The sequence below is a fragment of the Melanostigma gelatinosum genome (genome assembly GCF_949748355.1).
Source record: "Melanostigma gelatinosum genome assembly, chromosome: 8".
Taxonomy (NCBI): domain Eukaryota; kingdom Metazoa; phylum Chordata; class Actinopteri; order Perciformes; family Zoarcidae; genus Melanostigma; species Melanostigma gelatinosum.
Window position 1 is genome coordinate 18,146,548 of NC_136641.1, and position 138,748 is coordinate 18,285,295.

The following is a 138,748-nucleotide window of genomic DNA, read 5'->3' on the forward strand; positions in this document are numbered from 1 at the left end:
CTGACGTCTTTGAATAAATCGCACATCCGACGATGAGACTTTTGCACATGCGCACATCACAATCTCAATGCTTAAATGACACATGGTGCAGACCTAATTTATTAGTACAGTAGCACAATCACAAGTGTCTGTAAACAGTTGCAAGACCTTGAAACTTACAACAAAGTTTAAAAAGGAAAACTACGTTTTTTCTTTTCCGTCAATAATATTGAGACAATTTAACTACAATATCTTGATGCAAAGGTCAGCAGGCCAACAATCAACACCTTAACCTTTGGATGAATATGCAGCCAAGAAGTCACTCGAATCAGAATGTTTTATTTTTTGTTCAATACATTTTTAAAGCAAGAACCTGCATTACTGTTTTCAAAGGAGAGTCTGATTCATCACCCTGGAATCCTGGATGTTTCAAAGTGGGATTATAAAGAAATGCTGCAGAGCAAATCCAGTCTGTCCTGCTTCAGCAATCTCTGTCAACCGAAGACAAAAACTAGATCAAGCAGAGAAGTGAAGGTGAACGTTTGTCCTTGCCTTCCCCTTCAGTGGGGGAGGATGCCTTAGATAATGGAAGAGGATAAATGGCTTAGTGGAGCCAAAACTCCACAAATGATGATTCCGTTTGTTTCAGAGTTGTTGTTTTTACACAATAAAAGCACAAGAGAGGAGATGTGTGCTCCATTTGGGGACTGGATCGTGTCTGAATTATAAAACTCTTCCTGTCATATATTTTTGAAAATACCCCAAACCTTTGTTGCATATAATATATTGCACGTTCTCATCCTAACTGGTCACAAACTAAAGCACTGGGAAGCCCAGCGCGTTATATGCTGACGCTCTACGACGGCCGTAGTAAACACGTGGCAAATGTGGTGAGTTCAAACAAAAACCCTTCCTTAAGTTCAGGCAACAAAACCATTTAGTTAGGAAAAATATCACATCAACGAAGTAAAACGTAAACAACGTAACATAAGTATGGAAAATACCGGTATCCTGGTTTAAAGCCCTGCGTTTGTTTGAACTATCCATCACACATCCATAGCTCCTTGTGTGTTTTACACTACGTCATCATACTTTCACCGCATTTTCTCTCAGTTTCTAATAATGTTTCACAGGAAAACTCCTCAATTAGGTTGAGGACAATATCGTAAAATACTTAGTTAGGTTTAGGTTTAAATCATGAAGCACTCATTTAGGTTTAGGCAACAGAAATACTTCGTTTTTACACTCACATAAGGTGTTTTTTTTTCTACCTCTGTTGAAGAAGGTTGGATGCGCTTAATGGATTTTGGAAACGCCTTTTCCGGATAAAGTAATTAACATTTAACTCGCATGATTGATCAGCTGTTTCCGCTGTTGGCATACTCTCTGATAATTACATTTTCCAACAACATGAAACAAAACCTTTTTGATTACGTATGTCAAAAATGCAACATGTCAATCTCAAAACAAGACTGTTTGAAATTTGGGAGATTTAAGATTCAATGTTTACAACAACAAAAGCAATATGTATATCAATCCAATATTCAGAATCTCCATCCACTCTAAGACATTGCAGCGTTAGTGTGGCATTTCTGGGTTTGATGAGTGCCTTGTTTTCCATCTATTCAGATTTCCAACCCACACTCAATCAATCACTTTCATGGATCTCTACAGTCATTGCCAAGAGGAAGGAAAAATGTTTAGGGCACAGAAAAAAAATATGCAGCAGTCAGCAGTACCCATAAAATCCCATAACATATTATGTTAAAATACACAATAAAGCAGAAGAAAACTATAGATTACAGTTCGCCAACGCAGTTTTCATTTTTCACACAGCTGTTTGTCAAAGGCACTGCGAAGCCACAAACTGATGCCGGGCTCTCATGCATCAGAACCTGGGCATGTCGATACATTATCTGGAGGTGCTCCAGGCTTTCGCTTTCTATAATTAACCAATTTTGCCCACACCTTTCCATGAGGTAGACAAACTGAGATGTAAGCAATGATGTGAGTGAGGGCTACAGTGTTATGGAGGCCTGCAATAGATCTCAGACAGACACAGCTACCATCAGAGAGTGACAACATAACTGATGAGCAGCAAGCTTGTGCACACAGACTAGTTTGTCATGAGTGACATCTTCATTTTGCCATCAACTCCTTAAAGAATAACGGTGATTTCCTAAACTAAGACATTTGAGACGCTGCTCAAGCATGCCAGCTCATAGCAGACTCCACTGTGCACTCTATCCTGTAAGCTTCAGGCCTGAATTCCAAAACGACTCCACATGGGCCTCTCAGGGGAGGGGGCAGATACACAGGTCTCTTTGTTTAGAGACTTCCCATGCACGTAATGACTTTATATTATTATTTTCATCTTTTCATCAGCCAGGGAAGGGACTGTGATTGAATCCAAATCAATCTGTCCGATGGCTACAGTAGAGAAGCCAATTGCATCTTAGCAACACACAGAAGAGCGCTGCATTCACTCAGCAGGCAAATCAGAGCCTTGAGGAGATTATAAATGGGAGAGAGCAATTGAGTTTGAAGCAAGATTTCTATTCAATTCCACTTTAATTAGATCTCTAGCCTCTAATTGACTTTCTAATTTTTTCAATTAGCAATCAACTTTTTTTTTTGTGAGACCACATCACATTCAGATTTGCTCATCTGCTTGAATGAGAGAGGAGACAGCAGTAACTGTGATGAGAGGAAGAGGAAAACGTTGGTGAATCCTTTAGAAATGTTTCAGTGTCTGATCTTTTGGATAATTATCAGTCACTCTGACGGCACGACATGATTTATTAAATGTACGTCTTAGAGAGTGATGGGCCTTGCAGCACTAGCCAGCCAGACATCCGTCATAAACTCTCCTCTGCTGCTTGAATGCGTTGCTTATTGTGGTGTAAACACTGGCTCTCAATTAGCATCTTAGAAGTCATTAACACATGTTAATTAACTCATGATTATGGAACATAAAGATTTCAATCAACAGCAGCTTTACGAGTTGGCCTTAAGACTATAAATTCCGGCAATTCTACAGCATCTGTTGGAAATCCTTTTGAATTTACAATGCGGTGAATATAATGATCCTATGAGGAGCCTCTTGTACTTTCCAACATCTAGATAAATGGGACCGATACGAAGTTCGAGTTAGATCTCAGCTGTGTTAAGGCCCCCATCTGGGCCAGATAAGCCTCCTCCAGTTAGACCAGATGGAGCAGGGCACCTCCTATGGGACTGGAGGGCCAATTACACCACATAATAATTCATAGCAAGCCGGTAATGAAGTCCCCATACTCATCAACTGCAATTAGAAAGAATGGATCTCTGAAAAGAGAAAGATTAAGAGGGAGGGAAAGAGAAACAGATGACATTGAAGTGGATAAAGCGTACAAAGATATTTAGGATGATTGTGGAGAGAATTCTCTTTCCCCTCTCAGGATGGTCATATAGGTTTCCCATTATAAATTGTACTTGATGTTTTCTTGAAAGATTAACTTGAACTGCAGTTGTGACGGCACTATTGGCTCATTTTTTTTCGGTAATGGAGATAAAAAGGAATCATGTTTAGTACAGGAAGAGCATGTCACCACCAGTAATTGTGTGTCTAGGTCCCAGCAAAAACATTATTTGTGTCAAACTAAAATAATTTCTCTCATTAGCTGTGGGAAGTGTTACTGGTCCAGAGGGTAATGAAGCCACAGTATAATATGTCATCTGATGGGGTCTCGCTGTCTCTTTGTGGCAAACCACCCACAGCGAGTAACAAATGCTTCACAACCCCCCACATCGTTTATCTGGTGGTAGTGCTGAGGGAAGGACCCTCATAAATCGGGCTGAATAATCATTTTAATTGGATTACCGAACAGTGGGATGATTTCCGTGATGTTGACAAGAAATTTACAGACTTTGCGTTTCCTTGTGCTACTTTCAAGGACACGCAAAAAAAGATTATGATCTCACAGTGGACAAAAACTATGCTCATACAGGGCAGAAGTGGAGCTGGGACGTATGAGTCAAAAGGAGAGAGGAAGATAAATCCCTCATTCGTCGGTTTGCATTACACCCGGGCTGTGTTTGGAGAAGGCTTCAGCCCACAGGGGATTGAGGCGTGTGGAGCAGACACAGGTGGTGTGATCTCCTCAGGGAGTAGCAAGTTCTAAAATAACACTATTTAAATATTTTTGGCTGGAATAGCAATGCCAGTAATTATCCCCAAATCACCATTAGGCCAGTTTCGCAAATCCTTGGGGACATTGCGCCTCTGCTCACAATAGATAAAGGCACTCTCTCTAAGTGGCTACATTTTCAAAGATAATACTGAGACTCTCACGACACATTGTGATGATAATATGAGTTACCTTCATATGCTAATAACCAGGAGAAACGGGACAAGGCCACGTGTCAACTTTTGCTAACTCTTGGATTTCTTTCAGCTTTAGTTTCTCTTACTTCAGTTCTCGGTCCTGATCTTGACTGGGAAATGGATCTGGTCCTCCATCATTACGGGCATTGCAATTCTCTTAATGCTGTTCAGAGGAACAAGTAAGAGATGCAAGCAAGGTAAGAAATAAGAGAAATGAAAAAAGATGCGCAAGATGCACATGTTCCCTCGACAAAAAGCTATTTGGCAATAAATTACCAACACCACGGCAGCATGACTATCCGTCACCACCACTCGGCTCAAAGGAGTCGAGTGTTTGGCGTGATGACATCGTCTCATTTATAGATACATGGTAGGAAACACCTTTTTTAAGACACTTACTTTAAAAGCTTTAAAATGAATGAGAGGGGTATTTACTGACGTATTTTATGTCATATAACATAAACTTAAAATCTTTTGATCTCTTGTTAACTGCAAACAATACACGAAAGTGCAAAAATGCTCACTCATTTCCGGCTTTTAGGACTCATTACTGCAGTACTCTATTTACTTTTGTCAGATTTTTGTTGCTCATATTTTTTCATATTCAACAACATATACAATACTGTTGTTGTCAAATAGCACAAAGAAACTGAATTTCAAAGTAGATATAATATAAAAAACTTAGAGCAGTTCATCAAATACTTTCTCAATTTGAACAACTTCGATTTCCTTCTGGGGCCAATTTAGGGCCTGCTTCGTTCAGAGAAAGATATTGTATAGCATTATTCATATGCAGTAATTATATTGGAGCGCCATAACATGACAGTAATATGGGGAGGAGTGATGGTGATGTGTCCCAGTCATATCATTCTCAACAAACATATTCCCAGTTGGTCTAGTTAGATGCAGGGAAATTGCCTTGAAATTGTTACCTCATTCCAAATAACAGTAATACGATGGTGGAGATGGATAACTGTAGTGGCACCAAGGGTTCTAACTGTAAACAAAGCCATATATTACAGTAATGTTACAATGTGGGATCGCAACACAAGCACTGAGAATGCCCAAACGGAGGTTATTAAGGGGTGAATGCTTTGTCTCTGTCTCTGCAGCGCGGTCATTAGTGGGGAAACAATTATTTGCAGCATGTGGTCTACATGTGGTATATTACATTTAATGGTTTGTTTGTCATTGGTGATGTCGCCGTTTAAGTTGATAAATGCAGTTTAACCATTAGGTTATTGTGCTGGGAGAAGACATAAGACTCTAATGATCACCTGACTGAGTAAAACTAATTGAGAATCCTCAATTAATTGAATTTACTTTATTTCTAAACATTTGTTTTTAAAATGCACTGTAAAGACAGACTGTAATATTAAAGTAATTACAGTATGCAGCCGTTCTCTTCATTCCTGTGCTATCAAGGAGGCTATAATCTTGACATAAAGAGCTGCATGGTCAAGTTACTGAATTCAGCCTTTCCCTGACTTTTACAGTCACTTTTACTTCAACCGCCACATACGTCTCAAGTGCCAGCGAGAGCTCAGGAGGTGCAATGAACATAACGACCTCCACAGCGTCAGACTGCAGGTCCTTCAACATGCTGCGTAACTCCTTTGTTGCCTATAGGGACTGCTGATGCAGTGCACCCTGCATAAAACGACCAAGCAGCTCTATTAAACATTAGCTGTATTGAACATACTCTCCTCCATGTCAATGACAACATCAAGTATAATGTTAGGCTACAACAATAGAAATCTTTGTCCTTCAACAAAACTTTACAGAATAGAAAAATATGCATTCATGGGTGAGATTTGCATAATATTTTAAGGACATTTACTGGTATGTTTCCTTGGGTAAATATTGGAGAATCATAGAGAAATCATGGAATCAAAGATTGCAGGAATCTAGAACTCAAGTTTAATACGTACATGTTTTAGGCTGAAAAGAGAAAATTGGGAGGGAGAGGGAGTGCTGTAGAGGATGCTCAAGGAAACTAAAGTGTGGGTTTAACACGTTAGTTTCAAAGCCAGGGTGGGGAGTACAATAAGTGCTTTCTTTGTTCACACAAAATGATGTTGTGACGTTTGAATCAGCACTAGAATGGAGAACATTTGAAATTCCTTGTGTAGAACTGCATGAAAATGTTCACATATGAACCTAGTTAATATGAAAAGATAATTTCTTGTGTGACGTGTGTTGGGAGCAGATAAGCTCTAGCTTGTTTGGTGACCAAATCATAAGTAAAACCTAATTCGCTGTGCTCGAAATTCAGGTGGGAGGTGAAAAATCGGTTCTCCCCTCAGCAGGAGTATCATCTGGGCATCCCTTTAATTATCAATTAATTAAATTATTCATGGTGATGTATCTCGTAGGTGGTTGGCTTAGTTCCAAACGTAAAACTCTTTATATAACAATTGTCTGTAACGCCAATGAAGTGAATGGATATTTTCACTTCCTGAACCAGAGCCCTTGAAAAGTGGACGGTCACTATTGCCAAGTACAAATGTCCAGTTGTTACTCAGCTGGTGAAATGATAGTGTTTACCACTCCAACACGTCAGGTCTAGAATGTTTCCCCAGACTGTGACAACCGCAGGCCACAACAAACCCAACGAGGGCCTGAGCAGCAAAAGGTTACAGCGGGATGCTGCACTTCCTGCCCACATCTTCAAATAGAGCACAACTTGCTCTCAGCCATCTGACCTTTAAATACTCAAGAAACTTTCAGGCATGCAACAGAGGTGCCTAAATCTACTTGACGATCTTCAGAAATGTTTCACTTGTTCCAGTGGGCGTGCTGTTGAGCCTCTTGTGTCTCTTATTTCAATGCTGAACAAGAAAGGAAGATTCATCTCTCTGTCATTTTCTATCCTGCACAACATCCAGTCCAGCCCTCCTCCTTACTAAATGGGAGGGAGGCGGTGAACAAAATAAAAAAAAAATTTAAAACAACAAATATTAATGAGGTGTTACACTGTGAAATAACGATGTGTGCACTCCCTGATAGCATCTGTACTTCCTTAATGGCATGCGCAATTATGTGGGCTACCATTAATATCAAGGCTGGAACTGCCAGCGCTAAGGGCTTCACTTCAATCACTGCTGTGCCTCCACTGCATGCCTCTGTAAGCGCACAGAAAAGAAATATATGGTAGATATTGCTGCAGTGCCTGGCTGTTAAGCCACAATAATAGCTGCTGGGGGGGGGGGGGGGGGGGGCATAGCCAACAGTGGCCCCAACACAGATTTATAATGGAAAAAAATGGAAAAAAATTTAACTATTTGAATATACTGTAATGTTATGAAACATCCTGGGGCACATCTATTGGGCCTGGTAATTTCTGCAAAGCCATAAACAAGACTTCTACAAAATTCCAACAATAATGAGGACCTACGGGATCATTAGGTTTGAGCTATTGAATATAATTTACAACTTGAATCTTTTATGCGAATACAAAAAGAAAAGGGGGGAAAAATACAGATGCAGCACTCTTTTACTCATATCACTACAGTATGTGGTATCAAATGAAACGTATGGAGTTAAAGAAAAGTGACAGTAATCACACATATAATATGAATATATAAACATTGTTTTTTGAAAGATGTTGATTCAAACAATCTATTCACATACATTTGAACTCATTGGAAAGTGTTGTACATGCTTAAGGAATAAAGGCAGCTTACATATAATCGAGCTAATGATATGCATTTTCCTGAGCAGATACTGGTGTCGCATTGGATATATTTCAAGGCAGCATTATCACACCTGTCCACGGTGTTGAGTGTGTTATTTATGTGGTACACTTGGTCATAAAGCAGCATTTCCAAATGTTTAAAGGGAAAAAAATATGTACCCTTATTGCTGAGTTACAGTATTTGCTGTGGGTTTGGGATAATGGACAGAAGCTAACAAAAATTAAAAAAAATTTGAATGAAGAACTAAATAAATTAATATCCCAAAAATTATATAAAAAAGTAATTTTGCCATTACTTTGATAAAATGTGACTTTAATTGATATTTCTGTTTCAATTAGCTTTTCTATTTGCTTTCCTTTGAAACAATTGCGCTATTTATGTCCTTTCTTATTTAATTGTTCCTATAATTGATACATTTGTTTCCTTTTGGCAGCTTCTGCCGGGATAAGCTGAGTGAATGTGCTGCAGGGTGTGAAAATGCAGGTGACATATTCAGGTGTCAGCTCCCTGGAGTAACTGTTTTACTGTTCAGCACGTCTGAGTCTTTTATATTCAATTACTGACTGCCACAGAGAGGGACAGATTGGGTCCAAAGTCAGGAGGTAATTCAGAGGACCATACTGACGGTGTACTGATGGTTTGCATGTCAAGTCCATTTACAACAAATCACATCTACATTACTGCCTAATATCAAAGCAGTGTGCGCTTTTAAAATGGCAAATATATTTTCCTTGTTGCAAACTTAGACTAAGACAAACAATCTCAAAACATGAATGATGTATAAATGTAAAGTGTTGTAAAGTGTTCTAATATGTAGCAAATCGGCAAAATCATGTAAAACAGGTTGAATGGATCAATGTTCATTTTTACAGTCAATATGAATCTCATGATTTAACTCCACAAGTCCTCGCATCTGTACCTACGATAAAGCATTTTCTGTTCCATGCTAATTTAAATGCACAGTATTAGAGCAATAGAAAGTTAATCATGAAATAACATTTGAAATATTTAGCTGTCTCAAACAGTGGAAGTCGTCTTATAAAGAAGAACAAATATTAACACACATAGATGAATATGACTATTAGCTTCCAATCCTAGGAGGTATTTTTTCTTCAATTATCTCCAACGTTATTTTTTTAATTATCATTCAAAACCTCCATCTACCAAAGGCTTTGGCATTAAGTTTGAACAGTAATCAGAACACATTTCCAAGAGCTTATTTTACAGTAAAAACTCAACTGATTGATAATATAAAAAGTGTTTGTCCACCGAAACATCATACCTGAGCAATCGTATTAACTGTAAATACCGTATATCTTCAAAAAGGAATAAAATCTTTTGATGAAAAGTATATTGTGTACACTGCAGTCAGCCCAAGGACTGCTACTACACAAGCACAATATCTTCATGAGTAGCTTGACAGAACCACGTCCCTCACGATGATCTTAATTAACTTCTACTCTCCTGTGAGGACACCAGCTGAACTCCCAAGGACAATAGATGGGATTAATTCATCTATTTACCAGTCGGATACGGGCACGTCTCCTCCAAGCAAACCTCACTTCACCGCGTGATACCATGATCCCTCTTTGGCCCTATGTTTATTCAAAAGAACTAATCAACTTGGATGAGTATGGAAGGGATTTGCCTTTGTTTCAAGCCTGACAGCCATGAAACTACATTAGCAGAGCAGGAAAGTAAACTTTGTTTATTGTACGTTTTTGCAAATGAATGTCAAAAAAGTGAGAGAACATATATGTTTAAATATATACATCTATAAAAGCATGATTTAAGAGGCGTACCATTATTTACACAATATCATATATGTGTTATTGATACGATAAATATTTCATTTTTAAATAGCACGGTAATCTTATACCATTTGATTGCGACATAACTAGTTTAAACAACACACACATACAAAATGTGTCTCAATATGTAAGCATCATCTGTAATGTGTGGGTTGCATTTCATTTATGAACATCCTTTTTTTCATTGGTCCTGCCTGCATCATTAAAAAAAACTGCCGTCACTTCTATTACTTCAGTGTTGCCTTTGCTCTCTATACAGCATATATTACTGTTTTGCAAACAAACAACCAGTTTAAAATGCTTATCAAGGACAACCACAAAGTTTTATGTGAACAAATAACTCAGGATGTATGAATATGCTAATAAGCCAATCCAAGGATTTGCTGTGGCTATGATTACATACCCCAGGGGTGTATACTAAATAAAGAGTTTAAAAAAAAAGTCAGCCTCCTCAGTAATTTAATACTCCCCCAATCTGTTCTACCCGCTCTGTAAGCTTCAGCAGAAGTAGAGTCACTGCTGCTCCATGTGGAGGAACATCAGAGAAATGTGTTATTTTCCTCTACATAGGAAATAGACATGGGCATGATAGAAATTGCCTCCTTCACAGACCCCTGTGAAGAGCATTTTCATATTTTCATGCCTTCATCATTTCTTTTTGAAAACCGTGAAGGGGGGGGGGGGTTATATGGATCCTGCATGGCACGTAGCGTTTGATGTGTTCACCACTGTGTGTTAAAATGGATCAATGGAAAGAGACAAGAAAGATGCTGGCTTAGCTGTGCTGTACCCCAGAGTGAGATGCCAGTTGGGTAGGCCAATGGGACAGGAGGTGGGTGGGGGTTAACAGCAAGAAAGAATCTGTGGTGGTCCCCCTTTATCTCCTCCCTCTCTTCTTCTTCTTCTCCCGCTTTGATTACCGTTGACCAAAATCGACATGGGGACATTTGCTCATTGATGGATCTTTTTATTTCCACTTAGCTCTAAAGTGAGATATGAGAAGTTGCCTCACAGCTATGGATTAGCTTTGATTATGTGACAGAAGTTATCACAGCACACAGTTGTCTTTGGGCCAACAGGGGGAACTGGAGATGTATGGCATGGAATACTAATGTTATCAATAGTCACTGTTTGTACAAAAGAATACAAATCAAACATTTTTTTTTAAATCGACCAGATGGAGTGATTCCAAAGTTTTGTGAAATTGTGACATTTTTCCGATCATTTTTTTTAAAGATTAAGGTGTTTACTCACCTGCGGCGTCTTTTTTTTTGTGCATGAGACTAATTTGAATGTCAATATATTTTTTTTTTTGGGTAACGAGGTTGATGTTTCTGAGCTTTCGCACCACAAATAAAGACATCGACCAATCACATTGGGCCGAAAGAAATGTATACTATAGCGTGCAACAACCTGGAGGCTCCGGGTCCGAAACCAAGATGGACGACTTTATACTTTTAAACTTGACAAAGGCAGTGCATACCAGAATAAACTGTCAACCAGATGGAACTAAAATTCACTCAGAGCATTTAAATAAAATGAAACCCAATAATATACAGTATCTTACAGTAGTTTAGGCTATGTAAAAAGTACCTTAGACAGACTGCCAGAGGCCTCTTTGGGCCAATAGGATCCTGGTAGTTGGTCCTCTGCCTGCCCTAATCTATTCAAACTTTTTATTGAAAAAGTAAATCAAATGTATTATTTTATTTTGTACGCCCCCAGGGTGTAAAGGCCTTTAACGCAAATAAGTGAAAACACACAACTAGTTTCAAACAGCACTGAGTGGCAAAATATAAAAATGAATAAAATGAATGAACAAAGTAGGTGTCAAAATCATCAAGTGAAGGAAATAGCGGTCCAACTGACCACGCTGTCTCAGTCCTCAGACAGAGGGAGAGAAGGAGGTATGGAGAGGGACAGAGAGCCGAGGAAGTCTCCAAAAGTGTGAATGTGATTTAGAGATGGTGTGCACTGTTTACATGGCCTGCCTGGAGGGATGCGCTTCTGTTGGCAGGAGAACATTGTTAGCATGGGAGGCACGTCGCTTCGACCCCACTTCCCTCTCTGTGTCTCACTCTACCTCTTTCTCCAGCTGCTCAGGGCCATGCGATGGTCTGGGAAAGATTAATGCATCTTCAACGGCATGCCGTGAAATCAAATTAGTGTACTCTGATCCAGAGACGTGGAGGGCTTAGGCCAAGGCATCAGCGGCAAGGCATCAGCGGGGACAATTCCTCAATAACCTCCAGCTTTTCACCGCCCCATGAAAGCTACGGTCTTTTGATTATTCAAATAGGTGACATGCATTTCTTTTGACTTTGTGTTTTTAAGCTCAGAACAGTTTGTTATTGATTTACAGATTAATCCGCATAATTACCACAACCTGTTAGACTGTGTTTTTTTTCTGAATCACATTGATTTATGAACTCCGCAATGGCTCATTAAATTACATCAGGGGAGAAATGTGGAAAACAAAGCGGAAATGTCACTTTGCATTATCTCAGGCATGCCCACATGTTACTGCCGGTTTCCATCAAATTCAGTCAAGGATGAACACCTATCCAGACACAATATGCTGTTCAAATTGGATTTGCTGGGGGAAGTAAGGGGATTTTTACTACTTCAGTGTTTCTGCACCCTGCGTTTTGTCACTCTTGTATTTGATCATGTAATCAGGCAAGGGAAGATGGAGTCATTCACAGAGCTTACAGAGTAATATGCTCCATGTGTGTGGACCATTGGGGAAGTCTGTCATTGGGTATGGAAATTCCCAAATATCCCACGTGAGCTGCTAAATCAAGCTAGGTCATGGTATCCACCTCTAACCTGCGCGCTCTGCACTGAATATTTTGTATTTCTCTGCTCACACCGTCTATTCTTTATTGATCATTGCCATTCTGTGTAGCGCCTGCTTACAACTGTATCCAACGTCATTAGCCTTGATTTGTGATTAGTACTGCGCGACCTGCACGCTCCCACCGAGAAACAGATGAAGGGGTGCCATTATTTAGTGAATTAGATATATTCTTGACGTGCTCAGAAAACTTAACACCAGCTGCTCTCGGGCAGAAATGTATGAAAGAAATGCATTTATAAGAGGGTGGACATTGTACAGTGAATCATGCAGTATGAACGTTTGACCTGCAGAATGGAATAGGATTATGCCTCATTGAATTTACAGCCCAGAGGATAATCAAGACAAGATAAGCAATCAGGACTATTGACATCCTGATAAAGTTAACAACCAGTCAATAAAGAGGCGCTTTATGTTAAAACAATGAGGGTCAGCTGGTGTATGATAATTGTTTAATTCAATGCTCGTCCTTTTAGAATGCTAAATAGCAGAGTCTAAGACATACGACTGATTTTATGTGAAAATGTGGGAACTCCAGTTTTGGTATTGTTGAATTTAAAGTTTATTCAATATTTTTAGCTTAACAGAAACATGTTATTAATGCCTTGTATGAGCTGAACGTTACAATGCTTTTGCTCAAAGTTGTTGTTTTCAGTTGACAGTGGAACAGCAGGGATTACATACAGAGAATGGGATTTTTAGATTTTTAGATGAGTAAATACTCGAGTCATGTTTCTGTCCAAAAACCCTTTTTAGGTCTGTTTTTGGTCTCCACCAACTCCTGAGAAATATCTTGCTCTTCAACTGCTAAATGCTTCACAATGCTCTGCAGATAGTTGATAACTTTGTCCGTCTGCCATTTGTTGTTGGCAAGTTGGCATACAATGGGGTTTTAGATACCTGTTGCTGAAACAGAGGACTGCAAACAGCTGGAATTCAAAACCAATCATCTAAAACAAATGCTATGAAGCCTCGCAGAACAAAAAGACACTGCCGAGTCAGTTGGTAATTCTCTGTGAGACCCCTGTTGCATGCAAGTAATCATTAGCGCTAATGTAAATATAAAAAATATTTATCATAGATATCTACAGGTAATTTCATTCTATTTTAACGAATCTAACTTGTTTACGTAAGTGAACAGGTCTTTTACGATTGACTGTACATAAGAAGTGTACTTACAGTCACCGTGGCGTCAGCCACCGTGTGAACTACGCTTTTTTTACAAGTTCAGCATTTAGTGCTGAATATTTTCAGTAATAAAAAAGTCACAGAAGATATTTTTTTCGGAAAAGCACAGTAAATAATAAAGTGAATGATGAATGAATTTCACTTAGCTGCTTCAGAGTCCTGCATTATGTACATGCAGTTCTTGAGTAAATGCACTTGTTACTCAACTGCATGTCCATTTAACACAGCTTCTATGCAAGCATCTAAAAACCTGCCTTATTATTTCAATGCAGCATGTTTTGTGAAGGTAGGGTTGTCACACAAGGGACAGAGTTAAAGTGCCACTTGTGACAATTACAAAGTGGATGCGAATTGTTATATTAGCTGCAGCTGCACAGGCTGGTGGAGATGGTGGTGATCAGTCTTACCCACGGCAGGTGCGATAGGCTGCGCAGCAGGCCTAACAAAGACAGATTGGGACCTGCAGGGCACATAGCAATAACCAGCAGATCCTCTCACACACACTCAAGCTTAAAGCTCTGAAATGTGACTGTGCATGGATCACTGCTGACAGGACAGAGATACCACACACATATACACAGGGGACATACGCGAGGAAATATATATCTCTAAAAAGGTCAGAAGGATTACAGAGCAAGGTGGAAGGTTGAAGACAGCAAATTAATCAAATCCAGATTGTCATTATTAATTAAAATCTTAGCAGACACTTATTTTAAACAGTTTTAGTGAATGGAAAAAGTATAATTTTGAATTGAAAATAAAATTCTGAGCTGGGCCTTATTTACAAAACATTATGTCAATCCCTCCTTCAATACCCTTCATCTAAGGTGAGCTCCAGTTTAACATTCGGAGCATGTGCGTTTGAACCAGCCTTTGGACAAGTGCACACAACCCTCGCATGAACTTCCCTTTACCCTATTGAGTGAGGATGAGCCTGTCACTGGATCCAGATTAAAGTCTTAAGACTATCTGTAAAAGGGGGTTGGGCAATGAGGGGGGACTTGTCAAAGATTTGTTTGCTGTCAGGAGCTTGTTAGTGCCAGGAGAAGGTATATGGCTGCAGAATAGCAAAAACCTTGATTTCTCTTCCTGCTCCAAAGTCACTTCAAGATCAAACCTCTCTCTTGACACAGTAATAATGAAAAGCAGGCTCTTAATTAATCATTAGCATCCTGTCATTAAATTAGCAAGTCAGGAACCTGGTGCCACCAGAGACTCTATGACATCTATAAAACCCATGAGTTCTAATTCCGTTGCCCCTTGGATGTTCGCCAGCCTGCTCCATGGGCTCAATAAAAGAGCTCAGTAGCTTCGGCTATGCAACAATTTTCCACTGCCAAACGCTGCTCTTGATCCCGGTAGCTGTAGCTCTGCCAGCGTAAATATTCTCCCACCTTTTATTGAAAAAGTGTTGTAACTGTTGCAAATTTGCCACATGCAGATTACCTGCCCGTCGACCCGTTCCTAATTATTATTCATGTTTACAAACTTTCATCTCTTGGGACGGGCCACAGAACCAGCTGCATACGAGATGAGCAAACAGAGCAGCACACGGGAGTGGACATGAATTTATTCATGGTGAAAAGAGCTCATCCGCGCAAAGGGCCCCGCGTCTCCCCTTTGCCTCCCCAGGGAGCAGACATTTATGAAGACATTCCCTCAAAATCATTATAATAGCATTACCATTCCAAGCAGCCACTACCTGCGTCATGATTGCATTTGTTGCTCTGCCAACCCTCCACCCAACCAACAATCCCACCCACCCACGCACCACCACACCACCGCTACCCCCATTTCCTATATCCTACGGATGTAACCAAGCAAGGTGAGGGAGAATGCACACACACAGACACACACACACACACGGGGGTGCAAAGACAAATAATGCATGAACCTGAGCTGTGGGAGGCTTTTTTAAACTATACCTATCCAGGACTGCATATGCATTTCTGCCGCTCTATGCGAAAAACAATTACACAGCCCCTCTATTTGCAAGGTGCCGTTGCAAACGCCAAAATTCCATGCAATGCCAGTGTGTTCCCGGTGTCAACAATATTAAAGAATGAGGCCATTTGGCTGATCCATAACGCACCAGGTCTGCATAATAACTCCAAGAACCTAATATTATCCAATATCCAGTAACATTTGGCATACTGGGTGTCAGGATCCCCCATTCTTCCTGCTGTTGCCTTGTGTTTTATTGCCATTATTTTCAGTTTTGCGGTGCAGTGGCTTTTAAAAACTTAGTTTGAGGACCTCTACCCTTTTGATAGTGCATCCCACCTCTCGTGTGGATCGATGAAAGCATATTGGGTTATATTTTCATTATGTATTCATACTGTATTTTGCTGACATTGAATATTAACAAAGCTAACAGCTATAATTAGAATTTTGAAGAATAGTTAGCTTGAAAGTTAGTTGCCAGATCTCGCGAGAGTGAAAGGTCTCGAACAAAGTTAATTTTCTACATTTCAGTGTGAGAAGATTGGAAGATATACTTTTGAAGAATGGGTTGAATGTTTACTTTGGTGACTATGCAGCAAAATAATTTGTCATAATCAGTGTTCAAGTTCACTTCTCCAATTGGAGTGAACAGACTTAGGACCTGCCGGCAGTGGTGGAACATATTTACTTCATGTAGTTTCTAGTTTTCACATATTTTTTGTGCCGATGGTTTTCATGTGACTTTTACACAACCATGGTTAAAGATGCCTATTTTTCTGAGCTTTTGTTTGATACACTTCAGGTGTCTTTGAATCAGCTCAGCCCAATAAACATGTAGACAATGTCGGGGGCTTCATAACTGATGGCGGCTGTATATGTGCTGTCAGCCTTGTGTCAGTCAGCTCTATCAGAGCTCTGCCCCACAATTACAGCTTGTCGTCAGTGCTCGATGAGGCATTAAGACAACAGAACAAGTTGTCAGATTGAAGCGCACGCTGCTCAGATATTGTCTACATGACATGAAATACATGACGCCTGCCTCTGCTTCCCCCTTAAAGCAGTGTGCAGACCACACATCTTGACATTCAAACAATAAAAGAAGCCAACACTTTGTGTGACAACTTAATCAACAATTTTGTTGCTCCATCTTAAATAGAAGATGCAGCTATACTTCGTGTTCCAGCTATTTAAAAGTTGTGAGGTGGTCTCATGACTGGAAAGCCTTAGACACACCAAGGGCAAATTATCTTTGTTATTAGCAGCTATTAAAACAGAGAGGGTTATTCCCATTAGCTAAATGGGTGATTAATGCACTTATGAATCATTAGACGTGATGATTCAGGTTTAGAATATGCCTTCTCATGAAGTAATTGAGCTCAATTAAGCCAATCTCTGTAGGGCTTGCCTTGTTCTCCCTATGTCTGACCACTGTCTGTCTGACGTCCAGTCAGCAGCTGAAATTGTCCACTCGGGGCAGCACCAGTGGGCCAATAAGAGCTGATGAAAACCCCAGGAGAGAGACGAAGGGAAATGAAGGAAAGAGGGGAAAAAAACATCTCCAAAATAATCCTATGCTCCCAAAACAAATTGCCAGTTGTGCTGCAAGGATGTACCGCAGGGAAAATGATCAATTCCACCTGACCTTCCAACTTAATCACCACTCGCTCCATTGCCGCTCTGTTGAGACCTCCAGCTCTGTGAGACGATGCAGAGGGCAAGGCCTGCAGTGGGCCAGAAGTCACTGGAGAAGGCTAAAGTAAGTATTTTTGATTACTTTAAGAGCAACGTCCAAGCCAATAAGTCCCCCAAACCGATTTCCAGTCATGTTTTTATTTTTTTTAATGCAACTTTCAAGTAGTAAATGCATAAAACCTGCATTGTAAAGTACAAGCTTGCCGTATACGTTCCCAAACATCACTAAATGTGCAAGTGAATTTATAGATTGAAGTATTAAATCAGACACATGATATCAAGAGTCAGGCATGATTATACACATATGTATAAGTCAGACAATGTGAATACGTTGTGCGACCCTCCACCTCATGGGGGATCCTGTCTCCACTTGAACCAGTTGCTAGGCATTGTGGATTCTAATTGGCAAACTGTATCAGAATCAGAACCGTTTATTGCCATGGTATGTTGAACATACAAGGAATTTGACATGACGGGAGGTGCATAACATTTGACAACAATCAACAGTGCAAAGTAGAAACATATTAAATTTACAGAAAATATAAAATAAAGTAAAATATAAAATAAAGTGGAATATAAAATAAAGTGAAATATAAAATAAAGTGAAATATAAAATAAAGTGGAATATAAAATAAAAAAAGTGCACAAATGAACAGATAACAGGACTATAACCCAGTGAGCTGTAAGTGTAGTGTGAAAGTGTTGAGTGGAATAGAAGGGTTCATGGTTCTTAAAGCGAACAAGTCCTGGAGAGACGGCAGATTGCAGCCAATCACCTTCTCAGCAGAGCGGATGATGCGCTGCAGTCTGCTCTTGTCCTTGGCAGTGGCTGCAGCATACCAGACCGTGATGGAGGAGCAGAGGATGGACTCAATGATGGCTGTGTAGAAGTGCACCATCATTGTCTTTGACAGGTTGAATTTCTTCAGCTGCCTCAGGAAGTACATCCTCTGCTGAGCCTTCTTGGTGTTGGAGCTGATGTTCAGCTCCCACTTGAGGTCCTGGGATATGATGGAGCCCAGGAAGCGGAAGGAGTCCGAGACACATTTAAATTTCTGAATAATATAACAATCTTACCAAGCGGAAAAGGGCATTACTTTGCACTCTATTACTCACGTTACCTCAGTTTTACAAATTTGTCCGAGAACAACAGTGGCCTTCAGGTAACGAAAAACACGACAGGCTTTACAGAGCCAATGTTTGTTTTTTTCGTCTTGGGCTGCTGTAGAAACATGGCGGTGCAACACCGACTCCGTAAAGGCGGGCCCGCTCCCTGTGGCTCATTCCAAGCCAACGAAAACACGACAATTCTACGACAACAAATCCCCCGAAATGCTACGCACTGGCCCTTTAATTGTTGCTTGATGAATTATTCAGACTGGGTTTAATATAAGCACCGGGCTGTGGTTGGGAGGTGGGTAACTTTATGCACTGTGGTCAAGCTCAACCTTTTTGACCACATTCCATGAGTGCATCACAGAGACAGCAAGGATAGATTATTTGTTCTGTCGTGTATACATAAGGTTGATACATAAACATGGATCTAAACAAGCATTATGAGTGGTAAACAGACAATAATGACAAGGGTGAAAGCTGGATGAAGGCCCGTTATTCCAGGAATGAATCTCGTGTCTGGAGTTGCTCTCACTACAGGGGAGCCAGTGAACCAGACATCTTTCTAAGTGATTTCATGAAGAGCTGGGCTCATAAAACACTTGTGCTTGTATTGATATTTGTTTATTACAACATGTAATGTGTATCAGCACTTGCAGAAAGGGGTGTTGCAATTACTATTACATGGACACTATTTAAACATTCATCTTCAAGGACCAGTAGTGTGATTTTCATCCGACAAGTTTACTTATCATGTCATGTTAATGCTGTTATTTTGATTTACCTTAGTTCATTGGTTATTTTATTATTATCTGTATGATCAATCAATCCTCACCTATTCTTTATTTGTTCTTTCTTTCTTTTGTCTTTCGTTGTTCATGGATTTTGTTGTTGAGTTTTCCATGATGTGTTGTGTGTCGTTAGAGATTTGAAAACCAATAAACTTTCAGTCGTAAAAACTATTTTCTCGATAGATTATTATAAAAGCAGAATGGGTAGTTCGTTTTTATGACAACTTTTAGAAAGCTGCAGCGAAATCAATTTCATGGCTTGTGTATCAAAGTCTGCAGGATTCGGGCACCTTAATCCAGACCAGTGCGTTGTTCTGCAAGCCAAACAAGTAATCTCCTTGATAATGGACATTTGATTCGAGAAACACTAGAGAGCACACTGGGCTGAGAGAAATAGCATTTATCTCAGCCCAGTGCTCTGGCGTTTACTCAGACAGAAGGATTTTTATACAGTTAGGTCTGAGGTAAAACAAGGCACAGAGGTCAAGGCAGTGTGATAACCAGCCTTTGTGGGCAGCAAGGGACGAGAACAGGACTTGTTTGACATCGTAACCGTAATGTGCTGACAATTCTCAGCTTTAAGTCCATTTTACACCTACAAGACTCCTGCTTGTACCAACCCTTCAACTGGCTATCTAACTGACATTCTCGGCATATAATTAAAACAAAGAAATCCTCAACATACCTTGGCTATTGTTTAATGTTGCGTTTCTTCATCTTCCATATTAAGCATGAAAAATAAAAAGAAAAGTGATTCTGCTACGTTTTTCTATCATTTCACATATTCATTGATTCTAGTTCAATCTGTCTTTCGTAGCGTATTCATACTGTACTTCGTCCCACCTGTGCTGAAGACTCTCCTGTTGCCCTTCGTTGAAGGACAAGAGAAAACAGCTTCTCTCTTCCACTTGCTGATAAGCACACCCGGGCGCAGGCAGGCCTCCTGAGACCACACTGCTTTTCTCCACAACTCACGAGCGTTCGTCTGCCCTGCAGAAGGTCAATGAGAGAGAGAAATCTGCCTCTGCCTGCCTGGGGACCAGGATGTAGAAGAGACTCAATAACCTGGCACCACAGGCCACTGGGCTGCACCAGTCCAATGAGGTAAAGAAGTAAATTATACATGATCTTGTTTACGGAGAGCAAATTTATCTTTGTCTTCAACACTTGAGAACATGAGGTGTAAAACGAAAGGAGAGGGGACTTGTTAAGTCAAACATATGGCAAAAGAAATTGCTGCAGATTGCCTCAGGAGTTTGCAGGCACTATGGCTCCCCGCTACATTTCACAGGTCAATATTTGCCAGATGTATTGGCTTCAAAAAAACATTGCAGTCCACACACAGTGCTCATTCCAGCAGACTCTGGGAATAGAGTTCTCAACCAGCTGTACAGTGTGACATTTGTTGTGTCCCAGTAATGACACAGCACAAAGCCAGGCAGGCGGTAATAAAGATTCTCTTTCTGCAGAGATGCCACACACCCTCACGCTCCCTCACCCTTAATTTATTCCCTGAGGTGCTATGAGTGATTTTGTCTGTTCTTCCCCTTATATTAAACATCACACACTATTAGCTCTCAATAATCATTTGCTGCAGCCCAGGACACAATGATTTCCCATGACACATAAAACTGCAATAACGTCAACTCGGTTTCAGAAATAATACCGCCAACATTCTTTTTTATGTTTCTCCACGGCAGAAGAAAATACCTCCGTGTGACTCGCCTGCTCTCACATAGAGAAAAGAGATTGCACAGAACATTTGTAACTTTCAAAAGTTACACGAATCTAGTTTTTGCACATTTTTCCAAAATCTATTTCCGAGTTCCAAAAGGCAAAAGAAATATTTCAGGAGTGAAAATAGGCTACACACTGAGAGACAGATAGTGAAATAGTCTCATCTATGGCTGAGGAAATATGTGACTGTACTGTGCAGAGTAGTCAACGGTTTCCTGATCCTAAATCATTACTACAAAAATACATTATCGTGTTTTGTGAAGGAACTTTTCTGAACGATTGTCATCTCCCTACAAATTTACAATAAAAAAAATATAGCAGATATTTCATATTGTCATACTGACTGTGTTTTGAGCTGATGCATTATTGTTTATTCAATGACTCAGAATGGAGAGACCCAAGGCTATAATCTCTCTAGTTTTTATAATAACCAGTGACCCTCTGTCAAGCCTTGGCGTGAAATCACAGCGCTGGGTCACACTGCTCACACTCTGTGTGAGGTGTGTATAAGGGCAAGTTAAAGTTAGTTTTTTAATTAGCTGTCAAAAAAGGAAGAAATAGTTGGACCCTATTAATCGTGGGCAGGGCAGGCCGCTCATTTCACATTTCTCCAGGCACACACGGTGGACCCACCATGAATTTATATGGTAATCAAATGAAAGTGAGGCCTCCGACATTTGGGGTAGGAGAGTTTCACACATTAAATCAGAGAGTATGGCGGCAAATTCCACAGAATTTCTAGTTTTAAATGAGATGTTATTCCAGTGGCTCATCCATTGATGGTAAGCAAGGGTGTTTTAGAGTTTTTCCCATACTGATACTCGTAACGGGAATGCCTCCGATACAGCCTAAATGCTGAATCGGGGAGTATACGCCAGTCTATGCACTGATCCGATATCACGTCATCATATCATTTTTCAGCTCATTCACGGTACACAGCAACAACACGTGTCACTCGCTACCCAATACGCACATCCTGCCCGATCAGTACTGCAACTAGTGCTACGCACTTGTGGTAAACACAGCCCTGTTTGGCTAAATAACAGTTATATAATAAGTGTGTTAACGCATTATGGACATGGGCGTGATAGAAAATGTCACCGGTACTTTTACTTTTGATACTTGAAGTAACTTTTGCGGATAATATTTTGTACTTCATCGATTGAGTCTATCCAATATCAAAAACCTGTCTAGTCTTAGAAATAAAAAAAATAAAAAATGTATGACACATAATACAGCGGGAGACAAACTACAGTATTCTTGTATTTCACATTGGGAAATCTGTCAAGTGCCCGACAACACAGTGGCCACATATACTTCCTTCTCTGCTTCAGTAGATGGCGTAAGTGCATTTCCAGTCTCCCATTTGGCCAGGAAAAACAAACACTTGATGATCCTCCTGCAGGTCATCAGTGTAGTTATTTCGCTCAGAATGTTATTGTCCTCTTATAACTCACTTCGTTTCATTTTCCGGAAGAATAAATTGGGTAACTCCAGGATGACTTTCCACCAAGTATCTTTCGTATTAAAGGACATTGCGGTCATGTTTGTCTAATTCAGGAATCTCTCCTAATCTTTAGCAGCACCGAGGCAGATAATGGTCAAGCGTTGCTGGTGTTGAGGCTTAACTACCCTGCAAAATGAGCTTTCAAATTTGTACACCATTATCGGGGACTCAGATCCCATTACCTCCACGGAGATGTGTCGCACTGATGCATTTTGATGGTACTCCCACATAATAGAGGGAGTCAAGAAGCGCCAAACTGTTACACGCTCGAGGCAGGCAAACTGTATTGCCTTTCTATTTCAAAGATAATCTCACTGCTGGATCAGGTTTCAGAGGCATGCGTGTTCAGTGACTTAACCAGAGCTGATCACAGAGGACGAGAAGCTTTACAAAGCTGCAGCTCATGTTGCCCTGTGTCAGCATCGTTCGGGAGAAAATAAAAGGCATTCTCGTCAAATTCCTGCCGTAATTAGGGTTAGTTCTGCTATGATTTTAGTTGCTATTTATTTTCATTTATTTTTGTGTCGTTTTTTTCTCTTTGCACCACCTCAAGCTTCCATTGCCTTGTTCTTGTTTGTTTCATTGTGTAAATAAAGTTTAAAAGAATAAAATCACAGTACTTTTCTTCCTTTTTTCTAGATTATGCACATCTGTCCTGCCTTAGTTATTGCATTAAATGTCTCAAATACAAGTATGATGAAAGGTCATTACCGGGGCTTATATTCCAATAATGTGCTTAAAAACAACATGACTAACCTACCGTCAAAGTTTGCTGAATACAACTCGAACTTCCAAGTTGTCTTTTTTTTTTATGTCTGAGCAGGTTTTCACAGACTTCTGAGGACACATATTGTGCAGATAGTGTGAGAACTGGAGACATGCTCCATCCTGTCAGCATTCCACAGTTCTGCACGAACACCGGTGGAAAATTCCTCCCTGAGAGATGGCAGAAATGAGCAGTGAGAAATTGTGTTCCTTCAAATGTTTCACCGACTGTAAAATACATCTTTTATCATTGGATAATTCTTCACAACATCAGCTTTACTCAGATGAAAACTGCATTGTTTTGTACTTGCCGCAGGTCACAATAAGATGCAAAACCCCAGGAGACATCCAAATGTCATGAATCTACAGCGCATCTTGGAGCTGACTAAATAAATTCCCATTAATTCTGTGCGCCACAACAACTGAATAAAAAAGGCCATGGGATGAATGTTTATCACAGATTAGATAGCAGTGCTTTCAATCAAATCCCAAGCACACAACACTGTTCTTATCCACATGTAAAGTAAGAAGAATTTATTCTGGCTTTGAGTACTTCAGCAGGATAAATCGGCACTTGCAGAGCTATACATGTTACCCTCTCCTCATCTAGAGAGCTTGGCCGATGAAACCGAATCAACATATAATGATACATTTTAGTTTCCCAGCTGTGTCATCCAACCTTTGCTACCAAATAAATATGTAAAGCCAGCGGCTGCGGCTATTATTTTCAAAAGTTAGAAACTCATTCCTCCTCTTATGTTCTATTCAGATAAGCAGAGGCTACAAAATAAACAACGCCCTCAATTTAGTGCCAATGACTTCTAGAAATAGAATGATGTGGGAAAAGTCTCTGGGCTAAATATCAACCACCTTCTGACTGTATTTGTCATTCAGGACAATGTTGATGTTGCAAACAGACTTTCTTTTCATACGTTTGGGATGATTCAATATACTGTAGTAGTCAGAAAAGTTCATTTCTAAGTTTCTAACTTATCCTTCCTGTTGTGTTATTTTCAAAGCATGAAGATATTCACATCCATGAAATAATCTATCACCACTTTCAACACAATTTGCCATTGTTGTACATCTTTTGAACAGTATGAACATAGCATATATATATATATATATATATATATATATATATATACATATACACACATAATGTGAGACGAATCAAAACAAGTGCAACACATACACCAGCATGGAGTGGGGGAAAAGGTAGCAGTACCACAGAGTAAAAATGCTAGTACTTAATAGCCTTAAAAATCTTGTTGGGATCAAAATGTACTGAATAAAGTAAAAGTACTCGGCAAAATGGGTTATTTCAGAAAAATCTATATAATATTATCGTATGACAACTAGCGATGCATTAATGTGTAAGCGTCATAATGTTGCCGCTGATAAAAGTGGAGCTCATTTCAATTATACTGCTGAGTAGCGTGGGGGAGTTACACTGTAACCTCTTATACTGTGGGTAATGTTGGGACATTTATTTTTACTGTTAAATAAAATTCTGAGCAGGTCTTACACATTGCACCTTTGATCTTTAACAATATATCATAATTGATAAGTTGATTTTTATTTCGTATTAATAATCTGAATCTGCAAAGAAACTATTACTGTCTCATGAATGTAGTGGAGTAAAAATTACAAGTAGCGTGGAAGTACTGAAGTGCAGTACTTGAGTCACCACTGTCAATGACACACAGGCATGCACAAATCACCCCTCTTAATATACTTTCCCCCTGATGGGAACCAAAGATTCCCAACTGAATATTCTGAATAAAAAAAACTTCCTTTCACACATTCACAATAATTCACACCGCCCCCCCCTTGGGAACCAAACATTACACCTGTTAGTATTGGGAACAAACACATTATTATCACCCGATTAGTTCTCATAGCTTCGGTCTGCAAATACGGCTTTTCATGTCACACGAGCAGACGGAAAGTGAGCGAGGCATCCCATCACGTCTTAGATCATGGCCTTGATGAGGATGACAATATTAATCCTGAGGAAGCGCTGGAGGAGGAAGCGTCTGAAATACAGGAGTATCGCTGAGAGAATTCTGATCTTAAACCTGCATTAATAGGCCTTTTTCACAGCAGACATTTAGACTTGTAATAGTAGGAAAAGCACAAGTGCAACTAATCACACTAACCATGACTCAATTTGTTGCGGGTGTCCTAGCAGGCAGTGACAGTGTGACAGTGCACAGAACCAGGCCAATGAGACTGAATCCGCTAAAAAGCCATCATTCATTTCAGTATGTACACCCGTGCTTTTCCAATTGATTTATTGGCCACTTGAGGACATTGCACCAAGCTGTAAACACATTGACATGAAATCACCTGATAGGATAAAGATGATATGGTGGACAAGATAGCAGACAATAGCTGATTTAGACACCAAGCAGACACCAAGCAACATAAACATTAATTGTCTTTTTTTTTGTTTCACTAAATTTCACTAAAAACAGCTTCAAGGCAGCTAAAACTAACATTTACGAGAGCAGCAAGAGTGAAGTTACAGGCCATGAGACCAAAACAATGAGCTGAAGGAGAAAAAAATGCAAATAACAAATTTCACCATGATGAATAGGATAATCACTGATTCCTTCACATTACTCATGTAAACATATTGATTATATCAGCTTTAAAATGGCAGGTTGTTACTGGCACATGAATATTTAAATTAGTAACAGTCCTGTGTTTTTCCATGACATCACCGCTGTGTTGGCACACAATACCTTTGCTGCGTGTGGGGAGGAAATAAACCGGGTCTTAACTGAGGGAGGCTCCTCATGAAGTGGATCTTCCTCAGAGATGACAGCGCCTTCCCACACACACCAGCCTCGGCTCTGCAAGAGCTCCACTCATCAAAACAAAAGAGAAATGTAAATCTGGTTGCCCTGCACTCAAGAAATTTGAAACCAACATCATGTGCCACAAATAAAACAAGTTAATTTGCAAAGTGCCTGCCAAGACTACAGAATCGTGCAGCTCATGACCACACACAGACTTTTACGTTTACATTTTATTGTTCGACAATAATCACTCTAAAGATTCGACGTTGGATGTTTAAAGTAGTGTTCATGATAATGTTCATGTTCAAATAAATAGGAAATTAAGTTGACGGTAAAAAACAAAACAATTCAAGAATGTCCGCAAATAACACACATAAAAATAACACACAAACACAGGCTGAACATGTTGAACAAAACATGGAGTTGGAGCACTCTTAATAATGGTGTCAGATCACATAGAGGAAAAAAAACATTTCCCACTTTTCTGAGGTCTTATGGAGCAACCACAGAGCATCAATGTTCTTTTCTCGCCACAAAAAAATTTGGTGTCACCACTAATGTGCTCTTTCTGGCTTAGCTCAGAAAATCCTTTAACTCTAGATAGAACCGAAATGTGAACACTGAGGAAAAAAGCTCTATGAGGGGTTAGTGTCAGCATCCTAAATGTTGCCCAAGTTTACCACCAAGCCGTTTTAAAACTTGAAGGTTTTTTGTTTCAAGCTGGTGCTGACCTTTGCCAAAATATCTTCCTGATGTTGTCAACAGCCTTAGCAATTAGAGGTTTTTTTTTCTTTAGGGTATACGCTGTAGCATTGTCAGTTGCTGTTTGTGAACACACAGCATCCAAAGTTGGCTCCTCCTCTTCGCATTTTGTTGAGCTATCTGTATAAATGAAGGGAGGGAGCTGCGTGGCGAGAACAAACCAGTGAATCAGAAGAATAGTGTGTTATTTTATTGTTGTTTCACAGCAGTTATGTTGTAAGGCACAACTAAACACACCCATACCTCTGCACAACCATGCAGGAAGGTGCCGGATTTTCAACAAAAATACACCAAAAGCGCATGCTTCCTGACCGCTGTTGCCAGAACACGGCCATCCACAACACGGAAAAATCCAAAACTCAGTTGGAAACTTTGTTTTTCATCCAACTTTCACTTAAAAAGGCCATATGTGTCTTCAATTCAATTAGAATATTTAGAAGGCAGTTGTTTAGAAGGCAGTTGAAAAAAAATCTGCTGATTTGTTGTTTAGTATGGCTTCACAATCGCACCTCCTACACATTTCACACAAATGGTGCGTGTTGATTCAATTAAGAAATGTATCACTGCATTTATCACTGATAATTATTTCTCCTTAAACTAAACTCCCAAACCACTTTTTGTCAGCTGAAAACCCATCCGTGTTGTTGATAGATTCAGGTCCAAATCTTGACATTTTAGCGCAAAGTATTTGAAATCCACATATTGTGTGATAAATATGTATCACGACGGCCCTCTATTGGTTGTAACTATGCTACAGAGTGCTGCAGGAATGAGTCCTGAAACCTGGAAATGACTTCTCGTCTTTGCTCTACCGGTTTCCTCGTCTTGAAGTCAATGGGTCTTTTGAATGGGTTTTCAGTCAGATGCCTTAAATAAGGTCTGTGGTTAACTCAAGCTTAAGAGATTTTAACGTTTAGTAAAACGCGTCAGTATATCCCCTTCTTGTGAATTTTTAAGCTTTTAAGTCACTTTGAAGAGGCGGTTGCAAACAAGTGGCTAAATGAGACGACAAAACGCCATCACGCCGAGCCTCGTTAGACATATATTTTCAGCATTTTACTTCTGCCGATTGCATTCCCGCTTCACATAGTTAGCGCTAATGCTAATCCCTGGTATACAAAACGTTTTTTGTTTTTTTTAGAATGGAACAGGGTGAAACAAACATGATCGGTTCCAGGGAGTCATTTTGTAGCTTCATGTCCTTGGCTGCCATTGAAAATGACTCGTAGCTTGTTGCTGTGTCACTCGTAGTGACTGGCACATCACAACCTGGCTACATGGTGAAAGGTGTGGACATTTCAATCCATCATGCAAATAGTTTTGATCACACAGGTTGATGGCCATGTTCGTGTGACATAGACGCAAACCTCCCCACTAGCTGGCCATCCGGGACAAATACAGGCTTTGGACAGTTTGATGAAAAGATGCCACTGTCATGTTTTTAGGATAAATATGCTTACCTCAGCTCAACTTAGCCTAAAGACTGGAACAGGTTGAAACAGCTCCGTCCAAAGGAACGAAAAAGTAACAATTGCCAGACCAGCTGTCTCTCGTTTCCAGTCTTGTTTGCAAAGCAAGAGAACCGACTGCAGCTAACTGACAGTTATGAGAGTGGTGTCAAACTTTTCATTCAACTCTCTCCGAGGAAGTATATAAGCGTTTTTTTCCCAAAATGTCAAACTATTCCTCTAAAATTGCTTTACTTTAACTACCAGTCGACTGCATTCTAAATCTAATTTAGAGCTGGTGCTTTGCTGAAAGACCAGTTTGCTGTCCTTTTGAGATGCAGCTCGGATGCAGTGTTGAGCAAGAACAGATTACTGCCATATTCTTTACCTGCCGAATTTCACCAAACAACCTTCACAAAGAGACGAACCGGCGCAGCGAGCACCCATCTCACACCTGCTCACTTTTCCTGCTGCTTGTTTTGTCTCTGGATTCATTTTTGACCGTACAGGCCGAAGAATCTAAGTTGGCTCTCAGTGACCCCTTTCAGTCCCCTTAGCTCAGGGGTCAGCAACCTTTACTGTCCAAAGAGCCATTTTGCTCTATTTTCCACCAAATAAAATGTGTCTGGAGCCGCAAAAGCTATTCGATATCACAGCTTATATACGTTTTATATATAGTTATATTATATATACAAAAACTATAGTTTGTTGTATTTATGAAATAATAGAACAAGAATAGACAATTATTGACATTTTATTGCTATTTTAACTTTCATGAAGAGGAGAAAAAAAAATACACTGGCATGTGTAGGCCTACATTGAGGTCACAGAACTAAACACAGAACTACGCAGGCCTTGAGTCCTCCCCATAGTTGTGGGAAATAACTTAGAAATAAATGTAACATATAGCTGCAGAAGTGAATCAAACACAGAACAAGTCAAGTCTATTTGGGTCCTCTCCCCATGTTTGTGGAAAAAATATTAAATAAAAAGTAGCTTACTTTGAAATAAATATAACATATAGCTGCAGCCTAATATCTTAAAATGAGTGAAGATTAAAAAAAATAGGCAGTTTGTATTTAAGTAAGACTAAAGTCCATTTCAGTGTGATGTCATCCTCTTCTTTCCTCAGACACGTAATGCCATCAACCGTCGCGCCTGAACATAAAAACACAACGACATCAGTTCAGGATCTAAAATAAATATTTTTCTCCAAGATAATAGCCTATTAAATGATAGACGGGTTGCCGACCCCTGCCTTAGACCATATATTGACTTTTGCGTCGAGGTACCCAAACCCTGTGCTCTAAGGTTAGCAGAAAAAGAAAAATCAATCCATCTGTGAATCTGTGTATTTTGAAAACAATGATTCAGGAAGTGCACCTTGAATAACCTTTGCTTTATTATACGAGTTGGAAATTCAGGTCTCGAGTTGCATCTGTGTGGACGGCACACACACACGCAAACACATAAAAGCCTGAATCCTCGCCCTAATCAACCATCAGAGCTTTTGGAAGAGCGATATTTGACCCAAATGCTCCAGGTCTGTTTTTGTTGTGCGACCAGGTTAACTAATGGACAAGCTAATCAAAGGGTGTTGGTCATGTCCGTCTCGCCTTTGTCAATAGATAAGTGTTGACCTCTCAACTACGCCTGCCCCCGGTCCCCTCCCACAACACAGACACAGAAGCCCTCTACAGTCTCATTCAAAACAAACCAGGTCTAATCAGCACCTCTACTCAGCTGGAATGTCCCCAGTTTCTATAGAAGTATATGTTTAGTGAAAAACCAGACAGGTATTCTGAACAGAAAACATGCCCAGACTCATTCACTGATGAGGCTGCAGGCACTATGATAAAAGACGAGTGTTTTGGGAGCTTTTGTGTTTGTAGTCTCACTAAAAGAGCACAGTCTTGGCAGAGAAAGTTCTGCAAAATCTGCAGCCAAGCATAATGAAACGAGGCCTGTTATTTCATCGTAAAGTGTTTGATCCCCATGGCAACAGTGGGGAGTGATGTGTTTTCTTGATGGTTTGGACAACGGAAAAGAACTGATCTGGTGTCTGTTGTGTCGTGCTCTGCAGTGATGGCACCGACTAGCCATTCACGCTCCAGTAATATTCAAATAGGGCACAACGTCGCAGCAAAACGAAGCGTTTTTAATGATTCCCGCTACGATGCCATGCCTCCACTGTTATTACTGCACGTTCCATTACTCCACGTCAGTGAGAGAAGTGCATAAACACGGGGTACTGACAGACCCCCTGTCTCACGCATGAATGAAAGAATTATCCAGCCCCCCCCCCCTGCTCCACCACATTCATTGACGGACGCCTCTTTTTACATGTTACACGTAAATACATGTTGCTCCATTAAAGAACTATAGTATTAAAGAATTTCTCAGCATTTACGATGTCGACACTCAGAAATTGCCACTAGATGGCACTGAGGAGCCCGTGGTCGCGATCCTACAAATAGTTTCCCACGACACCTTTTAATTATAGTGACTATAATCAATAGTTATACAATGGAAATGGATCAAATGACTGTGTGTAAGGTGGTGACAAATCCTCAGAGAATATTCACCCGACCTGTAGCACCTGTCAGCTATACAGAGCTTTATCGCTTCTTTCAGTTTGTTATATGGCTTTCTCGCAACTTAACTGGTTTGGTTCACTTTCGCTACTCTCACAGCATCGTTTTTGGCAGTAGCAGGCAGCCGTTTTCAGCGGAGAAGCTTTAAATACCCACTGTATACATGGACAATTCTTACTAAAGCGTTTACTGAAACTGCCTAAAACTTTCAAGCTCTCTTTATTCAGTGCTGTCTGATCAATTGTGATGAAGACTGAAGTGAAAAGAATAACTGCAATACAGCTTTTAGAATTTGGATAATTGCATCTCCCAGATGCTGCCAATAGTTGAAATTGTGGAATTTGATTGTGATTCAGACTGTATTATTTATCCTTTTTTTTCTTTTACAGGGACAGTGGTAAGACCTAATCTCGTTGCACCATACTTGCCTTGAGCTCACACAAATCATATTCACACAGGGTCTCCGTTATTATCCGTGGAAGAGGCAGCACATTTGTATTCTGCATCCAAATGGAGAATGAAATATTTATGCTGCAAAATGTGCTTTTGTTTCGTCATTCAAAAGGAGAGATTATTATATTCGTTTGTTTTGAGGTACATCTGCATTACACTGATGCATGGGAGAACAAGATGCAGAAAGCAACTATAGCTCAAGCAACGTGTGCTCATAATGCAGCATGTTTCATGCTACATAAATGAATAAACAATGAGCATACCAGCTGTGATATGTTTGTGTGTCATTAGTGAACACATTTCTGAAATAGCGTTATAGCCCAACATACTGTAATCTGCAATTTCCTGGAGATGCAGAGAGACGCAAATGTCTGCAGTGACGGTACTATCCTACAGCATACAGATATCTTGTCAGACATTTTAGAGATTACATTTTCATTCAAAATGATCTGGTTTGTTTGGAAAAGATACTTTTTTTTATCCATTTACTGAATGGCACAAGTGCAAAGTAGTAGAGACTACCAGAGTTGGCGATAATTACAAAATTATTTTGCAGCTCTTTCATTTTTAAATTGAACTTGGGGCCTTCTTATCCACCGAGCTGATTTTAGTAGTTGTTCAGGCATGCATTTAATACAAAACCGTCATGTTAATGTCATGCATTGTGTCAAATACAACAGTTTCCCGTCTATAATGTTTCTATATGATCTACTGATCACAGCTCTATGATCAAATCAATATAATAATGCAGGGTTTCAGCCAACTGTGGCGGATCACAGTAACGACACGTTTTAGCACCAACAAAATGCTTTTGAATCTACAAATGTGTGTTGAAGCTCACATTCCTCACATTTGTGACGTGTTTCAACGGAGCCTTCACTCCGTGTGTGTTGCCTCCAGGGAGTGTAGCGCTGAAATACTGCACCTCTTCTTTCAACACATCTCTCTGTCTAAGGGTCAACGCTCACACCCAAACACCTCCGAATGACTGTGTCTTAACCAGTACTCTGACTTGGTTAATATACTTAAATATTTATAAATTTAAAAGACCTAAGGACTGAATGCACCGTTGACCAATTTGTCAACTTTGAGGTACCGGTATATCTCCTGCTCGGACAAAAATACACGTTTAAGCTCGAAGAACAAATTAAAGTTTTATTTTGAGCGATAGAGCACTCTAGGCTAGCTATCCTTAAAACATTAAGCAAACAGAGAGACACAAAAGAGATTAATTAGGAAACCCTGGAGGATATAGCTTGTATAAAACTGCAATAAGACCAGATCTGCTCTGAAACAAAGTCAGGAATCTAATTTTTACTCAGCAGAGCTTGTGAAACCGACAAACAAACGTTGTTCACCGTTTGTTGTCATTCAATGCTTGATGTTCAAATTTTTCGCAATGTTGTTGCAGAAATATTCATCCAAAATGTTGCTACGTTGCTGTTTAACACTTGGGCTTTTAATCTAAGCTCCCCAGTAACGGCACGCACCTTTGTCAGAGACTTCAAGGAGACATCAGTTGATGCATTTGATACGTGCCGGTATGGTAATGTCTGGCTGTGAAAAGAGAATTATTTGATGTAATTATTTGCGTATATGTTTCAAATTGAGCAACAGTATTGTTTCAGATAGTCCGCATTGAAAAGCAACATGGCCAGAATTTGAAAAAAATAAGCTCTTTCCCAGTGTAGTCAGTCAGACGCAGAGCTGCCTGCGAGTAGAGTGATTTTAGAGGCTCGTTTTTCAGCTGTCACCTTCCAGAGGTCCAAAAGATTGCCTCGAACAAGTCACACTGTCCAGAGCTATCTGGCCCACACAGAACACAGAGGTAAAGCACTGTCTCCTGGGAACAACAGCTCATAACTCAAAGATAGTGGTGTCCTTGTCAGTAAAATCACATATAAAAGAGATTGGGCTCAAATTAATGTGCTCACCAAAGAAATATCTTGTCAGGTGAGGCTCGGTGCAGCTCGCTACCTCAGGAATGTGTGGGTGCTGTCCCCCCCCCCCCCCATAACACACACACACACACCAAACCTGCCATTGTGAGGGGAAGGAATGCTTTTCAAGAAGTCTGTCCTTTCACATTGAGGGATGTCGGGTGTCGCCCCATTTTTCATTAACGGCTGAAAGGAGGAGAAGAGAGCTGCAAAGTGTCTTTTTAAAATGTATTTATGTATGTGCCTGAAAACAAAGTGCACAACCTAACGCAGCTCAGTTCACTGCACTGTTATTTACTTATTTCGATTTTCATATCAATGTGGATTAAAGTCATTTTGGGGCTGAATGATGTTCAGGAGCTAGAAAAGACTAACTGCAGAGGCAACTTTTGAATTTCTCACCACAGTTGCAAATTATTATAGAAATATTTGCTGATGAAAATTGGTTGGAAGGGCTTCTGAAATGCTTCAGAGATGCTCTGGTCTCAGGAACAATGGGGTGAGAGACACAAAAAAAAGCGCAAATTACTGCAAAAAGCCTCAAACAATGAACACAAGGACCTTATTAGATGAATATTACATGAAACTCCATCTTCATTTGTAAGTTCATGCCTTCCTTGGAGTCTTCTTTCAAAGACTTTGAAGTGGATAAGATGTGTTTGTTGTGTTAATAACATCTTTTTTTGAATGACGATTTTACTAAAAACTGTTGCATGGTCACAGACCTTTTGGGAATACCTGAATATTTGATTATTCGCTCTTTTTTTCTTAATCCTTGGCAATAAAACCCTAACCACATGGCAGGGTGTGGCAGCTTTTTATGGAAGAAAAATGGGTGGCCCTGCTCAGGTGCTTGTGTCTTATTGGTCGGCTCAAGCCTCTAAAACACCAATACCTGAATCAGGTAGAAAGACAAGACAGAGAGAAGACAGACAGCATGTTGTCAGCTGTAGCTTCAGTCCCTCGTGAAGAAAGCTTCGAGCTAGTTTGTTGTTTGATTTGCATTGCATTCACAGAGTCACTGGGGAACTAAAGGAGCCACTAAGGTGAGTAATGCACTTTATACGAGGTAAGGCATTTGTCTATGCACAGAAAAAGTCTAATCTTGCAACGACTTCAGACAGTCGATTTGTCTGTAGCTACAACTATAACTTATACCCTGTTAGAAAAGTACCTGTGTCGAATTATTGAAAAGGATAAGATCACCTGGAGGAATCACAGGCTCGGAAGCAGCTTTTGTATTGAGATTTAGCAGGACCAACAAATATTTGTGGGTGTGGGAGGGGAGCAGTTGTGTGAAGAGGTGTGCATAAAAGAGGGAGAAGTATTACTATCAGAAAGCTTCAGGTGTGGGGAGTGAGCGAGGTGTCGTCTTTCCCCAGGAGCAGGGACTCTGAGGCGGACAGATAGCCGTGGTGTCCGGTGGCAGTGGTGGGCTCGAGGAGGGCTGTGGCGGTGGGGGGGGGGGGGGGGGGGGGGGGGGGGGGGGTTGCATCACTGATGACTAAACAGTCATTCAGCTCAGACCTGTGATAACGTGCCAGAGCTCAGGATTTCAACAGCAGCCTGAAACCCTGGAGCCTCAGAGCAGGGCAGGCCTGGTCTCGCTCAGGCTCAAACTTTAACTCAAGAAAAGGGAGAGGCCAACATTCAATTCCTGCTGCACTCATTGCCACCTCCTTCACCTCGGAGGCTCCCTCGTAAATCACACAGTCCCAATCACCTGCTCTGCACCAGGTGCCAGGGTCGGCCTCCATTCGGCTTAACATTGAAAATCCTCACTCAGGGAAAACTGTAATGAGTCAGAATCACAATGAAATTCAGATTGGAAATGAACAAGGCTGTGTTATGTATTATTTTGTGTCTTATATTTCAGACACTTTCTGCAAGAATATCCCATGTGTTCTATCCTTCATTCCACCGGAGTCTGTGTCTGTATTAAACCAGATTTCAGTGGTGTGAAGTGTAAGAGACATGGGGATACTGCTTCACAAGCTAACACTCACAAAACTGGAAGGCATCCAATTCAAAAGTCAAAGTAGTAACTCAATGTGTTCCATTTTGAATGTTTTTCTACAACATCATACTGCTGTGATATATGGTACTCTATATTTGAATGTATTTTCACTGGTATATCATATAAGATAAGATACTGTACTGAGCAACTCACTAATATGAATAAATATCTTGACCTTTTGTCCAGTTTGTCTTTCTTTCAACATGCTAAATCATTACGGAGCCGTTATACCACCCACACCCAACTTTCTGTGGCTGTCAGCCCCAGAGCGTGATTTTTCTTTTTTTTCTTCATTAGCCAAGACGTAGGATTTCAGACTCAGCCCACGCAAACAACCTTTACTGTTTGGCAAATGAAGCTTATTAACAATGTGAAACATGCCCGCACTGTAGCCCACACAATAATGCCATTTAACAGGTTTCTCCCTGCTAGTGAGCGGCATCTCAAGAACTCCCAGCACACGTCACCACAGCGGTGCACATCAAAGGGAAAGACAAACATAATAGTGCTGTTTCACTTTTCCATACCTCAGTGATCCATCGTATACTCCACAATATGTGCATTACACTCTTGCTATGCAAAGTGATACAAGGCTGACTCGGCTGCGTAGTTATTGTAAAGCTGACAACCAGACCTGGTCTGGATAAAGCTTCCGAGTTCAATGGAATTTGAAACAAGACAAAGTGAGGAGTAGAGACAATGTGCAGGTTGTGATCGTAAGACGTTGACCTTTAACGTTATATGTTGTGTGGTCTGGTTCATAAGACGTCACACCATGAACAGCTGTATTACTTAAAACAACTGTTACACATGCATAATAATTATTTGCAATACACATCACCTCATATTTACATTCATCGATATGTGTATTCTATATTCATTGACAAGATCAGATTCCTAAAACTTGTAATGTAATTTAAAATGTTGCTTTTCACATAATTGTAAATTGAATATGGACAAAATCAGCAGTTTCACATTTTTAAATGGGATTCTGTTATGATTTTTGGAAATTGTATAGAGAAAGAATTACTTTACTAATCAAAAATGGCTGATTAATCCGTAAGAAGTATTACAGCCCTCGTGTAAATTTTCCAAAATTTCTATCATTTACAAATTGTGTGGGGAAAATAATGCATCCATAACATACAACAGCATTTCTATATCTGCATGGTGATCCGCTGTTTAAAAAAAGACATTCCACACCATTCAACACATTCCAAAACAAGTTTTGAAAATAAACTTCATATACTGTCAGCAGCACCTGTATTGAGTCTACACTACTTCAGCTGACATGGATTTCTCTCTCTTCTTCTTCTTCCTACTCCTGAGTTCGACCCTCGGAGAGGACACAGGTGAGAGTAAATGTTTCCACAGCAGGTGTCGTTACATCAGCAGCCAGCGTGTTATAAGAACTCAGCTGAAGAAACTGGTAGTGAGACTGAAATGGCTGACAACTTGGTTCTCTTTTTGTAAAATGTTGATTATTCAGTTTCTATTCTAAGCAGATGAGGAGGGTATTATTACAGTTTCACACCGCACAAGCAGCACTTGCTAATTGAAAGCACAAGCATGCTTCAGAAATGTTGTTAGGTGTCAGCATTCTGCTTCATTAACTGGAATTCACATTGTACTGTATGGTCATGCAGTCATGTGACGGTTGAGTACAAGCCTTGGTCCTGTTGGCTAAACTGCTGTTCTTCCTGGAGTTATTTTAGCACTTATTGTAATCAGTGTGTTTTGTGGCTGTTTAGTTGCAGAGGACATTGGTGTCCATCAGCTGGAGCGTTTAGTGGAGTTGCTGACGTCTAAGGAGTGCGAGGACCTTCTGTTCGCCCTCTCTCACCCAGAGGAGAACATCTTCCAGCACATTGAGAGTCTGTCACACGAAAAAAATCAACTAGATCTTAAGCCTCGAGTCAAGAGAGATGCCTCTCCTGCTGCAGGTCAGTATACTCATCATCTGAAACACACCTTTGGCACTTTAGATCATAACAGAAATGATTGATCTCCAATGTGTGCATTTTACTTTCCTCAAGTAAAAGTACTGTTACTAGAGACTTTTTACGAGGGATGCAACATCAGGCTTAACTTAAACTTTGCTTTCTTAACTTTCTCGAACAAAAATGCAGAACTAAATACATAGATCATTTACCTGAATTGTTGTTCATAATTAAAAACACATCGCACACCAGCAACTTCACAGAAAATCTTTAAAATGAACAGGAATTACAATTCAACTTTACATTTTCAACAAATTGGTCAAAACTTAATAAAAGTTCAAATAATATACACTATATCGCGTACAAACATAGAATTTAATTGAATAGCTCGGCCCCATTGTCACCAATACCGGATATCGATATTTGAGTCAGTATCAATGTATCCCTACCTTTTACTCAAGTGAAAGTAAAATGACTTGCGTATGTTGGTATATGATGATTATTAAGTTTGATAGAATAGAATTAAGTTAAAATAAAAAATAATTATGAAATGGGATTATTCCTATAAAATATAAAGGCTGCAAAATAAAGAGCATTATCATGTCAACTATACTAGTGGAACAACATTACGCCGTCCCCAGGTGTGAACCGCATTAAAGAGCTCTTATGTCCAAGCAACAATAAATTCCTTTTCTACAGACAAACATTTGCAGTCTGTGCATCAATTACAAATAAACAACCACTTTCCTCAGTAAAACCGTAAGAGAATTAACCAGACAAAAGAGGACAAAACTCTAGTTGCACAAAAATAATCATCAATAAACACAAAAAGAGCTACGTACACCACAGCGGGTGCAACAAGCATTATTTGGCTACATTAATCGATTATCCTGCCTCTCTATCGAAAGAATAAAACATTGCCAAAGCAGCAAACACAGATGTTTACACAAACTCAACAGCAGCCCACAAACACATAAATTAAAGCAAAAACAGATCAATGATTTGTTGTTCTTACTCACCAGTCTGACTTTTGTGACCGCAAAGTCCTTCACAATTTGCTTTAGGTCCAGCCTCTTAGCTCTTCACTCTTAATGCAAAATGTCAGCAGTTCACTTCAGCCTCTCTGCACTGTGCTCATCAAATTCACAAAAGTTTTGAGCTGAATGAGGCTCTGCGACACAGCTGTGACCGTCACAAATAGCAGAAAGGCCTCACGCACCTCAGTGAGGGGAGAGGTTCTGAAGAAAATGTCGAAGGCACATATTAGCATTTACTGTTTCATCTAGATCCATCATGAACCTGTTGTTCACCCAACATAGCTACGTTTGATTTGGGTCACTGAGCATGCCAAGTGTTGCATAAACTCAGGGATTAACATAGATGTGACCTTTTTATTTTTGTACTTAAAAACGTAAAAGGTTGAATTGAACAAAAGGCATGCTTTAATGTTACAAAGTTCGTTCCAGAGTATAAAACTGAGAGTGCAGGCTGAATAAATCTAAGACAAGGGGGGAAAAAAAATACAAAAACTAACTGAGAACAAACCGAAATAGAACAAGGAACACAAGTTACAAACACAGACGACCTGACACTGAACGATGGCTAGCACACAGGGACAGCTCGGTGATTGGACACAGGTGGGACAAATCAGGGCGAGGCAGACAATCACAAAGGCGGCAAAATCCAAAGTCAGGAAGTAAAGCAAAACATGACACATGGGAAGTGAACCTACAAAATAAAACAGGAAACACTAAACATCAATGAATTAAACAAGGGAGAACCCAAAGGCTATTTACATGCAACAAAAAATAAAAAAAATAAAAGTTCAGTTCGAAGTTCAGTTCAAACTAAAGGCCTCTGGACACAGTGCCAGAACGTACCACGGATGACAGAAGCCTTATATTTGCTTCAGCTGAACTGTGGCAAGCATTTTTTGCACAGGAAGAGGACTGTGCATTGTGTCCCCCATCACTTACATTGAAATTGCTTTCGGAAGGGATTTCTTCACGGCCAATAGCCGGAGGAATTATTACAACGATTGTAGCGTACATAACTACATGTGAATAGTGTTTTAATAAGATAGACTTGGGAAAACGTGAACTTATCCTTTCGGAGTCATATGCCATTGGCTGTAATAAGGTAGGAATGAAGTCCACCCAGAGTCTGTTTCTCACACATGCATCTCAGCTTGGGGAGTTCCTGGCAGCAAGCTGACTGTCAGAGGCCTGCATGTCTGAGGGCCATATGTTTTGTGTTTACTAGATAGTGAGGCTCAGTGCCGGACGGCCCTGACAGACTGGATGCTGAAGTACGGCAAGCAGACCTACTACGACAGGCTTTCTCGCGCCTTGCAGCACATCGGCAGAACCGACATTGCCATTGGTGAGAAACAAATGGGGATGGAAAGAACACATCTGCCTTCTGGGTAATGTCTTTTGAAATCGGATAATTCTGTGTGGTGCCGCTAAGATAATGGGTTTCAAATTAAAATGGTTCACTTTTTATGTACGGCACAGTGTCGTCTCAGCGTGTCCCTTGACAAAAAAAGAAATTGGAACAAAGGCTTATTTGGGTACACACGTCGGTGTATTTTCAAAATTGGTTTATTTCGGTCAAGAAGGCCTCGTGAAGACTCTAACAACAGTGCGTAATTGCTTCATTACTTTGAGATTTATTTTAATTGGAACTTCAAAAGTGGCATATGTGCCAGTTTCTGGCATGTGTTTCAGTCCAGTGTGCACGCAACGCCACAGCCGAGTGGCGTTTGATAGAAGGAGGTGTAAATGATCTGACAGAGGACTCAGTGGAGCTGACACCAGCCACAGAACAAACCATCTGCTCCTTTCATCAGCAACTTTAGAGTAAAAAAAGACAAGGAGAGGATGGGAAGAGATGAGTTATGAGACATGAGGGGGGCAGTGGTGGCTTTGACTGTGTAGATGCAGAATGCAGCAATTATCGTACACTTGATTGCAGTTCTGAAGAGATCTACTCATGCGTAGAAACTTGAAGGACTCATTCTGTTTTATTCTGAACCGAAGGACGGCAGTTGCTCTCATGCCAGAACTGATTGTGTTTAGTGCGAGAAAACTACAATTAGATTCAAATGTTCAGTCTTTTCTTCATGAAATACATGCAAGTTTAGCATTTGAAGTGACAGAGATATACTTTTAGATCGGCAATGTGCTTGTGTTTTTACAGAAGTGGGGAAGAACATCAACCAGGACAAAATCTTGGGGCTCAAACTCTACGTTGAAGACTACCACAAATTTGTCAACTCTTTAAACTTCCCACCGGAACAATCAGACTCAAAAGACCAAGAGCATAAAGCCCAGAGGGCCAGAAAAAGAAGAGGTAATGTATCCTAAAGCTTGAACGAGTCACATTAGTTTGGCACACTATTAAATAGAATTAGTGACGGTGAACCGATTCTTAACATTTCTAAGCCCAAATATCTTCGGCTATTGATGTCAAGAGGAGATTTTTGGGTTATCCCTCTGGAGACTGTCTGAATGACAAATGATACAATGTTCCACTGAACCCTGATTCTATTAAGTGTTTAGATGAGATGCCAGATTAGATTTGGTGGCCGTAGGCATGCTTCCAACTCATTACTTCTCAACATCAACACTCTCACTATATGAGGAGTATTTCCCAGGATACCTAAAAATTCAAAAATGTAATTATCACCTGTCCATTTTTTTTTCGTATTCTCCCGGGTTCTCCATTCAAGTTAAAACTTGACAAAACTGCTCCCACAGGCCTTTGAGATGGTTATATGGGGTTCCCACTTTTTTCTAAAGATCATTTTCCAGGAATTTTGCAGTTATGATCTAGCTGGTGTCAGCCGTTCACTAATATGTCCCTCCCTGTGGAAGTCTGATTTAAATGATGCGAAGTCTATGGCTGTAACTCATCAATGAAATCAATCCCTACATGCTTAGAAATTAGGACGAAATCTAGTCGAGTTTGCTAGGATTATTACCTGCGGCTGACTCAGTCTATCACACCCTACTTTAGCCTATTTAGTAATATTAAGGGGAGTCTTTCACAAAGCCAATCACACCCACTGTGAGCTACCAATACTCTCGTCCACAAACTACCATTTGAATGTTAATATGATCTTGAACTAGCTCTAATAGACAGCCTGGTAGTTCATACTCGGAAAACAGGAGATTGTCAACAATAATTCCAGGGCAATACAAGATGTCCAGGACCTTTTACTTTTTTTCTCATTTTCTGTGTGTTTTTAATGATTGTAAAATTGCTTTAAGGTTCCTTTCCTGTTTGTGCTGCGTGTGTGTTAGTAAGGGATCTGACATGGCGTGACCTGGATCTGATCGTGGAGCGGGCTCCTGTCGCTCTGTACCAGAAGGGGCCTTTGGATGTAGCTCTGCCCCTCTTGTATGGCATCCTGCTGGGCTTCGGAGGGACCATGCTTGTAGGTGTCGCTATCATTTTTGTCGTCATACACATCTCCCGTAGAAACCAGCAGAGCCGTCACCCCAGGGTCGCCAGAAGCAAGCTCGTGTTCGGAAATGCAGGTCATTGGAAGTCAGGAGCTGCAATATAAGCAGCTTATGGATTTGAGTTCAAAAGTAGTCAGCATTATGCCCTAGTACATGTACAGCTGGTATGCAGACATAAATAAAGGCAAAAAAGACTTTCTATTTGTTCTTCAGATGTCTCTTTTATGGAAAAATGAAAATGCCAAAATCTTCCAACCTCTTTGTCCACAGTAATCGAGCCAACACAGACACTCAATATCGATTCCACCACACCACAACTAATTATGACAAACATGACAAGAATAATGCCATTTCAGATAAAGTAATTATCCATGCTGTGTATCGCTACGCTGCTACGTATTGTTGTCTTGCCAGTGGGTAGATGACTAGTGGTGTGACAGATGCGCTGGAGCCCAGCCCTCACACCAAAGGTTGTTCCGGTGTTACTGTGATAGTGATGCCACTTTCCATTTCCCCCTCCAAGTGACGGCAATGTGCCCGTCTGGCATCGAAGAACAACTAATTATCCAGCCTGGCGCCTGCTTCCCCCGGAGCCTGCCGATACCTCCACAGGCAATTCAAAAGACTAATAACAATGACAATGCCATCAGACAATGGAGCAGTCTTGGTTGTGATGGCAGCTTCTGGCGGGTGACAGAAGCCAAATAGAAAACACAGAGCTATATATATTTGAACGTGTGAAGAAGTAAGGGTTGTTAGCAAGCTGAAATAACTCGATATGTGAGAAGTAGGTCCAGAAACTGGCCTCGGACAAGAAACTAAATAAAAATGCCCCTATCAAATTAACTTTGTTAACATGTGTGGGCTTCAATTAAGAAAGTGATTTGCTCACATTTTCTTATAATCTGCTGAGTATGTTTCATAATAGCGAGACAGAAAACACGCTCATGGCACTGGGGTACTTCCTGGCTTCTTGTTCCCAGTTTCTTGCGCTATCCCTACTTTCTTCTTCGTAATTAAACTAATTACTTCATGATACAAATATGGCCTAATGTGCTTCAGGAGGCAGACAGCTTGGATTAGCAGTGGCACTAAGCAGCAATTACAGACAATTAGTTCATAAATCAACATTTAAACAAATTATAGTGCCAAGCAGAACTGTATGAGCAACGCTTTGAAAGGCCAAAAAGACTTCATGGATTGTAGTTTTGACTCATTACCTAAATAATGACCTATAAAATAATTCATGTTCTTCTTCGACATTCACATTGCTCTTCTTCATTAACAATCAAATGCATGCATGTATTTTGTATTGGCATGTAAAGCAAAACCAGTATTTCTTTATATAACCGTATGTCTTTAGGTCTGGGGTAGTCGCACTACGAAAAGAATGAATTGTTAGAAATAAGGTATAGCTTTATTACATATTTATAATAAATTGAAATACATTTATAATAAATTGCCCCCATAACAACACAGGTGAACACTTAGCGCTTGCACTGCATTAGAGTTTAAAAGCATTTAATTGATTTAAATTAAATTTAAGAGCAGCTCCTAGGCACACAAAAAAACGACTGTAATGTCAAACGGTGAACTGTTATGTCTTGTTGGGGATATAATGACAGACACTTGTACATGATCCACAATCAAAAATGTTTGGCCACGCCTGCTTTAGGACAACATTGTTGTTTCACCTTCATTACTAAGCTTCCCAGGTGGCACAGCAGAACCCTTCACAACAAAACTTCCTCTGTCCTTCAGTTTTCCCCTGCTGGCTGTTAGGATCCTGCAGGTGCTGACTATGACAGGTTCACCTGCTGTGGGCTCACCTGTATTTCTGTAACCAGTGGAGAGGAAAGCCAGAGTACCGTATGCCTGAATGACTCACAGGAACAACATGCCACTTGGGGCCTACATCATGGTTGTGGCACTCCTTAGCAGAGCCAAGGTCCCACCAGGGAGCTGGTCTTAGTGCATCAAGAAAACTATAAAACACCTTGAGGCTGTTGAGGCACAATGAATAACTTTAGAAACATTCAGTACAGTGCACAATTTCATTTGCTATAGAGTGGAGCCTGATCATGTGATTGTCTGCTTCCCGGCCCTTTACGATGCATTTCATTCACAGGGCACTGAAGATGAGCACCAGAATAGACCAACGTTCATTTCAAGCCATTCTCGTGCAAAGGGGTGAAGCAATCACAGGCGTCATGGATGAATAGAGAAAGAATCTGACACGAAAATGACATTTACAGCCAAGGCGAACGTGTGAGGGTACGGTTTCCAGGCATATCCATTCTCATGTAAAATCGTTTTTTCTTTCTTTTTTCGTCAGGTGGTTTCTTTTGAGTTTTTTTGTGGAGCAGCACAGCCGCTTATCACACTGGATTGTCTGAGGAGGGCACATCTGTCTCTTGTCATTGGCTCAGCTCAGCATAAGGAGTCAAGTGTTTGTCTGGATGAAAACGTAGATGGACGGATGCGATGCGTGCAAAGAGGACGCTCAGACAGAGAGGCTGTGTCCTTGATGTGCTGAGGCTGAGCGTTCTGCACCGGGGCCTCTGGGGTGTGCTTAGCGTCACTGAAGGCTTTAAGTTCCCCCTCCCACCATTTGCATCTCCATTCATCTGCAGGGCCACTGAGGTGCTGCAGTCCCCGCTCAGCCATCACTCTCCCTTTTGCTCAATATATATGGATCACAGGAAACAAGATCACAACACCAGCCCTTTTACAGTAATACTTTTTTTTTTTTTTTTTAATAGCCTCAGCTCCAGCTCTCACAACTTTGTCTTTCATGGTTACCTTGGGGGGAATCTGAGTCTTCTTCAAAGTTTTCACTGCTGATCAGAGGAGAGCGGCTCTGTGGGTTTACAGATAAAGCCACAGTGCCATCCTGTGGTCACAACGACTCATTACGGCAGACAATCAACAGAATTTGGGAAATTAGTCATGAATATATTGTAACTCTACTCATGAGCAGTTTTTACCTCTTCTACTTCACTCCTCTTTAACATAGGCACATTTGTGTCTCTTTTAGGGGGGCAGGGTCTCTTTAGGGGACAATACCTGGTCAACAGTATATGAAGTGCACATCATCTGGGAACCTGAAGCATAATTTAAGAAGCAGTTCAGCACTGTGTGTAAAAGCATTTCTAGTTTTGCAATAAACACTGCTTTGGTCAGGTGTCTATTCAAATGTTGAAAGTATAAGGGCTTAGAATGTTATACAAATTAGTATTTGTTGGCCATTCCCATCTCATAAGTTGTTGCTGCACAAACGTACGATACCATTTGTGACACAGATTCAGTGCAATATTTAACCATTTTTGACCACAAGACAACTGATTTTAAAAATCCCTCCAAAATACCACATTTAGTCACAAAGACATTGAGGAACACCAAAAAAAAAGTCATACTGTGATTTTAATATCAAAACCTTTTGACATTTAAAGATTTCTACAAGAATTGCATTTTTCGACGATTGGATGGCGAGAACTTTGGAACCCTAGGTTTCTATTTGTGGTTGTAAAGTTGCACGTGGCTATGGTCATCCTAAAAGTCAGAAAAGGTCATTTTATACAATGATATTGACTTTAAAGAACGTGGTCTGAATATGTGAAATGGCTACCATGGAGACTTTGATCATTACTCATGAATACAATTGGGCTGATTGGCTCCACAAGACAAGTAACTAATTTATACTGCATGCAAAAATGTGTTTGTCCCAGACTTCATCGGCATCGTAGGTATAGAACTCATTTTCATTCACATATCTTGAGGTTAGAGGTTTCGGGGCCCCCTGTGAATATAACCATGCTGATTTTTCCCTCCACAAAATGTAGCCACACTTCAGAGCGTTATATATGAAAAGATCATTTCTGCTATAAAAGCCCAACTGCTGGAATATATTCAGTGAGTAACATTTTTTACTCGAACACAAACATATTTTACAAACTGACATATAATGGATATTGTTTTTTTATTGCTTTACCTATAAGAGCAGCTGTGGACGGTTACAGCATGAAGATTTGTCGCTGTTAAATGCAAGAGAGAGGTGAGTAGATGGTCATAACGTGGTGCAGTTAGACAGCTGCTGAAAAAGAGCAAGGCACAATGAATCACCAAGCAGTGCTGCTGTCACACTAACGGGAAAATGCTTCATCAGCCTAAACATGTTTAAAGGCCAAAGCTGTGAGTGGAATGTCTTGGGTACTTGTGTGCATGTAGATGTGCAACCAAAAGACATTTGAATTGCAAATTTCCCTCTTCCAACGCACAACAAGTTGTCGGTTTCTGCTGCCTGGCATAAAGCACATTGTGTTGAAGTTTTAAGCATTTAAAGACTGAAATATATTCATGTTTTGTGATATTATCACACACCGTTTAAAGTACAGGCAATATGCTTCGTGTCAGTCTTCATGCATACAATTGATGAGTTTGATTTAGCTCCAATTTAATAGTTAATAAATCACACATCAGGGTTGAATTTGTCTGCTGAAAGTGAAGTCATGATAGAGAGGTAAACAAAAGCAGTGAAGGGCTTTGGATAATGCTGCCTGGCTTGCCTGTTTATTGAGATAAAAGCAGAGGTTACTCCTCTGAGCTTCAGACAGGTGCTCTGCAGACAGAAGTACCCATGGGACACCAGACAATGAGAGAGCAAATCAAACTGGGCTGAACCACACTTTTAGTGAGAAACACTGCAATTCAAACCCACCATTTCTCCTTTCTCTTTCTCCCCGACAGTGGAAATGGCTATAGTGATGTTACAGTGATCTACCGCTGATATGGATCAAAAAGCTCTGGACAGAATCGTTCCTACACAAAAGCTGTTTGAACAATGTGCTTGTACTAATAGAGTAGTCTGCTTACAGTGTTCATTTTGGGTATTTGCATGCATGACAACATGTGGGATACATTTTATTTTTATATTAGGCATTGATGGCCTACAGTTTATTTTCAGCCCCGTTGAAATTATACAAATGCAACTGTATGGAAATGCATGCATTTTATATACTTTATATACTGTACCGTATTATTTGAAGTTGAATTATTTGGAATTGAATTTGTACGGTAATTTGAAGCTCTGTTTAAGCAACTGTATTGTATTAATAACATTCAGTAAGTAGCGTTTTGTATGCATGTAATAAAATATATATAATGCCAATAAGATGGTTATCCGCATTAGAAATAAAGAAAAAGAAGAAGAAAACCGGTTATAATGATCATCCCCAGAAGTGATCAGTGTAAAAGGTGTCCAATGTATTTTCCTTTGTAAGCTTTCTGTTTTGAAATGAATGAGTATCATTTGGAGAACCGTGTGGAGCTAATTGCTAATTTGCAAATGTTTGCGTTAATGATCCTGATATAGTTGAAGCACGGGGCAATTTTGCTAATGCTTGCGTGGTTAATGGCCTCAGCCTGCTTTGCCTGACAGACATTTGTTGACACTCGGACACAGCCGGTCTTTGTCTCTGAAGTCTCCTTCAAGTATCACCTGAGCCACACTCCTGACAGTTCAACTCTTCAAACCTGACTTTTATAGTATGTCAAGCAGTAAACTGATGGTTCTTGTCGACTTTCAAAGCAGCCCTTTACCCTCACTGTGCATGTGTCCAATCATCTCTTCAAACAACCCTGTCTCCTACAAACACATGTTCAAATACAGGGTTGCTGCGGTTATAACCATACATTCACAGCTATATTGGCATCCTGTCACCTGAAGATCTTGTTGAATAATTCAAAGACAGATGGTTCTACACACGAATATACGACAGCAGATCACGAGCTCTGGTTCACCGTATTTTATTTTTTATCAGGCAACGTTTTTAAAATGAATGAAGTAATTGTGCACAAGCTATCAAATCATGATTGTGTAATAACACTCACAACAGCCCTGATGACAGGTTGCAAAGCATCATGCGGCTTCCTCTTATGCTGCAGTGTTCTAATGAGTTCCCTCAGCGTTGCACCACACTGCGTTGTTTTTGCGTTGTCTTGTCTAATTTCCCCCGCTGATACTGAACGGCTCAGTAAGGAGCTAGTGTCTGCAGTCATCACGCTGCAGTTTTCATCTAATAAGAAGACAGGAGAGCAAACAGTACCTGCCGCTCGGTTTAATGAGTTGATGGGATGACAAAACACCTCACTGATGACACTATCTGTCCAACACGATAGCTGCAAATCTCTCTTTGTCTCGATGGCATGTTCTGAAGGAAGGTCAAATTAGTTTATCTTTCTAAAGCGTTATCTTCTAATGCCAGCTTTGGTTTTTATGATACTGTTAATGGAATTCAAATTAGTTCCTTTCTTCCCTTCCCACAAAACAAACATGCTAAAAACATAGAAGTACATCTTGGTGTTTTGCGGCAGCAGCAATTTCACATTTTGTTTGTGGTTTTTATCATTCCATAAAGGGCAGTATCTTTAGAAATGATCAACACAGTGACTTCATTTTGATATTACCATGAAATGAAATAATCATTACATCTACAGGTTGCAAAAGAGAAAAACAAAAATTGGCCAAGCAGGTTGCAGCATTTTCCATCAGACATGGGGTTGTGGCTTCATTTAACTATAAATAATTATGCATACAGAGACGCAGACTCAATCATTGTATGCCTTAATTAATCACCAGAGATTGTTGGTGTATTTAATTGCTGTTGAACTACTGGAATGAGACAATGCATACATTAATTAATACCAGCTATCAGTGGTCAGATTTGCCCTCAGCAACTTCGTAAACAAACCCTGTCCAAAGACAATTTGCTGATATTGCACAATCAAGATTTATGATTCCCTGGCTGCAAACTGGCTTGTTAATTAAGCGAAATAGATCCCCAAACATAAGTCTCGAAAATGCATATGCAAAGCACCAACTGCTATCGCTTGATCAATGTCAAGCGGACTCTATTTCAATCACCAGCAACGGTTTTGGTTGCTCTGTCATTCTCATTTTCTCTCCCATACAAGCCCACAGTATGCAACAATCATCTTGATAACAATTGCTTCCTGGCTCTTTATTAAAATGAAATCTTGATTGTGGAAGGTCAGAGCTGAATATTCTTCTCAGGGCAAGCTCTAAATGACAAGGTCCCATGACTCAACGAGCAGATACCCTCTGACACCATGCAATTAGTCTCAATCGTATGAAACCACTGGGCGTGTCAACAAATGTATCTCTACAACTCAAATTTCTAAAAAGGGACCTTGTTAATTAAACCATCATGGTCAATGAATGTGCAAGAGGTGTACAATTAATTTTTATGTGAACTTGCAATTACAGGGATTGAGAAGCTAGTCTGTTATAATAGCATCTCATTTGAAAAAGGTTTTAGCTCGAAGCATTTCATAATTCAGTGTCATCATCATATGACCAGAAAGGAGAGTTTGTTGTTTTTCGCCTATAGCTTCACCGATAAGGTGTAATTACATGGCACAACATCAGGAAGGTCAAATTAAAAGGCCTATAGTTGCCTACATTTAGATAAAAGAAACACATTATAAAAGCGATACACCACAACTTTAAATGTGATGGCAGAGAGTGAAAGAACAGCAGTAAAGAAGGGTTGACCGTCAATCCTCTGGTAACAGAGCGCTGAATGAATGAGTCTTAAAACCCGAAAATGAGTTAGCATTCCAGTTCCTTTGTCTTGAAGTCAATGGTTATTTTCATTGGCTTTTTGGTTAGATGACCAAAATAAGGTCCCGTGGTTAACCAGAGATTTGATCTTACCCCTCTGTGTCATTTAAAGCATTAACGTGTCTTAAAAAGGCGGTTGCTAAAAAGTGGCTAACTGAGACTAAACTTCATCACGGTTATCACTACTGCACCTCAAGCTTAGTGGTGATGACGATGAAGTAATGCGACCGTCTTGAAGTATATGTATACGCTAGCTGTTTATGTGAAGATAATTTTGCTGAACAAAACTTGTAAGTGTCATAAATATATGTAAATGTTTGCCACAGAGCATATTTTCTGCAATAATCCAAAAATCCAATGGATGAATCTCATTGGCTTTTTGTCGAGGAAACCAGGTCGATGCTAACTTCTGCATCATCTCTGCAGCTGAACTAAAGGGTGGTAAATAAAAACAGTGCCCCTTGAGCAAGGCACTGCAACCCCATGACTGCAAAGGGGCTTTGTCCTGACTGATCCAGCACTGTAATCTCTGAAAGAATAGGACAGAGGCAGTGTCCCACTTCCATACTACACATACCTCCTCATTGTGTACACTATGTACTGTATATACTACACGTCTTGGTATACTTTTGCAGTTAGTTTACAAGGAAATGCATAACGGCATACAATACGCGTGCCTTCATTTATATGCAATACTGCAATTTTGGAAAGACAAAGCTAAATGTTTTTCCAAACATGTAATACTTATTTTTTGTTTTTCCAATATTATTCTGTAGCTATCCTACAACCACCTTCTGCAGCTGTGGGCAACTCCTCTATTTCTTCATTGCATTGTGGGACGATACTTAGTGTACAATACACTCAAAAATCAAGACTTTTTTGAATGCATTGACAGTTTTGAATCATTCATTTTTACATTTTTTTTTCCAGTTTGAACACACCTGTTAGAATTATGAAGTATTTAATTCACATATGTAGCTTATGTATAACTGAGACATGGTATGTGAGAGTCAAGTTCTCTTTTCTTGTACAGTCAAACATTTAAAGAGGGCAGAGTGGCATAATGGCTCATAACCATGTGACAAACCATGGTCGAACTGTTTCAGTCTGAATATTTCCCTAATTCTAATTAATTAAATCAGGCCCAAGCAGCAAAGGGCTTCGACAGCCGGTCTCAAAACAATGAGGGAGAAAAGAAGGAAAAGGAGAAGCTGCAGTTGATGAAATTAAACTCTCACACACACACACACACACACATTAAGTGATGAGAGACTTCCCCAGAGCTCCAAATTAAAGCTGATGGCCATAGAAACCTTGTAATCACTTGTGGTGCCAATTTGCTGCAGAGAAGAAGGAGAGCAGAGGAGCAGATGTGTGCCAGAATACCTTAGGATGATTTCTTAATCGCTTCATAAATCCATTCATGCATCACAAGCATACCAACAGTGCTGTCAGCCCGCTGCGAGGCGAGACACCACATGCCTTTAAGCACCTGCTACACAAACACAAGGTAGTTGGCCCACATATTTCTCTTTGTTAGAGTCACTCTACCGATGCAACTGGCAACAATTAGGAGTGTTTTTGTTTTTGGGGGCTTTACTCTGCCTGATGGTAAGTGATGGACAACTAAGTCATGAAACTGCTGATGCATTCCTCCTTTCATTTGTGTTTGGCCTTTCTTAGTGTCTGGCCTCTACGGGGACTTAGCCAGACTGCTCAGCTGGCTAAACAACACAGCTGTGGCCATGCACACTTTCAGTTAATTACAGGACCACTTCTGTATGACTGCACAGTCAGCAGGTTATTTTGAGGGGAGGGGGCTCAGCGCTTACTTTGTTATGTGCTGGTATGTACCACCCCCTGTCAGTGGAGTCAAGTACTGACTGTGCCCAACCACAGAGTAAAACATTGTATTAAGAGAATTGATAGTCTGCAAAGAGATAAAAGACAAAGCACAGGAAGTATTTAAAGCACAGGAAGTATTTAAAGCACAGGAAGTATTTTTGGCAACAACTAATTTAACTGATCTTCCGTGTGTTTCTTCTCTTCGTCTTCACTGCAGCAATCAGTGCTCAAAACAGTTCCTGTAGAAGTAAAACTACTCTTAGATTTACAGTAATGGCTTGATGGGGAATAAAAGTAGGTTGGCTAAACTGTCATTTGTTAGCTATTATGGGAAAACTAGTGCATACCTGCTCCAGATCCTTCTCCTCATTGATGTTAAAGGCAAGTTGCTGTCTCGCTCTCTCTGCCTGCAGACAACAAAGTAAATACACATATTTAAAGTCAAACAGGCATGAATGCAAACACTAAAATTGCTTTGCTCCCGATGCATTGGCTAAAGTAACTGTAAAGTTATAAAGTGATAAATTCCAAATTCAGAGCATTAATATAGCAGCAAACAACTATTTGCTGCGTAAAGATAGTGAGCAGAGAATGAAGTCACGCTGCCACTGTGTGCAGTCTGAGTTTCTCTCTGCTTTGTTTAAGTAGCTGTCCGGCCGCATGTGCATGTTAGTGAATGTTCGTGCATGTGAGTCCCTGTGTGTGCCCAACTGGCTTGCTAATCATCACTCTGCACTGTGCTGATATGGCGAAACCGCTGATAACGCCGTCGCGACATACAGCGGCGTCAAATCTAAAAATAAATCGTGCTTTTCCACTCTTTAATCCCTCCCTATATCCCTCACCTTAAAACCTTTGACCAGCAGGTGTTTGTATGTGATGTTATGAAAGGGATTTGTATGATAAGGTTATTTCATACAGTGGGGGCCTACCTTTGGGGAGACTTGCCTCTCTCCAGAGGTCTGCTGAGCAAACACAACAGCATCATGGACAGAGAGGAAGAGATTACTGCGGCCAATATTGCCGGCATCAAAAGCTCCTCCGACCTCCAGTTCTTCATACACCTGGGCTGCAGGCGGCGAGACAACAAACGTCACACAAGGACTTAAAGTAGAGCGAAACAAGTGATTTCAACACAACGCTGAAGTTGTATTTAAAGAGAAGAACATTGACTGATGCTTAAATGTGATAAATCACAAAGAATAACCGCTGTATCTTTAATGGAAGTCCCTTGCTTCCTATGACAAGTGTTTTAGACATTAAATCTCTGACTTACAATCGTACACTACACTCATTTCTACCAGCGTCCTTCACAGGCCTTGTAGACGTAATGCTCAAGGGTTCTGTTTCCATGCCAGCGGGTGTGAAATGCACAGAAGTCATCAGAGATGTTACCTTGGACATTAGCCAGGTAGAGTTGAATGCCCAGCATCGCGTAGCTCGAGTTCATCTGCGTGGCAAATAGAGAAAAGAAGACTGTTAAGAGGCATAATGGAATATACTGTTGTGTACACCCATACCTAAACATTCTCTCATAAAAAGGTTCAGTAAGGGACGGCAGAGTTCAATCTCACAAATCAAAGAACTTTCTGTGGCAAAAAGGTTCAAAATTAGATTTGTACAGAAAATATGAGCTTTCATGTTTCAGGGGTTCTTTGACTTGCAGAGAGACTTGGAGAGGAGAACAGCAGCACCGTGACAAGGCATACTGCAGTGGAAAGTACTCTTTAATCTAAAATAACCTTTTCATGGTTGTAAAGAACCATTAAAGGTATTTTAATTGTTCTTTTATGAACCCTGTAAAACGCTTTATATTGAACCCTTTAGCGGTGCCATACTGAACACTGAATGTACAAAAATATTACTCAAAAGGTTCAATATAGAACCAGTTGTTTTAAGTGAATTTGGTATTGCAAACAAGCATATCACCTTTATCAATACTTTGATGCCCATTAGGTCTATGAAGCAGACCCCTGCCAAGTCGAGGATGAGGGTGTGGAAGGGCATGGGCTGGGACTCCAGTGTGGGACTGGGTGGCTCTTGGTCAGGCGCCTGCTCGCCCGGCTCAATGTCGCTACCGCGGAAGTTGACATAGCTGGTGGGAGGCTCGGGTATGTTGGCAGTGCCATCGCTCATATCAAAGTCACTTTGCAGTTCAAGCTGAGATACGGTCTAGATTGAGAGGAAATACATAGAGAAAGGTGTACAGAAGAGGTCACAGGCTGTATTTTCAGAAAATCTATGAAAATACGAGCTGCTAGGTCAAACACGTGTGTGTCATGTATGATATATACTTGATCCCACCTGAGCCTTCATGTTAACCAAAGAGCTGGGTTTCCTCCTTCGTGTCTCATTGTCCTTCTTCTCTTCTTTCGCTTTCTCCTTCTGCTCTTTCTCTAAGAACTTCCGCCTGGCCAGGATAAGTTTGCCAGGGTCCAGCCCGGTCTAGACACAAACATGCCTGTGTAAACACCTATCAAGCCACATGAACACATTCACTCAAGCCTGCCGAGCCTTGCGTGACAGCAAAAGAGGTCGTGTTTTCAACTGTACCTTTTTGATGACCCTCTGGCGAAATATTTCAGCATTTGCAAAATAGAGAGGTGAGCAATAGTTCACTATTTTCACACCGGTTATTGAAATGACCTGTGGAGTTATTACAAAAAGGATTAGATACAATTATGAATTAATTATGTGTAACAACAATAAATACACAGAAATATTTACTTTTCATACCTTACTGTACACCTTCGGGTTTTTGTAGATATCCGTATCCATAATCTGAACCATTGCCGAACCATTACGACTACGGGGAACACATGATTGAAATGAGCATTAATAAACACTTTACGCTCTGCTCCATTGTCTTTTTTTGTCATTCTGGTTCAAAAAAAAACTGAGCATTTACTCACAACTGTGTCTTGAATATCACGACCAGAATGGAAAAGCCCACTCCGATAGCAACTCCATAAGGCAAGCTGAGAAAGAATGTGGCCAAGAATGACACAACCCACACACACTGGAAGAGAAAGAACAACAGAAATATATGGAGAGGAAAAAAAGACATCACACCGTGCTGCAATATTGCATCCAAGGCTTTGACTTACGCAGTCCAGTTTGCTCTTCTTCCATAAGTAGTAGGGATCAGAGAGCTGAAGCAGAGTGTTCTTCAGGTTCACTGCAATCAAGGCTCCAAGCACAGACTGGCGAAACCAAGGTTGCATAGGTCACTCATGGATTTTTCTCTTACTTCGACTTAAATGTTTTGTCTAATTGTTCAAGTATCATAATCCTATGTCCACCTACTTTTGGAAGTGGTTTCAGGAAGGCTCCCAATGCAAGCATGGTAACCATTACGACCAGCATCACACAAAGACTGGCGAACTATGAGAGGGCAGCAACAGAGGTGCAGAAGTTAGCAGTTTGAGATATTATTTTCTTGTTATTACTTGACAATAATTACAATGAAACCGTGGTGGAAAGTAACGCAGTACATTTACTCAAGAACTGTACTTAAGTACAATGCTGAAGTGCGTGTACTTTAATATGGTACTTTATACTTCCACTGCACGACATTTTGGAGGCGAATATTACATTTTTTTTGACAACTTTAGACTAATAACACAAGATATGATTAACAAATACGTTGATTTATGAGTATGGGTAAAGATAAGACCTGGCTGGTACCCAGCTGAACATAAAAATAACATAAAAATAAGCCCCATATTTACCAGCTTCAACACTAAATTAGTGTACATGCATCAATAATTAAAATCCAATCATATAATATATAATATTCTGAAATGGACCGTTCTGTATGATGAGTACTTGATGCTCGTACCTTTGTAGTTTTATTTTCAATGCAAGACTTTTCACGGAAAGACTTTTCTCCACTGTGGTGTTACGGCTTTTACTTAAAAGATCAGAGCACTTCTTCCACCTCTGCAGCGACAGAAGTGGTAACGCAACACTCACCTGTGATGTTCCACCAGCATTGTCCACAGCCAGGGTTACGGACAGGGCACAGCAGATCACATGGATCTTAAAGAAGGACCCCAGGAAATTGCTGCAGCCTAGAGCCAACATTTCCTGCACAAGAATATGTATGTTGTGTTAATAAAAATCTAATAAAATGCACATTTTGATCTAAAAAAGTCAAAAATATGCAGTTTTTGTACCTGGTTGGGATCCACATCGTAGCCATGCTTGGCTGCCAATGTCCTGCCCATGGCCAGGTTGATTACATACCCCACGATTGCCAGGGAGAAAGCTGTGCTCAACATGTCTTCCCACTGACTCACTGTTGGCAGGATCGGTGCTGGGAAACTAGAACATAGAGACAAGATATAAATCTAAATTGGAAGAGTAAAAAAATGAGTCATTTTAATGAATGAAGCAGCCATTGATTCTAGGTATGCTGATGTGCGCTTTACCCCAAAGGAATGTCTCCCACTATGTCCATGTGATAGATCTCAGGAAGATGCAGAGGGCCTGAGATGGCTGTGGCCACCACAACCTGTGTAGCACAGGGATAGGTCAATAGGTCATTGATCAATCACCACTATTGTCCTTACATAGTATATTTGTCAAGCATCTAGAAATAGCAGCTTCATGAAATTAAACAAAAAATAAAGAAGTGCACTTTTGCGTCCTCAGAGAAATGACAAACTATAAACTTACAATGATGATCTCCATGGGGATGGGGAAGGGCAGCTTGTGGCGGTAGCGTGCACTCAGCTCCTTCACCACAATAAGAACTATGCTGCTGACCAGAGCAAATACTAGCGATGCGATGTTGGTATCTCGAAGGCCACGTACAATATCTACGAGAGTCTATGAGAAATGAATAAAATGACATATTTTAATTACAACCAAACTACCAAAGTCTTCTGATGTTCTTTGGCCAAAATATGGGGGCTCACTGACATATATAACAGCCAGCGGGCCACTATAAGCTGGCACTTGGATGCCAAAGATGTACTTGAGGACTGAGATGAGGATCTGCAGTCCAGCAGCAGTCATGAAGCCTCTGACGAAGGATTCTGACAGATAGATGGCTACAAATCCAAACTGCATGAAGCCAAGGCCAATCTGCACAGACACAAGTAGTTTCCAATGTGTAACGTTTCGATTAAACTGTACTTCACATGTCTTTCAAGCTTCACTTTGAACGACCGGTTTTAGTGCCGAGTACCTGTATGACTGCAGTGAGACAGGCCAGGGTTCCAGATATTCCCAGGCGAACCTCATTCATCAGGTCTGTGTCCACCACTGTAGCATTAAGAGTGGCATTGAAATGACTGAAGTCCGACTCTGGGGCCAGCCTTAGACACACGATGCCCACCATAATGCTGAGGACAGCAAACGTACCTATGGAAAGTAGTGTGTCACATCTATTGTCTTTGCTATACTGCAAACTGGAAGGTCAGGCTGAGCACAGCTGATCTGCACAGTGCGGTGCAGCCCTTGGCAACTTATCACTGTCCTTATAGGAAATCACTGTGGATAAATCACTCTGGTTTACCTGGGACCATCTGGTGAGCAGTGCCCATGAAGAAATACGGGATGAGGGGAAAGAAAGAGGAATAGAGACCGTTGACAGGAGGGAGGTTGGCCAGGAGGGCAAATGCCATGCCTGGAAAAGAACAGAAACTGTTTTATAACACGTAAATCATGACAACGTATACAAAAATACAAATGATATGTTATATACCGGAGCCAACGATGCTGGAACTAGCTTCAGTCGGTGGGTATTAGAGAGTACAGAGGCATCAGAGTGAGGAGAGCATCGACTGACCTTGGGGAACCTGGATGGTGCCAGCGCTGACCCCGCTGATGACATCACACAGCAGGTTCTCTTTCACTTTGTACTTGGGAAGCCAGCTCAGTACAGGCAGACGTCTGAACAACAAGCCCTTCAGTCTCAGCACAGAGCATCTGACAGAAACAAACGAGGGAAACTCTTTGAAGAGCTCACGTTTTCTGGTAGTTACTTTCAGAAAGGCCACAACACATGTCTGAACTTTGTATTGACTCATAGCTACACGGCTCTCCGCTGTTTGATCACAGACACAAAGCGTGTCAGAGGTAGAGTTTGTGTGATGGGAAGACCTGTAGTTCATGTTGACTGTGTGTGCGGAGAGATTGCAGTTCTGTACCTGAAGAGTTTCCTCACTTTCTCTCCAACAGGGAATTGTCGACTCTTCTTGGCAAACTCTCCGTCAAAGTCTGGGAGGTTATATGCCGGCCGGTCAATCACGTAACGTGGGCGGTCCCTTTGCATGGCTACAGCATATCGAAATGTATTAAGACCTTGGAAAACTCTGTCTTATACTATGTCCCCAAGGTGCAATTGAATTACATTAGCAATTATACTTTACTAAAATTAGTCAAAGTAGCAACATCATCAATATTGTCATCAACAGCACATGCTTTTAATTTTCACACGTAAACAAAAACAACGTATGAGGTTTATATTTATACAGTTGTGGACACAAGGGCATCTTTGGGATTGCACTTCTCCTGTTTTACATTTGGGAAGCACATTTCATGTCCAAGGCCTTAATCTAACCTTGAAGAGTGAAGGAATAGGCCACAGGTAGGTGGACTGTTAAAATATTAGCTCAACACTAGGTCAATAATAGCACACGCACAAGATCGCTCTATGAGTCTTACAGTCTGCCTGCTGTAGAAAACAAAATGGATAACTCTACTGCATTCCATAATTTGATTAAAACTACAAATAAAAAATGATATCTGCACTTAACACTCAAGCATTTTGGTCAAAAACTATAACGTCGCCTTAAATGAATGATGCTTTCTGTTCAAACGTGCTTATTATGTTGTAAAAGAAAGTTTAGGGAGGGTTAAAGCTCAAGAAGAAATAACTGACTGAAGACAAGAATTGCAATGAGATTCCTCACCATTTAACAAAAAGAAGACACCTGTTGAGCATCCATTGCACATGGGCTTCAATTACTCAATCATCAAACATATTCAGTAAAAGGTTTTGATCGGCTGAATCTCTGAGGTCCTCTTTTTGTTTTTTAAAGATGTGCAGCCTCTTATGAGGTCACTGATAAAGGAATCAAAATGACAGTAGCACATGAGTCGATCGCTCTGTATTAAGTTAGAGGTCTGAAAAGAAGACATCACTGTACCTTATTGTTGAAGCACAGCGTCTGCAGGCATTTGGTTCAGATGTGTGTATTGCCCAGTTGTTTGATACCTTATCAAGCTACGCTTAAGACCCTGTATACCTCCTGGGTGGAGCTTAGAGAATGAAAAGCTTCAGGAAATGAAACACCTTAAATTGTTGATTCGTTGGGTGCTGCTGTATCGGTGTGGTATAAAGCAAGGAGACAACATAATGTAATTAACAATAAATGCAGCTTTCATGGGTTCAGATTCTATTTACATGTAACATCCTCACATTCATTCTCTCACCAACAAAAATACATTTAACATGGTTTTATGGTAGAAGGTAGACATGAGCGACAGCTGGAAATAAAACACTTACAAAGCCAAAACATGCCAACTGCAAAATAATTACACACAAATAGTGTATTTAAACATTTAAAATGGTGAGACAGAGATGACTGTGTATAACATAATTACTTCCATTGCATCAGGATCTGTGTGCAAAACAATGGCATCGATATCAAAGACTAAAGTGCACTATTTACCAAACTAATTTGGGTTTTCTCTTAAGAGGAATGTCATCATTCTCCAGTGGACTCTCTAAAAAAGAAAAACAAGTCTCCCCATGGTGGAACAAAAGTTCTTCTAAATGTAAATGTGGGATAAGAAGGGAGAAATAAAGTACATCAACTACCCTCTTTAAAACACTTTAAATAATAGTAACTATTCATATCAGTGATTGAATAAAAAGGGTTTCTCAAATTGGGACATTGACAATGAAGGGAGCTAAGAGACTGCCTTTGCAGACACTAAGACAGTGACTGTGTAGTGATGGGAATATTCTGTTGTTCAAAGGTGTTAACTATGAAAAAGCTCATTTGAGTACAAACATTCAAGCACTTCAGCAAACACGGTCAACCTAGCAATTAGCAGAGTGGCTTCAGGTAGGAGGTTTTAGTTTTGGTTGTGAGGATTTTAGCTTTAAGAGTATTTTCACAGTTATTCATTAGATTAAAAGCCTGTCACGGTGGGGATTTCCTTACATGTAGTAGCGGTTTTAAGATTCAACAACACCAAGATAAAATCTTAAAAACACAGCATGTCTCTCCATACAAAGCCTCAAGCAATGAACTCAAAAGCAGCTCCAGTCTTCAGAAGGTCAGACTATTTACAGGAATATAAGATTTGGATCATTAAAAGTAGGACAACAGATGAAGATACAAATACAGAGCTTGTTAAGCAAGTAAAACAAGTGCAACTCCTTATGGTAAAAGTCAGGTGACTTCTTAAGCTAGCCATGTCTGCGCTTCCTCCTCTTTGTTACAAAAGCTCTTTGACCAGCTCCTGCTGGCTGCCTATAACCTCTCAAAGTCCATCGCGGTCCATAAAATCAGTACCGACTAGAAGTCGCTGAGGATGCTGATGTCTGCAAACTCCTGGCGATATCGGTAGGAGTATAAGGCCAAGAGGAAGGACCATTTGAGAGTCAGGAAGCTCCACACACAGGAGAGATAAAGGCTCCTCGGGTCAGTAGGAGCTGAGGGACAGAAAAAGCCATGTGATGAATACTTGCATAAGGAAATCAATCCTATAATCCTTATGCATACAAGTTACTCATTCTAAACTAGGAACAGCAGAGAGAGCATTACATTGCTTCTGTGTGATGGCAAGCGTTAGGAAGGTGATGAAGGCGGCCACTGCCAAGGCTGAGAAGAGCGCACCAACAGAGATGAAGAACTTGAGGCCTTTGAGCCAAGTGCGCCAGAAGTCCTGCAGGTACATGATGTGTGTGACAAGACACCAGAGCGCCAACACTCCTGTTGAAAGACAAGTTGAAACACACACACTTTTATTGAGTGTAGGCCTATTTTAAGACAGGCTTGTGTCAGAAAATATTGAAAAATCCCCATCACGTGGAGAAACAAAATTGAAACACAAAATGTCAATAGCCTCAAAAAGTCAATATCGGTCAGAGTATATTGATGCAGAGGATGAGCTACAAATCTGGTCATATGCACAAGTGTGACATATGAGCGAGCTAACACACACAAAAACATTAATTTAAACAAATACTGACAGCAAAATAATGTGTTACCGTGTCAGGGACCAGAGTAAATACAGCCAACACTTTGTTACATGATGATTATGGTGATGTGTGACTGTGCAGGCCTTGCAAAAAGGATCATTATGCAGCCCGAGTTCAATGCTCCAATGGTATGTGAATAAGACTATCACGGAGACATTTACCTTTACAATTAAAGCTATCAGTTAGGTGTGTAAACATACCTGACAGGCCTCCCATGGCCGCCGTCCATGGCTGTTTGTATGCTATATTCCAGACCAAGAAAGCCGAAAGTCCAACCAGGGTACCAAAGGTAGAATATCCGATGCTAATGTAAATTCTGCTGACTCCCATTGTAAAAATCCAACTACAGCCACCCAAATGTTTGTAACAGGTGTGCGAGTTAAAGGCGTATGTTATCTCAATAGACTGGTTTTAAGGTAACGTACATCAACAACTTACGGCCGCAGTATTATTATGTAATAGCATTGATAAACGACAACATCAGATTCCCCTGGGCTGAGCGAGAACGACGCCTGTCAGTGTTAGCTAGCTAGCTTTAGAAAAAGCTAAATAATGGTCGGTTCGTGTGGCTAGCACGACACACAAACTCCCGATGAGACAAGCTTTCAAGCTAAGAGGCAGGAAAAAATAAGTAGCAACAAAAGTGTTGATGTGAGATACATAGCAAAGATGCAAAGCTGTGACTGAGAAAACACGCTCACCGTGGATCCTCGTCTTTAGCTGATGCCGCAATTATATCGATAATGACTCAATTGCATCGGTTTAACTGGTCTGTACGTATACTTCACTGTTAAAAAACACTTGAAATACAGAAGAGTCGTTTCTATACAGAAAAAACCGAGTTTGTTTGGGTGCCTTTTCAACAATTTGCCGAGAAGTCATCTATCACTTCAACAATAAAATATCTTTGCACTGAGGAAACCCCCAACTCGCAAACACACCGCCCCTAGTGGAGGAAAGAAGAACTGCAATTTTAGACCTCTGACGTCAAACTGTTATGATCTTTTGATGACATCGTCTTTTGAGATGTACAGTGGGCAACTGGCAGCTCACTGAGAAGGCAATGTTTGGTTGATACATTACAAATGGATACACAAACATGTTGCATAAGTTTATACAGTCAGGAAAAGAAATAAAAGCACTGTTGATCCTTACTGTCAGCTAGAAAGACAATAGTTCACAAATAGGGGTGGAAGATGTAGTCTGATCCTCTAAAAGTAGCAACACCAGACTCTGAAAACACTCCTTCATGCTGAAGTCCTGCATTAGAAATTGTACTTAAGTATAAAGAAGTCTGATTGGCAAAATGTATTTAAAGTGCCAAAAGTAAAAGTATATTTAAAATGCTGAAAAATTACCCCTGTGAGCGTGTTTATTGTATCATTATTACTGGTGCACTTATGTATAATTCATATTTTTCTGTGGAATTTGGTTGAGGTGGAGCTGATTTGAACTATTTTATATACTGTTGGGTAGTTAAATATATGTTACATACAAAACACATGATTAACTTATTATCATGTTGTATAAAGTTAATCATATGTTTTATACATTTAAAAATCTTGGTGTGCAGTAACTAGTGACCAAAGCTGTCAGATAAATGTAGTAAAAGGTACGGTGTTTTCATTTGAGTCGTAGTGCAGTAGAAGTATAGTGTAGCATAAAATGAAAATATTCAAGCAACATACAAGTACGTCAAACAGAACTTCAGCAAATGTCCTGTTACATTTAACCACTAAATATTAAACAAGATGCACAGTTTGAAAAGCAAAAACAGTAAATACATCTAAAATATGCAGTGTTCTTGATAGAATTTAAATATAACTGCGATGAATGCAAATTAGGCCAAGGACTGTCAGGTTGCTGATATACTGATTATGTCTTCACATTCACACACAGACTGTATTCAGCCCAAGCCCTGGGGCACTCTCTTCACGGCCAATCAGAAAGATACAGGAAGCTAAGTCCAGCAACACTCCCTGCAACTCACATAAACAGCAATGACAGAAAAATCATCCTCAGACATTTGAAAAGAGCAAAGGCTGCAAGAGAAAGCAGAAAACACAAGTGTGGAAGCTGAAGAACCTTACCAGAGTGTGCCAGTGGTGAGTATCTGAACACTTATCCAAACGATGTAACGGACTGACATATTGGTTAGTTTATGACGTTTTATTTCATCAGCTGGAGAATGGACATTAGATGGTACGTCATGCAAAAGTAAGCGTGTCTGACAAAGTAAATGTCTGACAAGATTTTATGAGCAAATTTGATATATAGAGATAATTTTACCACTAATTGCTTCAAATTTCCAGACAAAGCAAGTCATTTATGCTCTGAATAATATGTTGAAGTTATTTGTTGCTGGTTAGCATCTATGACTGAACTAATTTGGTAAGCATCAACATGCGCAGCATGAGGTAGATCTTTTAGAACGATGCTGACTACGTTTTGTTTTGTCTGTTTTCATGTTTTCGCTCATGTCTGCTTCACTTTCTGCCTCAGTCCTTATTTGACCATGGGGTCAAACCAATAAAATATTTCACTCCCTGTCACTGCTAATAACTGGACAAGGGAGAGGAAGGAAAATGCTTGTTTGTGTGTGTGTGTGTGTGTGTGTGTGTGTGTGTGTGTGTGTGTGTGTGTGTGTGTGTGTGTGTGTGTGTGCGTGTGTGTGCGTGTGTGTGTGTACCACCAGACAGGCACAACAAAGACAGTTGGCAAAGTGAACATTCCTTGGGCGTAGATGTTGCAGGAAATCCCACTCCCATTCCCAGAGGATCTAAATAGAAACACATAAATAAATACAAAAAAAGAGAGAGACAGAACCACTGACAACACACAAACTATTATTAGTTTACTTGTGTAATAAAATATAAGGGCATGAACATCCATCATTAAAACATGTCGTTTTTTAAAACAGACTTTCATTTGGTGGTTCCTATAAAAAAAAGTCGATAGACTTTAGTCTCATCTAATAATTGTGTGTGTGTAAATTTACCTGAGGTTTACATGAATTTCCTCTCCACTTGGTGGAGTGATGTAGATTGCAGAGCATCTGTGTTCTCAATAGAGGGCAGCATTTGTTTTTAAAATGCATTTGAGGCGAAGCTTTGAGCAATGCAAAGTGACTTGGGACCAGAGCGGCAGAAGAGTTTTAGGTGTCAGTCGTTTACATTTAATCTCTCCTGTGAGATGGAGCTTTTTGATTCCCAATATTCCCATCCAGCATAGATTAGCCCTCTGTAAAAGAGGCAGTTTGCTCCCGTAATGAGGCTGAAGCTTTTTATTTTTGGTTCAAAACTAATCCCATGTCACATTTGTCTCAGTGACGTCTAGCTGTAAACAACGCAGTCACTTTGTCAGATACTATCAAACAGCAATGTGCTCGTCCTTATCACCTAAACCATCGTGTTAACATTCCCTCAGGAGGTCAGAAGAAGGACAACTGGATTCCTTCATTTTGACCTGTCATACAAGTTTAGCCAGAACACAGGAAACATATCAGCCGCACTTGAAACAGTATTTTCCATTTGCTTATTATCAACACTGGCTTTTGGGACAGCAGTGACTGGAGCATCCCCATGATCCATCAAGGTGGTCACAGGGGTCTAAACTTGGTACGAAGTTACTGTTTTCTTTCTGAGGGATTGTAGGAGATGTGTCTTGCAGTATCAACGCACAGAGCAGGCAATCAATAGCTTCTGTTATGACACTGATAAAAAGGGGGTTTGTGATTCAAAGTGAATTGATCTCTGAAGGCTTCTGGCATTCACTCAACACACATGTTAATGAAGTAGAACTCTGAGAAAGGAAGAGTAATGCCCAAACAGAACTGACTCAGGAGCAACAGGTGCTGGACTTTAAATAATATCGCACGAAGAAAAGAGTTCCTAAAATTGCTCTCCTTTCCAGCTGGAGGAACAACCCAAACCAAAGCACGGGAAGCAGGACAGAATCAGTGTTCTTGTGTGTGTGTGTGTGTGTGTGTCTTGTGGAAAGCCATGGCAGACTGACTCATTGAGGTCAGTACAGGAAGGGCGGCCCTGCACTGGAACAATAGCAGGGATTTAAACAAGTCTTACATAACATTGCCAGGCTGCAGGACACGGTCACAAGTGGAGGTGCACGGGTAATCAAAGAATAGAGGGTCCCCTTGTCCTTGTTTGACGGTCTGCAAATGTACAGACATTTGCTTTGCTTTGACCAAATATCGACATATAGGCACGACAGATGCATTCCCATGTTTCTTTCTTGTTTCTTAAAGAATATAATTACCACCCTGCTTCTTGTTGATTTCCTACAGATACACTGTGCAAGCCATCTCCTCTATGGAGAACTCGGTCGAATCCATCTGTTCCGCACCAAGACGATGTACACCGGTGGAAGTAAGTCATCTGCCTACATACCACAACGCAAATAAAGTCAATAAAATATGATGGAACCACATGTGTCAGGTCTGAGCCATGAACACTGAGAGAGGTGATGATATAGCAACCTGGCAAGATGCATTCACAGCTGAACGATACACCTGTTGAGACATTGAGAGTTTTATGAATCTATAAAAACAGTAATGGGTATGTAACAGTTTAACACCTGTGCAAAGGGCAGACACCTGTCATCAAACCGACAACTGGAACTGAATGAGAGACATCAGGTGCTGCTCCACAAACTAAACGGGTTTCTGCCCTTGAAACAGTTTATCTGCAAGTCCATGTGCCTACAGACCCGCTTGAGCCAGACAGCTGGACAGCCAGATAAGTGTGTGTGTCGTTCTGCAGCTCAAGTGCGCAGCTCTGAACTACTGCACTGAACAAACTACAACATAGTGCCTGAACATCAGGACTCCTTTAATAACCTTGACCCGGTCTTGTGAATTTACAGTGCAGGTGAACTGCTGAATGGGTGGTTTCATTACGTCACAGGGATGGACTTCAGTAGTGCTGTTACATGGTGATGAGGCATTTTAAAGAAAAGAAAAATGAGCTTTTTTTTAGCTATTAGTGTCTTTTTAGAGAGTTTGTTCATCACTTTATCGTTACTCCAGTTCTGAGGTCTCTACCCCGGCATCCTGTCAGTCAGAGAATTGATTTAAAGATACTGCTCTTGGTTAAAAGGCACTGAATGATTTATTTGTGATCGTCTGCTACATTATGAACCATCCAGACCTCTCAGGTCGTCTGGTCTGCTCACTGTCCCCAGAGTCAAAACATGGAGAGCAGCGTTCACTTTTTATGCATCACATATTTGGGACAAACTCCAGGAAAACTGCAGGTCAGCTGCAACTCTCACTTCTTTTAAATCAAAGCAGAAGCCTTTTCTGTTTGCTGCTGCTTTTTATGAAATATTTTTTTGACACTGCACTTTTATTCTTGTACTTTATACCCGTCTTATTCCATTTGAGCTTTTTGGTGACTTCTTTTAAATTGTATTTAAACGTGCTTTTATAATGTGTGTTCTTTGTCTCAATGCTTTTACTGTTCTATACAAAGCACTTTGAATTGCCTTGTTGCTGAAACGAGCAGTCTAAATAAACTTGCCGTACAGGTTTTGTCACCTTTTAACAATGCACCTGCACCTGTGCCATCAGGGAAATAGACTTTTCAATTCCTGGCACGTTTTAAAACACCGGACAAATTGTACAGTGCGCACCAGCCCACATGCACACGGAGTGCATGGATGTCAAGTTAAATAAATCAAACGCTATTAATGAAGCGGTAAGAAATACCAGAGGAGGCCGTCTCTCTGATGACTCCGTATTAGTTCCTTGCCAACGCCAAAAAGCGCGCACACACACGCAACTCAGCAGTGCGCCTGTGCTGCGTGGGATGGCTGAAGAAGACTTCACACTCCGTCCCCACTGAGGCAGACACGTCTGTTGAAGTAGCCGGGTCTGGGTTTTTTGGACGCAGGGACGACGTCCAGAATCCTGCCCGGATTTTTGTAGGACGAAATGCCGGAGTCCTGAGCCGACACTGTCGCTGCGTGTTGCGTTGTCGGTGTACAGTAATGAGCGGAAGACGGCTCGATCTACTTTGCTGTGAATAATGTCTGGAGGTGCCAAGTCCGTGTGCAGATCTTCTGACTGGGAAAGTTATTTGTCGGTTGTTTGGATCTGAGACAAGATGCATCTGTTTCGGAGTCACATTTACCAAGTGTTCCCGGACCGCGCCTCAGTGGACACACCGACCATACGAGGCATCAGCTGGGTATGCTGCTTTCAGGTTTACTTTAGAGAAATAACTGCGGAGTAGTTCATGGATGACTGACGAGCATTCGTTTACTGCAAAGTGGCACAGAAAGATGCCCAGGAGATTAGAGAGTGGCGATAATAGTCCACCACTATTTTGATCATCTTCCTCATCATCACCATAATGTCTGTTGATTACTCTGTAAATGTCTGGAAGTAGTCCCTGCCGGAGAAGCAGATTCTAAAAATGTACAAATTGGCGTATATAGAATGTCTGACACATGGTTTTATAGACTGAAAACGTTATTTGTGTTTAAGTGACAGCCACCTTCCAGCATAGGAGGACATTGCATCCATACATTTTGTGCTGAAACTCAAAGTGAGAGTTGCATGAGATGTGGAGAAAGGGATTGTTAGAGAGCAGGGGAAAGTTGTTTGTGAAAATGGGGTTCATTCAACCTCACTTCCTCTCACCAGGGTCCCCAAAATAGCAGCTGGCAGATATTTGAAGAACTGAAGCACATCTCTCTGTTGTTTTAGCAGATTGTGGTGGTGGAATTCAGCAAGGCAACAAAGCAGCACAAAGTCTTTCTTTTGTCAAACTCAGGTTATAAATAGAGTATTGTTTATTGTTCACCTTCACCTCAACATCCCCGCTAAGTTTACAGAGTAAGAATGCACAAAGGGGAGGTTTTGTCTCCAGGTCACAGGAAGACACAGAACAGTGGTGAGGCTCTAAATTTACTTGACTTTTACGTCAAAGGCGATTGTAAATCTCAAAAGACTGCACTCTGAACTTCCTGCTGACCAGCCAAATAGCAATGGAACATTTTTCATAAAGCATCTCAAAAGGTGAAACTACAGTTAGACTTTACAATTATATTACATTGTAAATAACTGACGCATGTGTTTTGGATCTGATATGCCAGTTTGACAACCTGATTTTAATAATCGCTCAATGTAAAAAGCTACACATATTCTCACATGTTCAACTTGCACCAAGTGACTTTGTGTTTACTCCGGTTATCTCATACATTACACATAAGTACTTCCACAAAGATGTCCTCGCCAGGCCACTAACAAGATTCACACAAAAGTGTAACGTTTAAGTTGAGAGCAAACTGACAAACACCCTAATTACAAAATAATGGAATGCACTGACTCGATATTATACACATGATCTATTCTCTGAACAATGTTATACTGTACTGGCACAAACGTAGTGGCATCTACCTCAATAACAACATTCTTTCATCATTGCATGTTACATCTTAGGCTTGATATTAATCAAAGCTGCAGAGAGTAATACTTTTCCCAAAATGGTGACTAGTTTCTCTATTCATTTAGGCATGATATCAATAATAAGCACTATTTAACTTGCACTGATGCATTTGCCAATTCTTTATCTGAGCTAATGCAGAAAAATTCCTTCAGAGGCATAACCGAGTTCTATTTGCTGTCATCATTAGGAGATGCCAGGGCGTCGTCTCCCTGTCCTTATCACTCTTTCATACCAGGGCTAAGACATGGAGGCAAAGAAGAACAAAATACCTCACATTCATAAAAGCTGTTAATGGCGTATGCCTGTCTGCAGACCTGGAAGAACACCGTTTTTCACACGTTTTTGTCAGGGGGGGGGGGGGGGGCACGTGTCCATATTGTTGTGTCATAAATGTTACAAATATGCTGTGGTTTATGGACTCACATTCAGTCAAATGTACTTTGATTGACTGCCATGTCAAGCGATTATACCTGGCAAATTTTTAAATTGTGTGATGTTCTAGTTTTGCAGTAGTTGTTGCCATGTGTGTGATGTTACTTCGGCCTAAGTTGTAAAGTTATTTCCTCTTTGTGGCTTGCTTTTTAAATTTTTTTTTATGATCCTTTTCTAGCCAACTTCTACCTGTATTCCAAAGGCAATTGCTTTCAATGAATTTAAGTCAGACTTATGAAGAACTTTTACAAACCATTAATTAAGATTGAATATTTTTATCCAGATCTGGTAGCTCGTGGGTATTTAGTGTCATGTCTGGACCCTTACAAAATGAAGGGAAACTGATTTTATAAGCACTACATTTCACTTTTGTCTCATCATTGGGTTGCATCATGTTGCAAGGACAACTATTTAGTTAATAAGATGGGTACCTTTGTAATACGTGACTTTATTTCTATGTGCTGTATTGATTGCATTGCATGTGCAGCTTGCAAAATGTAAAATGTGTCAGGTTTGTATGCGCTGTTAATTTGGGTATCTGACGTTAGTCCAAGTTTACCACGTTGCTGCTTTCATTTTTGTTAATCCTCTCAGAAAGATGTGTTAGATCTTGAAAAAGGCATCTTGTCTGACAAGCCAACAGTTCACGTTAGCAGTTAAATTAGCCATTTTTTCCTGGAGAACCACTCCACGTTATATGCGATTATTTTTTAACAGCGGTTCGGTTTATAACAATATCCCGTGGCTAGTGGTCACCGAGGTGTTAAATCATAACTTTATCTTTAATAAGCAGACTTTTTAAATTGTGCTGTAGAAGATAATCCAAATTGTTCGTGTTACTTCTGCAGACTATATGACGACAGCAGGATTTGGCAAACAGCCAATCAAATTGCAGCGGGGAAACAGGCAATCAGCTACATCTGGGACCAAATTTCTGCCATCCGCTTTAGTTGCCAACGACTTTGGGCATGCACAGTGGTTTTCCCACACTGGGGGCACTTGACATTGCGGTCAAGGGGTTATCTGGGCTATCCACCCACAGTGGTCTGTTTTGGTCTTTTATAGTTTATACAGGATGAGCTTACATTTTGTTGCTACCGAGATGGGTTTGCTTTTTGAAGGCATACATAGCAAATGGCACCCTTTTTACATTATGGTGTGTTCTATTTTGAACGCAGGTGTATCTCCAAGTTGGCAATCTGAATCACTCGCAAGGGCTTGTCCCCTCTATGGACTTCCAAACCCTCAGGCCCTGTAGTGCAACCCCACTGCCTGCACTATATATTTCTGTCGCTAGGCAGAAAATGAGGGCTGACCTGGCTTTTGTGCAGAGAGTAAGGTCTCCAAAAATAAGAAATGATTACATTTGTTGATATGTTTCAGCCACTGCAGTGCATTATCTCTAATGGTTGGGATATTCAAAAGCCTTTTAGAAAAAAAGTAAAAAAACGCGTGGCAACAGGCTTTGTACTTTCCTTTGCTGATGTCTGTGTACTCTTACCTCCCACACACTTGACACCCACCCACACCTCATTGGAGACGATGGTAACAAAGCCAGGTTTGCTGTAATGCATTTGTGTTGACCTTCATCCCAATGAAAAGAAAATAATTATTCTTTCTATCTGGCCAGTCCAGCTTGGTTAATCTGTTTATTTGGTGAAACCGCAGCAAGATTATCATCAACGGCCGGTCCAGCTAGTTCCTGTGGAATGCCGTTCCAAAGCAAGTTATCTGCTTTATTTCAGAGGCTAAGAGGTGATAACGTCTCTCTCTCTCTTCCTGTTTCTCTTAGACTCCGCTGCCGGAGGCCCTGAATTCAAAGGACACTATGAAGCAGGTGTGTATTGGTACACTACCTCCCCACAGCAGAAATAAATCAATGCTCTCACTGATGTTTTTAAACTCATGCTGAAGATGTGACGGTATGCATGAAGCGTGATTTTAAATTTCAGAGCTTAAACAAGCATGTATTGCCTCCTGCAACGTAACTGAAAATAGACCATTTTATAGAATTAGCTGATCAGCATATTTGACACTGGTTGGCACAGCCCTTCAATGTGACTCTAATCAGCAGCCTGGATGTCCCTCTCTCCTCGTGGCTCTATGACCTCGGCTATCATCCAGAGTTGCAGTGCTTGCATCCTCTCAAGCTGCTGAACCTGTTCTTTTGTTGTTATAATGTCCTGCATTACTACTCAAGCGAGTCTTAAAAAACACATTCCTAGCAGGGCAGGCAGTCACAAGGAGTCTAAAGGGCACTCCAGGGCCCACAGCTAACTGAGCCCTACCCAGCCCAGGCCCCTCACACTCCCTTATCTCAGGTTCTTTAACAACATGCCAAGGAGAGAACTTGTAAAAACACTCATACAGGGTTTGAAATGAAGTGAATCCTGTTTGGGTTCCACCAGACGGATGAAGTAAAAAGAGAGAGAGAGAGAGAGAGTGAGAGAGCGAGAGAGCGAGAGAGCGAGAGCGCGAGAGAGAATCTTTCAACCCCAAAAGAATCAATCCCTGTGCATTTTCTTTTGTGCTAGAGCGAGACGATAGAGAAAATAGAGTCATCGTGTCTGCAGGAGGCAGGTGTTGCTAACCGTTTGTAACTTTGTTTGGTTGCTTAGCAAATGTTGGCTCCAGATTCTGAGTCACGAATGAGAATCATACATTCTGATAACTCCATACAAGACGGATTGTTTTTAATAGCCTGTGTTTGAACTCACTGGAGGTGGAATCCACCAAATGTGATCATTAGCTTAACGGCAGACACACATTTTTCACATGTGGAACAAAAGTTCCAGTTGAATTTTTCTCAGCAAAAACTTTACACATAGCTTTTACTTGCCTTTGACTGAGGTGGTACTGTTCTGAAGGTGCAGGACTTTGTAGCTTGGATAGGTTTCGCAAAGTTATATAATGTGTTTGACTTCTTCAGGCAACTTTCCCATACTCATCTAGTGTAGGTCAGAGGTGGAAGTTCACATAAGCTACAGCTACAAGTTGAAAGATCTGATGCTGAACAACCTAAATCAAAAGGTCAGGAAGAACCCATATATACATGTATTGCAGGATAGAAACGTTGCCTCTTGATGTGTGGTTTTGTATTTTTCTCACTCAGAGAGAAAGGAAACGTCAGGTACAGTCCATAAAGCTCTTTGTCAACTCGTACAGTGTTCATCTGTAGCCGCTTCTCACACAACACAGCCCACCAGGGTCGCTGAGAGTAAGAAACAGAGAAATGTCTCGCCTACAGAGGAGAGACAGTGGAGAACTGTACTCATCATCATTCCACCCCACAAGATGCATGCATGAAACCAAATCACGTACTACAGACTTCAAAAGACGATGACTAACACTGTCAGCCAGGACCAGGATGAAATTAAAGAAAATACACAGAATAGATCATGTGATTGTGCTGGGATACTACTACTTTCTGGCATCCTAATGATTGCGTTCACAAAACGTTGAACCCTGTTAGGTCACCTACTCGGTCATATTGTGCACCTATTTTTATATGCAAAACAAAAATCAATTTCTGTGTATTTATATATCAAAATCCAATCATCTATTTTTCCTGTGTAACAAAATATGACACATTGCAATCTAGTGCCAACCAATGATGTCATGACATCCAACCATCAATCAATCTGCAACTTTTAGTGACAAGTGAGGTGTTGGTGGAGCACAGTCTTCTGCAGCTCTGTACGGTGAAAACTCTGAGCATGCCCACCTTTAACGATCCAATCAAATGCAAAGGATTTCATTTAAATCCCTATTATAACTAAAATATTCCGTTTCACTGGGAAATACTCGCTGTACAGATGCTAAAGACATTCTGCCTTAAAGTCCAAGTAAAACAGAAGTTACTTTTTAAATACAGGCTCCTGACTGTAAAATGGCCTCAACAGCACAATCAACCCGAATCATAAAATGGGTAATGACTGCCTGTCCAAACCTTACAGATGGCCCATACATCAGTGTTGGTCACTGCACACTGCTACACACACACAGTGTGTATTGTACCTGGGAAAGGTGTTTGCTCTGTAATTCGACTCACTTGGAACAGTTACCTACTGGCTATGGTTCCTATAACATGATTAGGTGGCCTACATTCAGACAATAAACAACACACTGTTCAATGCAGACAGCCAGAGCTGGAATGAATCACAGTAATAGAAAATGTTTCTGCATGGTTTCATGATGGTCAGATAGCAGCGGGATCTAGGATCCCCTTAGTGAAATATGGCTTTTGATATTGTTTTTATAGGGACTGGATTAGGTCATGGAAAATGGCCTCATCAAGAAAATGACTTTTGGCGCTGACATGCCTGAGAATGTGAGTCCCAGGGGAAAATGGGCCCCTGGGAAAAGTGGTGACCTCTCGACAACACAACTCCAGAGGGGCACAGCAGACGCTTTGGGGGCACATTTGGGCTACTCTGTTGATGTCAGGTCTGGGAACAGGGTTGATAGGTTGCAGTTTGTGCTGTACAGCAGTCCTGCATGAACGTCGATCTAACAAGCACGTGTCATAGCCCCCAAAGTGCAAAGATTGTGTTGACATCAATGCAACGGGTCAGTAGATACATCGCGACTCCACTTAAAAGAGAGTACACCGATATAGGAAATGGTCATTGTGGGGTTCTGTGTGCATCTCTAGACGACCACCCTGGACAAATAGCAGTGCCTTGAGGAAAATCCAAAGAACAAACAAGCAGCCATCTCAGTCACTCGTGGAGTCACAAGACTTCGTGCAGGGTATGTGAGAGAGTACATTTAATAGGGAGGAGCACAATAAAGATGTATACTCCAGTCATTCATAAAGACAGTGAATATTGTTAAGGGCTTTGTTAGATCCAATTTGTTTTTGAAATGGAAGCAGAGTGTATCGTGTAACGCGTTAAAAGGCCTGAAATGGGACAGTTGCATTACAGGCAAAAAACAAAGCCCATTCTTGTTACATAAGCCTTGCTTCTGCATCAGTGGTTTTGCACCCATGTCTGCAGTTTTTTTGTGTGGGTGGGGGGTTTAGACATGAACCAAGTGAGTTGTCTGTATGTGTGTCAGGGGGTGTGAGAAAGGGGAGCGGAAAGGTTTGAGAAAGGTTCAAAGGAAATAGACTGAGGGTGGTCAGAAAGTGAAAGTTTGTTGTCGCTGCGTGCCGCCCAGAGAGTGAGTTGTCGAGGCAGGGAGGGAGCTCGGCTTGTGGGAGAGTTTAACATCGCCATTTTTAACACATTCTCGCCTCCCTGCAACTCACAAACGCACCACATTACACTACAACGCCCACATAAATCTCCACATTGATGACGTGGTTCCCATCACAAGATCTTCACACTGAGGGGAAATGCAGAAACACTTGTCTGTCACTTATACATGCAACAAAACCGCTCGTGTTATTATCCTTCTTCTTTATGTACACCCCCCCGCTCGCTCTTTCGCACTCCGTTTCATCACATGACAAAAGGCAACACAACTCACATAAATAGTTAGGACAGAAAGACACAATAGTTTAACTGCTTTCTTTATGTCATGTTTGTTAAGTTTCTTTCAGATCGTGTGGTAAAGGCAGCGAGAGCGGTGTACAGTGTCATGATGGAGGGGAACCCAGGTCTGATCAGAGACAGAAAGCATCACCTCAAAACATACAGGTACCCACATTTTCTGCCATGTTAAAAAAAGAATCTCTGCAAAATACATGCTGATTCAAATGTTCAATTTCTCTCACAGACAATGTTGTTCTGGAAAGGAACTTGTTGATTGGCTGATGAAACAAAATGAATGCCTGCAATCAAGAAGTCAAGCAGTTGGAATGTGGCAGGTCTTGGTGGACGAAGGAATCCTTGTTCATGGTAAGAACTAAAGAGCTGAAGTTTGCAGAATTGTGTCTCAAGAATAATTATAAATCCATCTTCGCTTGGATGTGCTTCAAATACTACCAACCAATGACCGGCAACCACAATTAGGAGAAATTACCATATATGTTGGGCGAGCTCAATGATTTAGAAGTATGTATTTTTTAGACGGTCAAGTCTCAGGCTGCACTTAAGAATTCCCCAGAAGTGCTTGAGTAGCTTGAAATCTGTTCACTGAGCCTGCCAGGGCATATGTTTCACAATGTGTTCCCACTCAGTCAAACGCTTTTGCTCTTTGGACAAGTCACTGTCTTCCTGGAAGAGACCACTCCAATCAGGATGTAAAGGCTTCATCATCAAATGAAGGGGATCACTCTGAATAAATGAATCTTCTTTCCATGTATCTTGTCATTCAGGAGTTTTGTAAAGTCACTGCACCACAACTTTTTCTCCTGAAGTTCAAAATATATTAATTATTCCCTTTTCTAAATCTCATTTTCATGTGATCACCATTTTTCTAAAAGGTCTCGTTACATTATTGATGTTTTCCCTCCTCTGTGATCTCCCTCAATCAAGTGAAACACGAGTTGAACTTCCATGACAAGGACACCCAGTTCTACCGCTTCCAGGACTCGGAGTTTGGCCTGAACCACATAACAAACGAGAAGGACTCAGAGGACGAGCTGCAGGAGAGTCTGTCGCTGTTGTCTCAGCTGGGTCCCGATGCTCTGCTCACTATGATTCTACGCAAATGGTCAGCATGTTGAGGCTTTACACAACTAATAATGACAATGATTAGATCATGAACTAATGATGAAGTCCCTTTCATAGTGGTCATATACAACAGTCCATCTTGCATTTTTCAACAAAGTTTTTAAAGTGCATCTGTGGTTGATTACACCTGACGTCTGTGTTCAGCCCCAGTCAGAGGAGTGCTGAGGACCTGGAGGTCATCTATGAGGAGCTGCTCCATGTCAAGGCTGCAGCTCATCTCTCCACCTCTGTGAGTCACTTCTACTGCTTGCTCTTGACATCTGTGTCCGTATGATTAAAGCCACTGTATGCAGTTTTTGTGCATAAAAAAAAAGTGACCCTTCACTAAGCCCCGCCATAACTATCGGACCCTGGTTGGAGCTGGCCGATGCTACGCTATGATTGGCCAGTCTGTGTTTGAGGGCCATAATTTAGCAAAGGGCCAATTACACTGCACTTCAGAGGCTTTACTTTGATGGTAATTTAATTGCATACAAGTTTAAGGCTAGAATTCTTGCATAAACAAAATCAACCATAAAACACTTGCCATTGTTAGAAAATGCAAAAGAAACAGTTTGCCCCATAATGTTTCTACCTTGTTTGTTCATTTGCGATAATGGAAGTTGCCACACATCCAGTGTTCTTCTGAGTCCTAAACTGCTTTGACCAAGGAACCATTAGGAGTAATCCACACAGTTCAGTCTAATCTCTCAGCCTGTTGTGCTTGTAGGTGCGTAAGGAGCTGGCAGCAGTGCTGGTCTTTGAATCACATGCCAAGGCCGGAACAGTCTGTGAGTGCTCCGGCTACAGCCTTGCTACATGCACACGCAGACACAATTTCACCATGTATTGAATCACACCACAGTGCACTTATGTGCACAAATGGCCTCTTAGCATTCACTTCTGTACAACACACCTTTCAGCTGTGTTATCTGTATCATATTTAAACAGCCTCCCGTCACAATTGATTCATTACTTCAGTGGAGACAATCAGGTCATCACGAGTCTTTTTTACTCTTCTCTCACTCTGCCCGTCTAGTCATGCGTACATAATGAAGCCCATTGTAAACCACGTGTGTAAAGGACCAACGTTAGTGCTGACTGTCTTTTTGTGATGCAGTGTTCAGTCAGGGGGACAAAGGCACTTCTTGGTACATCATCTGGAAAGGCTCTGTAAATGTGATCACACATGGGAAGGTAAATCCATTTACTCTTTCTGCCGTACGAAGAAATATCTGAATTGGCATTCATGAAATGACCGTTTGCCTTGGAATTGTCTGTTAGTGTAATGTAATGTTGAAAGTGCTGTGTGCATGCAGGGCCTGGTAACGACGCTACACGAGGGTGAGGACTTTGGGCAGCTAGCGTTGCTGAATGATGCCCCTCGTGCTGCCACCATCATCTTGAGAGAAGACAACTGCCATTTCCTCCGTGTTGATAAACAGGACTTCATACGCATCCTTAAGGTGTGTCCGAGTAACTAATTACTATGCTTAAACAACGTCAAAAAGTTGTTCCGCGTCCACCACAAATTCAGATCCACAGATATATGAAATAAGTATTTGATGGTGCTTTCATCCATGTGTCTTGTTCTTGTGCGTCAGGATGTGGAAGCTAATACAGTGAGACTTGAAGAGCATGGGAAAACTGTACTGGTGTTGGAGAAGAGAACCGACTGGGCTGAGCAGGGAGGGGCAGGAAACAGCAAGTGAGAAACTCTCACACACTCTATAGGTTTACGATCATGAAGACACACCTGGGCACACACAGTCTACCTGGGCGTGGGCAGATACTGTATCACGCCAATAACACAATTGCTGCCATTCGTCATCATAACAAGCGTACAGATCTTTTTGTCAAACGCAGTTAAGGTCTCATTAAACGGCTGTTATCTGAAAAGCCCGGGGAAAAAAAATGGACTTCAACCCTGCAATGTGTAATGACTTGTTATCAGTCTTGAAAGTGTTTTAGCAAACATAAAACAGTGAATTAGCATGATGTTGACCTCCCCTACTTGCACACCTTCAACTACCTTCTTGTAGCCTGTGGTGTGGCAACAAAACTTGACAATGATTGAAGCTTAATCTAGTTCTGAAAAAAAGACAGCAGTCAAAATAACCATTTCAAGCACGGTTTCAAACCGTTTCATTTGAATTACTAAAACTACTATCTGCTGGTCCTACTAAAGGAAAGCCTGAACAGACCATGAGAGAGGGCAGCACAGGGTGGCACCAAAGACAGATGGTAAAAGAATAATCACTGCAACCAAATACATCACTCATCCAACCTAAGGAGGCCACACCCAAACGACCACACACACCACTCTAATGCCACACACCACTCGAATGCAAGTCCAGGCACCACATGAAACCATCCCTAGTGCACCCACTGGCTGCCAATATGACACCCTGCACTGCACAGGACAGCACTAGTTTGTTTAAAATATTTAAAAAATAACAAACAAATAAAACCTAAAAGATAATAATCAGCTCTTGACTGGACTTAAAGAGACAAAGACTCATCAATGTAAAAATCATTTAAGTCTCACATCCTTTTGATTTATAGATATTTATCAATAAATATGAGATATTTAAATTCACCCAACCCGGGCAGCCATAGTGTCCTACACCAACGATCAACTAGAATTTAGTATGTACAGTCAAAACCTTTATGAAATATTATCAGCAGAAAATACATTCGTATTTCACTTAATCTGGGCAGATTACCATTTTAAAACAACACCCAATATTATAGTCAATAAGACATGTTGGCAGACTGACCTACGGTACTTGGAATTACCACAACTGTATATTTGAGTGGGGAGGGGGGGGGGACCAAATCAGCTTTCCTACAGAAATATAAATTTACGATCAAACTTATATGGCACTTTAAAATCGCTGCGTGTCTCTAACCATAGATTTCAGTATGTGCTTCAAACAAGAGGTGAAAGACAAAGAGGCCTACCACACTTTTTACCTGAGCACCTCCGACTGACACACCTGTTCCTACTTCCCCATCTGTCATCCCTTAATCAACTCGATATCCTGGATCCTAATATCCCACGACTATCGCATGCTCTTGTTCGCCACCAAACAACCAAGATGTATGATGTATGATGTATGTATGTATGTCTGAGGAGCCCTACATTTTTTGGACCTGATGCCAAGAGGCAAGAAGTCCTCAAACTTAGTTATGACGTAGATACAGTATGTGCTGGAAGGCAATGCCTTTTCAGTTCAACAACAAAACATATGCATTCATATGCGTTTTTCTGGTTCTTCTTTGGGGTGGGGGGGGGGGGTATTAACATTATCAGGCACTAATTACACAACAAACACAACTAAGAAGTAGAACGCATGCATGCAGAGCAATGCAAAGAAAATATTAACATTTAAAAAAATACTCTTTCTCCCTTCTGTCATGCTTTGTGCAGGTACACAGTGATGTCAGGAACACCTGAGAAAATCCTAGAACACTTATTGGAAACAGTAAGGTTGGACTCCAATGGAAACGACTCAATAGGTGGGACCCTGCAAGCACCTTCTTGCCTTTTTCCCTGTTTTCTTGAGTGACGTGGTCAGCTACTTAGTTTAACCAAAAATATTGTTTTCCAAGCACTGGTCAGTTTTGATATTTGGGGTAATTTAGCTTCCATAACTTGTCTTCTTTCAGACAAGTGGAAAGAAAACATCCAAAATACACATTTAGGTGTGTTCGGTGTTTTATTACTTTGTCTATTTGTGTTTGTAGAAAAGTTGGCATTAGATTTCAGACATTTTAGAAAACTGTCTTCATTTAAGTCATCCACTGGGGAAGTTTCATGGTGATATCTATAAGTTACATAGTTTTACCCCATTCACCTGTCGTGTCTTGCAAAATGTATGTCATTTTGCAAGACATTTCTTTAAAATTTGTTTTTTTTATCGAACATTTTATTCCAAAAACATGGTTATGATATGGTCTGTTGACAGTATTTTCTGATTTCCAAGAGATATCCAAAATTCCCTCTGTAAAATCCTTTGACTCGAATATGTCAACGAAATGATACAATCATTTTGAACTTGGCTTTATTCAATGCAACACAGCACATATCTGTTAAGATACCTTATGTGCAAATGTAATCATCAAATGTCAGAAAACTTGTAATACAAAAAGCAATTGCCTTTATGAAATGAATCAACTGGGGAAGTTACTTTATGATATCTGTTGTTTCATTTCTTTCACCCTATTCAACTGTTGTGTCTCCCCTTAAACTTGTGTTGTTGTGATATTTGTCTCCCTCCAGATCCCTGTGTGAGCGACTTTCTGGTCACTCACAAAGTCTTCATGCCCACCAGCCAGCTGTGTACCGCACTACAGCACCAATATCCTGTGATTGTCAATACTAATACGCAGTGATGGTGATGCTGATGATGATATCATGTGTACTGCCACTGCTGCTGCTGTTCATGATTATGATGCCAGCAGATTAAACAAACAGAGCATTTAGATACCATAAGTAAATATCAAGTATACATTTAAGATGTTCTGCTTAATTACAGCGTCTCTTAATTGTTTCCGATTTTTTGTCTGTAAAGCTTGTCATGATATGCCCCTTAACCGTCGTTGCACCTATCAGGCGGAGCTCTCCGATGGTTCAGATCAGGAGAAGGCTTCCTACATTCTCACTACCAAGCAGAAGGTAGTGAAGCTGATTGGCCAGTGGGTGGCGCTGTATGGCCTTCTGCTGAAAGAAGACCCTATTGCTTTGGACTCTCTGGAGGTTGGGATTGCATTTATCCTTTTGTTTAATGATTACATCACATTTTAAGAATATAGATTATATGTATTATAATGATGTTTCTGTTTGTTTTGTTTGGGCTTAAACAGGTGTTGAAGAAGGAGGTGGCAGGAGATTTCCGTCTGTTCAGCATGCTGAAAGAACAATTCAGGGAAAGGAGGAGAACAAAAGTGTAAATTGTCTATATTCTCTCATAACATCTATTTCTGAGACATTTCCCAAATCATAACTTTTGCAGCATGAGATCCAAAACTGTTTTTCATCTTTTATTTTACAGATTGGAGAATGGATATCAGTCACTGAGCAGGGTAAGCATCTGGTCTTTTTGCACATGACTTTTATTTTAAGGATTTTAACACCAGGGATACATTTTCATGAGAAAACGAAATGTCATGCTGCTGTCATTTGTCAGTTTAATGTCACCGAATTGCTGAGTCACTCTGATGCTCTCGACAGAATCAGCAATTTGATTGGTTTTCAAACTGTGAGGAGCCAGTGGGGAGGTTACAGCCAATCAGAGCTCAAGATAAAGGCGAGTAAGACTCTAAAACAAATCAAACACTCAAATCAGTGACGTGATCCATGAACTGAACTTGTTTTTCTCTATGTATCACGACAACATGTTGCAATACATGTAGAGTTACCTCACATTGTATCTGTTGTTCATGATAACACGTCATTACTCACGTCATCAATGATCAAATCAGCATATTTTGACATTTTGTCTCTCTCTCGCTGCAGTGCTGTATGAGATCTACGGGCCAGACAACAAACCTCTCACTCTGATGCTCCCAGTGAACACATCTGTAAAGGATGTGATGTCAGCTATAGTCAAACCTGGTGGAGATCACATCCTGGTCAAAATGAACTCCACGGGAGGTGGGACTAGATGAATGACATCGTTCCCTTTTTTTCAAATGTGCATCGATGTTTTTTATTTAAATAGTCAGTTTATGCTAAATTTAAAAAAGCACTCAGAGCTGATATTAATGTGATTTTCTACTGTTCTTTGTCAGTTCATTATGCTGAAAATGAGTATTTGATTCATTAAATGCACACAGAAAGAGCTCAGGTGAAGCTGGATGCGACTGCAGTCTACACGGCTCTGGGACTCAACGAGAGACTGTTCGTCTGCACAAGCAGCCAAGTGGAGCAACTGGTGAGCAATAGATGCCCGCCATACTGTTTTCTTTTTTAAATATGTGATGGTTGGTATACGTACAGTTACGTTTGACATGGTGGTTTCATTCAAAGCAGTTTACCATCGAAGGTGCACACCACCACAATCTGTTATCCTCTCATTTCCTCTCTCTCTCGGTCTATTTCTCCCAGATGCCCCTGAAGGAGCAGCAAGGTCCAGAGCGAGGAACAACTGACATCCTCGAACAGATGGGCTCCAAAGATATCGCCAATGAACTCACCAACTATGACTGGGAACTGTTCACTGCCATGCATGAGGTAACTCCAGCAGATATCTCACTACAGCATATAAAGTACTTCCTTATGTATAGAATAACAACTTCCTCATTACAACAAAGGAGCGGGAATCTCTTTGATGAATGTGTCTGAGTCACACCCGTTGGCACTTTGCCATGAGATCATCTGGTACTCCAGTACAACACGTCCTGCGTGCTTCACATGTTTCTGATGCAAGTCATATTCATTAAGTCACCTATAAAAACGTCTGTAATGTGAATAATTGTTTTTATCTTTGCAGGTGGAGCTTGTCTACTACATATTCGGCCGTCATAAATTCCCTGGTGCGATCACAGCGAACCTGGAGCGGTTTGTGCGTCGTTTCAATGAGGTGCAGTACTGGGTGGTGACCGAGCTGTGCCTCTGTGAAGATCTGATGAAACGAGCCATCCTGCTCAAGAAGTTCATAAAGATTGCCGCAGTGTAAGTTAGGGTTAGTTGCATTAAAAGCGTTGCCATGTTTTGATGGAAATGGAGCTCAGTCCACCACTTTGGTCCACACTGAAATGTATGTATTATTTTGTACAAATAGTCATGGTCCTCAGAGGATTAGGCCTACCGACTTTGGTGGGCCCGTTGATTTTTCTTCTAGCGCCACCATGAGGTCGACATGTGTGTTTTTTGAGAGGAATGTCACAACATGGATTGCCCCTAAATTTGGTTCAAACATCCATGCTCACTACGGCAGTGTGTCTATTTACAAATGACTAACCACAGCGATCCAATTTACAATAGGCCTACAATGAGTTTGGTAAAAACGCTGGTTTGCAACGGTGTTTCCTCTCTGTCACAGATTAAAGGAGCAGAAGAATCTCAATTCATTCTTCGCTGTGATGTTCGGTTTGAGCAACAGTGCAGTACACAGGCTTTACAAGACCTGGGAGGTGAGAAACCCCTGAATGAAACCGTCATGATGATACAACAAAGTATCATCATTCACGAAATAACAAACAGTGTTATTGTCTATTCCAGAGAATACCAAGCAAGACAAAAAGAATTTACTGTGCTTATGAGAGGTTGATGGTAAGTTACACCAGATGCTCCCATTCAGTGGATTTTATGAATACTCCAAAATGTACTGTTTAGTACATTCATTCTGTGCACTAACATAATAATGAAGGTGCTCTGTTTATTCTCTGTTCCTTGTAGGATCCCTCACGCAACCACAGGGCCTACAGACTGGCTGTGGCCAAACTCAGTCCACCTTACATCCCCTTCATGCCTCTGCTGCTCAAAGGTGATACAGACCAGCAGTGTCGCCTACACAGCATTAGAATGTCATGTAAATGACTTCACTAACCGCTGATATGTTTTCTGTTTCTATGTCCAGACATGACATTCATCAATGAGGGAAATCCCAGCTATGTAGACAAATTGGTCAATTTTGAGAAAGTGGTAAGACAGAAAAAAACATTTCACAGCTGTGTTATATTCGCCTCACAAATCATGGCATTGCATGCAACTTGAAATGTTTCCTCATCCTTCCACTCTGACAGCGCATGATTGCCAAGACAGTGAAAATTGTACGAGGATGCAGAAGCCAGCCTTATGGTAAGGCATCCAGTTGAGCTTGTCAACTAGCAGACTTATAGCACTGGCATGGGTTTAGGTCAAAAGGTTAAACAGTTGCACATGCAGGTTGAAGTAAATGGATGATTTGGCTGAATGATGCATGAAGTAGGTAAACGTCTCTTTCTCTACTGCAGTGCCATCGTCTCCACAGAGGGGCCTGGCAGATCGGATGTTTCTGGAAGGGCCTGCGACTCGCATATCGACATGTAAGCAACATCTACCACATCATTAACACAGTTATGGTTTGGTTTTGTCTTACTTTTTTAAACACAGTGCCTGTAGCTAATGGTGTGGCTCCATAATCTTGTTACCGTTTTACTTTTTCCCTTGTTCTCGCATTCGTGCTTTTAAATTTTACTGGCTGAAAAAAGAAAAGGAAGATTTGCTGCTACAAACACTTTAAATGTGTGCTGAGTCAAAAGCGATTTCTCCTTCTCCTCCAGACTCCGACCTCGCCTTTCCTCTGCGGAGTCCCAGCAACATCCGACACTACATTCAGAACCTGAAAGTGATCGACAACCAGCGCAAGCTAACACAGCTATCGAGAACAATAGAATGCTAGGGCATCAACCCGCAAATGTACAAAGACTGTAAAGCTGTAGCGCAAAATGTGAACCAGAGAACGGACTACAGCTGGATGAAAAAAAAACATCCACACTCGCCTAAATAAGATGGATGTCTGGAGGTGTCCAGTGCGGTGGATTCACTTTAATTCAAGGAGCTCAGACAGCATCAAGAGCAAAACAAAAGTACCGTCAGCACAGTTAGAACCTCTAATGATGAACCAGAGAATACAATTCTGTGTCCAAAGGGACTTGTGGGATGCTTTGTTTTTATCCAAGAAGCCCTACAGCAGAGCGTGTGCCAGTGGAAACTGACCCCTCACAAAGGCAGTGTTACAACATGTACAGTTAAGCAAAGTATGCCTGTCTTTGGTGTAAAAAAAAAATCATTGATGTGACATTTTGTATCGACCTTTTCAAACTTGACAATGTTAACATTCTTTGTATATTCTGTTGTAATGTTTTGTTAATGCAGTAGCTGACGGGAAGTAAACTTGGAGCAGAGCTGTTGCCCTAGCAACAGAGTGGCAATGAAAAGGTCCATACTGCAGTCTGTGGAAGGGTCCCTTGTGTGGATAAACAAAAAGGCCATAAGAACACACACACAACAGATCTTTGCCATAGATTATCACTTTACCGTAGCTCAGTTTTTTTGTGCACTAGTATTTTCACATTAAAACTAATATATTGTATCAGATCATTCTTTTTTTTAGGGCAATGATACTTTCATACAATGCTGTTTTCTAAATAAATTATTTTCTCAATTACACGTGTCAATGAAAGCACAAGCGTTTGTAAAAAGGGAAATATTTTATTAAAAAGTACAAACCATAACAGGTAAAAAGTGACCTCCAAAGACCCCGTCTCCCCCCGTCCCCCATTCTATCCGCTAACAAGAGTGTTCTCCCCAATATGGGGTGAGAGAAATTCACATCAAATCAGTTTACCGTTGATTTCAAAAATACTCTCCTTGTCATAAATATGTACAACTTCTTTTTGGAAGTCCTGGAGAGTGAAAATGGGCTGAGACACGTAAAAGGAAAGGAAAACCCAGTGCCTTCCCCTGATGTAGCCATAGACAAAGTAGTAAAATGATCCCGTCATTATAAATAATGGGTCGACATCTTCAGTGGAGAACAGACAAAGGTAGATGTTTTAAATCTACCATATGGGGATTTTGTGGACCATTTGACAAATTGGAAATCACTAGCTAATAAGAGGAGGCATGAAAAGAGTGTGATGATGAGTCAAACACATGTAAAACATGGTTCGTATAATGTCGGTGTTTGGTCAGGTGCAACAGCAGAGCACATCAATTATGAAACTATGTCAAGTTAAGCTCAGATATGTTCCGGTTGTTGCATTTTTGTCAGTCTGCGGTATTAAAAAAAAAACAGTACCTTCAGAAAAGGTGGTCCAGCGTAGAAGTGGCGAGTACGTCAGAAGTGGAAAAAAAGTTTCACACTTTGAAGTATGTTTAGTGAGAAAACAAGTGAAAGTGAAAAGCCAGAACCGTACAAAGGATTTAGCATATGTGTTCATGACATACTTTGAAACAATAAGTCCTGGTTTATCACAAATAAAACAAAAGAAAGCATTGTAATATCTTTTTTTTTTAAAGCGTGAATATAAATATTGCACTTCCAAACAACATTTCGTTCCCAGTGCCTAGTTGTTATCCCTGTGTTAGAGGTACAAGACATCCTGCAGGTTTGGGGCGGCCAAACCACGGCCCAAAGTCCAACTGCTGTCAACAACCTTTTTGTAAATGGTGCGCGGTGAATACCAATAACTAGAATATGGCTTTAGAATGTTTCTATTGCATTGCACATCCTAGTTTTACACTAGATGTCAACTAAATGTAGTAAGATCATCTCTGTCTTAACCTCTTGGCTGAGAAATTAATTAAAATGAAAGAACAGCAGATAAAGAAATACTTTTTGTAATATATGGGGACACCAATAAACTATAAAACTGTTAAATTATTTAGTAGTGTTGCACAGTTATTTTGATAGAGAATACATTTTTAGTGACCCATGGGGTTTGAATTCCAGACACACTGATTTTTGAAAACTACACATTTGACCCACAATCAGAAAAGTTTTGGGATTTACACCGAGGTTGTCAGTGTTTTGACTGCTGCCATGCAGTTAAACAGGTTACCTAGACTGTAGTTATGCTATCGCGACTAATAGTATTGCAGAATCGATTAACCTCAACAATCTCAAGCTACAGATTGGGATGAACAGGACTAAGCAATGGGAAAGGTAATAACCAATTCATACACAAAACAAACATTCATAAATATACCATTCACACAAATGCATGTATGCATGAAATCACACGTGCACATGCAAGCACACACAACCCGAACTCTTACCCACGGACATGAAGTATTTACATTTAAGGCACGTGAAATCTATGTACATGACAAATAAAAGAAAACCAACACGAAGCATTATAATGTTTAGTCCCTGTAGCCTTTTGGTAGTGGGATGACTTCCGCCACTTTTCTTTCTAAACGTTGGCAGCTTTTACTCTAAAAGCAGTCACAAATACAGTATAATACATTATAACACAGTAACACACGCTCTGAGCTGGAAATGGATCATTCACACTCAAACAGGGCTGGGCAGTATTATCAATATTGTATTGACATCGTGATATGAGACTAGACATCGTCTTAGATTTTAGATATCGTAATATGGCTTAATTGTTGTCTTTTCCTGGTTTTAAAGGCCGCATTACAGTAAAGTGATGTCATTTTCTGAACTTATCAGACTGTTAGTCATTATATCCACATCAATGATGATTATTTATCAAAAATCTCATTGTGTAAAATGTTTGTAAAAGCACCAACAGTCAACCTTACAATACTGATACCAAGGTATTTGGTCAAGAATATCTTGATATTTGATATTCTCCGTATTGCCCAGCCCTCCACTAAAGGAGCGATGATCCCGCCTGCTCTCAGACTAAAACTTTCTGCCAAAGCTACAACATTAATGATTGTCATTGGTTCAAGACATCATCACGCTATTGGCCATCAACTCTGCAGTTTCCCCCTAAACTTCATTTGCTTGCATGTGGCTTTGATTCAAACCAAGCGGGAGCAAAATATTCTTCGGGAGAACGCCTCTTTGTTTTGTTTGACAGAAGCACCACACTGGTTCAAGCCTAATGTGAGGTTTCTCATGTCTGTGGTGGTTCCAGTCCCATCCCAGTCGACTACACGACGATGATGCTGGCATTGGTAACTCTGAACATGAACGGACAGGATTTAAACAAAAGTGATCAGTAGGAGTCAAAATCAGAACTCAAAGGAAGGTCAGTCAGTCAGTCTTTGGTGGAATTATATCAGTAGATTTCCTTTGAGTGCAACAACAACTCAACCAAGCGCTGTCCACCAACCTGAGGCAGAGAGAGATCAGTTAAGAAACATCCATCTGTGCGTTTTCTACGGCCGTTTATCCGGTTCAGGGTTGCGAGGTGCTGGCGCATATCCCAGCATGCATTAGGCAAGAATCAAACCTTATGTAAAACTTTAAATGTTGTCTTAAAAGCAGAGCTATTAAACAGATGGATTCTTGACATCTAGGCCTGTAATATTGACGTTGCTATAGCCAGGTTCTTGTTCTCACCTGAAACCTGTTAACCGATGATAAGGAGATACCAGAAGAATACTTTCAGGCCTTAACAGGCAGCGTAATTCACAGCTCCTGGCTACCATAAGCTACATGTGGCCATATCCTGTAGTGAGGTCATTAGCACCAAAATAAGGCAGTTAAAGGGATATTACAGAACTCTCCACCACACGAATCAGCACAAAGAAACCCAACAGGCATCAAACTGCATCTGCAGGCCTGCGTGTATTTTGCAGTCACTTTCTCATTGTTCAGTCTGATGTTAGCCTTGAGGCATTGAGAAGAAGTTCTGTTTGGTAAAAATCCCAACCTGCCGACAAACAAGACATAAGTTAAAAAAGAAACAAAAAAAAAGAAACATTCATTTGGCTCGGAGATCTTTGGATTGTTGTCTTCCTCTAGTGCAGCACAGTGGAGTTCCAGTGGTCTCTTTTACTTTTCTCTTCGACTGCTTTCTCATTCAGTCTGCATGTTCCATCGTGTTTCTCCGTTGCAATCATATGGCCAGGTGCTGTGGTTCTGGTAGCTATGGTTGTTGTTTAGGCCTCAGAGGCAGCCTGTGGTTTGAGTTGAGCTTTCTCCATGGCGGTACCATAAGGTAGAGATCTCTTGAAGAAGCCGAGCTACAATAAAACGTTTGTTTTAAGAAAAGTCGAAATTATAAATGAGCACATATCGAATCAGTTTACAAGATTTTTTTTTAAATCCTTGTTTACAGCAGCACTGACCTTGTATAGCACGTAGATGAGTAGAGCCAGAAGCAGTAAACCAGCCAGAATGGCCAAGATGATTATCCATAAAGGAACTGCGTTCTCTATATCTGGCTTAACCCACACCACTGGGGTCACCACCTGAAGACAACAACACACTTTGTCAGTTTCTTCCAACAAAGAAAATTAAGATAACACAACTGTTAGAAGTAGAGCCTCTGGAAAGAATGGAAAAAAAAATCTAAAATACCTTTTTTTGTCCACTGGGAGCATGTTTGGGTAAGATGGCGTAAGGCATGTTTTCCACGCTGTAGCTGGCCAGGCACTCCAGCACATATTGCTTGTTTGGTCTCTGAAGGAAGTAGTTGAAACATTTGATTCAAAATGAACGCAATCCACCACTTATACACTAGGGGGCGACAGAGGCCGTAGCCTTTTTTTTTTTACAAAGAAAATCCCTTCAGCATTCCTATCCTAGGAGAAGCTGTGACACCAGATAATGAATTTTCAATGCATTCATGCAGATGCCTAGTGTTACAGCACGCAGGGGGTGGTTAATAATTGGTGTGTAGCTCCAATATGGCATGCAGACAGAAAAAATATGAATCATTTAGAAACTGTAATCTTGATTGTGTTAGAAACTGTTGTTTGTTATTTGTTGAGGCAAATATGTGGGACTGTGCATACTGGCAGCCTTAAAATCTGATCCAGAATCAACACAAACAGATATGTGAGACTGACTACTGCAGCTATGTACCCTTGCCAGCTTCACATTTGAGGTTTCAACTTAAATCATTTTTTTTGTTGATGCTTTGAGGAAAAATGGCTTCTAACTTCCTGCCAAAGCCTGACATGAGAAAATACACAGGCACCGGTGGGAGAAGACTAATCTTTAGTGCACAGCCATTTCCTTTGCTATGCCTCCTGTCATCAAGGAACACGTGTTTGTGTACAGTACATGTCTGGTGAGTTTTTAAGGCAAGCGTGATCTCTGACAAACCTCGGTGAAGGTCTCGGCCCAGACGCGGGAGCGCACATTGAGGATAGCAGTAGTGCCCTTCTCCAGCAAACCCACGGTGCACTGGAGTGCCCAGCACTCCATATTAGAGCAGGACTACGGAAACAGACACAAAGGAGTAAAGATAATGTTAAAGAAATGCAAAATGCGTTTTCTTTAAGTCATCATTGTGCTCAAGTAGACTCTAAATGAAGATTTTCCCACAAAACTTAACCAACAGGAGTTAAATACAGGTGGAAGTCACACAGTTAAAAGTGAAAACGAGTAGAACAAATTTCGAAGGACAAATAACAGCCATTTTAATGCTGCAGGTCAAATAAATATAACAAAGAGCCCAATGTTATGATCACTATTCCACGCCTGCTTCAAATTAGACTGCAGGAATGTCATGAGACTGTAAAAATGCAGCATGCACCACTCTCCACATTATTGCCCAGCCGCTAAAACCGGCCCATTTTTCTCAAGACTGTAGAATATAGAATCTTAATTAGATCCCCATAACCCAGCTTGGCACTTTTAACATTTCACAACATGGACACACTGTGTTTTGGAGGCGGTGCTGCGACTAGACCACCCCCAGATCGAGAGTTTTCAGCGGGAGCGCATGAGTTTACTTATTACATCAAGTAGGCAAACTCAGGAGGAGAACAGAGGGCCTGCCTGCTTCCCTTAGGCTCAGTCTTAGACTTAATGAGGGTATTCAGACAGACAGGGAGCGTATCAGTCCACTTCCTCCTGGTAGACCGCCTCACAGCTCCAGGGCACCGGGGCCACAAAGGGCTGTGGAAATGACCCGAACATGGACCATTGCCAAAGATGCCTCAGACCCAAGACCCACATATCCTCCCTGGTGGGGATATGTGGTCAAGATCTGGAGCTTGGGGGCTTGGAGGCTGTTCCCACAGCTTCGTGAAATAACTACACAGCTGCTGTACACTGTTGGTACTGTATTTGGTAATAATACAGTTATAATTGTTAGAAATCATTCATTAATAAAGCAGGTTGCACACTTTCTAATAAACCATCAAGTCTACAGTTACAAATGTTAATAAATTGTTAATACATTTATTTTGGTTCAGATCCTGGGCAGGTTTTTCAAGAAGCAGTTCATCAGAGGACTTTACTGAATCATTTAAAAAGTCCTGCCGCAGGGTGAACACCGGTCAGAGAAATGTATCACAACCTGGCAACCCCAATGTAGTTTTACTTTTTATAACTAATAAATTACCATCTGTGAATCACTTATTACCTTTATCACCATATATTTACCATCAATAAAGACATCAGTTACCACATAAACCTTTGGCACAGCGTATTAGAAAGTGGTGCCAAACATACTGTAACAGTTATGTTTGCACAACAGCCAATACAACATATGAAAGTACTATAACAGAATAAAACAATCAGAGTGATCATGACATGCCTTTCAATTATTAGTGCATGTGAAGACAGTCATTCGTTCGTCATGCATAGCTCAGCTCTTCAAAGACCAAGCAGGTCATTTTTAATGATCACACAATGACCTGGGCCGACAGCTTTAACCAAGCATTGCTGAACACTAACACACTTTGAGTAAGAGACACTTTGAACAAAGATGTCTCCTCTTGAGAGCTAAAAGAAAATAAAAGTGCAGACTTGCGGGAAACAGGAGAATGGGGTCCTTCATACGGAGGTGTCATTGGAAAATGCTTGATAAACGAGCACGGTTCGAAGCGATAGGCCGCAGACAAAGACCTCTTTGGTGGAGGCAGGTATCCACAGACTGGGGGCAGAGAGGAAGGCTACCTGCAGCTGGTTGGATCAATAGGGCCAGTGTGTGGGGGCTCGGGGCCTCACAACACCCAGAGCCCAAAATTAGAGAGCAGTCTGTGTAGTAACCAGTACGTCACTGACAAAAAGCCTCCCACGTCCCTTCGGCCTCTCTGCCCCTCCACCACCACTACTAAAGACTCTTTAATGTTAATCACCACAACGGGACAAGCCGGTGCCCTCTGACCCCTCCCTTTTAACGACATCATAACCTAATTACTCAATCCCAGGAGCCTCGTGTAAGAGCATGGCCAGTGTCGCCAAACTAGATCCAGACCTGCACGCTTAACTTAAAGCTCGGGTTAGTGATCTTAAGAAACCAGCACGAGTAAGCTAGATTTAAAAAATGATCCAACTGTAAAAAATCCCAGCCCAGTGTTGCCAACTCCAATGAAAGTAGCAGCACAAGCTCTACGAAACGCTAAATCTAGCGAGAAAGTCACCAAGTCTGCAACACTGACAGCCCCGTTCCTTCAGGCTTCCCTTCAAAGCCACTCCCACAAAATCCGTCGTCATGAGTGTAAACAAGTAACATTGCTATTGTTAGAGCTCACAGCTGTCAAGCTAACAGCTTGTGGAAGACACAATGAGTAAACGGGCAGAGTGCACACATGAAGGCAAACAAAACTTTTCCTCTTCTTTTTGACAGAGCATTCAATTTATCCATTGCTGTCGGGATGTAAAGAGAATTTCAACAAATGTGACAAAAAAATGGATTTGAAGAAGATTAACAGCATAGCTTTAAGGCAACAAACTATATTGTTTAAACCTTCTGTTTTGTATCCAATGAGGACACGTCCTGCTCTGCAAGTGACACAAAAATAACTTTAACCACATAAACACATTAAACCCTTAACTGTGAACTCAAGCTCCTCATTTCCTCACTGTCATGTCACCTGTTACATTAGACTTAACCTTTTGGCTTGACTATGTTCATCCATGAGACCGTGGCGATTCACACTTTAAGCATCTCACCAGATTAGTCAAATGAGCGAGCTGATTTCTGTGGACGTCCCTCCTCTCGACGTGGTGCTCATGGGCCTTCAGTGCCAGGATAGGTGGTTCTGTGGACGTGTGCTGGAGCTAAAGGAGGAGAGAGAACAAACACACACACACACACACACACCACCGATTAGGACAACACAGACTCTGACCTCACTATAGGCAGAAGAGCACACCACCCTTTCTGTCAATATAAGACCTAATGTTAGCATGACCCGAAGGCTTTCTGTCATTAATCAGAAGCATGTGAGCTCTACTCCATATGGATTCCCAGGGAAATACACCGTACTTAGCAATTCACCAGGGGTGGAAAAACATTAGATCACACAGCTAAGACAGATGACCACTCACAACCCTGCTCAACATGTGTCACGCTTTGAATGTAAACACAAACGGCAGCGCTGAAATGCTTTGCCCACCAAATCCCAAAGCTACAACTTGGTACAAGGGGGCGCGGCGCTGGATGTCGAAGATGAGTGAGTTGCTGGGTGAGGTGGTTCATCAAGCTGTTCTAAGCACAGGGAAGCGCTGGGACTTCAAAGCGGTGGTGGAGTTAGTGTCCTGGGTGGAGCTAAAAAGCTGGGAGGAGGAAGTGGGTGTGGGCCAACCAGCGGGACGGCGCAACTGTTAATCATACATCTGAGTGGGAACCAGTGGGAGATGTTTACCGTCTGATTTGGCCCTATTTGACTCTGAGAGACACTCACTTTGAGGCGTAGGTGGTTCATGTTCTTGTCAGAGGTGCAGTTGATGGGGCCTTGTAAAGAGAACTCAAGAGGGTAAAGGAGAGCTTGACCCTGGACACTGAGGGGGCAGCGCAGCTCAAGCAGAGTGTGGCTGATCCGGCTGGGCCCGTTGTTGACCAGCTGGAAAGAGGAAATGAAAAAAAGAAACTTCAGTATGCAACATATTAGAAAACTTCAAAAGCAGCTTGATCGTTTCATATTTTAGTTGCAGCTGGGAGGTTGCATCCAATTTTTTTTTTCCCCCGTGCTGAAACTTTCATATTTGACATATTTTCCTAATCTACAAATAGGTCACCTAAAGTAGAGCACTGTTAAATCTCACGAAGGAGGATAAGCAGCGCCTGAGAATAAATCACACTGCTTAATCTGGAGCACGTTTTCTTTGGTTTTTCTTCATTGCTGCCCTGGGAAGTTGCTTTGTGAACAGTATTATCTGCTTTCGGGCCCAATCTGCTCAACCCTGATGAGTCTGCAGAGCTAACAACATGGCTGATTACCTCATAGATGTGTTCCACTGCAGGCCCAACGTCCTGCTCCACCTCGTAGTTTTTGGTCAGCTTCCAGTTGGCCGGCGGGAAGACGACCTTATCTGGTCGAGACACACTTAAAAAGAGAAGTAGGGATGTGAGAGAATGCGTAGGAAGGCCCCAGAGACTTAATGAAATTCCCAAAGTTCAAATGAGGGAATCCTGACACTGAACTCACCCTTGTAGAATGACTTCAGCCTGAACAACCACCTCCAGCTTGTAAGAGACAACCTCACTGTGGGAATTATTCTCATTTTTACTGTGGAAACAGAGAGAGGAAAAAGATTCTGATTCGCTGATGTCATTCGAGAGCTGTGGAGATCAGTACTGCTGAACCACACACGTTAGTGTCTCTGATGTAGGTTGACAGCAAGTTGTACCTGCGAATCTGCAGCTCAAACTGAACAGTTTTGTGCGTGTCCTTCAGCCGTGGCACTGTGAAGCGCAGACCTGCCCACAGCTGCAAAGAGGAAGATCCAACACATTAATTATCATTCAAAACAAAAGTCGATCACAAAAGGTAATATTTTCCTGAACCTGGAGCAAATTTCTCATGTTTTTGTGTCAAAGTAACTTATCGGGACGTTTTTCTTTAAATGGAGAACACGAGAACGCTGCAGCCACTTTACGTGCTAAACAGGTTGAATCAAGCGAAAGATACAGAAAAAAAGGTTTTATATCTAATGATGTCAGACATGATGATGTTTAATAACAATCTGAGCCTGTCAGTGGCAAAAGAAAGCACTTTAGTTGACATACATTAACATTGAGAAAATGCCCCTTTGCTAAGTCCAACTCCAACACAGACAGGCTTATCATAGCGTAGCATTGGCCAGCTCCGACCAGGAGCTGGAGCGTTCAATAGTTGAGTCGTTGAGAGGCTGCCGTCTGCGGCGCCGTCGCTCAATACTGGACCAATTTCAAAAATCTTTGTCCTTATTAGTCACTTAGAGACAGAAATCTGGGGTCCAGGTTGAAAACTACTCAAGTTACCCTTCAAGGACTCTCTTGCAGCCATTGCTCCCCTCTCTACTGAACTCATCTCATCCATCTGATAGAGTTTTGTGATGTTCTTGGGTGTTTCAGTCTGTGAACTGCTGGTCTATCCAGCATACAGATGCGTTACACATGGGAAGTTTCAAAATGCGCCATTTTTTTTATCAATAACTTCAGATCCATTTGTTTTCCACACAAACTGGTACATTAAGTCTCTCTGCAGGTACTTTTTAATGTTCTTTTTATCTATCAGATCAATAGCGCTACAACCGGAGACCTTTAAAAGAACAAGTGAGCATATTTTACGACAGTAAATTGTTTTTAAAATGGAGACGTCTGTCTCGCTCTTCCAGTTAACATTTCGTTGACAGTCTTCCTCTACAGACCTATTAAAAGCATGCCAGCTTGTGACTGTCATTAAAAAGGGGAACTCTACCCAGCAGGGAGCTGAGGGCACAGATGGGAGTCTGTGCTTCCTATCACAACATTTCCGAACACATTTTGACTTTTCCTGTGCTGTTCACACCCAACCTGGGGATGGCTTACAACTTTTTCCTACCAAGAGCAGGAAATCATGATGTTTTGTCAACTAGGGCTGTCACAATATCAGATTTCTTTTTTTTTTTTTTTTAATGTTGGTTATCGTCAATACCAGTAAATCGCGACACCCCCAGTGTCACAATCCTTCAACGCTTAAATGTATCAGTTCATGGAGCGAACAAGAGCAAAAATACTGTCAGAGGACAGTGATGTACATACACTGGTAGCAGACTTCATCGGGTTGCCCAAATCACAGCTGAGGTATCGGGTTTGGTTCGCCGTATCATAGCTACAGGTAAGCTCGGTCAGGCTCTGAGAAACAAGAGGACACAGGATTGGTCAGACCACGAGGACAATCATCAAGAAAAAGACCAGCTGCCGTAATCACGTCCCAAGAAGTACATTAGTTGCTAGAAGTTGTGGGTTTAATTTGTGTTCTGCATTCCTACTCACCTCATTGTCGCGGGCAATACCGCTGTAGTCCGCTTCAGGGGGCAGCACCACATAGAGCTCTGCCTCGTACGCCCCTCCCTCACCCTCATTCTTGGCGTTGAAAGTCAAGGTCAGCAAGTTGTCATCACCAAGGTAGACTTCCTTCCTGTTCCTGAGGACCCAGACAGAGAAAAGGTGGTTCACTAATAGGGTCGATGTTTAGGTTAAATAGTGTCAGGACTCCTTAGACAAATATATATATATGTAGGGCTGGTAATTGTAACAGTAAAATGATTTCATGTTGTGACCTTACCAGACTATTCTTGCATTTCCATTATTTGCCTTTATCCATTTAGTAATTCTGATCATAAATCTCATTGTGTGAATATTTAGTAAGAGAACCCTACAATATTGCAATAGTGATGTTAAGTTATTTGGTGAAAAATATTGCGATATTTGATTTATTCTACATCACCCAACCCTAAATATATATTAAGCTGTGTTACGCTGTTGAGAACACAATGAGTCTTTGTTTGCATTTGCTGGCAGTAGAGCAGCCAATAAATTTGCTTTAATGAAACTAATGCACGTATGCAATGGCTTTTTTTTTTTTTTTAAGAGCCACGCTACAAAAAAAAAAAAAAAAAAAACATACATTCGATTTAACGCACAAAGCCCGACGATTAAGTGAAAACTTTTCCGATGTGGTAATAAAGTCATACATGCCTAATAACACAGCGAAGGACTGTAAAATCACCTCCCCCTTCCTTGTTTTCCCTCTCTCCCTCTACTCTCCACAGCTAACAACAATGAGAAATTCCATTTGGAGGGCCACACAGACGCTTTTAATTACAGCCCGCTCTCGTAAAGCAGAGCAGGAGAGCCAGAGAGAGAAGATTTCTAAAACGGATCCTCTGCCAGCCTATGAGTCAACTTTAGTCTTACTCAAACTTGCATTGTCCTTTTTAAACCAAACAAAGGCTCAAAATTCGAAAACAGGACAAAACTTTAAAGCTTCCCAGAGAGGCTGAACGTGTTATGTGCTTTGGCAGTGCAACAGAAGAAACAACATTGCAGGAACGACGGATACTTTATCTGAAATTCCACTAAATCCCAGCCATCCTGTCAACCCCTCTTACTACTATTAGGCGTTCTTAATTTACAACAGAGCAGACAAAAACATTGCGCTATTATTTTAAATCGCACCAATCACACTTTCTGCGGCTCAGTTTCTGGAGTTGCACTTGAACGGAGCGCAGCACTCGCAGCAGGTTGTTCCACATGTGATGGATCAGCCATGCATTGAAAGAAATGGAGGCAGATGGTACATAAATATAGGAATGTGAAATCAAAATGACAGAGCAGAGAAGGGAGTATCGGGGAGGTTGTTATTTTTGAGAAAAATGCTAACAGATTTCTTGAATCATAGTGTGGAAGGCAGGGTGCTCCTGACGGCTTCAGAGAGCAAGGCGAGGTCGGGACTCGCAGCTCCCATACTTTCCCTCTCATCTCTTCTGTCTTTTCCCCTGAACTGTCCGCATAGCACCTGTAGAGCAGAGCTGCTTCCTGTTTTCAGAGCACTATGTACCCCTACTCTACTGCAACTCCAGGGCCGTTAACGGTCCCTCTCCGGTATGCTGAACTAAACAAAGCAGCGGAACAACAAAAACAGCTGTACCGGTATTTACACTTTACCACTCAAATTCGAGCACCGTGTGGAGCTGAAGAGTTCAGTGACCCTGTTCGCAGTTTACCGTGTATTATCCATCACATTCTAATATATTTCCCGAAATCCAAAAGCTATGGGATCGGTAGACAGACTCACCCGTTAACTGCCAGCTTCAAGTCAGGAACACAGATGTTGTCCTCTCCACAGTCCAACAGAATCTGAGCCTATAAGATGCACATTGTTGGGGTGAAAAAAGGTTAGGGGCCGCAGACCATGATAATCACACAGTGAGTTATCACTAAAACACACTTTTACATGTGAACAGAATTAGGCACAGATGATAAATCAAGTGTCTGTTTATGGGAGACAACAGGATGTGTGAAGCAAGATGCGACATGTGGTATGACTCATGCATTCCACCTCCCAGCCTCCCAACACACACCTGTGCTGCAGTCCCCCTTGTCTACATGACATCATTACTGCATCATCAGACAGTTACAAAAAGTGTCTCGGAGGGACACCGTCTGACTCCGTGAGGTCACGACAGGCACAGACGCACTCCCCTGAACCAGCTGTCCCGGCACACACATGCTTTCTGTTTGCGGCGCAAGAGAAGGAAATGATGAGCGGAGGAAGAGTCCAGCCCAAAGAGGCCGTGCCTGCAGGAGATACTCCTGTGGAGCTTGAGCACAAAGCTGCCAGCTCCCACCAGAGTCCCACATCACAGCGCTATGTGGCAAACCGCGCTTTCACCACACGCTACGCCACCCAGCGAACCACAGCCCTATAGTATGATCATATGGAGAGGGAGGAGCCTTCATCCTCGAGAAACTTAGTGAGACATTGGATATCTCTGTTGACATGAAAAGCAGACGTGGGGGTTCAGAGACTACAGTGGAGGGGGAACACAAGAAAGGAACAGAAACACTGCTGGATAAGTGGATGACCGCTGAACGTGTGGCAGGGCAGCGGCAGGGAAAGCACTGCGGATAACCAAATTGCAACCCGCTGCGCCTGTGACAGTGTGATGATGCTCATGACGATGAGGATAATAAATAGAAATAGAGGAGGAGATTAGAGAGAGCCAAACGCCCCCCCCCCCCTTGTCATTATACCATCCAGGGGCTCTAATTATGGACACCATGGTATCCACCAAGCTAACTTGGCCACATGTGCACCCCGGGTCTGTATGTCAGTGTAAAGAAGGAAAACGACGTCCGTAGGCCTGTTGCTGTAGTTAAAGAACAACAGTGACCTCAATGGAACTCATGCAAGAACATTTTCGTATTGTTATCTTAGCTGTGTAATAATAATTTAACAAACTGCTTTTCCATTGCTGATTGCCGGCCGTTTTTCTGTTCTATGCGCCTCGCGTATTTAGGGGAGTGCCCTGAATGTTTTGTGCAAGTTGTTTTTATCAATCTAAACTGTACTACTAACTAATAGGTAGCTTACAGTTCATGGGCTGGTTAATGAACCCATTGATGCACAATTTCAACCGTTTGCAAGTTCTAAAAAAGGTGACACTTTTCTGGTGTTGCAGAAACGTGTGCCCGTGAACAAGACCTGAGAACGATCGCAATTAATAGATCCATCATAATGTCTCAACGCCTAATGGAAACATGTGGAATATGTTAAGAGGACAGAGATTGAGACTGTGCCCAACACATCAACCATCTCTCATTCTCACTCCAGCTCGAAGGGAGTAAGGACTTGGCAGAGTCAATGAAATGTTACATGGGCTTGCCAGATATTCTCAAAGCATGTGTGGAAATCAATAGGGCATCATGTGTCTGATCAAGGCCAAGGCTGCGGTATAAAAGTCATCCGACTGTAACATTAACACAGTCTAAAGCAAGATTAATGAAATATGTTGGAAGTCTGAAGCGAACCTCACTTCCCTTTTACACACATAAACACAGATCAGGTTTTTCCTCTGGGTGTTTGGCGAAAAGGGGCTTTTTTCAGGTTTGCGGATGATAATTAGCTCAGGCTTGTCTCAAGGTCCCAGTTCAGCAATAGACCACCTCTGTTCCAGGCCCAACAGCTTTGATATCTTGGAAGGACATCAATGACAGGGTTCAGTCCTGATCCAAAAAAAGATAGAAACAACCCCCAACAGAGAGAGATAAACGGAGAAAGAGGGAAAGATAAAACTACTCTGATTGCCATTCCCCAAAAAAATCTGATGGCTGTTGCTGAACTCGCATATGGTGCATGCTGTGCCACAGCTGAAAGGGTGCCTACGTGTTGTTTAGCCAACTCTACACTCACTGCCAGAGGAAAACTGGCAAAATGCCGACAGAATTCAACCAGATGGGCAGAGGGCTGTGCTCCTCCCTGAAATATCTAACAACCGTCTGTGTCGAGTCACCTATGTTACTGTTACGCAGCCAAGCCAGCTGAAAGCAATTCCTGCTGGGAAAGGGAAACACTCGACTGTACATGTGCCTCACATTTTCATTTTGAAGACCGCTTTCCAGGCACTCTGGAGATCTTCCCAGCGGAGTAGTTTTGAATTTACATTGAAAAGAACAGACTCAGTCTTTCATCTGGGCCAGGAGAGAGTCAGTGGGTAGCTGGCCGGTGATACAGGGAATGATTACGCAACGTGGCGGATATTCTTATCATCAGCTCAGAGTGAATGAAGCTAAGCAATCTAAGACCAACATGTACACGATTAGGGAACACTGCTCGACCATATATTGATGCTAGAAGGCCCGTAGACCACTCCAGGGTTAGTTAACTGTGCTGGATAGGAGATTGGAGAAGTGTAGTGCACGTCAAAATACCTTCTGCTCAATTACGTTGATGGTCTGATAGTTGAGGATGGGCCGCAGGCCGTGGGAGTCGGCGGCAGCTTTTGGATCCAAGCTGAAGTTCAAGGCCACATAAATGGAGGAGAGTTTATCCCTGAACTCTTTCTCATCCTGCAATCAAAGAAACACATACCAGAGGTTTTGTCAGATGCAGTTCGTACAAAAATTGAGAATGTTTTGTTGAGATATCAAATCGGCCAAAACCAAGTACCGATCCAATACCGGTGCATTATATATGTATACCGCTAAATATTTTTTAACAGCTGTATACTACTAACAACGTATATGACTGCTGTCATTGTTGTAATGTCTGGTGACCATGATCAAATACATACAGAGAATGAGTTCCATAAAACTTTCCTTTATTTTCTAGTTTGACAGGTTCTGCTGGCATTTTGCCAGTTCTGGCTAAAGTTACACTTTTCACGAGCACATGTGCAACTCTCAACAGCTGATTATGGAGGCAGATGACAAGTGATCTCCTTCCATTGATGTCCTTTCTCACTTCGGTTGAGAGTTGCACATGGGCAGTAGCGATCGGGCAGGACGTACAGATTGGGAAGTGAGTGACACGTGTTTGTTCCCATGTAGCATAAATTAGCTTATAAATGAGTTATAAATGGGTTTTTTTTAGAAAATATGCTTAGACACAGGAGTCACTGGACGAATAATCACAGTCATAGATGTCTTCCATAAGTGTGAAAAAGAGCATACTCTTAGGTAGATCTTTGTGTTGTGGCAGACACGCTCGCCATGGCGCACGCTCACACTCCTCTGGAGCAAAGGCTGCTGGGAATCCAAGAACAGAGCCCTCCTCACTGCACTTTTCTGCTTGTGCTTATGACTATCCAGCTGCACCTCCACCTGGAAATCTGGAACACACACACAAATGAGCATACTTCTTCATTCAATCATCCATTCATGTGCAACGTAAACCCAATACATCCACTGTGCAATATAAACAACCATTCAGTCAGACTATATCATTGTTTTTTTACTTATTGATTATACCTTAACTGTGTGATTACGTATGTATTATACTTCTTTTTCTACTTATGTTTCTTGTTTGTTCGTTTGCACTATCCACTATATGCTGCTGTAATTCTGTAAATGTCCCCGCTGTGGGACTAATAAAGGATTATCTCATCTTATTCATGGCATGACGAATGTTCTTGAGTCACATGAAGACAAGTTTTAAAAAAAGAGCTCCATTAATACAACAGTATATAAAGGAAGGATCGATTAGAGACAATAACTATGGGTTGATAGGGAAGAGGAGCGAGCACAGAAGAGGTTTGATCATTAAGAGGTGGATCACAGAGGATATTTTGCACACTGCGCTCCCTTTTTTTGTCATAACAAAATCCACAAAAAGCCACATCTCCTGCCAAAACACAAACCTACAGACTGTTATGGATTCAAAACATTACTACTGGTGGCTATTTGACAGTTTCCTGAGTGTAATAAAGTGCATGTGTGGAAAAAGTGGCTCACCTAGGACGTCTGGTAGGTGCTTCCCATCAGCAGATATGCAGAAACTCAGGTTAACACTGTTTTGGACAGATGGGACAAAGACATGATGAGGGATGCATATTAATTCATGGCAGAGATTCAGTATGAATACACTGTACACACAAGACCCCTCTCTTGTTCTCTCACTTTCTCCCATGGCCCACTTTTCTCGTGTCAGCTCCTTCCATGGTTGACATTACAAGGCACGAGACGGAACAGGAATACAATGCATAATATGAAAAAATGCCAAATGTCTGACATACTGGCATCTGACCGCTTTCGCCAGCCAAGCTGATAGATTGCTCTGTCTCCGTTTCCACACACATGCAACCACACACAAGGAATAGCAGAGTTAAGATGGGTGAAATTGGGCGAATCAGGTTTCAGTGCTGACCAGTCAATGGCAGTCTATTTAAGCCTGTAGCTCTCTCCGATGACATCAGCCGCACAACACTCTGCTGCTGTCCAAAAGCCTGCAAAACCCGAAACCCCCAATCCTTTAACTAGTAAAGCCACACAAGAGAGGCAGAGCAAACTTTGGAAGAAGTGAGAAAGGAAAAAGGGAGATCACAGGAAAGGGAAGAGAGGTGAAAAATGAGACAAAGAGACACAGAGTGTACGATTACTTCTTCCGAGGAGTAATAGCTTCATGTATAAGCTCCTGTTTCTGCATGACTGTGTGCTCACAGGAGTCTACGTGTCCTGATGTTTCCCAGCTGTGTTCCACCACCAAACAATATCGCATTCAAAAGCAACAGCAAAAGCCTTCCAGCCCCTCCCCGTCCCATTATCCCTTGTGCTCTCCTTTCACCCCCACCAAAAACTCCTCATCACCAGGCAACGTAGTGTAATCAAGACACATGTGTATACAAGAGTTTCCTTTATGGATCAAGATCTGGAAAGGGGGGGGGGGGGTAAAGCAGACACGTGAGCGCGGTGTCAACCATGTCAGGCAGCGAGCAACCGTCATCTGTTTCCTCTCCCCCTTTTCTGGAGCTGAATGCTGTGCACATTTGGTTGAGGCCAAAAAAACGGCTAACAATGCTGCTATTCAGCAAGTTATTTCTCTGCTCCTCAACAGAAACAGTGTGATGTGAAGATTTTCTGAAAATAGGTCAGATAAGAGCAGATAAGTGTACAAATAAACACCGTGCCTGCTTATGGAAAGGGTATTCCTTATCAGAACTTCCTGTCAGGATAGGAGTGTAAGTATGTAGGGGAAATGAGGAAGCACCCATCTTTTTTGCAGTTGGGTTCAAACTAATACCAACAGAGCAGTACTGAAGCAGAGTCAGAGGAAGCAGAGTGTCGGTACTGGACAAGCTGCTGAACACTCACCAGGAAACAGGAATGCTGGCGTTTCCACTGGTGACCATGCAGTTCTTCTCTTCGGGGTTGATCATGGTGGGGTTAACTGTCAGAATGGCACTGGTGATAACTATTGGGCGGGATCTGTGGGTAACAAAAATAAAGTAGATTGAAGACCCGGACTTTGTGAAGAAGACCCGCTCATTTAGACATTTAGGGAAATATGCTTATTGAGAGTTAAATGAGAAGATCAATACCACACATATCCGTCCGCGAACGAGACGGCTCGCTTAGCTTAGCACAAGGACTAGAAACTAGGGGAAACGGCTAGCTAGCCCTGTCCAAAGGTAAAAATAAACTAGCACCTCTAAAACCTGTGCTTTCTACACAGATTTTGTAAAGATTAAACAAGACAGATGTCTAAGTTCAAGTGAGCTTTGGATGTGCTGGTAGGTGGATTTGGACAGACTAGCAGTTTCCCTCGCTTCCCAGTCATTATGCTCGGCTAGACTAACAGTCTATTTCGTGTAGACATGAGTGTTGGATTTTTAAACACACAGACTTCATGACTACATACAGTATGCAATTCAAAACAACGTACCGATAGAGAACTGCCTTATTAACACCAAAGGCACCAACAATGAGATCTGAGAAAACAAAGGATCAGAATTAGAAAACATACTGAAAATATAAAAAGCTATTGATGACCATTGCATACTTGCAACCTCACTCACCTGGGTATCCATTCATGTCCAGGTCCTTGGCACCTCTGAGGGCAAATCCAAAGCTGGCAGGAATCGCACCAGCAGCCCACTGGCCAGTTATCACCTGAGATGGCTTTTCCCTGAGTCCTTCCGAGTATCCATTGTAGATGTATACCAGTCCCTGCCGATCCTCCCCTCCAAACGGACAGCTGATAGCCACATCTGCCAAAGGTCAAAAGGGAGGAAAAATATCAGCCTGTAGGCACAGTAGTCCTGTGCAGAAGTTAACAGAGAAAGCTGCTAATATCATACGGCCACAGATACCTTTAATTAACAAGACTTAAAGTGTAAAGTCAGCGGCTCTGTGGGGCTATACTTAGGCTTAACTTGTAAATGCTGCGTTTGGTAATTAGCAGTAAACATCTGAGGCTAATTATGTCATTAGTTTTGCTGGTATTTGGTCATAAACTGAACTTTTGGCTAAATCAGGAAGACATTTTAATTTGCTCTTCCCTCTGCCTTTGAGGCTGTGGCCCGAGGCTCTGGAATGCTCTGCCTGCAACTCTACGCCTCGCAGATACTGTGGATACTTTTAAAAGCCAGCTCAAAACCCACCTGTTTAGGCTGGCGTTTGTGTAAAAGTAAACCCATGTCCTAGACCTGCTCTTAAAATATGTTTTACATTTTTATTTTATTTTTTATTATTATTTTTATTTATTTTTTATTTTCTCTGTGTAGATAATTTATTGACCCGTGGGTCACATTGTGTTTTTTATGCTTTTAAATGTCTGCTCTGTTGAGCACTTTGTGATACTACTGTCTGTGAAAAGCGCTAAATAAATAAAATTCATTCATTCATTCATAAGCAAAGGCCTGTTTTAGAAAAAGGCCTATGATGAATTGGATAGCGGTGGTTTGTCATTGTTGATTCAAAGTTGGTCTCCAAAAGAAAAAATTTGGGAAACACTGAGTTAGACAGTTAACCTACCAAACCTTCCTTTGTCAAATGAATCACACATGTAAATATTTCAGCTTTTCAATAGAATGTAATAGAATTTATTTACACATACAGATTTCATTATTTTCCTTTGTTTACTACTTTATTACTAATCACTGATCCCTTTAAAAAGCTGCTACTACTTAAAACTCCTCTGCATACTATTTAAGATGTACAAACAAAAATAAATCACGATGCAAACTCATTTTACTTCCAATATTCCATCAACCCCCTGCTACAATCTCCATTCTTACCATTAAAACCATCCTGGTTGAGATCTCCCGAAGGTGCAATGGTGCTGCCAAATCTCCCGTACACCTGGGTGCCTGTCAGGTAAGGTAGGCGGAGCTCCAGGTTCACGGGGCCCCGCTGTAGGTAAACATAGACCCGGCCCATCTCTTCCAGACGGCCATCGGAGCCCCGAACCATGAACATGGGAGCTCCCACCAGCAGGTCAGCCATCCTGGAGACAAGAAAGGAAAATCACAAACTCATTTAAATTCAGACACATTGACGCCTCTAATGGGTCGTTGGTGGCATCCAATCTGGACTCTTGTCAGCAAATTATCGAGCAAGGAAGAGACAGAGAATGGCAGGGAGCAAGAGAAAAACAGACAACTACCCACCCATCACTGTTGATGTCAGTCGTTGCCACTGCATACCCGAAATATGATCCCATCTGTAAAGAAAGGGGTTTCCATGACTAAAAATCTCATCATAAAAAGACATTATCAAGATTTGGTTTGTTTTTAGCAAATACAAAACAGTCATTCTGCTTCACTCGAAAAAAAAGGGCGGCTTGAAGGAAACATGAAGGTCTGATGGGTTTAACAGGCGAGGCCCAGTTTGATGCCGTTTCTGTTCCAGATCAGTTTAATTTCCTGCATTTTCTCTCATGAACTTTGAGTCGGAAAAGCACATTATATGAGCAGTCTAAATTACCAGACTGTAAGCAAATTCACTTGTGATTTTATTTATTCAGCCGAGTCAATCATCACTGTTTAAACGAGCTCAGTGCTTTTCTATTCCCACAACCATTGGCACAAATTGCCACTGCACTTTCCCCTCAATAACTGAGCTTTACAGCAAACCACGAAAGAGACCAAAATCTAGTTAAGAGAACGTTGTAAAGGAAATTCTTTTTGCTTACACTGTCTCAACAAATTAAGAGCTCTCGTGAAGAGCCGGGCAATGAAAACACAGAGGAAGTGGAGCATGAAGGAGCTTTTGCTCTGCTGAGGTTGGACTCACCTGCTCACCAGTGTAGTTAATCAAGGTCTTCAGATCTGTACCGTTCAGCACCTGCACCTGCAACACAGCAGCCATATGGTGAACAGTTTTTTTCATACAGTCTCATATACGCACAGTCTCTGTTATGGAATTCACTGCAAAAATAATTCCCACTGTGACAACATTACTACGGTTGTTTTCTTTCTTTTGCTTTCCTGTATCGGTCCCAAATCTAAAGCTCAGGCCTTTCATCCTGAAAGCAGCCAATGGCAGCCAAAATGAGAGCCAAAATGAGAGCCAAAATGAGAGCGATGATTAAGCTTTCTTACCGAACCATAAAGCATGAGTCCCTTTGGAACGCCGGCCACAAAATCTGAGGTGCACAGAGACATGAAGCAAAGATTAAGGTGGGGGGGGGGGACCTACAGGTCGAGTCCAGCAGTAGGGTAAGATAATTCCAGTATTAACGATGTTTCCAGCTTAATCATCAAGTAAAAATATTGTCGCTTATGTTCACTCCAGCTGTAATATTTGCATTGCTAGGTGACTGCAGTTATGCGTTTTACATCCTGCACGCTTCACCTACCATTGGCCATGTGCGTGCATACCCTATTTTATTGACTTACCTTCCACCTGATCACCACTGAATTCCCCGACAGCAATAGAGTAGCCTGTAGACAAGAGGACAGACGTCAACTTCAGCTTGCACGGCAAACTAACTAAGATATGTGTAAATGTGCATTCATCATAAAAGCACCTTAGCTGCCCTTACCTTGGTAACTGTCATCATGTTTAGCCTTCACCTGTCTGGTTTGGATCTGTCCCTCCACAGACTGCAGAAAGAAGCCTGGGTAGTACGCTTTGATGATGTCCTCCTTAGCTGCAGTGATCACCTGACCTGAAGTCAGACCAAAGCAAGATGAAAATAATCTTTTTAAGAAGAACATTTCGAGGCTTGGTTGTTCAGATTTTCACGTGTCTGATCGGTATGCTCTACATACCTTGCCAGAAGTAGCTGCCTGGCCCTCCTAATACCACTCTGCCATCCTGAAAGATAAAACTCGGAATTATTGGAATGGAATGGAAAAGGAAATGATTATCCCAGAAACCTCTGGTGGTTCACTAACAGATACTTAGTTATTACCGTTGTGAAGTCAGCACTGAATCCTCCCTGACAGTAGCCTTGTCCCACCGCATCACTGATCTCTGAAACATGCAGGAATGGAGTGGTGCATCATAAATTATACGACGTAAGAATTATTTAATATTCCCGAACTTCTAGTTTCAAGGCATTGCTGCCTCAACAAAACATTCCCCCTTATACGACTCCCACATAGAGAGGTGACAGTTACCTGTGCGACAGGGAGCGTACTCCACAAATTTGGTGAAATTATGGACTGAGAGGTAGCAAGTTCCTGTAGCGTCAGAGTGGGGGACATCCTGTTTAGTCCGCCAGGAGTAGAGAGGGGCACAAGCCTGGGTCAGAGAGGAGGTGGAGAGAGATGGGGATTGTCGGGGAGGAAAAGGGGAGGGAGGAGATGTGGTGATGAATGGGGTGAGTTTTTAGGTGGGAGATGTTTTTCCAGTTGCAACATCACACTGGTGAACTCAGGAGGAGGCTCAGGCTTAGGTCAGCGGTACATCTGGAGCAGGGTAACCACCGTAACTCAACCCAGGTCACAACCCATACTATCAGACCAAACAAGAGGTGGCTCAACTTTGATGTCACGGGGGGGGGGGCACAAAACATTTCTTTGTGGGGTGTCGAGACTGGAGGTGAAAACTGGACCCCAGTGACAACAACTTAATGTGAGACAAATTTCTAACAAAGAACACGATGTCAGAGTGAGACATCACTCAAAGTGGAGCGTTTCTCACAGCCATGTGGCCAGAGCAGGCTTCACTGAGAGCCATAATCAGAACAGCAGAGAGCACCGGTGTTGTGGTGCGGCCCAACCCCCAAAGTCATCTCTGGGAGGGTCATCTTACCAGAATTGTGTCACCGTGGGAACGCACAGTGGCGCCGAACCATTGGTGGGACTTGAAATCAGCCTGATGTTCTGTGTCGTTGAGCAAGACGGTGCGATCCCCTGGGAACAACACGAGAAAATGACACTGAGTTATAGCACTATGAAATAACATGCATTCCTTTATGTGGGTCTTGAGTTTCTTAATTCTTCCTTCCCCTCCCAGGCCCTTGGAAACATCTGGCCAATTGGCAGAAAGAAAGCTTAAACACCAGTTGTTACACAATTTTTCATGCAAAGATAATCGGGGTGAGAATTTAAAAAGTATGGCATTTGCTACTCGGCCACTGTTCAGGAGATGGTATTTCTCTTAGCCCGGCCGGTTTTGGACTGGACTAGCTTAACCTCGCTGACCCTTCGCTCTGTTTGACCACCTGGCCACTGACGCCGATCTCCCACTTCAACGCTTTGACAGCAGCAGGTGACATGACAGATGGTCCGGGGAGTCGGATTTAAAAACACAACTTTATTGGCAGACAGATGTTACATCTGTGCAGCAATGGAGAATGAAATGCAAACAAATTGATTCGGCAAGGAAGTCACATCATTTCCACATAAACCCACACACTGAGGGCTTCAGAGTATGAGCTGACATCTTTAAGGAAAGTTCAAATGTGAGGTCAAACGCAACCGAAGCACTCCCGCTTAACCCTTTTCAGTACTCGGGCTCATTGCCCCTGAAGACTTTGTCAAACCACAGGCGTACTGCAAAAGAACAGAACAGGGTCTGACGCTAGATACTGCAAGAGATCATGACCTATGTTGATGTGAAGAAAGCAGGCTGTCGGCCCCCGGTCTTTCCTCCCAGCCAACTCGGCAGCTTGGAGCTGCTCTGTGTCTTTGTGGAAACAGCGAAGGGGCTGGCGTCCAAGGATAACATACACATTCTGGCCCGGCTTCCTCATAGCAACCTCCCAGTCATCTCTGTTTAGGCACACACTTCACTCCCTCTTTTTTTGGTTTTCATTTTCAATACTATCCCCATCTTCCTATTAATTTTTCGTACACTGTCTCGCCCTAGTCTCCATGTCTGTACGGCCTTTTCTCGCCTCTGCTTCCAGGGAGTGCTGCTCCCCCTCACCCACGACAGCAAGCAGAGAGATTTCAGTTTTTTTAATAACCCAACTGTATTTCTGCAATCTCCAACACCGGGGTTTCCTGCAAACATCACTCATCATGAGCCTACAGCAGCGAGCCCTGCCCCCATAGAAGTCTATGTGGGAAAAGAAGAAGTGCTTTAGGCACACAGTTAATAACACGACCAGCACTTCAAACGGCTCCTTATAAGCGTGTTGCTTTAACTAATCTGCCTTAGCGGCAAGGTACTTTTTCTCAAAGCAAACGCTTTCTTAATATTTTCATAACTAAGGGTTTTTTGTTTGGACAAGGCCAATGCAAAGCCACCAGGGAAAGGTAAGCTGTGGTTGCCTCCAAAATCAATAAAAAAGGTACCAACTGCACACAAAAGTAGGTTGAAAGATAGTACACATGTTGAGTATGTAGCGCATAGTAGGCACTCTTTTGGTTTGACTCATGTTACCAAGGCAACCAGTAGTAGCAACTGTGATCAGTGATGTATCCATGTAAAAGAGAGGGAAGCACATACTGCCTCAAGAAGCTAAAGCTCTCACATGGCAGCATTAGTTGCAGCATTAGTTCTGTGTCAGCATAATGGGTGATGGAAAGTTCTGTTTGTTGTCTGCGAGAGTCGGAGGAGATTCAGAGTGTAGATAAGGGGGAAAGCCAGAGACGGGCCCCAACAACATGCCATCTGACCGAAGTCCCCCTGGGAGGCCGGTTAGAGCGGTGCGCTGATGGGACATGGTGCCGGGCCCGGTCTCTCCCGGGACCAGCAGAGGAGTGTGGGGGTCTGGAGTGCGTCCATAGACTCACTCTCGCCTTTGAACCGTGTGTGAGACGACAGCCATTAGTGGAGTTAGAGCCTCTGTGTGTGAGTGTGTGTATTCTTGTGTGTGTCAGTGGGGTTAAAGACAAATGGCCAAATTCACTCATCACATCAGCTGCCCCTGTGGGAGTACCGACAGCAGGAGAGCAGAGGGGGACAGAGCGGAGGAACAAGGCTCTGGTTTCTCCCTCTTTCCTCCTTCCCCTCTGGCTTTCTTACCCTCCCTCCCTTCTCACACCCTCCCTACTGCCCTCGCTCCCCTTTCCTCCTCCCAGATCCATAGACGTGCCCTTATCTCAATGGAGGAGGAAGTGGATGGGAGGGGGCCTCTGGCCACTTTGACCCAATTAGTTAGGCTAATTAAGAGGGTCTATGGCCTGTGGGTCGGAGCTCAAACACACCAAGAGGCAGTGAGACCTATGACACCAAATACTCTAGTGGAAGATAGCACTCCTTCACACTAGCATTCATAGTGGAGAAAATCGAGATGAAATGACAAAATGGTTTGTTTAACTCTTTTAGATCACATCCGCGTCAATATCGTGCACCTATTTAACAATATATGCAAACAAAATCGAATCATCTTTTCTTCCTGTAAAACTAAATATGAAGTGTGCTTTGCACCAGGAAATGCCACCAATAATATCATGACATCCATCAATCAATCTCCATCTTTTAGCGACAAGGTGTTTTGTGGAGACAGTCCTCTGTAGCTTCTTTAGGTGCTACAGTCTAAGCCCGCCCGCCCACCCAAAGACTTTGATTGCAATGTATCTTGTGATTGTATACAGCTAACATATTCTGCAGCACAGAAGCTTAAGATGCTATAACTTCCATTTCACTGGGACTTTAAAAAAAAAGATTTTAGACTGTATTTTTCCATTGCTCTAGTATTTAGTATCAGAATTGTCACAGCTACAGTAAATTAATTGCTGTAGTAAATGTCATCCAACAGCTGCCATTTGCATGCAGATGGCTGTGTTTTGATTGCTCCTCCACTGTGTGGTGGTTCTGCTGTGATCCAGATGTCGGAACCGGCTCTGGCACTCGGATCAGCTCCTTCAAAGGCCCTTAGAAAATATGAAGGACACTCTCTGACAGCCCAGGGGACTAACCTTCACTGTGAGGCCTTGCTGCTTGCACATGACATCACTCACTGTGGCCTCCAGCCAACGCCACATTTTATGTTGCAAGAAAGACTGTGCAAAAATAGTGGAGCAAAGGGTACCCAGTGGTGTGTCCAATAAAACATATTGTTAAAACCAGGCTTGTGAAACACTCAGTGGAATATTTCTCCCTATTGTGCATTATGGACAGTAAATTTAAGCTGGCCCACAATGCTAAGCTTTGATTTCTCAGGAAAGAAGCCACAAGCACCACGGTAACACACTGCGTGTGTGTGTAGGTGTGTGTAGGTGTGTGTAGGTGTGTGTAGGTGTGTGTGTGTGTGTGTGTGTTAGGGTATGTTCATTCTAAAAGCCAGCAGTCATTTTACTGTGATTGTCCATTTCCTCACCTTGCCATGGCTCTATAGTGCAAAACAGGCTGATGGGTACTCTGACAACATACTGAAACATGAATCCATTCATTAAACAACCTCCTGAAAGTCCTTGTGTTCTCTCAAACCACTTTACCTAATCCTGACACAACTGGAGCCTTTTTGTGAGGACCGGCGGTGTCTGCTTCACCGGTCATACAAACAGGACATTTCTTTGTGAGACCTATTTGTTTATTGGTTGCTTATCTCCCTTATAGCTCCTGGGTCAAGGCAACACAAACACGACCTGGGTGAAGGAAAGAGTATCCTTCAAAAACCTCTTCAACACCCCATTATCCTTTTCATCCCCAAAGAGGGGACAGGAACAGGAAAAAAAGGTTCACCCGGCATCCAGGAACCAAAGCAGCCGACAACAGCTCAGTGGAGTAGAACGCTGACGCCTGATCCTGCCCTGTTTGCTGACTACAGGAGCAGAGAGGAAAGGCTTTGATGGCTTCAAACGTGTACAGAGAAGCAGCAGACCTTTGCTGTTTTAAGAGAATTTATAAACCATATCCAGTTTCTCAAACAACCAGGTAGTTACATGCAATGTGACTGTGTACAATTAAAAAATCATAAAATTAGAACAGTAGTAGAACTGATAGTACAGCTGCCAGACCTTCCCAACAGCTCTATCCTAATGCTTACCTTCAATATCAAACTCGATGGTGTGACAGTCTGTTTGGCTGAGGCTCCATGGGCAGTAGAAGACAGATCCTCCCTCTGTAACCTTAACCTGCTTAGTGGTGGCCTTTGGAGCTCCTATCACCACACTCACACTGCAGAAGAACGACAGAAAGAGAGACAATTTGCTGTAAATCCAATGTTACAATTTTACCAAACCACAGGATCCATACAACCCTGCATGTATTTACCAAACCATTGCTAAGTTTTGTAACTCTTAGCCTGGCCTTAATTAAAAGTTGCATTCCAGACCTCTGGCTCAACAGCTTCAAACATGATGCATGAACGCAGTTAACCGCTTAGCAAGCTGTATTCTGACTCAAAAGCAAAACATTTTAACAGGTTGCAGCATTGTTTCACATAATCCCCATACAACCAGGGGAAACTGCTGCTACGTCATGTGCACATGTGATGCTCGCGGACACATTCACTCCACTTGTGCAGTGAGGAGAAACACTCACACAAGCGTCCCTGTGGGACAGGTTCAATAGGAAAACAGAAAAGCAGACAGGCTAAGTGGAGTCATGCTCTTGTTTCTTCAATGTCCTGGGAGCTACACTGTACAACTACAAGGGGGGCCGCCGACCACTTCAACCGTCAGAGAAAGAATTCGTGAGTTGTCAGAGATGAAAGAGAAGACGAAACGTGAGGGATGGTACGTTAATGGGTTTGAGCATGGTCGAGTTGCACACAATATCTCCCAGTAATGTAGATAATGTGTCTTAAGTGGATGATTTAGCAATTACGTCACTTTGGACCCACTTGACCCGACAAGCATCACCGACACAGATGCAGTCGCCGGCATTGATGTGGGTAAAGGGGGCAAGGGACCACTGAGACCAGACTGTGTCTAGCGGGATCCAAAACATGAAGAGCACACCCTTTCCTGCCCCAGATCTTCCAGCAGTGCATGAACGTTTACATTTTGGTTAAGCTTAGCGTTCTTCCTCTGAAGGGTACTCGGCAGGCTTCAGAGAAAGCCGGGGGGGCCAGCATGAGTTAAACCGTGCAATAGTCCAAGACCTTGTAATCCACAATTATTAATCCCACTGAACCGATTCATTACCTCAGATGACAAAACGGATGAAAAAGTATGGGATGGATTCATGGGTTTAATATCGCATCGATACCATGGTCCTAATACCTTGGAAGAGAAGAGATACAGTGCAATGCCAATTCCAAATGTGGAGCAGAAATTCCTGGTTTGTGTTGGAAGAGAGAACTAGAAACAAACCAGTCCAAGTTGGAGAGCAAGAAGCATTTTCTGACCACATAAGCAGATGCAGGAATATCCAGAGTTTCACCTGTGACCGCTGAGGATCTCCCTCTCACACAGATATGCAAGCAGTCAGAAAATATTTAACACAAGCAGACCACACTGAAAAAAAACTAACTTTACTGTATAAAGGATTACCTGTGCTAAACAACACGGCCGTAACCGTTTCGGAGCAGACAGAAGAACAGAAATCAACGGATGTTTCTGCGACAAAAACCTTTTCCGAATAATCTGAATCCAAGCACATGCATGCAATAAGCAACACAACTACAGGAACATGTATATACTCTAACGATGCCAAGGAAACTGGAAGCCACAGCATCTTTTTTGTTGAATCAGATTTGAACACAGTCCAGCCTAGTTGGCTGTGGCAGCTTTTCAAAGGGGGGGGGGGGGGGGGGATACAGGAAATAACATAACAAGCAGATCATGCTTTAATCAGCAAGCTGGCAGGTTGAAGCGCATTTTCACTACCTCACACAGATAAACGCAGATGTGCAGACACACAAACACAGAATGATAACGATCTCTAAAAGCACTAAATGAGGAGGAATTAGCATTTAATTGGTCTTTATCTGCTGAGGATCAGTCTAGAACGAAACTAGCGTTTCTCCGCCCGACAACCTCATCTGCTATCTGACTGCTCAAAAGGTATAGAGCTTAGTATCATTAGCATTTAATGAAGCTGTAAATGCAGTCGGCTGAGTGCTGCATTACAAATGCCTTTGTGAAAGGAGGCGGAGTGTATGACCGACTCTTGGGATGGGTATGCAAATATATGCATGTGGTAGGGGGGCAAGCAATCTTCAGCTGTTCCGCTGAAGGACAGACTCATTTGTGTCCAAGCCACTGTGGCTAAAGTGAGTCTAGACTGAGGTGTTCTCAATCTTTTGTAACTTGAGGCCCATTTCTGATTGTTAAAAAAAATTCTAAGGGCGCCCTTCCCAGATAAATGAAGAAAGAACATGGGGGAAAAAAGGGGGAAAAAAGAAAACGGGGCTGTAAATTTGTGTTATGCCGCTGTCAGCTGTACTGACCAAAATCAATATTCTGCTGACAGTCACCCATCACTGCCGGCCATTATGCACCCATGTTTAATGTATTCAGGGTCATACTTCCTAACAACACGCTTTGGGAGTTTTTACTGGCGCAGGGTTGTCTCCCACATCACTTGTTCGTTTCAAAAACCGATACATTTCACTGCATCCCAGGGAATTTGGCTGGCTAACAGTAAGAATGTTGTAATTTCTCTGATGACGTGTCATGAATGTTGTGGTGATATTTAAACGTAACCGGTCATTAAAACTATGCATTTTAATCAGACGTTATTCAGTTACATAAATCCTTGAGCACACCAAGATATAAAAATGACCAAAAAAAAAACATTTTCTTAATTAAATCGAACCATTTGGCAGTAGCTACGTGGACCACTAGGTGGCCCTCTAAGGGCCACCAGTGGGCCTCAGCCCAGTGGTCGAAGGTAGCTGGGAGACAAAAGGCTGGTCACTTCTCGGAGGGATTAAGAGCTGCACCATCACAGGTTTGATGGGGATCACAGCTGGCAAAGCTCAGGATGCATCTGAAAAGCCATGACCAAGCTTCAGTGCACTGCAATGTTTTGTCTACTGGAGAATTAAACCACTCTTCACTTGCTCATTTGACATTTTCATGTGAATATCGAACCTATTTCACCAGAGAGGGACTTGAGCAACGCCCTCGTTGGGGAGTGAGAGGATGTAAAGCATTGGCAGCTTCATCATGTCGAGCAAAGTCTAGCCCACCAGCTGCCATACAGCAGCCACTAATGAAGCATTAATTAAACTACTGTCAGCAATTTGGGTCGCAAATAAGGAATGCGTAAGCAACAGCTTCAACTGAGACAGTGTTTATCTCAGTTGAAGCTCAAGCAATCAGAGGACATTCTACCAGAAAATCCCACCCCACACCACAATTGCCAGACTGTAACCACTATTTTATGTGGGGTTGCGAGATTAAGGGTGATGCAGAGTGCTGGAACTTGCTGATGTGACACTATCGTGCATGGCCATGGCTAACACAGTTTATGATGAGGTTACAGAAGGAGGTTGTCAGAGGGCAAATTCCTGCCCCCCCCCCGCCCCGCCCCTTTAGTCTCATTCCACATTTAATTGTCTTCCACCCAGCTGCAAAAGCTGATGTCACTTGAACACGATTATAATTGCTTTAAGCTAGAAAGAAGGGGGAGGAAAAAAATCGCATCATGTTAAGCCTGCCAGTGCCGGCTGCAGTCACCACCTGCAGTCGTAAACACGGCTCAATAAATGCCGTGGCACAGACAAAAGGAGTTGTTGCCTTCGAACAGCAGAGCTATCGACAAGTGCTTAAACAGTGGAGTGGCTCCATATCAGGAGAGAAACTCCGATGCAGTGACTTGATCCTGAGCCAGCTCTTGACCTTCACTGCTCTCACTCCCTCAGCGCAGAAATGGAAGCAAAATAAAACTAACGTCTCCAAAGAATCACTTCACCAACATCATTTAATGATACCTGGATCAATGGGAGTAGACAGTTAGGTGACACGCTGACCAAATTAACAAATTGCATGATGTCATCTTGCAGCAGTATTGACTTTTCAAAGCACGCGTGGGCACTTAGAGTGAGATCAGCTGAATGACAGAAATGAGAATGACAAGCAGTGTGTGATGACTTATTCTAGACCACATGGAGCCACACGAATATCCTCATGTCCTCTCAGAACCAAGGCCAGACAGAAGCTGTTTGAGGCCTTACGTCTGCCATATGGATACTCTCTTACACACACACATGTTCTCAGTGCTGCTGTCCAGGAGCCTGCAGATGATGAGAGTAGCAGTGCCTGCTGGGATGGCGTGTGCCGACTACAGAGAGTCTACTGTGCTGTGTTGTGCTGAAGCCACATTTCTTGTCACAACGGTCAGATGGTAGAGTAAGAACCAGATAAAGGATCTGTATGTTGCTTACAGGCCTGGAGCAAGTCTTTTATGACATCCTATAGAGATTTCCACATTCCAGGATGAACTTGAAAAGGAGCCATTGAGATCTGAACCTGCAACTACCGCTGTGGATCAGATGAACTGTCCGGTCTGTCGAGGAGCTGATTCCGCTATCACCACAAAACCATTTCCCCTGGTATCCTCAAAAGCATAAAAGTGCTGCAGGCCAAGGTAGCCAAATAATGGGGTTTTTTTTTTTATAGTCACACAGGAAAAAGGTAAATTTTATAGTTTAGACCTTAATGATTTTATGCTACTCTGCAGCTGGGAAGAAGTCACTAGCCTGGTAAGTGAATCAGCAAAGAATCAGCAAAGCTGATTTAGCGACTTGTGTTTAGTGATTTGCTGTTTTTACTTCCGAGTTTTCAGCAGGCAGCAATCATTCTGTGGCTGTATTATACCATCCTTATGGATGCTTGTAGTTAATGTGTGAAAAACAGCAGCTGCTCTGTCTGAACCGCAAAACATGCAAAGAAGAAAAAAAATAAAATAAAAAAAGAAGCATTTCACAAGTGCAAAGTGAGAAATTTGAAACATCCTGACACTCTTAAAAAACATCAAAATGACTTGTGATCGAGCCAACGCATTTACTCATACCAAACTGTTTTCCCACCGTCACTCCCAAATGCAGCCCCTCCCTCTCCTTTCACAGTCCAGCCGCTCTAAAATCCTCCTGCGGGGAGTTTAACTGCTGGTGGTTCACACCTCTTCACAATACCCACGTCAGGGGGTCCAGTCCTCTCACCTCAGGATAGAGAGGCTGTTGTATTAAACGTGATGATGGGGGAGGGGGTAAAGCAGCTGTTGAAACACTTTGTCTGTGCACCCCCACAATCCCAGCCGCACCCACACGTGCATACATACAAAATGCACATCCAGAGACAGTAATGGCCAGAGGTTACGTCACGTTTCCATTACAAAAATGACATGCTAATTTGAATTCCAGCCAGTGGAATTTTATATCGGCACAAGCGGACCATGGCGTCATTTGCTTATTGCTATATAAAAGGATAGTCTTTATCAAGTTACCATGTGTCATTTAGTGACCTGGGGTTAAAACAAACCAGGCCCCCTAGCAGTCAGAGATTAAATCTAGCAAAGTATGAGACAGGAGGACCCTGACCAATGACTAACTCCATTCCAAAGCAGACATGACGTCCTCTGGACATTCCCGACTCAATGTAGCAGACGTGACAGCAAGGTCCACGGGCCATACAGACATCTTTTTCCAGTAATCCACACAGGCTCATTATTTAAACCCCCCTTTCACCAACAGGGGGTAAAAGCTGAACAGGCACTTTATGTTACAGACAGACTGCAGTGTAGCCAAGCTAAGTATGTCCCAACTGACCTTTGCCGACACGAATGCTCTCAACCTCCTGGGCTGATTATCATAGGTGTGTACAAAGTTTGACAACAGAAAATCAACTCAGCTTTTTCAGAAGACCAATAAATGAACACAGAAATGAGTCATGAGTGAAAATTACTCTGGAAAATGGAAAACAGAAAACAAGTCCTGCCGTCAGACAAAGGGCCCTATTGTCTGCATGCAGCGACGAGAACCTGGATGAAGAAACGCTTGGCAACACAAATATACAAGCTGTGCTCCTGCCGCTCTAACACTTACTGGTTTCATTTCAAAACATGTCCATAGAAAAGGACACCGATGAAAACAATCACACAAGAGAGAGAGATCATATATGGAGAGGGACCTCTGTGAGAGAAAACATTGCAGCTTTGGTGGCCAAAAGAGACCTCAGTCCAATGTCAACATTAGTTCAACTCTAACCCTGTTTGAGAGGGTAAACTCCAGGAGAGTGACCGAAATGAACAGGCTAACCCCGGCATGTGTTGGTCATGGCCAAACAATTCGTGAGCTAACGCACATCTCCGACACGTCACTGGAACATCTTACAAACTCCATCAGAGGGTCGTCCATCATTGGTCGTCCAGTCTTTTTTTGATGGCACTATAATCTCACCTAGAGCAGTTCAAGACCAAAAACAAGTAGTTATAAATGTAGGTTTCCTCAAAAGTACAACATTCAACAGGCACCAGAAGCTGTCTCGTCCTTCCATACACTCCAGGCCAGGTCTGTTATTATTTATAGCCCCTGACCCTTTGACTCCTTCTATCTGCAGTGTGATCCACTCCCTCATCCCTGCCTGGCACCGGCGAAAGTAAAAGAGGAGGCAGTTACTGTTGTTTGATTATTAAGTTATTTGAGGAGAGTGTCAGCCCTCAGAAGTTCTTCCAATGATGATGAGGAGGGTGTGCATGGGACTGACATACAAACATACAAATTGAGCATCTTCACTCCTGAAACGGGACCATATATCCTCTTGCCCTTCCTGTGTGTATCTGACAAGAGCCTCCATACACAGTGCACAGACCCTATCCTTAGGCGTTCTTCCATGGTGGGCTGTCTGCCAGTGTCCAAACTTAATTTTATTACACCAGGCCGAAGGGCATGACGGACCCCGCCTCGTATATAAACTTGTTGTCAAGGACGAGCGTCAAACTGGGAGAAAGTAAGCCTCTGTGTTCACAGGCCTGTCAGGGGCATTTATGGATGGGCGAAGGATCCTCCTTCCTCGTCTCTGCGTCTGCCATCGATCTCATTTTGCTAATCCAACCAGTGATGAACACAAGTTATTAAAAGTCGGAGCCGGGCTAACAGCAGCTCATCCTGACAAGAAGAAACTCCCTGTGCAACCCTCAACTGACCTTACCCCTGGATTCCAGCTACTCCCCCGTTTCCCAAGTGTGGGCGATGATGATGTGACGGCAATAACAAGAGATAACAGAAACTGCTTTCATGACTCTCCTGACATCTCCCGATATGCGTCCACTTCTAAGAAACTGTGAATGAAAAATGGCAGATACGTGTGGTTTGCAGATAAAGCGATGAGTCATGATCTTAATTCTGCTCTCGCGTACTTTGTTGTGCTGGACATTGGACTCCCGAATACATATCATCCACAGGACAATTACAGGGCACTGGGTTGTAGGAGGCTACAATTTAAACATTGTTCCTGTTCTGCAGGAGCATCGTCTCATCTCCTCCTCCATGAGCATGGCATCCCAACTGTAGAAAAGTTCAGATTAAGTCATCATTAGGATGACGTCTACTCTGTCTCACACGTAATGAGTCGAGGAGAGCTGATGGGGACAGCGGCTAGACAGTGGGGGGGGGATGGATGAATTAAAAGCCATGCTGCAGAATGACATCAGCATAGGAGGAAGTGAGGAGGGGGAGGCTGGAGAGAGAAGAGGGGTTCATGCGTTCAGGCTTCACGTCCTAAATCATACCGCTCTCCTGAAGTCGCTGCTTCCCAGGCAGAGAGATGAAGACCAAGAGCAGCAGGCTTTTAAAGAGACAGAGCATGGTGGGTGGGGGGTGGGATGTCCCCATGTCCGAGTGTCTGACCGTCCAGGGAAGCGGGGAGGAGAAACAGGGAAACTAGAGCTGCTGCTGGCGGCCCACTCGGCACAAAGCCCTTCCTCAAATCCCAGCATTCTGGCTGGTTGAACAGTGGGCCGGGACACCGCTGGTGCTGCTCAGCAGACTCAGACTCAGCCAGGAAGTCTGATTTTGTGTGAGGGAAACCTTGACTGTGGGCGCACAACCTTTTGTTAATGATTAGGACAATTACAGGTTTGGGTCCAAGGCTCACCAAAGTGTACCGAATGTAAAGAAACACAAATGCAGATCTGTCAAGCATGTCTAGTTTGTTTTTTTGGGCTGCAGCCCTGTTGATATGAACACTACATGCTCCTATAGGACAGCCACACTATTATGTTCTCCTCATACTGCTATTAGACTTGACCACAGGCATGGATGCACGAGTCCCTCAAAAGGGCCGATGCCAACAAGGAAGAATGCCAAACGATCACAGCATGCTGGGTGTCACAGGGATCACATCCCCACTGAGCCAGAAAGCATCACAATCAGCAGCAGCAATTCAGACCAATAAGACTCGATGGCTGAAGGTAGCAGTTAACAGGCTGTTTTGTCCCCCTGGCGTTTAAATGCGAGGGCAGGTTAAAAGGCCAGAACGAAATGTCAATTTGTAGGCCAATAAGAAAAAAATGTTTTGGTTCATACTTTTATGATAAATACAGATAGCACTATCTGGGCTATAATGTAGTTACTTTAAAACTAATGTAATTTCCTGAGTTTATTAAATTGCAGTAAGTTGTGTGCACACTGCGTGTGCGCTGTGCGTAGGGCTTCCAGAGAACACAGTACACAAAACTCTAATATACAGTCTCTGGATTTAATGCCAGAGCCGCCACAACAACATCCCACGTACGAGATCAGCGTTTCCTTTTTGGAAATTTTGGAAATTTAGATTTAAATTTAGATTTCTTGGCAAAACATCCAAGTCCCCCCCCATGGAAAGTTTGCACGCTGCGCGCAACATATTTGTGCACAACTGGGTATCTTCAGGCGCCCAGAAAGAGTCATAAACAACTTTCAGACTGCACTGGAGCTTGTTGCTGAGAAGCCCCTCGTTACTTTTTTATGATAATAAAAAATAGAGAAAAAAACTCACCTGGAAGAATCGGCCAGATAAAAGTCAACAGCATATCCGAAGTAGCTCCCGTTAGGTCCGCTGTAAACAGCTGGGTTCTCCACGTCCAAGTTAAACGCCTCGCAGACAGAACAAGTGAGTAACAGCGCGCTGATACAAAGGAGAGGTCGGACGAGGAGGGCTTCGATCCCCGGCGTCTTTACGCGAAACCGTTCCAAGCCCATTATTGAGAATAAATTAATCCTCTCAAATTGCTTTCAAATGTCGAAATTGTCCCAGTTTTTGGGAGCTTTCGAGTCCGCAGATCAAGCCTGAAAATTGTTGTGGATTACGGCTAAAACTGCATCCCTGTAGCTCTGACCGGCCAGTGTCTCATTAATGCTCAGTCAGCTCCTCTCAGCGTCCTCGCTCCTCTCTCGGCTTCTCCTCTCTCCAGGCCCACGCCTCCTCTGCTCACCTACTCACGACACACGGAGGAGCAGGGAGTTCCCACACCCGTGACAAAGTTTGGAAGAGGAGGAGCCTGTGATTCCCTAAAAAGAAAAAAAAGACACTTCTCTTTCGGCTAATCTATCATGTTTACCAATGCGGTGTAAATGTGGTCACTTTTGAGTTCAGAGACTCTTTTTTTTATCGGTGATACAAGATTATTAACCAGCAGGAACAATGGATCAAAAAAACTCCTCCTTTTGATTTTATCTCACGGTTATCTTGAGCTTTTGTGACTGTTTGCTGCTGACAGGTGATGAGAAGGTCAATGAAACTTCACAACCAACAGTTCTGCTATTTAGATGCCGAGCTGTGAATTACTTGGTACTCTTTTTGGATCTTTATCTTTTGAGGTTTTCACTGATAAGTCAGAAAAAAAACACATTTTTTCAGATCCTTCATTAATTCCATTAACGTGACAAAACTAGGAATATGAACATGCCACATCTCCACAGGTCAAATAAACCTCCCAAATATACAATTTGTAAAGACTTATTTGCACAACTTCACACTAATTACACCTTTCTCACACACACCCTTGCATCTCAATGTGTGATCCACATGTATTTCTATCTAATTACAGGCAGCGTTCATCTGATTTGTGCATGTGTTGGATTTCGTATTCCTGCTTCTGAGTCACACGAGATCGAGGAAAGTGGTTAGGCTGCGAAAAAGCAACCACCCACTGAAATGAGACCTTTAATAAACCTATCCTGGCCGCTGGAATTAGTGACTGTTGGTTTAGCTGATTCACTTGAAGCCTCTGGGATTGAATACAGGGGCCACATTTGGCTGTGTGACAGTAAAGCAACATGAACTCTCTGTCAAGTGCTGCTCGTATTTATAACCTGTCTGAAGCTCCCCGACACAGGGAGCGAAGCCTGACCGTAGACTGATGGAAGAGATCCAGAGTCTGTGGGGGGGGGTGGGGTGGGGGGGGGGAGTTCACAGCTGTTGGGGGCACTTGATGGTTCAAAGCCTTAATCCCTGAGGGGTCTCTCACTCTGTTTTTAGGTCCTCAAGATGAGTTGTAGATGAAGCAGTATTCAAGGCGTGGTTGACAGAAAGCAAGATTATATAGCCATCAACATTATTTGGAGTCGGAACTTTCCCTCTGAAGTCACGGTTTGGTTTTCAGACTCCCCATCATGCTTACTCTGAGATGAGAGGATGTTTGTGCAATCTGCCACAAACACACTTCTGAAATTCTGAAGCCATTGGCAGCAGGGGCATATGTATAGACTGTGCAGACCAGCCCGTTCTTATTCGAAGGGCGCCAAATATCAACAATTTGCCACGCCCCTTCACGTCTGATACCGATGCATAAGGCTCCCTTTAGCGTCTGTATGAGACGCACCAGGTTTTCAAGTAACTTGAATTTAAAAACCCAACTACAATCAGTAGACGCTCAAAGAAAAACTCACCCGGAGTGTGATGACGTACTTTAGAAAAAACCCACACAGGGCAGGCTGATCAAACAAACAGGACTTTCAACCAGGACACCAGTGTTTGTGTCCAAGTGGTATTGAGTTATTTTGCAATTACGTTCGTGATGTTTGTGTACCTTAAGACACTGCTGCAAAGTAATTTACATACAGACCTCATGTATGAGGTTAGTTGAAGGGGGCGAGCAAACACTGGACATAGATAATATTGGTATCAGCTCTCAGTCATTGTCTTCTTTAGTGCCTGATTGAACGGCACAGCTCCAATGTTATCTAGCCACCCACATTTATCGACTTGACATCGTAAAGGATCAGCATTTAGCTGGAGATAGGAGAGCTATTCCTTTCAAGTGTTTTGCCCCCTCTCTCTCTCTTCCCTCTCTGTATGTGTGTCATCCAGTAGCAACTTAACCTACAAGCCAGCGTACACAAGTGTGTTCCGTGAAGCATGTTTTTGTGTGTGAAGAAGCCAGAGAGCCTGTTCTGCTTTTTGGTGCAGCGGAATTGGGTCTGACTAACTGAACAGTATATTTTCCATCTCCCGCCGACTGATTTCCGTTGAAAAGGGGGTGTGGTTTTATCCCAATGCCTCTGCTTTGACATCATCATTTGGCCGCTATGGCAACAGATCTGAAGTGCAGCAAAACACGTAGAGAACATTTTACAGGACTCTACACAGCTGGCCAACTGCTTTAAATATAGACCTGACACATTGGCACTTATGCACAGCCAGGCATATACATGTACAGGCACATGCACGCATACAGTGTGCCTTCTGACAAATTATTAATAGCACTACCAGAAGGCCACTTCGTGCCCTTATCTTCACTGTTATATCACGATATGAAGGTGTGAGTTTAGTGTGCTCATGCAACTGCTTTTCAGCCAGGCTTCAGCTGTTTCACACTGCTTTCAGTCTTTATGCTAAGCTACGCTAACCACCTCCTGGCTGCAGTTTAATATTCAAAACACGTTGGGGCATTGATCTTCTCATCTCACCTCACCCTCTTCAAGAAAGCCAACATTTCTACGTGTTAAACATGTTACCCTACATTCATCTGTGGACATTTTACAATCCATATCTTGTTTTCTCAAAATTTTAATTTTGAAAGTGAAATTTTTGTTTGTACTCTGACCCAGCAATCTTCCCTTCATTAGGACGGACATACACCAAACTTTCCAGGTTCATTCCTCTCTATATTCTGAATGGTTTTACTGAGGGGTTTGTTCATATTTTATTCATAACATGATTTATAGAACATTTTATCTCTAAAAACATGGTGAAAAAAATTATATTTTTTATAGATGTTAAGATGTTAAGATGTCATAAAACTTTGATTCTTATGTCAACAAAATGAAACAAGAATTTTGAACCCATCTTGTTCAATGTTCCGATTTATGTTCCAGAAATGTATGCAAATTAGCACATATATAACAAGATAATGCCTCATGCGAATATTTAAACATAATATTTCAGAAAACCTGCAGTACAAATAAATGATTGGCTTAATATAAGCAATCAACTGGGGAAGTTGAATTGTGATATACAGTATATTTGTATGTTTACTCTATTCAACTGACGTGTAATTAGATTTCCTAAAATGTCAAACTCTTCCTTTAAAACTCTAAACTTCAAAATGAAGGTGTGGTCTGTGTCTCTAATTCAGCAAACTATCACTGCATCTATCTGCGACTTTCAAATTATCTTTACTCCTCGAGGCACCAACCCCCGAGCATCTCAATTCTCTTTGTAGCACAAACGGTGAGCTGACACCGATGGGCTCCCCGGGAGCCGGGTGGGGAGCCACCCTGATGGCTGCCGTTAGGCAACTGTCTCAGAATAAACATCATTTTACCACTCGGGAACAGACGGCAAATAAAAGGCCACAACAGGCCACTTGATACTAGTTTGTACATGCACAAGTCAACAGACAGAACAATGAGGCAAAGAGCATTTAACTTGTGTTTGTCCCTTTAAGCCAGTTCCTTTCGGATGTATTGGATTTGGGACTCACTTGGATCAAATGTCTTGTTGAGAAAGAAAATTGAAGGTAATGATGGAAAACGTGGTTTCTGAACATGGGGCTGTACTGTGTCAGCTCCCATGTACAGTATTAGTCTTTGAGAAGAATGGGCTACTGTGGCTTGGATTCAAACCAGCTCTTGATCTAAACAGTAAGCCTGAAACCTGCCATGAAAGGCCTTCTCAAACACCGGGCAAACTTTCCTTCCTCTTCCCCCTCTCCGTTTCCCCTTAACCATAGAAAACGTCGCGATACGCATCTTACAGGCAGGAAATTCCTCCAATGTAAAAGCCTGCTTGTGCTTCCTGTTTCAGCTAATGCTTCACTCTTTGCCGCTCCGTTACGCGCACACATAAACACACACCATGTTCCTATCTGCTTTGCTTTCCCCTCAGCTCTGTAACATTCCCCATGTACAAGGAGGAAAGGGTGGTGAGGTGTTATGAGAGGCATTGCATACTGGATGACAGATTTGTCATGAAGGGGTGGAAGTCCTGAGCAGTCCTGTTGCTACATCCACTGTCCACTGTTTTCAACACAAGCTCTTAGCAACATAGCAGCTGAGTGAATCATATCATTGTTTGAGACGGAGAAATCATCCCGTAGGCTCCTTACAAGGCAAAGTCCACCCGCCCTTCTGCATTATGGTTTCCTCTTGTGGCTTAAACTGTCAATGCAGACAACGTGTGTGGGGGAGCAAGATGATCCAAACAGTGTCCATTGTTTAGTTGCCTTGTTAAAACAGCCACAAAACACCTGAAAATGAGCTGTTGTGTTTCTATGTACATCTGCTAATCAGTCGAAGGGTGCAGAGCAGCGAAGCAGCCGTCCGCAAGCTGTTGGGAGGCGCTACCAGCTCTGGCAGCCACGCTCTACAATCCATAACACACACAAGTGTCCCCTGTCCGGCCCGCAATTACAGCCAGCACTCTGCTTCATGCAGTGTTTAGTCTCTGTTCAACCTCACTGGGCTTGTTTGCTTGAAAACACAACTCCTTAAGAGGCGGCACAAAATGCTTGACATACTTTAATGGGAGGTCACTGAGGCAGAGTGGCCCGGCTGACAATCCACGACAAGATGCACACAAAAAAAGAAGAAGCAAGGTGTGCTTGCAAGAAAATCCTCTTAAATACCAGAATCAACAGCAAAACATAAAACTGGCAACACTCCGAGTTGAATGACAGCAGGCAATATGTGCAGGTTATCATAATGAAAGAGCAACAAATAAACCTCAGAGGGAGCGATTCCAAAACCAGGTCAAAACTGATACGCTGTGAAAACTTGCAAACAGTTTGAGTTGAAAGATGACAATGTACGAGCCATGTGTGCACAGCCAGTCGCCCAGGTTTTGCATTCAGGTCCCGTGTTCGGGGTGTCATGTTTTATTTGGATGGCCTATTTGTCTCTCGGAGTAATGGTGTGCCCCCTGTGACCTCCTCCTGTGTTTTGCTGTTGGGGCGGGCGTGCCGCGGGGCCGCCGCCGGGCCTCGGAGTGAAGGAATGCGGCTGTAAAATGTGTATCTGGGGGTACAGCAGGAGAGGGCAGTGAATCAATGTGATCACAGGAGAGCCTCTGGGTATTGTTTCACAAGCAAATAAACACACACGTATGACGATTCATACATTCCCTCCAATTTGCCGCCGTTGCTTTCCCACACCCACTCGCTTCGCCACATGTTTGACACAATGCATATGGAAACAGTCGCACCCGACTTCCCGTGACAAAAACAAACTGCACTTAAAGTGAAAATAGATGAATATAGATACTGCTTCTTCTTATAGTCATAGACATAAACATAAATATCTTCTGTATTTTTACAGCCTCATGTTATTGTTACAAGAACAGCATGACAGAGTATCAACCACTGCTGTTTTAAGCACATACAAATTTGTATTAGACGTATGATTGAAGAGGGCAAAGCATCCTTAAAAAGGCCTCCACTTGTGTTGTGACTTGAGAAATCTCATGGTAATGGCCGGCTGACCAGTAGACACAATACGGTGACTTTCAACACTTCATCAGCTGAATGAGCGACATGCACTTCCTCCACTGAGGGAGACATTTCTAAATGGGAGAACAACAAACCGTCTCCTCTACGTGTCTGCAGTAAGACAGGTTGACAAAGAGCAACATTTGCTGTCATCATGTATCATCTCCACCGATGGGTGGAACGCATTACTATAGTTTCCTGAATGTTTCTTGTTAATATGATTAACTTCCTTCCTGTGGTGGAGGTTCACTTTTGTCAAGCAGTGTCAAGCAGTGCAGGATCCCTCAACACAGCATGCCAAGTGCTTCGACACCTTTACTGGTTTCTTTTTCATTTGTATAGTAAGAAGACAATAGCCCCCAGCCACCATCCCGCTCTGTGAGGCTGTTCACAGCGGTGCCAACTGTTAACAGCATGCTAACATATCACAACGACAATGCTATCATGTTTAGCAGGCATAACATTTACCATGCTCCAAAATCTTTGCTCAGTGTGTTTTTACAGAGGGACTTTTGGATATCACCTTTTATCACTCCATAAATCAGTGAATACTGTCAACAGCCATGTTTTTAGAGATAAAGTGTTCTATAAATCATGTTATGGATGATTACCACAACACAAAGTGCAGCCGAGGCTGAATGTTATGCAGGTTTGTGGTCATAAACCAAAGTCATGGAATTGTTTTTAAATGTTGGCCACGAGAACACGAAAGTTGTTCCAATTCATCGTGAGGGGGGCATTAATGTCTGTAGAAAATGTTATGACAATTCATCCAATAAGTCAGAACATTTCCCTCAAAACCGAAAATGTCAACAAGATGGTGGCGCAAGAGAAAAAGTCAGAGGATCACCAAAGTCATTCGGATTCGTCATGACATCGTGACGATGCATGTCTTTTCAAAATGTGGTTCCAATCTATCGAGTGGAGAAAGTAAGTGAAAGCTGGAAAACCTGCACTGTAGAGGAAAAATCAGGGGATCGCTACAGCAACTAGGGAACATCCTCGGAACACTCAAGCCTCGACACCAAATCGGGCCAGGTTAGTAAAGTGGGGGGGGGGGGGAATGGCTCCTTCCCTACGTCCAACCCCCTACTTGCCCTTGCTTGGACCACACACATCTTCTAACTCGGCCTTCATTTTGATCTCAACTACACACCTGTGAAGTTTTCTGAATGCAACTTGTACGGTTGTGATGCTATAGCGGTGACAAGATCTGTCCACAGACAGACATATAAACACCCGGCAGAGTACTCAAAACCGCTTCTTTGGTAATTCCCGGTGTCTACAGGACCACATTTTGCCATGATGACTCACACACAGACTCACAAGGTGAAAACAATGCCAGCATCGCTGTCACAGCTGGTAATTAGGATTCATCCCCTGGAGACCATGAATGTTGTATAAAATTCAAGTGTTTTTTAGATATTTCAGTCTGGATTGAAGTAGTGAACTGACCATTACTCCAACATCGCCATCCCTCGAGCCATGCCGCTAACATGACTAAAAATATGAAAATAGATTTAACAGTTTTCTGGTGACTCAAACTTTAAAATGCTCTATTATTCCAACTCTCTCACTTATCTAATTACTTCCTAATGTGTGTCCTGTCTGAAGCTGATGAATAACACAGTGGGTCTTCAGCTGTGTCACCTTCCATAAACATTAAAAAACAATGTTTGAGATGGTGAGTCACAATGCCCGTTAAAATGTTTCACCTTCCCCCCCCTGGCTCCCGTTAATCTGTGCTGCTCCTCCTTATAAGTCAATGTTGATGTTAATGCTGTCCAGACCACCAAGGTGTCACGCACACTTGCACAGCCTTATATAGAAGCCGTCAGAGGTTTATGATCAGTGCAGTCGTAGTATCAGCCGGTGTGAACCAACATGCAGAGGGTATTCTGTCATCTTGCTCATGTCCAAGTCATGACAAGGTCACATCCCGTGGTGGTCTGGTGAAGTAGCTCATACCACTCCCTTATATGAGTAAGGGTCCCAGAAAGGCAGAGCATGAGGGCTTCTGGGAAATGATTGGCATGGTCAGTTATTTGGTGGGGGTCGAGATAGATGAAGGCGTTAGAGAAGACTTGGCACAAAGCATGTCCTCTGCCTGGATAGGGTTACATCCCAAACAAACCAAAAGCATGCACACAAGCAAACAGCGCGGAAGGGAAGTGTCGTCTCTAATGAAAGGGTGCGAGGTCAGCGGTATTAGGGTTCAACTGCAGGTTCTTCCTCCACTTGAAATCGGACACATGGCAGGTTCAGGTGTTAAAATATCAGAAAAGGATCTCGACTAAATCTTCACCTGCTCTCCACATTTATTTGTTCAATAATATGACAAGAGCCTGTGAGCAGATGTCGTGAGCAGCAGCAGCAGAATATACGACGTGAACATTTAGTTTTAAATCATCACTGAAATTCAAAGAATAGATGATGTTGGGGGGGGGGGGGGGGGGGGAAGAAATCCAGTCAGGTATTTTTATTGCTTCTGCGTCTAGCTCTGGGACGTCTCCATGGAAAAACTTTTTAGTGGGCCTTTTTGCTTTTGGGACAGTCGTTAATACTTGTACGACTACTCGCCTGGCTGTAAGGAATGTACAGCTCAAACAGCCTGCGCTGGACTAAAAATAGCGCTTGACTTTTATTTCGCAGATGCAAAGGTTGATTTATCCAAACCCACATCCCAAGCACAGCACCCGGTCCTATTCAGCACTGCTTAAACCTCATTTTGTGAATACGACATTGATTGGCCGCTCTTGGCATATTTTATCCGGGAAACTATGCTGCATTATTTTAAAAAAGTGCCACGCTGCCACAGCCAAGTATTGAGCACAAACAATCCCAGTCTTCCTGTGTTTGTGTTGAGGAATGTTGTGTTTTGGTGCTGCTGATGAATCGCCTGCTCTTCAAAGTAAAAGAGACTCATTCTGCAGCTTATTTTATGTCACATGTTGTTCAGGCACAATGTGTTGACGTCTCCAATTTGCGAATGCTCTCCCTCAGGCCAAAATTAAAGCTGCGTTATTTCTGTCATTGTAAAAACACGACAATCACACCCACTTTACTTTAATCTGGCATTTACGTCATAGTGCTGTAATTATACAATTATATGCATTATGGTTATAGCACTGACAAAACGCATTTTCATAACTGGTAATGTAATATAACACAGCTCAGGGCTTAGCGAAGGACCACCAACACACCGGCGCAGCAGTGGTGTCAGGACATTTTCAAAAACAGAGATTTAACTCTCACTGAAAACATTTTTTTAAATCGTGGAACACCCGGGTGGAAAACAACAGGAAAACATTATCTTGCCAGTAGCCAACTTCCCATAAACCTCCCCTACTGACTAATGAGTACAGTTTGAAAACAAATGCATGAAATTACATCTGGGAAGGACATGGGATTACTTCAAGATCTCCTCTTTTTTTTATGTTTAGGTCCCCAAAATGTCTGAATTCATCCCTAGAGAGGTGTTTTCACGTTCCCCAGGCAAGCTAGATTTGATACGTCACAAATTTAAAAGGCAATCTTTGTCTGAAGCCCAATTCACATCGACTATTTCCAAGGGACAGAGAGCAAACGGTCGTGGAGCGCTACGCTGCTTTCTTCGCCATGCTCTTTCCCCAGTCAACCTTGTGTATTTCAGATTAAAACGAAGGTTGACTTCGAAGATGAGTGTGGTCCGAGCAAGGGCACTGGAAGTAGGGGGGTAGCAAGTGGGAAAGGGGCCGTTGCCAAAAGAAAAATAAATTACAGAAACTACCGGTAGCCATTGTCGATAACTGGAGAAAAGAAGACAATGAAATGTTCCTGACAATTTAAGTGACGCAATAAAGCTCATAATGATAAGCTCAGCTGTTGAAAATGTAACGAAAATAAAATATTACCATTTTGTTTCAACCTTCTAAGACTCATTCAGGAAGTGATGTCACAGCTGTGGAAGCTGATTCATCTCCTCATCACTAAATGTCTCACAAGGAATAGAAATTGACCATTCATGGTAATACCTTTCTCACACATGAGACTGCTGAGCGTCAACACCAACACCTTATGTTTGTGCTTAAATGCTGATTCATTCTCCCCAGTGAATGAATTCCCTTGGGAGAGACTGTCCTGCCGATGCCTTGTGACTCAAAACCCCTTCCAACTGTGATTCTAAATAAGGCAGTGTATTTCTCAGTAGCACTCCCACCTCACTAGCACTCACTGTCCCTGCGTATGACCTGATATGCAGCTCAAGCAGACTGAAGTGGACCCTCTGTTCTTAGTCGCCCGGTGTCTCACACATGACCGGCATGGAGCTTCTCCGGGCAAAGAGAGGGAAGATAGTAGGAAATGGGATGGTTTACATAAAAATGAGAAGAGAGGAGAGGAGAGGAGAGGAAAGGAGAGAAGAGAAGATGAGACAAGATAAGTAGAGTATAGGGTAGAACATGTGATGGTTTATACAGAATGAGAGACGAGGGCAGAGGAGAGGAGAGGAGAGGAGAGGCAGCTTTAAGGTCTTGTTTTCTTAAGAAAACCTCTGATTCATAAAATGTTGATGATGAATCATCTGATCTGAAGTCCCAATGCCACACATTACTCAAGTACTCCAGTTCTATTTCCATTTCAGGCGTACTTTGTCCAACAAAAAAAATAAAAGACTCTGTCCATGTGTATCTTCTAACACACTGCTGGCTACATTTCAATATGCTGTCAGTCGTGAGCTCAAAGCTGAAGCTGGGTGGCTATCTGTGTGTGTGCATGTGGTTGTGATTAGGTTGATTTAGCCCTTAAGCCAAATCAATAAGATATCAAGAAAAATAGGATTTTCTCAAATTTACAGCAAGCTGAGTTTTAAAGCGGTATCTCAGTTAAGTGCTATTCTGGCTTCCCCCTTGGATGGAGACTTCAGATACTAATAGTTAACGCTCCCTTCTCAGGCAGACTCTGAGGGCAAATAACGGTTAAAAGTTTGTTATCTACGCACTTCTTTCTTTCTTTCTGCCTGCTTAACTTCCCCACCTCCTCTCCCGCGTCACTCCCGCGTGGTTCCCACTGGAGCTGTACCGTGAAAGGCTCACTCCTCTTGCGCCATGTGTCTGGTTTCTATTAGAGATTTGGCAGAGGCCTCTTTGTGCGTTTTGGTACGGGAGCTGTTAAGGCAGAAATTTCCCTTTTACAACACGGCCCCCATCATTCAGCTTGTCTCTCTCACTTTGACTCACACACATGTGCACATGCAGTACGTATAATGTACAAATCCATGAACACAACCCGGAACATTTGAGTAAAGTTGGTTGTGTTATTACATTGTTTCCATGAGTAACGGGGGGGGGGGGGTGGTCTCCCTGAGGAGCTGCTTTCATGGGCGCGTCCACTTTCTTTGGACGGACCCACCTCAGCTCATCAGGATCTGGTCAGTCCTCGGCCACTGAGGAGTTCGGAAAGAAATACCTTGTTGTGTTGTAATACCCCATGTGATGTGAATGACAATGACCTCTGTGTGTTGGGAGGATCACAGGAAATGTTGGAGGAGCCTGTGAGAAGTGAGCGTGGCGAAAAATTATCATCTGGATTCGGAAATAATTACATGGATCTTGTGGGAATGAAAGCCGCTGGTGTGGATCCAGAAACAAAAAGTGATTTCAAGGACGATATCATCGGCCTTGCTTCTTTCTTTCTTTTTGCCCATTAACAAGCAAATTCTTTGTATTATACGTTACTGCTGACATTTTCAAAGCATACCATACGTTCTTAAAATGTATGTGCTTTTCTTATTGGCAGCTTCAGTTCAAGCGATTACATTATGAATGAGACTAGAAACTTTGTTGGGATAGGCATTCAATCACACTGCCATCGATATGGTTTCGTCATACTGTAAATGCTGGACTGCTTTGACTGCTTAATTACCAGAAAAGGGTTGTTGACAAAAGGATGGATTTATCTGGAATATCCTAACGTACTCATTCCTCCTGTCAAATACTGGCCATTAACCCATTCAGAACCACTATGTTCTAAAATAAATTATTCACAAAAATACACTCCTAAGTTAATATGAAGCTTCAGCAGAGTTAGAGGGTGGGTGTCTTCCAAAATATACTTTTTAGAACAATATTCCCTCTTTGCGTTTCCTTGTTGAGGCACAGTGGTGAGATAATAAGAGAAAAAGGTAATTTGGTCCTTAAAAAAGGAACTCACTTGATTTGTCTCGGCCGGACCGCTGAAGCCTCAATATGCCAATATGTTGCTCAATATGAGGACTGTGAAGTCACCAATTTCTTTCTGAAAAGATTTTCAACAACAAGCACTAGCGCTGCACAAAAAAAGGCGGAGCGCTCAGAAAACAGACGCTGGGTGCAGTGCCTGCATACGGTCATTGGGAAAAATTGAAAAAATACATACACAACGCTAAATAGACACAGGTCTTAAAATGAGTCAAGCTCCAAAAATGTGCAACCTACAGTTCCCATAATTCACCTTGGTTGCCTCTCAGCATCTCTCATCAGACCCTCCCTTCCTGGGAAACGCCCACGTCGTACGAACTCTACGTCCAGTTTGAAATGCAGGCTTTCCGCTAAAAGTGTGATGGCTCCAGGTTGAGATAACCCGTATGACATCATCAGTGTTATTTTTATCACTTTATAAAGCGTCTCCAGAGCCACAGAAAGCATTATACAGCAGTTTTCCAAGGCTGAGTAGTCATGTGCTCCGACAATCTCTGCATTTTCTGATACTTTCATCAAAAGCAGTAGTTTTCTTTCCTTTGCCTGACGACCTCCTGAATCAATGATCAGTACCCTGGCATGCTAACACAGAGGCAGAGCTTTTCTAACCCAGATTCGACTTCACCCTGCCTACACAGTGTGTTCCTGTGCCTGCTGCTATAATTGCTTCCATGTCTCTCAGTTGTGGTGCAGGCCATGCTGATGATGTTAGAGAGAGGTGGAGAGGGAAGGTTTTGGATGAGGACAGCGAAGCCCAGCTGGGTGGGGTAATTTACTGGCTGTGGAGGGCCGATTCTCTCAGCTGAGAGGCTTGCACGTTGATGACACAGCTATGGAGAGAAGATCTCTCTGTGTGCTCTCTATGAGTAAGGCTTTCCTTTGCTTATAACGTGCTATTTCCATAGCAGTCATGGCAGGCGTCCTTACGTCTCGAACCGCAACCTCCTACAGCCAATTAAAGTCACCACGCTGTTATAGTAAAAAAGGAATGAGGTAAATTCGGCACGGTGAATTGTGAAAGGCCCTCAGATGTGAAATGGAGATATAGTCAGGGCCATAAGTATTTGGACTGTGACACAATTTTTCCAATTTTGCCTTTTTACACAACTCCCATGGATTTGAAACTAAGCAGTCAATATGTGGTTGAAGTGTAGACTTTCAGCTTAAATTCAATGGATGTAACAAAAGACAAAAATCACAATAACCATTTAGGAATTACGACCATTTTTACACAGCCCCCCACATTCAGGCTCAACAGTAATTGGACAATTGTCTGACAAACGGTGTCATGGCCTGTTCTGTCACTATTTCATGACAAATGATGCAGATATTAGGATTCAAAATGTCGAATTTGCAGTTGGTAGCTGGTCTCATGCGGACCAAAAAGGTGTCAATGCAAGTGAAAGAGGTCATTATTAGATTAAAAAAAACATAACAAACCTAACAGTCAGATAGCAGAAACATTAGGACTGGCCAAATAAACAGGGACACTCTTAAAAAGAAGGAATTCACTGGCAAGCTCACCAACACCAAAAAGCCCAGAAGACCACGGAAGACATCTAAAGTGGATGATCGCAGAATTCTTACCTTGGTGAAGAAAAACATCTTCATAACATCGACTGAAATCAAAAATACTCTGGAGGATGTAGGCTCGCCATTGTCAAAGTCTACAATCAAGAGACGCCTTCAAGAATCTAAATACAGAGAGTTTACAAGGTGCAAACCACTGGTAACACTGAAGAACAGGAAGGTCCAATTATAGACGTTTGCCAGAAAACATCTAAAAAAGACTGACCAGTTTTGGAAAAAGATTCTTTGGACAGATGAAACCAAGATTCACTTTTACCAGAATGATGGGAAAAGAAAAGTGTGGAGAAGGAAAGGAACGGCTCATGATCCAAAGCGAACCACATCATCTGTCTAACGTGGTGGAGGCAGTGCTATGGCATAGGCCTGTATGGCTGCCAATGGAACTGGGTCACTGGTGTTTATTGGTGATGTCACAGCTGATAGAAGTAGCAGGATGAGTGTTTGGGGCTAAACTATCTGCTCAGATTCAGCATAATGCTGCAAAACTGATTGGAGGGACCTTCATACACAGTGCAGATGGATCATGACCCAAAATATACTGTGAAAACAACCCAAGAGCTTCTCAAGGCAAAGGGATGGAATATTCTTCAATGGCCAAGTCAGTCACCTGATCTGAACCCAAGTATTAAAAATAATGATTATATTCACAATTATGTTAGTTTGTCCAGTTACTTTTGAGCCTCTGAAAATGTGGAGGGCTGTGTAAAAATGGCTGTAATTCCTAAACGGTTATTGTGATTTTTTTGTAATATCCATTGAATTGAAGTTGAAAGTCGACACTTCAACCACATATTGACTGCTTAATTTCAAATCCATATGTGTCGTGTTACGAGGCAAAATTAGAAAGATTGTCTCACGGTCCACTGGCCCTGACTGTATATTGATTTGAAACAGATTGAACATGATTTATAAAGTATTATGTTTCCACTTAAAGAGACACGTTTGATCCGTGGCTCTGCAGAGGCTTCTAAAGATGATCCTTTTTTTCACGTATCAACACATGTCAGTGACATGTTTTGAGACAAACAGAATGATCTCAGTGCCCAGACTATACTATCCAGGTGTTTAGGCGCTCCACACCGTGGCAGCAGGTGAGGAGGCTGAATTCCACAGGTACCATCTGGTTCCTCTGACCTCGATCTGCCAGGTGTTCCCATCTCTCTGAAGAAGCCTTTTGATAGGAGCAGATCGGAGGTGGCACCAGGACAAACATGTGCGTCTATCTTGGAGAGCGAAATGAAAATGCACTGAAAACTGAAAGACCAACATCTGTCTCACCCAACATCACATAGAAACTCGAGCAAGACAACAGTCACTTCATGAGAACAGCAGCTCACTTTGTTCCCCACTCCTGGGATGTGGTTTCACCACATCACCACTGATCTGACAATGGCCTGCACTGTCTTTGCTGATATTCACCACAGATTTAACACTCATGATCATCTGTTAATAACACCATTGAATGCATTGATAACTGGGGTTTGGCCATAAAGGCAGCCTTACAGATGAGGATATGTAATACAAAGATGCAGATCTTTGTCTGTGTCATCAGTCTGTGACTTGCACTCCGACACATCAGTGATGCAACACATTCAAGTTACGTGCTGTATGTGTTTCTTTACAACTGTGCAACTGTTTTTCCCAACTTCCAGTATTTCTAAACGGCGCTAACCGTCTCCTGGCTCTGGCTGCATACGTAACGACAGACATGAGTGGTGCATCGAGTTTCTCATCAAATCCAAGCAAGAAAGCGAATATACGAATTTTCCAAAATGTTGAAAATGAGAAAATGATTCCTTCAGAACTGTGAGGGCAGGGAAAGGTAAAAGGAAATGTTCCCTATTTTACAAAAAAGCATTTCATGTGTTTTATGATGCAACATTATTGCAAAATATAGGTTCAACACATCAAAAAAGGTTTTTCTTGCAAGCACATGCATACGTTTTTAGAGAAATTGTTATTACTCAATTAATAATCTACGCACTCTTTTGACCTCAAATGTAGACACTCAGTTACTCATCTGCCCTCCCTGCCCTGTGTGCCTGCAAACCTCTGGACACTCGCGAAAAAGCAGTGTTGAAACACCCTCAGTGTGGTTTGAGCACAAACAGCAAAGCCAAGCTAAAAATCAGGGTGCGTTTCTTCCTGTGTTTCATTAACACGTCTGTGAGGAGACGTCACCTGGAGGTTCCATCTTTCTCACACCTTGTGTAATGTTTGGATACCTCCTGGAGGTCAATACAGAAGCTGTTTTTTTGGTGTAATTTTGCTGGTATAACTGCAACCACAAGCTGAGCATCAAAACATGTGAGACTTTGTATCCAAGAAGACACTTATCGTTCATGTTCAAAACAGCTTTATCCTAGCGGAGAGGTGTTTTATTATCCTTCCACAGTTACTTAAACACTTTCCTTCAACTGAAGGCATCCAGAGAAAGCACTGCTGTCAACGTGAGTCTGTGACTTTATTTTCCTTATGAAGGATAAATAAGCTTCAGACAGATTTAATGCAAAAAAGGCTACAGTGTATTAAAAGCAACAACGTTTTATCTTAAGAGTACTCGTGTGAAATCACAGACTAATATGTAATTGTAATGACTCAGAAAATGTAATTATAAAAGCCTTAACTGATCCAACACAAAGTGACACAAGATATACTTCTTGTTTCTGGAAACATTGGAACAAATGTCTGTATGTTTTTAACAACGAGTGACTTTTTTTTTAACTGCAATGATTACACTTGTGTCTTGGTGTCCTCATATTGTATTTTATATATTGTTGTTGTGTTTGTTTGTTGTTTTTATACTATATGGACTCATGAGTCTGAAATAAAAGTTGATGATAATATATTCTTCTTTATATGTTATAAATATACAGTAGCTAAAGAAATGAAGGGTGAAAGCATCCCAACATGACAAAGATACCTTTAAAGGAATAGTTAGATATTTCGGTTATTTGCTTTCTTTACCAATTAACAGTGCCTGCTAGCGTAAGTATGACGCTAACAGAAGCCTGTTTTCTTATCTTAGAATGAAGACTGGAAACAAGGGGAAACAGCTAGCCTGGCTTTGTCTGCATTGAGGCAACAAAACCCAAATACCAACACCTCTAATGCTCTCAAGTGTAGGGATAAAACAAACAAGATTAAACATGTTGATTAGCTTGCTGGTGGTGGGCACATTCTGTTAACTTTGGAGAGAGCCAGGCTGCTTCCAGTCTTTGTGATGATCTAAGCTGACCCTCTGCTCGTTGCTTCATGTAGCTTCATAACTGTGAATAAGCGTACTTTACCCAAATGTTATTCCTTTAAAAAATAACATTTATATGTTTGATGACTAAACCATCCAGATGAGAGACTCACATATATCATGACCTCAGCCAACTTTTTAAGACTTTTTCTCTTTCTGTGCTTCTGGTATCTCTACCCAGATCCGGTGGACTTCCTCACTCTGAAGCTCAATTCTCCCGCAACCTTCTCCACAAGCAGGAGCCTCCATGCTGGGTTAAGGCACCGGGCAACCTCATTAGCACAGCATGGGGCTCTAGCTTCCCGTATTCTCTGATAGAGACACACCCTGCGCCTACAGTGATTTAAAGCCAAGCGTTGACGGCTAGAGTTCTTAAACCTTCCACATTCATATATCACCTGTCACAATCCTGCAATTATCATTCTCCTTCCTCCCCTGAAGCTCCACCCTTCTTCCTTTACATGTGATGTGATTCATTATCTTCCCGATGCCATTGATACGTTCTGGAGTTTTGCTCGAAAAGAATACGTCCGCCCTGCAGCACTCTCTATTTGCGAGCCATAAATTCATGATTACACACACACGCAAGAGAAATTGAAGGATTGCTTGTTCTAAACATGAACACACAAGTACATACGTCCACCACATAAATACAAGACCGTACATCACAAGACTCCTCTACGATGACAAAGAAAGAAAAGAAACATCAAGGTAATGAATGAGGAGCAGCTGTTAGTCCAACCCCAACAAGGGTACGTCTCTGACTCACTGGCTTTTACCCCGTAATCAGAAACAAAACAACGGTTCAGGGGGTGAAAACAGACCTTCAGGTGATTTGACAAAGAGCGAGTTGATTCACCTGCCAGCTGCTGGTGAGGCTGGTCTGTGGCTGTGATTAGTAAAAGGCTGGGAGATGACCTCCCCTCCCTGGGTGAGTGGCCACACTCTGCAGGAGCTTAATGATGGGGCCTGAATGCAAAGAAAGACCTGCAGGGTCAGAGTCTGATGTCAGTGGGAAACTACAGAGCCCTCTAATCTAGAGACACCCAACGGGACATGTGCATGTATGGGTAAATGTATGATTAGCTCTTAAAGTTATTCGTAGGCGAGTATTTCGTAATTTCATGTTGTTTATTCGTCACGCCCACAGTGTGTAAAGGCCTTTCTACGAGGAAATCGATACCACTGTCATCTGTCTGTATGCTAAATATGAAGCTAGAGTGAAGCAAATAGTTTCCCAAAAATGTTGAACTATTCCTTTAACAGTTTTCATGGCTACTGTTTCTTTGGTAGACAGAAGTTCCAATGAAAGTAGGACTGTAATGGTGAAACTTCTTTTGGAGAGAAATGTTGCTTTTGATTTTTCTTCAATGTCATTTTCCAGAGATGATCTGAACTCCAGTCACCTGTTTACGAATATCTCAAAGCCCGGACAAACAAAACCAAAGTTGTCTGTTGGCAAAAACAATCTCACCCCAAGAACCAGACCGGATTTGATCACACAATCATCACATGTCCTTCATCCGCAGATAGAGTTTGCTCAGTTTGCTCTCTGCATGGGAAACATGCTCTTTCATAATTCGGGTGAACCCTCCCTGAGCACTGTGTCGAAATCATTTC

General features: G+C 41.9%; 5 protein-coding genes across 6 annotated transcripts; 2 read left to right on the forward strand and 3 right to left on the reverse strand.

The window, feature by feature from the left end:
- Nucleotides 1–36,760: 36,760 nt before the first annotated feature.
- Nucleotides 36,761–42,046, forward strand: tmdd1 (transmembrane and death domain 1; the record flags this gene model as incomplete). Its single annotated transcript, XM_079273134.1, has 5 exons — nucleotides 36,761–36,821; nucleotides 37,185–37,412; nucleotides 39,672–39,791; nucleotides 40,611–40,763; nucleotides 41,717–42,046. 5 exons carry the CDS (start codon nucleotides 36,761–36,763, stop codon nucleotides 41,980–41,982), a joined length of 828 nt encoding a protein of 275 aa, XP_079129260.1. The 3' UTR covers nucleotides 41,983–42,046.
- A 2,262-nt stretch (nucleotides 42,047–44,308) lies between these two features.
- On the reverse strand, nucleotides 44,309–57,648 carry LOC306780701 (solute carrier family 26 member 9-like; the record flags this gene model as incomplete). The annotated part of the gene is made up of 22 exons (XM_079273135.1): nucleotides 44,309–44,553; nucleotides 44,681–44,771; nucleotides 50,777–50,860; nucleotides 51,713–51,772; nucleotides 52,298–52,434; nucleotides 52,761–52,815; nucleotides 53,295–53,537; nucleotides 53,670–53,810; nucleotides 53,919–54,011; nucleotides 54,102–54,171; nucleotides 54,278–54,384; nucleotides 54,473–54,568; nucleotides 54,672–54,749; nucleotides 55,341–55,454; nucleotides 55,544–55,691; nucleotides 55,799–55,881; nucleotides 56,046–56,198; nucleotides 56,292–56,456; nucleotides 56,560–56,735; nucleotides 56,890–57,000; nucleotides 57,163–57,302; nucleotides 57,524–57,648. 22 exons carry the CDS (start codon nucleotides 57,646–57,648, stop codon nucleotides 44,309–44,311), a joined length of 2,715 nt encoding a protein of 904 aa, XP_079129261.1.
- A 925-nt stretch (nucleotides 57,649–58,573) lies between these two features.
- Nucleotides 58,574–61,188, reverse strand: slc48a1a (solute carrier family 48 member 1a). Its single transcript, XM_079273358.1, has 3 exons — nucleotides 60,792–61,188; nucleotides 60,155–60,322; nucleotides 58,574–60,042 (listed from the first exon to the last, which is right to left on the reverse strand). The coding sequence occupies exons 1-3, from the start codon at nucleotides 60,919–60,921 to the stop codon at nucleotides 59,906–59,908; spliced, it is 435 nt and encodes a 144-aa protein (XP_079129484.1). The 5' UTR covers nucleotides 60,922–61,188; the 3' UTR covers nucleotides 58,574–59,905.
- A 5,261-nt stretch (nucleotides 61,189–66,449) lies between these two features.
- Nucleotides 66,450–84,168, forward strand: rapgef3 (Rap guanine nucleotide exchange factor (GEF) 3). Its single transcript, XM_079274305.1, is given in 28 exon segments — nucleotides 66,450–66,704; nucleotides 66,708–66,797; nucleotides 70,285–70,329; nucleotides 74,031–74,137; nucleotides 74,217–74,338; nucleotides 74,918–75,095; nucleotides 75,260–75,344; nucleotides 75,825–75,885; nucleotides 76,215–76,291; nucleotides 76,414–76,560; nucleotides 76,699–76,802; nucleotides 78,528–78,616; nucleotides 79,380–79,465; nucleotides 79,713–79,856; nucleotides 79,964–80,046; nucleotides 80,152–80,182; nucleotides 80,331–80,406; nucleotides 80,616–80,753; nucleotides 80,936–81,033; nucleotides 81,207–81,332; nucleotides 81,592–81,773; nucleotides 82,144–82,234; nucleotides 82,323–82,373; nucleotides 82,500–82,587; nucleotides 82,681–82,745; nucleotides 82,847–82,901; nucleotides 83,057–83,128; nucleotides 83,366–84,168. Coding segments are annotated over 28 exon segments (2,679 nt in total). The 5' UTR covers nucleotides 66,450–66,635; the 3' UTR covers nucleotides 83,485–84,168.
- A 127-nt stretch (nucleotides 84,169–84,295) lies between these two features.
- Nucleotides 84,296–120,532, reverse strand: itga5 (integrin, alpha 5 (fibronectin receptor, alpha polypeptide)). Of its 2 annotated transcripts, none has more exons than XM_079273234.1 (30): nucleotides 120,148–120,532; nucleotides 111,267–111,397; nucleotides 107,138–107,238; nucleotides 106,501–106,624; nucleotides 106,293–106,354; nucleotides 106,150–106,195; nucleotides 105,921–106,046; nucleotides 105,775–105,819; nucleotides 105,478–105,521; nucleotides 105,170–105,220; nucleotides 104,545–104,597; nucleotides 104,173–104,381; nucleotides 102,952–103,143; nucleotides 102,819–102,864; nucleotides 102,248–102,361; nucleotides 100,892–100,947; nucleotides 100,112–100,269; nucleotides 99,371–99,508; nucleotides 96,735–96,802; nucleotides 94,931–95,081; nucleotides 94,697–94,789; nucleotides 93,322–93,401; nucleotides 93,120–93,200; nucleotides 92,912–93,017; nucleotides 92,376–92,534; nucleotides 91,642–91,749; nucleotides 88,840–88,953; nucleotides 88,090–88,191; nucleotides 87,858–87,980; nucleotides 84,296–87,752 (listed from the first exon to the last, which is right to left on the reverse strand). In XM_079273234.1, exons 1-30 carry the CDS (start codon nucleotides 120,348–120,350, stop codon nucleotides 87,669–87,671), a joined length of 3,168 nt encoding a protein of 1,055 aa, XP_079129360.1. In that variant the 5' UTR covers nucleotides 120,351–120,532; the 3' UTR covers nucleotides 84,296–87,668. The 2 variants fall into 2 exon arrangements, with proteins under 2 accessions (XP_079129360.1, XP_079129359.1); XM_079273233.1 differs by having other exon boundaries at nucleotides 105,170–105,226.
- Nucleotides 120,533–138,748: the final 18,216 nt, after the last annotated feature.

Coding starts and splice junctions, on each gene's coding strand:
- slc48a1a (XM_079273358.1), bottom strand. CDS start 60,921: ATGGGAGTCAGCAGAATTTACATTAGCATCGGATATTCTACCTTTGGT. Junction 60,323..60,791: donor GGCCATGGGAGGCCTGTCAG/GTATGTTTACAC, acceptor GTCTTTCAACAG/GAGTGTTGGCGCTCTGGTGT. Junction 60,043..60,154: donor TGCCATCACACAGAAGCAAT/GTAATGCTCTCT, acceptor TCTGTCCCTCAG/CTCCTACTGACCCGAGGAGC.
- itga5 (XM_079273233.1), bottom strand. CDS start 120,350: ATGGGCTTGGAACGGTTTCGCGTAAAGACGCCGGGGATCGAAGCCCTC. Junction 100,948..102,247: donor GCCAGCATTCCTGTTTCCTG/GTGAGTGTTCAG, acceptor TGTCCAAAACAG/TGTTAACCTGAGTTTCTGCA. Junction 93,201..93,321: donor TTTGAGCTGCAGATTCGCAG/GTACAACTTGCT, acceptor CTGTTTCCACAG/TAAAAATGAGAATAATTCCC.